Source organism: Psittacula echo (genome assembly GCF_963264785.1).
Source record: "Psittacula echo genome assembly, chromosome: 1".
Taxonomy (NCBI): Eukaryota; Metazoa; Chordata; class Aves; order Psittaciformes; family Psittacidae; genus Psittacula; species Psittacula echo.
In genome coordinates this window covers 86146542-86286973 of record NC_137735.1, presented here as the reverse complement: position 1 = coordinate 86286973, position 140432 = coordinate 86146542, and the positions used below count along the sequence as shown (strand labels likewise).

At 45.8% G+C, this 140432-nt stretch overlaps 8 protein-coding genes across 19 annotated transcripts in view; 4 read left to right on the top strand and 4 right to left on the bottom strand.

Annotated features, from left to right (window-relative positions):
• Positions 1-4508, top strand: part of SEPTIN3 (septin 3) — a gene marked incomplete at both ends in the record, with an annotated part of 6414 nt that extends 1906 nt beyond the window's left edge. Inside the window, 5 exons of the mRNA XM_080620982.1 lie at positions 285-402; positions 835-930; positions 2492-2591; positions 3062-3113; positions 4373-4508. Of these exons, the coding sequence (XP_080477108.1) occupies positions 285-402; positions 835-930; positions 2492-2591; positions 3062-3113; positions 4373-4508 (502 nt within the window). The remainder of the gene's footprint in view (positions 1-284; positions 403-834; positions 931-2491; positions 2592-3061; positions 3114-4372) is intronic.
• A 3716-nt stretch (positions 4509-8224) lies between these two features.
• Positions 8225-18301, top strand: WBP2NL (WBP2 N-terminal like). 3 transcript variants are annotated; one of them, XM_080616334.1, is made up of 8 exons: positions 8225-8313; positions 11446-11554; positions 12695-12830; positions 13759-13851; positions 14796-14993; positions 15319-15441; positions 15812-15888; positions 16785-18301. In XM_080616334.1, exons 1-8 carry the CDS (start codon positions 8255-8257, stop codon positions 16830-16832), a joined length of 843 nt encoding a protein of 280 aa, XP_080472460.1. In that variant the 5' UTR covers positions 8225-8254; the 3' UTR covers positions 16833-18301. The 3 variants fall into 3 exon arrangements, with proteins under 3 accessions (XP_080472460.1, XP_080472459.1, XP_080472461.1); XM_080616335.1 differs by lacking the exon at positions 8225-8313 and adding an exon at positions 12158-12310; XM_080616333.1 differs by lacking the exon at positions 8225-8313 and having other exon boundaries at positions 11363-11554.
• Positions 18302-18926: 625 nt separating this feature from the next.
• NAGA (alpha-N-acetylgalactosaminidase) lies at positions 18927-24024 on the bottom strand. Its single transcript, XM_080627923.1, has 8 exons — positions 23804-24024; positions 23131-23305; positions 22827-23004; positions 22486-22580; positions 21696-21857; positions 21158-21355; positions 20805-20948; positions 18927-20557 (listed from the first exon to the last, which is right to left on the bottom strand). The coding sequence occupies exons 1-8, from the start codon at positions 23971-23973 to the stop codon at positions 20384-20386; spliced, it is 1296 nt and encodes a 431-aa protein (XP_080484049.1). The 5' UTR covers positions 23974-24024; the 3' UTR covers positions 18927-20383.
• Positions 24025-24305: 281 nt separating this feature from the next.
• Positions 24306-30827, top strand: PHETA2 (PH domain containing endocytic trafficking adaptor 2). 6 transcript variants are annotated; one of them, XR_013957025.1, is made up of 4 exons: positions 24306-24430; positions 25225-25326; positions 25868-26791; positions 30273-30827. XR_013957025.1 is itself a non-coding variant. In XM_080619389.1 (4 exons), the coding sequence occupies exons 3-4, from the start codon at positions 25876-25878 to the stop codon at positions 30277-30279; spliced, it is 756 nt and encodes a 251-aa protein (XP_080475515.1). In that variant the 5' UTR covers positions 24306-24430; positions 25225-25326; positions 25868-25875; the 3' UTR covers positions 30280-30827. The 6 variants fall into 6 exon arrangements, 4 of the variants coding, with proteins under 4 accessions (XP_080475515.1, XP_080475512.1, XP_080475513.1 ...); XR_013957026.1 differs by having other exon boundaries at positions 25868-28067; XM_080619389.1 differs by having other exon boundaries at positions 25868-26624.
• A 104-nt stretch (positions 30828-30931) lies between these two features.
• Positions 30932-33310, top strand: SMDT1 (single-pass membrane protein with aspartate rich tail 1). 2 transcript variants are annotated; one of them, XM_080619435.1, is made up of 3 exons: positions 30947-31185; positions 31539-31679; positions 33023-33310. In XM_080619435.1, the coding sequence occupies exons 1-2, from the start codon at positions 31030-31032 to the stop codon at positions 31674-31676; spliced, it is 294 nt and encodes a 97-aa protein (XP_080475561.1). In that variant the 5' UTR covers positions 30947-31029; the 3' UTR covers positions 31677-31679; positions 33023-33310. The 2 variants fall into 2 exon arrangements, with proteins under 2 accessions (XP_080475560.1, XP_080475561.1); XM_080619434.1 differs by lacking the exon at positions 33023-33310 and having other exon boundaries at positions 30932-31289; positions 31539-31676.
• A 1951-nt stretch (positions 33311-35261) lies between these two features.
• NDUFA6 (NADH:ubiquinone oxidoreductase subunit A6) lies at positions 35262-37681 on the bottom strand. The gene is made up of 3 exons (XM_080638955.1): positions 37500-37681; positions 36843-36958; positions 35262-35479 (listed from the first exon to the last, which is right to left on the bottom strand). The coding sequence occupies exons 1-3, from the start codon at positions 37669-37671 to the stop codon at positions 35348-35350; spliced, it is 420 nt and encodes a 139-aa protein (XP_080495081.1). The 5' UTR covers positions 37672-37681; the 3' UTR covers positions 35262-35347.
• Positions 37682-39549: 1868 nt separating this feature from the next.
• On the bottom strand, positions 39550-48631 carry CYP2D6 (cytochrome P450 family 2 subfamily D member 6; the record flags this gene model as incomplete). The annotated part of the gene is made up of 9 exons (XM_080613726.1): positions 39550-39728; positions 39859-40000; positions 40911-41098; positions 41676-41817; positions 43580-43753; positions 43869-44029; positions 45039-45191; positions 45891-46062; positions 48419-48631. 9 exons carry the CDS (start codon positions 48629-48631, stop codon positions 39550-39552), a joined length of 1524 nt encoding a protein of 507 aa, XP_080469852.1.
• Positions 48632-69805: 21174 nt separating this feature from the next.
• TCF20 (transcription factor 20) lies at positions 69806-131784 on the bottom strand. Of its 4 annotated transcripts, none has more exons than XM_080613373.1 (6): positions 131683-131784; positions 108183-113819; positions 84853-84946; positions 78135-78184; positions 75067-75194; positions 69806-71101 (listed from the first exon to the last, which is right to left on the bottom strand). In XM_080613373.1, exons 1-5 carry the CDS (start codon positions 131698-131700, stop codon positions 75111-75113), a joined length of 5883 nt encoding a protein of 1960 aa, XP_080469499.1. In that variant the 5' UTR covers positions 131701-131784; the 3' UTR covers positions 69806-71101; positions 75067-75110. The 4 variants fall into 4 exon arrangements, with proteins under 4 accessions (XP_080469499.1, XP_080469501.1, XP_080469502.1 ...); XM_080613375.1 differs by having other exon boundaries at positions 75067-75161; XM_080613376.1 differs by lacking the exon at positions 75067-75194.
• Between the last annotated feature and the right edge of the window lie 8648 nt (positions 131785-140432).

Genomic DNA, 140432 nt, shown 5'->3' with positions numbered 1-140432 from the left:
CCATCTCAGGCCCAGAGGTCCTGCCTACAGAGCTGGCCACTGTTTAGCATAATATTGGGTGCTGTGGGGCTTGGAAGGGTCTAGGGTAACAAGGGCAGGAGAAATACCACTGTTTTTTGGAAGAGGGCAGGATGGATGGGAAGAAGGAGATGAGCGCATGGTGGTGGCAAGCAGGGTATGTACAAGGGGGGGTTAATTGATGCCCTGATGCTGGGAGAGTCACTAGGATGAAATGGGAGGACGGTAAAGTGACCCTTTCCTTGTTGTTTCTCCTTGGGCTGCAGCCTGCGGCCTTTGGATCTGGAGTTCATGAAACATCTCAGCAAAGTAGTGAACATCATCCCAGTTATTGCCAAGGCTGACACCATGACCTTGGAGGAAAAGACTGAATTCAAACAAAGAGTGAGTATCTCCTCTCCTGCATGAGATCCTTCCCTGCCCTGGCTTAGAGGTTGGAGAAATGCACACTATGCTTCTTCCTGGGATTGCAGCACAGTCCCTGGGGCATGCACACGGCCTAGTACTGGGATGGTGGGTAAGTCCTGAAGATGCAGCTGTTTGTGGCAAGAAAGGCATCTGTTAGAGAGGGAAGAAACGTGTGTATCCCTGTGACATCTAGTGTCATGGGAACGGCAGAGCCAGGCAAGTAACTGGGGTTTGGGAAGAAAGACTTATCATTGCCTCTGTGTGTCCTCACTCTGCTGCAGTCCCCAGGCACAATCCCTCCAGCCCCTGCCTGCTGGAAGGGTGTCCCAGATGTGTTTGCACAGCCACCTCACCTGCCTTTCCCTCAGGTTTGTGTTGCTTTGTTCTCCAAGATGTCTCTCTGCCCAGGTACGCAAAGAGCTAGAAGTAAATGGGATCGAGTTTTACCCCCAGAAAGAATTCGATGAGGACTTGGAGGATAAAACAGAGAACGACAAAATCAGGGTAGGAAACATTTTGTCATGGGAGGGGAAAGGGGGGATGAAGGCTGGTCATATTTAACAAGTGTAAAATGGACATGTGTCACTAGAGGTTTTTAAGTGCTTCTTGGTTCATGAATGAAAGATGCAACGGATGTAGGGATCTTCTGGTCAGCTAAAGGAGACAAGCTCCTTTGGATGAGCCTTCCATTCCTCAGTAGTCCATGCTCCTAGTCACTTTTTCCTATGACTGCTCCAGTTTGATTTGATTTTGTAGCACTGGTGCTGGTACCCAATGCTCCCTCATCTCTCCTGAGATCTGAACTGCTAAGCCCATGGACCACATGTGTATTTTAAACAATTGCATCACACTGGTGGCTCATGGTCATTCTGTGTCCAACTAGCACATGGGGTCCTTCCACTCCCTCAGACACTACTTGTTCATGAGCTCTGAAGTCGTAGCAGAAATTCTTGCTGTTATTCCCTAAATGCTGCTCTTTGTGCCTCAAACTTACATCTTCCCATATAATAACCCAGGCTGCTTTTGTACTGACAACACCTCTTGGCCTTGTGATGCTAGTGCATTTAATTATCCTACCCATCATTTCTGTAGCTAGGCTCTTAATGAAAATAGACTGGCCTCCACGGCAGTTGTCAAGAAACTCTTGTACTGCTTCCTGACACTTGCCCTTTCAACTGCCCCAACTGTCACAGCCCCAGCAGAAATTCCCGCTTTCTCCATCTTATTAATCATTTCCCATTTGGCAATATATTACACATTCTGGAGAAGACTAGATGGGGTTTGCTTCTTCTGCAAACAGTTACTGGTTTTAACGAGAGCACCACATTTTGTTCTGCACTTCAGCATCACACATAAGAAATAAACTGCTTTTTGATCTCCGTTCCTTTGGTAACTGCAGTCCCTTCCCAGGCCCAGCAATATCTAGAAAGCAGAGCAAATCTATGAACATCTTCACACCCTTATGGATAGCAGCATCTCCAGCACCTATGTTCTGGAAATGGATGGTTTCTCCCTGTGCTTAAGAGTCTCAGTCACCATTAGCCTCACCTACTGTCCCACTTCCCAGGAAAGCTGCACCCATACCCCATTTCTGGTCCTCCTCAGTACAACCATTTCAGACATTAAACTTGTTGAATGTTCACGTGTCTTGCTGGGGAGGATTATTTTGAGTTATCTCCTTCTTCTGGTGAAGAACTACAACCTGGGTGAGAAACAGGGCAAATTCTCTATATGAATAATGCTGGGCTGACAGACCCTCATAAGAAGTACCAGCCAAGGTACTTCTTATTTGGTTATCCCCCTCTTCAGAAATGCTGGAGATGGGAACAGAAAAGCTCTTCCCTCCTCCCCCCCGCCCAAGCCTTTGCACCACTGCAAACTACCCACTAAGCTTGGGGAGTGCAAGGGTAAAGATGACTGCCAGTGAAGTGTTATCCTGGAGAATCTCTCTTCTTGGAAAAGGCCTTATGTTTGGTGAGCTGAGAGGAGGAAAGTGGATGAGGAACAGTGACTGTGCTGCTCTCTGGAATGGGTTCAATAGATCTGTGCACATGTCTCTCCCCAGCAGGAAAGCATGCCCTTTGCAGTAGTGGGCAGCGACAAGGAATACCAAGTGAATGGCAAAAGAGTCCTGGGCAGGAAAACACCCTGGGGAATCATTGAAGGTAAAAAAATCCCTTGTTTCTGGGAGCTGAAAGTTTCTCTGCAGGCCCCAGTAATAGACCAGGGTCCCATGGCTGCCTTCTCATCCCTTTTGTGATAAACTTTTTGAAACCAAGCAAGAGGAGAATTCTCAAATAGCACTGTTGGGAGGGAACTGCCATGGTCAATGTGGTACCACTGCTGCCAGCTGGTAGAAGCTGGAACCACTCTGAACAGCACTGTGAGTGAGGCTGAGGTCCTGAGGCTGCCTTGGTTTTCAAATACAATTGCACACATGACTGCTCAGCATCCGTTAGCATGTCTCCTCAATGCCTGACTGTGCCTTTCAGACAGCTGTCTGTCCCTTCTGAAGTATGCAAGTCTGCCCACCCAGAACATGCCCCATAGCAATGACCTTTCCATGCTCTTCCATGTAACCACAAAGCGGTTGTTGGAAAAAGTCAACGCTAACATTTGCTTGCTACCTTTGCAGTGGAAAACCTGACTCACTGTGAATTTGCCCTTCTTCGAGATTTTGTCATCAGGTAAGGCCATCGTCATGCACCAGTTTGCTCTTGATGAGCAGAGAGTCTCCTGAGACCCTCTTAGAGTGAAATAACCCCTATGGAAAGGAAAATAGAGTATATTTCAGGCAGTGAAGACTTACGTGGGGTAGGGTTAGACTGAGTTAAAGGCTGGATGCTCTAGTGCATCTCTTAGTGACATGACTGCTATGTGAAGTAGGTACTAGTTTTCATGTATGAGCTGGACGCCTGCAGAAAAGCAGGGTACTACCACCGCCCTTATATCCCATTAAGGATATTAGGTTGAAACTGCTTCTACTTGTTGCTGACAATGGGTTTGGGGTGGAGTCAGTGAAAAAGAGGTCACTACCACATCCTAGGCCATGTGTCCTACCAGGCTGAGGGATGTGCTGGAACATATGACCTGGAAAAGGAAAGTTCAGTATTTCATTTATTTTTCATTGTCCTGTCTTATTTCTACTCTTTCATGAAGTTGTTTCAGCACAAGTGATACCTGCCCTAAATTCTGTAGAAGAGCTGCAGACCCAGGGTCACCTCAGTTCCCTATAAATACAAGAGGGTTTTAAAACAACACCAAAGCTAAGAAAATAAAGGAAACACACTTAGAAGATAGAGCCCTGTGGCTCACTCCACCTGTTGGTGTGGTGGTATTGAGACAATGCTGGGCCATCGCCCCACTGCCCTCTTTTTGTTCTGTGATGCCTTCTGCAGCAGACATACTTTCCCTAAGTCTTACAGTGAAAACACACTAACCAAGTGATCATCACAAACCACACAAAAATACCAGCCCACAGGCTTTCTATGGAGGTTAAAGATGATGTTCACGGCAGTGTTCTGCAGGTAACATCTGCAGTGGACCTGCTACACCCTCCTGGTGCTTCTTTATCTTGTGCTTCCTTGTCTCACCACTTCTTCAGATGAGATAAGACCATGTCTGCTCTGACACACCAGGATGGCCAGTGACTGTCCCACTGGCACAGATGGGAGGGGCAGGACAGTGGCAAGCACAGCCAGGGATTTCAGCCCATATCCTGCATCCTGCGTATGTATTCTTGAATGCTGATGCTCCAGCTCTCAGCTGTGTATGATGGCACCCATGCCATCCATGCAAAAAGGGGTATGCTCACTAGCCACACTGCCTGAAGAAATCTTCCATTTATCTCAGGGCATAAAATGGTCATCAGAAGATTAAGACTGACTGAGCTGATCTTGCTTATCATATCTTCCTCCTAATCCCACCTTCACTTTGTCCCTTGCAGGACCCACCTTCAGGACCTGAAAGAAGTGACCCACAACATCCACTATGAGACCTACAGGGCCAAGCGGCTGAATGACAACGGAGGGCTGCCCCCCATGACTGTCGAGACAGAGGAAAACCATGAAAGTAACCTGTGAATGACACACACACACACCCCGCTGTCACCCAGTGTCTCTGGATATGACAACCTACCCCTGCTACCCTTGAGTCTACCATGGACCCGTCTCGAAACATGTGGTGCATCTTCCATGTGCGTGAGAGGATGCGAGTGTGAGTGTGTGTATGTGTGCCTACCTATGTGCCAGAGAGTGACCAAAGGTGAGGTCTCCCCTGTCCTCCCCAGAGCGTCCTCATTCTCAGTTTGTTTTTTGCATAGTGGACAGTCCGTCATGTTCCTTTCTCTTGTTTCTGTGTCTCAGCTCTGTGTCTTGTCTGGGGGGAATAGAGATGGGGGGGAGGATTTATAGGAGTAGGAGAGGTTTGGAGGTGGGAGGTGTGGGTCACGCTGTGGTCCTGTTTTTATCACTTGGAGACACTCCAGGAGAGATGGTGGAGCCAGTGCTTGCGGTGCCTTCAAGTGAGGGCAGCAGAGATTTCTCTTGGCTCCTCAGTGGGTGGGAAGGCAGCTGGTTGGGCTCAGGGCATGGTAGCCCAGCATTTTAAGCCCATTTCTTGCTGTGGCTTCCCAAGGAGGAAATGGCAGCTTGGAAGTGGATGAGGGAAGTGACAGACTGACATGTTTTGTGGTTCAGAGGAAGTGACCAGTGGGAGGAGACAGAATTAGTTCTTGGGCTGTAGCATCTATTTGAGAAGCATCAAAGTGCTTGAGGAAAATAGCTGTATTTGAAAAAAAAAAAAAAAAAAAAAAAAAAGCAAAACCCAGAGAAAAAGAACATGTTTCTGCTGCAGAGGGTACGTTTGCCCTGCTCAGTGCTAAGATCCAAAGCCATGCTTGTGTCACAGGCTTCTGATCCTGTACAGATGAGACCAAGCTGTCCTGCGGTCACTCCATCTCATCCCCCACTGCAGCGATCTCTCTCCACCAGTACTGAGCCGGTCCTGGACAAACCTTCCACCCACGACACAGCCCCTGTGCTGTGGGAGCACACTGAAGACAGTGCCGCAGGAAGTCTCTGTTGGGAGCTTCCCAGGGGTAGCCCCGCTCAGCACAGGGCCTTCAGGATCTTGAAGGAGTGCAAAGAGCCATGGATTGAGAAGCACTGGGTCTCTGCTGATGGTGGGAACAAAAGAGATACCGCCTCTTCCCTTGCTGAAATGTCTGTGTTTGCTATTCCAACAGTCTCAGCTTGTGCTGCTCCTCTACCCTCCTACTGCCCTCACAGCTTGCATGGCCCCTTCTCCTGTGCTTTTGTCGTTATTCCCTTTTAGCCCTCCATAGCTTGCTTCCTTACTTTCTTTTCCTATCTCACTTTCTCTGCTCTTGACCCTTTCTGTCTCTCCTTCGTCTCCCTGAGCACTTGAACCTTTCTCTTCTCCAGACTGCTTTCTCCCCCTTCATCTCCCAATCTTTCACACCTCCTCATCAATGTGTCCTGTTGAAAAGCTCTCGTTTTACATTCCCCTGGAGGGAAGGTAAAGACCCAGGAGCAGAAAGAGGCACAACTTTACTGAAGCTATATGCTTGTGTCTAGCTGGCATCAACTCTTTTCTGTGTGTCTCTGAGCCAGGTGGAAAGTGTCAGGGCTGGCTGGGCAGATGGGAAGAGAGAAGAATGTCCCAAGTTTGGCAGTCTCTGCCTGTTACCTGGCACATCACATGGCTGGCCAGGGCTGTCACCTCCAGGAGAATTTCCAGTTGCACTTCAAATGCAAGTGCAGAATGCCATAGCACGGGATGGCACTGCTGCAAGGAAAGGGAGTGCAATCGGTTTGGGATAAGGTTGGGAAGGCTGGCACAGGAGGGAGTGAGGAAGAGGTCCCAGCAAGGGAACAGCAGAGGAGAACTGAAGCCAAGCCTGAGGTTGGTTGATAGAACTGTACAGGGGCCAGGGCTGGGAGAGGGTCCTTCAAGCCTCAGCAAAACCATCTGAGAGCATATGTCCATCCTGTGGCTTTCTCTCATGCTGTCCCTGCAAAGCAAAGGTCTCCTCACTCCTGTGTTCCCACCTATCCACACAAACCAGACATTCACAGCACTGCTGGGATGCGAGGGCCATACCAGCCCTTTGTGGTCCTTTCACCACCCATGTTCACAGCTCCACATAGAGCTTCCACCCACACCAGCCCTGCTCGACCTGCAGAGGACAAAAGCCCCATCACTAGTACCATGGACCCTACAGAAACCGTACACTGCTCCCCATCCTGCCACCTACACTGGCCAGCGTGGGGTCAGAGCCTCCTCTCAGCTTGTCTACACCAGCCATGGAGGAGTTCTGAGCATCACTGGCTACCAGAAGCATCTTCTCAGCCTTGTCTGCTCTGGTTGCTCCTGCCGGCCTCTACATAATGTTTTAAACCCGGAGCAGTAGGAAAGACTCCCTCAGGCCTCCTCCTCTTCACTGCACTGAAGCACGAAGTGATGCTCCATCATCTAGAGGAACTCTGTTGCCACTGGTCTGCATCACCCTGGGCTGTGGTATGGTCATTCCTACGACTCTTGGCCCCAGACAAGGGTTATGGCAAAGATTGCCCTGCTTAATGAAAGCAAAGCAGACCCCACACAACAGAAGGGATTTTTCTTTGCTTGTAACTGGATTGCAAGGACAAGGCCATGTGTTTGCTCTATAGGTTTAGGAATTTTTGTTTGTTTGTAATAAGGTGTTTTTTAAGCTCTGCTCTATAATTTCCTGCTGGGTCATGGACTAATTCTAAAGGATCCATAAAAGCGAGCTGAGAAAAACAGGCTCAGCTATTCCTCACTGCCATCTGCTCATCTGTCTGAAGGTCTACAGAGGGCAAACATAAAGAATTTCACATGTTGTGCAACAGCTGCAAACACCTTTGGGAAAAAGTCTCTGTGGATGGATCAGGTAGGAAAAGCCTGAATGAATCCCAGCTCTTGTGTGCCAACAGCTGCACCCCAGGATGACCATAACATGCCAGATATTCCCCTCGGGTATCACTTGAACGATACCATAGGAGGGTAGAGGCTAAATTTTATGCTGGAGATACCTCCTCAGTGTGTTCAGAGACAACTCTTCACAACCAAAGCCACTCACCAGACAAACTGTGGTAAATCACAAAGGCTGGATAAATTCCACCAGGCTAAGATGGTAACGAACATTATGGCAGGTGTGGCTATGCAGTGAGCAGAGGGCCAGAAGAGCAAGTAGCACTTGTGCAGGCACTAGTATTTGTGGTTAGTCGTAAGGACAAGTTAATTACAGTTCAGTACAGTCGGTGAGCGGGCGTCTGAGGAACGGCTACCCAAGGCACACTGCCAGCTCCTCTCCCACCGCAGCAGCCGGCTTGGAAAGCAGGAAGCGGCGCTGCGAGGGTTATGCGAGCAGAAGACGGCAAAAAAACGCTCTTCAGCCAGACACCGCACCGGGGGCTTGGGAGAAAAGCCCTCCCGGGCCCAACCGGGAGCCGGGCCCAACCGGGAGCCAGGCCGCGGTCCTTTCCAGCGGCTGCCCGCGGACCCTACGCAGACCAGGGCTGGCGCTGGCCTGCGGCCCGTCACGGGGCAGACGCGGTGCCCGGAGCGGTGCGGGCCGGGCCGGGCCGGGCCAGGCCAGGCGGTGCCGCCTAATGTAGCGTCCTCCCTGCCGGTCGCCATTAAACCTCACGTCACCTAGCAACCGCCTCACGTCCGCCTGACGGGACGCATCACTGGGGGCGGGGTGTTGAGGGGAGCGGGGCTCTATGGGGGGAGAGAGGAGGGCGAACGTCACAGGTCGGAGGCGGGGTCAGCAGGGGACAAGATGGCGCTGAACCGGCACCACTCGCAGCAGGGTGGTGTCGTCATCCCCAATGCCGAGAGGTACGGGGGGGAGCTGTGGGGAACGGGGCCGGGGCGGGCTGGTGGGGGGGGCGGGGGCTCCTCATCCCCTGTCCTTGCAGCGGGGCTCAGCCGGGGGCTGTCGGAGCGCGGTGGAGGGAGGCAGCGGGTCCCCGCTGCGGCGACTCCTGTCCCCTCCCGGCTCGACCCGCCGTGGGGGCTGTGTTATTATCATGGAATCACCATACCATGGAGTGGTTTGGGTAGGAAAGGACCTCTAAGTTCATCCAGTTCCAACCCTCTGCCACGGGCAGGGACACCTTCCACTAGACCAGGCTGCTCCAAGCCCCCTCCAGCCTGGCCTTGAACACTGCCAGGGATGGGGCAGCCACAGCTTCTCTGGGCAGCCTGTGCCAGGGCCTCACCACCCTCTCAGGGAAGAATTTCTTCCCGATATCTAATCTAAATCTTCCCCTCTGTCAGTTTAAAGCCATCACTCTCTTGCCCTGTCCCTACAGACCCTTGTAAAAAGCCCCTCTCCAGGTTTCTTGTAGCCCCTTTAGGCACTGGGAGCTGCTCTGTGGTCTCCCCTTAAGGAGCATCTCTTCTACAGGCTGAACAAGCCCAGCTCTCTCAGCCTGTCTTCATAGCAGAGCTGTTCCAGACCTCTGAGCGTCGTCATCACGCTCCTCTGGAGTCAGCCCAACAGCTGCATGTGCCTCTTGTGTTGTGAGCCCCAGAGCTGATGCAGAACTGTAGGTGGGATCTCACTAGAGTAGTGTAGAGGGGGAGAATCCCCTTCCTGGACCTACTGGCCACACTCATTTTGATGCAGCCCAGGACATGGTTGGCTTTCCGGGCTGCAAGTGCACACTGCTGGGTCATGTTGAGCTTCTTAAGTGGGAATGTGCTGGGGCAGGCAGCGGGGAACAGGCCTGCTGGAGTCATCAGAGCAGCTCCATCTCCACTGTTGAAGTTCATCGGTCCTTAGTGCCACTCCAGCAAGCACGCACGTTGAAGAGTGAGCTGCCATCACCTGCAAAACACAACAAATGGTTTGGGTTTTTTTATGTCATGCAACCAGCTAGTGATGTCAGAGAGACAGAGGCCACTGAAGATAGGAGTCTGAATCACGTGAACTCAAAGGAAGGAGAGCTTGTTGTCCAGGTTGAGACCTGAGCAAAGCGGGTCCTCTCCTCATGAAAGCACAGGCAGCTGCTTGATGCCTGCACTCCCCCTGAGTGGGGATTGACAGACCAGCTCGACAGGCTTGGGCTTTGGTTTGGTTGTGTTCGGGTGCTCCTGACATCCTGGCCTTGGCTTGAGAAACCCAGTAAAGGATCATTGAGTGGATTTCCTGTTGTTTACCAAGGATGGTAAACAATAGGAAAAAATAGGCTCCAAAAATATGCTTTAGATAATGTTGAGCTCACAACTGACTGCTGGTACTTCAGTCAGTACTTCTCTGGCATGTAGAGCTCTTGCTGGCTTAAAGGAGATCTTTCTATCCCTTGACCTCAAGCCATTCTTCAAGGTGCTACTTAGTCATAGGTGAGTGCAGCATGGCTCCATGGAGTGCACAGCTCTCCTGTGACAGCCCTGGATGGGTATGCAGGCAGCCCATCCAAACCAGTTCAGCAGCCTCATTATGCCCAATGGTGCTTGCTGCTGTGTGTAATTTGTGTGTGTGAGTAGCTGGGAAGGAGTAAAGTTACAGTGACTATGCAGAAATTATTCCCATTGAGGCAAACTGACGTGAAATGCTGCTACAGGACTTCGTTGAGGAAGTGTTCTGGTAAGATCCAGGCTGTTGAGGAGCTATTTAGCTTAGAAGAAATGTTTACCCTTTGCATTTTGGAAATGGAAAGGGCTCTTTGCAGTCTCTTCAGTCTATCCCTCCCAGCCTGTTTGGGAAGCTGCACCTTGTTCAACTATGAAGTAATTTCCCAGTAGAATTTCTTGGTCAGGCTAGGTTTTTCTCTCATTAAAGCTAGGGTTTTTAATGTCTTCCTCCTTGGCTGGCTGCATTTTTCAGATACATCTATACTGTTATGCTTTTCCCTAAAGAGCACACAACCCCAAACTGCAGGGCTTTGGGTTGTTTTCCCATATGGTAGCCCTGCTGATTCCTCCCTTCCCCCAGTAATTTTGCAGTTTCCTGGCTTGATCTGACTTCTACAGTGTGCTGATCAGAATACATCAGGATTACTTTAGACCCAGCCTCTTCAGGCTTGTGTTGGATTAAGGGCTTGTGTTTTCTTTTTCCAGCTCTTGAATCATCAAACACCTCAGATCCTTCTGTCACTGTAACACACTGTTAGCACTTCAGGTTTGTCACCCTAAGGCCCTTGTGTTTATTCTGCAGATTTTCTTACTAGGTGGTATGTTTAGGATCTGCCCTGCACATTCATGGACACGATCTCCCAAACTGACTCATTTTTCCTTAAAATAGGTTTAATTTTCCAGGCATCTCCATCCCCTTGATGCTGCGGCGATCACAGTTCTCATCTGGCTTTGTGTCATAAGCAAACTTTTCTCACGTTCCTGTAGATATCCAACAACAATAACCTTGTTGCTGACATTACTGGCTCCTCATTTTGTTGCATAGCATGGTGCTGTTTCTTACAAATACTTACTTAAATCATGTGAAGCAGGGTCAGCAGTGTGGGTATTAGTGAAGCAACTTCCTCAGTTTGCACAGTGGGTGCGGTCTTACAGCAGTGCTGTTTTCCAATGTGGTGGACAGTGCTGGATTTGAGCACAGACTTGGAGAGAGAGGCTTGCTCTAAGATGATACCTGGACATCAAGGGGGTGGTTTCAGATACCTCCACCCTTTCTGTGCCCTGATCTTTGGGCTAAGGGTCTTCTCATGCAGAGAGAGGAATTCCTCAGCCTGATGGTTTGGGAGGCAGAAAGAGAAACTGTCTTTTAAATCTTCCCTCTGTGGAGGAGGTGGGAGGATTGTTGTCACAGGTGAGAGGATGAATTCTTCACTTCCGCATAAATTACCCATCTGTGTTCAAAGGACAAATGTCAGGGCCCCCATCAGAACTGACTCTTTTGGGATAATACTCATTGTTTCTGGTGTGCTGTCCCACTCCCTGCATGATGGGTGTGTGGGTCAGAGCTGTTGTTGAGTTTGTCTCTCCAATTTGTTTGATTTCCTCCTCTAGTGTTCTCAAACATTGTAAAGATGTGGAGCTCTCCTTCAGTGACGTGACGGGCAAGCCTGAAGCCTTCAGAGGCACCAAGAAGGGGATGCTTTATCTCACCCCTTACAGAGTAAGTCTGATGCTAGCAGGGCTTCTTCTTTATCAAAGGATCTTGTAGACTTGAGACCAGAAGCCTAGCTGGTGATAGAAGAAGTGACTTTTGCTATGGGAGGAACCACTGAGAGTACTAGGTAGGAGAAGGGAAGGTGGAAATGGAATAGTTCATGCTTGTGTCACAATCCCAATTCCCTACCAAGTCATGTGCAGTCCTGGATATTGTTGTCTAGAGAATGTATTTCATATAATGTGTCAGTCAATATTACTTTCTTTGAAAACTATCATAGCTTATCCTTAAAAAGCAGCTGTTGTGGTTTAGACCCAGGCAGTAACCCAGCACCACGCAGCTGTTTGTTCATCCCCTCCTTCCCCCCATCCCCCGGGCAGGATGGGGAGGAGAATGGAAAGAATGCAAACCCCATGGTTTGATATGAGAACAGTCCAATAACTAAAATAAAGGAAGATATAGTGATAATAGAAAGCATACCAACAATAATAGTAGGAAACAACAAGGGAAGAAATGAAAGCTCAGAAAACACAAGTGCTGCACAGTACAATTGCTCACCCCCTGCTAATCGATACCCAGCCTGACCTGAGCAGTGATCTGCCCTTCTAGGTGACTCCCGCCAGTTTATATACTGGGCATGACGTCCTGTGGTATAGAATACCCTTTGGCTAGTTTGGGTCAGGTGTCCTGTCTCTGCTCCCTCCTGGTTTCTTGTTCCTCTCCTCACTGGCAAAGCATGAGACTGAAAAGTCCTTGGTTGAGGTAAGCACTACTTAGCAACAACTAAACCATCGGTGTGTTATCAGCATTGTTCGCAGACTAAAGCCAAAACACAGCCACTGCACTAGCTACTAGGAAAGAATTAACTGTTGGAGCTGAACCCTGGACAGCAGCACAATAAAATTCTCTAAATGTGCACATGTGTTTTAAGTGGTTTATGATTTTGCAACATAACACACTTCAGGTGAGTGAGCCATGTGCCATCAGATCCGTTTGGGATCCTGCAGTATTAAAGCTGTGAAATAACAATGCCTACTGATAGCAGGAGTTCAGTTATTCTTTTTGGATGCTGCTACAACTAGAACTCCATGACCACCCTTTGTACCTAATTCATATAATTCAGAGGTGTTCTCTCTTGTCTTGCAGATGATCTTTGTGTCGAAGGGGAAGGATCCTATGCTGTCTTTCATGATGCCATTTTATTTGATGAAAGGATGCTCAATTGAGCAGCCTGTTTTCTCTGCCAATTACATCAAAGGACAGATCCAGGCTGAGGCTGGAGGTATGTGCCTGTGCTCTGTAGACTGAACTCTTCCCAAGTGTTGAAAGTCCTTTTCTGTTGAGCATCACATACCCAGCTTATGTGCACAGGAAAGATGGACAGAGTAGCTGTGGCAATACAGCTGAGATGTCCTCACTGAGGTAACTTGTGTCTTCTGGCCTTTAAGGCACTGCTTCTGTGTTACTTCCTTCCCCCAAAGCTGGTAACTGACTTTCACAGGATGACTTTTGTTTAGTCCTGTAACTTGTGTCTTGCTGTGTATGTTGCGTTTACTTGGTTTCCACATGTGCTTGTTTTTTCCTGTCTTTGACCTAGAAGGGGAAGGTAAGTGACCGAGTCAGCAGTCATTGGTGTTGATAGACAGGATTAACAACACTTTTGTTTTCTGGAGGTCAGTAACCACTTACCAACTTGGGGATGTTTGCTGCAGCTAGGATGCTGCTGTATATCAGTGATTTAGCTTTGTTCTCAATTTGGTGACGAAACTGTGTCTGAGCTTCCACATGTCAAATAGATTTTAAGTATTGGATTTGATTTAAATCTTAGCTTGAGTTGCAGATCCTGATCTGTGGTCCACTGAGGTCAGCAGTAAAACTTCATCCGAGGGCTTTTGATTAAAATCCTCAGTGAATTAAGTGTTTTTTCTTTACACTGTGTTCATTATTATGTTCTGTTAAGCCTTTCAGGAAAGAACAAGACAGCCTAGTATCTACAGTAGGCTGCTTCTATATAACTGTAGTGGGGATTGTCTTCTAAAGGGTAAAGAAATAAATTCCTGATCTTCTTGAGATTGAGATGCTATTTTGGGGTCATCTGCTAGCAGTGCCATGTCTTTTTCCAAAATAATTGGAGTTTTAGCTGGTTTGCTGTCTTGCCTGCTACTGAGGAGATTGTTTCAATTCTAATTTTCTAATTCTCTCTCTCTTAGGTGGCTGGGAAGGGCAGGGGACATTTAAACTGACTTTCAACAGTGGAGGAGCCATTGAGTTTGGACAGCTAATGCTCAAAGCTGCCTCTAGTGGTAAGGGATCTTCAGAGTTGCAGTTCCCCCTTGGCTGAGCTGGTTAGAGTAGTGCTCTTCTTGAGCTTCGTGGGGAAAAAGGGTACCCGGTGCACACTTCCACATTTTTTTATGTATTTTTTTAGTCTTTCCAGGGGAATTTTTGTTTTCCCTTTGTAGAATCATATCATAGAGTGATTTGAGTTGGAAGGGACCTTAAAGATCATGTGGTTCCAACCCCTGTGCCATGAGCAGGTATACCTTCCACTAGGCCTGGTTTCTCAAAGCCCCATCCAGCCCCATACTTCCAGGGATGGGGCAGCCACAACTTGCAGTCCTTTTTCTTTATTTCATCTTAGTGCCTTTTGCAGTCAGAATATTCTTGGGTTTGTGCTTCTGAGGCAGACCACCTTCTTCTACAGAACCTTGTTCCTCTTGCAATACAATTGAAATATGTGATGGTGAAAAATTGATTCACTCAGCTCAGTTCGGTAATATTGGAGTAAGATGGGGAGATGAGAAAAAATGCATCTTAAAAAAATAACTTCTACTTAAAACTTTCGAATGGAGGAAGAATGTACTTTATTTTTGATAAGAAAATTTTCTTTTTAAAGAAATGTGCATTTAAAGATATACTTTTTTTTTTTTTTTTCCCCTGATAAGAAAGTTTGAGGAAGAAGCAAAAAGCACCCTACTTGCTTTAGAAAGGTCTTTCCTCCAGCAGTGGGAGCTCTGTGATAGCACCTAGTACCTGATAGCTAGTGTTTTTGTAATGGGCTTCCTTTAGCACCTTGTGAACTTGCAGCGAGGAGACTGATGCTTTTCAAGCACAGCACCACTCCAGGACTGCGTAGTGAATTTAGATGAAGGGAAGCAATGCTGCATGAAGAGGACTGTTTTCCTTTTATTCTATATGCTTAGCTGTAACAAAAGGATGTCTGGCTTACTAAACACGTGCTCCTTAGCTTCCAGTGGTGTTCCTCTCCAGAACCCTGGCTATGGCTATACACCTTTTCCTGGAGGATATGCACCCACCCCACCTGCTCCTGGGGGCTATGCAGCTCCTCCACCACCAAGCGGACCATATCCTTATGCACCACCTCCGATGAATGCGTATGGACCTGCTCCACAGCCCATGGGATATCCATATGCCCAGACTCCAGGTTTGGAAGTTGTGTGATGATGACTGGCAGGGTGTGTTTGGTGTTAGCTGTAAAGAAATCACAGTGGTATGGTGGGGGTTACTGTCTCTCTATTTGCAGGTGGATGGGAGGTGAAAATGTTGTTTGTAAATGGTGCTGCTGCTTGGCAGAGAATAGTTGCCTGCTCGCGTGTCAAATCCCTGCTGTGTGCACCCCTGCCAAGCCACCAGAGCTTCCCTCACCACTGCTCTTGTCTAGAACCAGTATGCTGCTGAGCCTGTGAGCTCTCTTCCACCTGTCCCATTGCCACGGTTCAAAGCATCCAGTCCAGTTTCATCTTTTTCAGGTATTTACCCACCACTTCCCACCATGAGCCCCATGTTTGTGCCACCTCCTCTACCCCCCTACTCTGGGCCATCTCCTGCAGGACCCTCAGCTTCCACAGCCTCCGTGGGGCCAGGGATGCCAGGTAAGTGAGACTTGGGGGCTGCCAGAGTCCGGATGCAGAAGGGTACTTGGGATTCGAGCTGTGGGTGGTGTTGTGGGCACAGCATGGGGTGCAGAAGCTTTTGTTTCTGGGGCTCAGAGTTGTCTTGATCTATTATTTGAGGTAGCAGAGGGAGAGGGGAACCGTTCATCTCTGCACTGCACTGCTTGTGGTCAGCTCTTGCCAGCTTGCAGCTTTCCCAAAGCTCTGAATTCTAGCCCAGCTTGCTGCAGTTGCTGTTGCCTTTTTGGACCTTTGTTGCCTCCTTGAAAGAGCTGCGGCTGTGGGAGAAGGCTCTGGGACTTGGGCCAGTGCCTAAGGCATGTAAGATGGCTTTTTCTTTCCTTTCTAGGGGACAGTAGGGCCATGGAAGCCACTTCCAGTGCGTATTACAACTCTGCCAACCCACACAATGTATACATGCCTGTGGTAAGCACTGTGCCTCTGATCTGCCTGTGCCTCCTTCCTCTTCTTTGCTAGCAGAGACAGTGGTTTGCTTTCCTAGCAAAGTCCACTGTGCCTTCATACTGAATGTGCACAGAAAGTATGCGTTTTCCTGGGAGGAAGGTGTGGCTGTTTGTCCCATGTTAAATCTTCAATCAGGAAAGGAGAAGCACCTTAAGACTTGTTCAGTAATAGCCATTTGATATTTGTGTTGCTCTTAAAGGCATAACAAATTTGCATGGGCACAGAACACACAGAGTACTCTGCTTCTGATGGGCCTGAAAGGGGGAAGAGTTGAAGAGTTAAAGAGCAGCAGGTCACTTAAGGAGGAGAGCATGTGGGTTTCGCTCATTTTCTTCTGGGCTGTGTGGAGACAGGGATGTCTCTCTCTGTTCAGTGAGTGGCAGGTGGTAGGTAGGCTGTAGCTTACACAGTGGTATGTGACAGCTGATCTGCCTGTGCCCTTCACTGCCTCGTGTGGCTCTGGTGGGCTGGAGACCGATGGAGCAGCAAAGCTGGCCCTCAGCCCAGAGGTTTGCTCTCTGCTGGGTCAGAGCTGTCAACATCAGCAAAGCCCTGGGACTGTGGTGATTAAAACAAATTAAATGCAATTTTAAACATGGTCTGTTTGCAATAGGCCATTTGTTGGCTGGGTTTGAGGGGACCTTCACTAGAAACATTGTGGGAGGCAGCATATATCCTGGAGTGTACTGATACTAGAGAGGAATGGTGTGATGAAATGACAGCTTAAAACACAGCTCCTGGCTCGCTCTGTAGCTCACTGGAGAGCAGTTGTTTCTTGTAAGCCAAGCCTGAGAATGCCTGGGAAGAGCTTGTCGTGAAACAAGTAGGGTTGTTGACTCCACTGTATCTCCTTCCAGGATCAGCCACCTCCTTATACACCTCCTGAGGATAAGAAGAACAACTAGCAGAAGGAAATTGCAACCAGCCTCCCACAGTCTGTCCCCGAAGACAACTTGGCTGTCCCTACCCCCTGGGTTAGCGTATCTCTAGGTGTCTTTGTGTATATACAGTATATGTCGTGATGGGCAGCTGAGCACCTGCCCTTAAACACTCAGTCAGTGGCAATACAAGGTGGAACAACAGCACTTTCCTTATTTGCTTTATCTCATGGGGTCAAAGCACTAACCTTTTGCTCTGCCATTGGCTTGAGGAGAGAGATGGACTTCATATTAAACCACCACTATACCACACCACTAATCTAGGACTAAAATATGAAGGTTCTGGGATCTTGGAGTAAAACTATTTGGAATGCCAGACTTTTTACTTCTGAAGCACCATCCAAGAGGAAAGATACAGAGAGCCATGAGGTTCCTTGCATAGACCCTTGGGTGCCCCAGAAAGGTGTTAGGTTTCCTGAAATTCTGGCACAGTTCAGCGTGAGATGGGACTCTGGACATTCTGTATTGTGCTGGAAGCGTGTTTCATGTCCTGGACTAACAGACATGGGGTGACAAACTTGGGAAGTTCATACAGAGAGACACTGAAGCATTTGGCTATGCAAGAGGAAAGGGGGTGGGCCTCACTCAGCCTGGACACTAAACAGAAAAGCAAACAAAGGCGTGCTGCAGGGCAGTGAGCTGACAGACTGGAGGTGTGGATCAGTCTTCCCTCCCCTCTCCTAGAAGCAGGTCCTGTGTCTGTGCAGTGATCCTGTGCTGCATAATGGAGGAGACAAGTGCTGCGCGGGAGGCTGCTTGCCTTGGAGCAAAATCTGTTACATTAGGAAGATGACCTGGGACAGGTCATCACCTTGTCAGGAGATGGGTTCCACAGCTCCCTGTGCTGAGCAAGCTTGTGCTGTCTGCTGGCTCCGAAGGGGGAAGTGGGCCTTGTCTTTTCCTTCAGCCACCGCACCCAAGTGCTGGAGTATTGGAGCTGGGGTGCTTGGGGGGTGCAGAGCCCTCTCTCGGGTGGGAACTGCTGCTTGGTGTGGGTGTTACTGATGCTCAGCTCTCTTGCAGGGACTGGCTGCTCAGCCACAACCTTTCCTTCTTCCTTAGGGCATAGTGACATTAAACCTGCTCTGAAGAGAGTCTCCCTAGTCTGGTGGAGATACTTGTGATCCTTTGTGTAGGGAGTGATCATGCTTCTTCCTACAGCCTTCCTACCTTCACAGTGAAGGGGAAGGAGTGTTTTCCTTCTTACTCCCCTGTGTGCCAGGGCTCTCCTGTAAATCAGGCTTGTATGACTTGCAAGTGGAAATTCCTAAAACAGCCCTGCACAGGGGGAAGGAAATTTCCTTATCTATAAATACCTTTTAGGTCTGAGTTAGAGATATTCTAATAACTCTGTATTTAAAAAGAAGAAAAAAATCAATCATGAATGTTTGTAACTTTTTGCATTGCACTTTAATACAGGAGTGTTGATACCTTTAGCTGCCTGGTTACTGCTGTGTGCGTTGGGTTGACCTTCATTCTTGCCTTCTCTCTCCCTGGTGTGTGGCTAAGCTGGATCTGGAACCAATTAACTGGGGGAGAAGAAGGTGGGGCTCATCCTGTAGCTGCCTGGGGAGGGTGGAAGGCTGGTTCTTGCCTTTGCTCTCACCCGGATCGCCAGAACTGGCCTGCGTTCATGTCCTGGGGGCAGGGACAACACTGCACTTAGCAGGGGCTGGGCCATCACCCTGCTATTCACTGCAGCTGTGTTTGTAGCGCCTCTCCTATGTGCATTCAGTGCCAGAGGGAAGGTCTCTCTTTTAACAGGAACTCCTCACTACCCAGTTTTTTCCAGTGAGGCAAAAATAAATACATGGTAAAGGAAAATGGCAGGTAATTGTGCACTGTGAAATCTCTTTCCCTTTGTACCAAGGAAAGCTGTTGCCCTGCTGAACACGATGTAACTATTGGAACACAAGTTCCTACTCTGCATCTGTCCAGTCTCTGACAGGAAACCAGTTCTGTTTCACAGCATAGGTGTTCCTGTTTTGAGGTAATGAGCCTACATTAACCAAGCAGCTATAGCTAGTAATATAAATAAACATGAAACAAGAGAGCCTGGGACCCACTTCCCCTTTATTTCAATTAATTTGTCTCAATCACTCCCCAAGAACCAAGCCAACTCCTGTACACAGACATGAAGTGTGCTCATCCTTTCTCGTCAGCACTGCAAGCATCACGTTCAGTATCTTGCCGCTGCACTCAGAGAACATTTCTGGAATTGGCCAGCATCAGCCATTTGGTCCTGCAGGAACCAGAGTTCTGGGATGACCAGGAGCCCTCTGGCATCTGAACAGAAAGGGGAAACTTGGTTTTGCTGATCTAAAATGTGGTGTTCCCCCAGTCTGAGGCTTCATGTTATGTCTGTCTCCCTGGGCTGCAGTCCTGAGCAGCAGTCTTCATGAATGCTGCAGTTATGAAATCCGGGGCAGTTGGGGTAGGCCATGCCTCACCTCAAACTCCTCCATAGGATGTGTGCTGTACAAAGGTGAAGCAGTTGAGGGCTTTAGAGTCTGTCCCACTGCTCGCTTGCATTTTATTAGTGTAGGCTCCTTCTCAGAATGGAGCTGTGGATGTAGCTGCCCTTGGGAGGAGCCTTTCCCTGAGAAACCCTGAGTGTCCAGCCTGCTGCAGGAGGCCCTGAGCCCCCTTTTAGCAGGAATCTCCTGCTAGATCAAGAACAGGATGCAACTTTATTTTGGAGACACCATCAGCTGAGTGTCAGCATCCCCCCTACACTGCTTCTGCACAACACCCTGCAGCTCCTGGGGCTATAGCACAGCAAGACTGTTGGGGTTGTGCATGGTCAGTAGAGGTTTTTGCTCTGCTGTACACAGATTCTAGAGGAGCTTTAATACAATGCTAGCATGCATGCTAGGCTGTAGTAGTGCTGGCCTCCAGGCTGCTGGAGCCGGATCAGGCCTGCAAAGACTGTGCACAGGACCATCATGTCTCCAGGAGCTCTTGGTCCTGGGATGGGTACACAGGATGGGTGCAGCCCTATTGACAGCCCCTTATTCTAAGCCAAGCTGCTTATAGCAAAGAAAAGAAGGTGACCAGGTCTGATCCTTGAAGCTATTGCCATCCATCACACATGGAGGGAGGGGAATCACTACCCTAGAAGATACAAAAGCATCCAAAGGCTTTATACAGGTTTAGTTCAAACAGCCCCGCAACAGTCAGTGGTCCCCAGCCTGAAGCAGAGAAACGCTCAGGTGTCAGAGCTGATGAACTAAACCAGTGGCTGGGCTCTGCTTGTATGGAATCTTCCACAGGAGGACCTCAGAAGGCTTTGCCATCACTGAGGAACTATGCTCTGCACACCCTTAGGAGGTGGCAACAAGAATTGCTGCTTCACGCAGACTGAGCGGACATCATCAAGCTGGCACCAGAGGAACAGCCACCCCCAGCACTGCTGGGCACACCACCGAAAGGCACTTGTGCAGGGAAGAGCCACATGCCCCAGGCACGGTCTCACAGCCCACTGCGGCACGGACCCACACCCCCTCCGCTGAGCCCTATCACAGGAGGACCGGGCGGAAACCCTCGCGGGGGGCTTGCTGTCTGACAATGCGCCAGGGCTGTGCCACAGGGGACAGGTACCACATCACCACCCCCGAGGGGTTAACAGTGACAGAGAAGTTGTCCCCCGTCTTCAAGCCTCTGATGATCTCCCCGCTGTACACATCTTGTACCTGGAAGAGAGAGATGGTGGCTACCAGGATTTCCACACACCTTTCATCTGGAGCGCCAGCCGTGGGCACTGACATGGCATGGCAGGACAGGGCACAGCAGTGGGCAACAGGAGGGTGACACAACGTGTGGCTGCCCTTCATGCTGAAGGCAGGGAGTGGGAGCCCTTCCCTCGCAAAAAACACACAGGGTGGCAAAGGAGGGAGCTGGCAAGAGAGGGATCCAGGTGCTGTGGGGTATGGGGCTCACCTCATACACAGCATCCTCAGGGAAGTGGAGCTTGGCCAGGCTGGTGGTGTAGACGTAGGGTATGTCTGCCCTCCGGCTGAAGAAGACAAGGGCACTGGCACCCTGGGACAGTGGGCGCAGGAACACCTCGATGAGGGACTTCTCCTGAGGGTGGGAATGAGCGGGTGAGGCAGAGCTCCTGGGATCAGCACTGGCCCACAGACCTTGTCCTGCAGGATTGCTACACCAGCAGATAGCGAGCTCCCACAGCTCTCCTGCTCATGTTCCTCTGCATCACTTCCCTCTCCCTCCTTATTGTGACACCCTGTGCTGCTCCTGTCAGCTCTCCCAAACACATCCACCTTCCTCCTAACCTTGACAATCCTGCGCCCTTGGATTCCCAGGGGGTCCTGGTTGATCTGGATCATCAGGCGGTTCTGCAGGATCTCCCTGGCGCTCGGGGAGATGGTGCGGAGATCCGTGGACATGAGGAGCGGAGCTGCCATCACTGTCCACAGGGCCATTTGAGAGCGTGACTGCTCGTAGCTAAGGCCAAAGTTTCCAATGACGAGCTGGAGGGGAGAGGCAGAAAAGGGTTAGAAACTTGTCTGCTTGTCACCCTCAGTGATGCTGCAGCCTGCTGGGAGTGAGCACGCATCAGAAACCCTCACACACTCTTGCTTCCCCTCCAGAAGCCTACCACTGCTGGGACAGCTCACCTCTGCTAGGTGCTGAACCTTCAGCACACATTCAAATGCACTCTCTAACACCCTTCGCTTCACCATTACCCCCAAGGGCAACATGAGCTTTCCCTCTCTGCAGCAATAGGGCTCCTGCCCCTGGCACTCCTTTTTTGCCCTGCCCCTACAAGTAGATCACTGGAGGTCCCCCGTCCACAGCACCCAGCCGCACCATGTCTGGGTCATTCCAGTGGCCAGGGCCAGCTGCTGGCTGCAGCACGTCTTGATTTGCGAAGAACCAGTCCAGGATGGAGAGCACACTGTCCCAGGAGTCCTGGATGTCGTCGTAGTTACGCCACAGGTTGCAGACTTCTGCCAGGATGGTGTAGTTCACCTGGAGAGGAGCACAGGGTCAGGCAGGAGGGAGAAAGGACTCAGTCTGCAAGGTGGAGGAGAAGGGGCAGCCACACTTGTTGAGAGCTGCAGCATCCAAGAAAGGTCTGAAAGGCAGAGGGATCTGGAGAAGGGCAACATCACGTAGTGAAGGAGGACAGAGTCATACCCCAATATGACTGGGCACATCCCGCTACAATAAGATGTCTGGCAAAACAACCACAAATGCCATGTGGAAATATGACCAGCTGCAAGAATGAGGGCAGCTCAGGATTCACTCAGAAGATGTAAGAGGAAATAAACACACACACTCAGTTCTCAAGAAACATTACTAGGAAGAGCATCCTCTTTCATGCATTTAAAGAAGACAGGAACCCTTATCAGAAGACTGTCAAGATCAACCAGCCGAGTGGGGTGGAGAGGGCATGCCCCAGGGCCTTTTTTCCCCAAACTCCAATCACTCAGCATGCAGGGAACCCCAAGTGTCCCAAATGCCTGGCAGGGAGGCCATGTCCTCTCCAGGGCCCTGCTGCAATCCTACCAGCAGGGTTTAGAGCCCGGCTCCAACAACAGCTTCCCCGAGGGCACAGGGGACATGGGAAACAGCCACTGGATGGGACACCCCTCACCTTGGGAGGGAGACCCCCTTGATACGCTGGCCAGCTGCAGGAGTAGACGATGGGGTGGCCTGTGGCGTTCAAAGCCCTCGCCATTTCTGGGTAGCCTTAAGGAGAGAAGGTGACAACCGGTGAAGGGGAGAGCTGGCAGCAGTTTGTGTCCCAGCCTGCCTGGCCAGCCTGGCCTCCTGCCTCACACGAGCTCCAGGGCACCCCAACTCCCTCCTCTTTGCCCACGAGCCGCAACAGGAGACTTGAGGGAAGAACCGGCTGTTCCAGCGTTGCTGCGGAGAGCCAGCTGCCCTGACCAGAGCAGCAAGGGGAGGAGTGCCAGCTGGCCGGGGAGCTTTTACCCTCTGCCTGCTCCTCTCCTGACGAGTAGCACCCGTCCAGCTTCAGCATGTCCACACCCCACTCTGCAAAGGTCTGGGCGTCCTGCTTCACGCGGTCCAGTGTGGTGCCTGGGTAGCCCCCGCAGGTGAGTGTGCCCAGGTCGCCGTAAATGCCCAGCTTTAGGCCCCGGGCATGGACCTGCGGGGAGAGGAGAGCTGCAAGGAGGGCACGAGGGGGATCCCCTGTGCCTCCCAGAGTCCTCCATCCACTCCCAGCTCCTGCCATGGCAGCACGGGGATGCAGGGATGCCCACCACACACTCACGTAATCAGCCAGAGCTTTAATCCCCCTGGGAAACCTCTCAGGGTCAGGCACCAGCCGTCCTGCTGCATCCCGCTTCTTAGCAGACCAGCAGTCGTCAATGTTGATGTACTTGTAGCCCAGCTCCCTCCAGCCATCCTCAGCCAGGCGGTCGGCCATCTCGAAGAACAGTGTCTCGCTGCAAGTCAAGGGGATGGGGACACGGCAGGCTGAGACCCCACAACCCACCATTTCGTGCCCCACCACTCGAGGCAGACAGCAGGACTTCAGGTCTGTCAGAGGGCTCTGGAGGGTTGGTAGCTGCAGGGCTGGCCTGGGCCATACGGCAGGGTCTCCAGGCCTCCCGTTTAAACCTCGTCCGTGCCCCGTTCACTGATCTCAGAGAGGGAAAGCACTTCCCCAACACCCCGCAAAGACCAGCACCGGGGACGCCCAGCACCGAGCTCCCCACCTCCCGCACACCGTGCTTCCCTAGGTCCCACCGCGGTCCCGGTCCCGGTCCCGACAGCCGACCCGACCACCCTCTTCTCTCCTTCCCCGGCACCACCCCCTGCACCTCCCCAGGGCAGACCCGAGGCAGACCCGAGCAGGCTCCCTGGGGCAGGGACGCAGAGGACAAGCGCTCCGTGCAGGGAGGGGGTGGCAGAGCCCCGGGCAACCCCGCGGTCCCGCTGACCTGATGCAGTTGCGAGGGTCCGCCCGGCAGTCCACGTTGCAGCGGAACCTCTCCCAGGCCAGCCAGCCCATGGGGGGGGTGAGCGCCAGACCGTTCTCCAGGGCCTCCGACGGCAACGCCAGGGCCAAGGCCAGGGCCAAGGGCAGCCCACTGAGCACCGCCGGCCCCATGGCTGCCGCCGGGACACAGACTGCCTCTGCCCGGCCCCGCTCACATGATGCCGTTCGCGTCACCTGACCGACCGGTGGCACCTCCCTCTCTGCGGGCCCCTCCCCGCTGTGCCCCGCGGGCGCTTACACCCCGGGGGTATCGCTCGCTGCGCTGTGGCACCCTGTCAGCATTGCGCCCAGCCGGTACCGCACCCCGTCGGCTGTTGCCCCCCACTGCCATTGCCCCCCACTGCTGGCACCGTGTCACCGCCGCACCCCGATAGCTACACTGGGAGGAGGGGGGAAGGGGTTAGGCCCCGAGTGGGACCGCAGGGGTGCCCGGAGGTGCGGGAGGTGCCGCTGCTGCCGGCGGGGCGGTGCTGCCGGCGCGGCCCTCCCCCGACCCGCCGCGGCCGGCCCCGGCTGCCGCGCACCACCGCGCACCGCCGGCAGCGCCGCCGAGCATGAGCGGCTCGAGGTGAGCCGGGATGGGGCCCGCGGTCCCGCCGCCGGGCCGAGGCGCCGGGCGAGGGCCGGAGGGCGGCGGTGGGGCGGGAGCGGGCGGCGGGGCCGGGCCGGGGCCGCGGCGCGCCGTAGGTAGGCGGCAAACACAGCGAGGCACACAAAGAGACAGAGCCCAGCACCGCACACACACACGCGGGATCCCCGCCGCCCCCCCGGGTCAGCGCTGCCGTGGGCCAGGGCTGGAGATGGCTCAGGGTGCGGCGCTGAGGGCGAAGCACCCCCGGGGAATGGATTCTGTTCACTTTCCAACGGGGGGCTGTCCCCAGCCCTGCCGTACGAGCCCTCATGGGGGAGAAGGGCTCCGGGAGGGATCCTGGAGAGTGCTCAGCCGTGGGGAGGTTCCCTCACCCGGATCTGGCCGGGGAGTGGCGGCTGTGGTTTGCTTTCAGCATAGTTCTGTGCGGAGTTTTAGCCGTTGGACACCCATTTGCAGCTGTAGAATCACCAAGGCTGCACTCACTGTGTCCTTCGGCAGCACCAGGCCGAGTTGCCTGCTTGGGGCTCTTCACACAGCACAGCCTGTGCTCCTACAAAAACCAGACCAACCCCCCAGGAGCACTGGCGTTGAAGACAGTGCGAGTGCCCCTCGGTTTTGCCCCCCTGGTTTCCAGAGTCCCCCGCCTGCACTGCCCGTCCCTGGCCACTCTTGTGCGCCAAGGGTCCCAGCTTGCAGGGGTGGGAGTGATATAGCTCTTTGCTCTTCTATTCCAAAGCTTTGTGACTCCTTTTCTGCCACCTTTCCTCCAGCCAGGGATGGGGCTCGGCACGGTGAAGCTTTGGAGGCCCTCAGCAAGGGAGCAGCCTGCCCAGGGAAGACAGCAAGGGGTTGTGGTCTGACCCGCGCAGCCGGTACGGCACCGTGCACTTCACTGACGGTGAACCTCCTGGGGCTGGGGGTGCTGCTGGTGGGAGGGCTGGTGGGGACGGATGGCCCTGCATGGAGACGGGGAGCAGGAAGCAGGTGCTCAAACGGAGGTCCCAGACCCCTTGGGTCTGAAAATGCCCTCCTTATCCTGCCCTATTAATGAGAGCAAAATTAATGTCTTGCAGGCACAGAGGCAAATTTATTTGATGTGCCACATAAAAACCCAGCAAAGTAGGTCACTTGTGGAATAGGAAATGAAGCAGCAGTGTGGTCATTCCTGGAGAAGGCAGGTGCCTTAGTGGTGGGGCTCTAGTGATGACTTCCCTCGCTCTGCAGCAGCGAGGAGCCAGCCTGCTGTTTGCAGGGGTACTTGCTGGGGTAGACACTGTCCTGTAGCATGGGCTGCTGGCGTTGTGTCTGCTTTTCCCAGTGACAGGCCCGGGACAGGATCATGCCTTTCCTGGCAGGGTGGCTAAGATGCTCCTCACCCCAAACCAATTTCTTCCCCCTCTCTTCCTCTTCTAGGCAGGGCGATGAAACTGAATGAGCGGAGCGTGGCCCACTACGCTACCTGCGACTCACCCACTGACCATGCTGGCTTCCTCCGCAAGCGTGTGGAGAGGCATCACCACCATGCCCATCACCACCATGCCGCCTCCTACCAGCGCCGCTGGTTCGTCCTCAAGGGCAACCTCCTTTTCTACTTCGAGGAGCGGGAGAGCCGGGAGCCCGTGGGGCTGGTGGTGCTGGAGGGCTGCACCGTGGAGCTGTGCGAGGCTGCCGAGGAGTTCGCCTTTGCCATCCGCTTTGATGATGCCGGTGCCAGGGCTTATGTGCTGGTGGCCGATGGGCAGGCTGCCATGGAGGCCTGGGTGAAGGCTCTATCACGGGCCAGCTTCGACTACATGCGGCTGGTGGTGAGGGAGCTGGAGAAGCAGCTGGAGGAGGCCTGCAAGAGCTTGGCTGCTTGCCGCCATTCCCCGCGGAGGTCCTCCTCCTCCAGCAGGAAGAGGCACCTTTCCAACCCTGCCTTGCTGCCTCTCCAGGAGAAGCCTGCCGTCCTGGAGAATGGTTACTCCACGTGGGGTAGTGGTGGTGCTGTCCCTGGGGGGGCCACCTGCCCCGACCGTGATGGGGGGCAAGTGAAGCCCCCACCCCTGCCTCCACGCCGGCGCTCAGCTGCCAACAGTGCTGCAGGGTCCCCGGCACCCGGCCTCTCACCAGGCATGACCGAGAGCCCAGTGTCACCGGAGACAGCCTGTTTCTCCAAGCTGCACGGCTGGTACGGGCAGGAGATCGCAGTGCTGAGGCGGGAATGGCAGGAGAGGCAGAAGAGGGGACACCCATGACCGGGGACACGGGGTGTGAGCCGCCAGCCAGCCAATGCACAGCAAGCTGTCTCCCATGCGGGAAGAGCAAAACGAGGGACACTGCTTGTCCCCTGCCCTGGTTGGTGGCTGAGTGTGCAGTGTGTGTGTGCTTCATAGGGCATGTGGGAGGAACATGAATCTTCCCCAGACCTCACGTTTCATTTCCCTGAAGCTTTATACAGCTGGAGAGCGTGTAATACCAGCAGAGCTGCCTTTGAACGCTCCTCTGCTGGTGGTATGAGGTGTGGAGGGGGCCCAAATCAGCACATATGCAACGAACTTTACCCAATGGGCTTTGTCCCCTGCTGCCCTCGTGTGGTCGATGCTATGGGTGCTTCCTCGCCTGCCTTTGTTTCACACTATTTTTTGGTTTTGTTTCTCAGCATGGGAGTTTGCACAGGTCAGCATTTATTATTGTCTGTGGTCTTCCGCCAAACTTCTTCTGCCTTTGCTCTTTCATGGCAGATAAGGCTGGGCTCTTACGAAATGCCTCCAAAAGGGCACCGGCCCTCGCAGGTGCTTCCAGCCTTGTGCCCCTCCCCACAGGACACTGTGAGATGCTGCGGCTGTGGCTGGCCCAGCAGCTGCAGCAATGAGGACTGGGCTCTTGTGTCATGCTGGTCTTTTTTTTTACTTTCGTATGCACTAACCCTCCTCCCTGCTAAATCCTTCAGGATGTGGATTTCATGGGCTTGCATCTGTCTCTTTGGGTGCCCGAGATCAGCAGCAAGGCTGAAATGGAGACATCAAGCCTGGTCTGAAGGAACAGCAAGGACCAGAAGCTCCCAGGGCTGATCTGGACTCTGTTGAGCGGTAGCCAAGCCTGTTAATATCTCCATGACAAGCCTGCCTTGTTCTAAAACAGGGACGCTAAAGCCTCTTTGCCTGGGCAGGGATGAATTTCTCTGCTCCTGCTAAGTGCCATGTAGGGCTCAGCCGGCTCACTGGGCAGCATGCCTGAGACGGTGCTCACAGCCACATTCTTGCACTGTTGTGGCTCTGCCCAGCTCCGGGCAGAGCTGTGCAGTTGGAGGAGTGGGGAGGAGGAGAGGGCTGCTCCCACAAGTCGGGGTGTGGGAGTGAGTTACAGGTAGCATTGACTGCATGTCAGCAGTGTCTGGGCTTGCCTCTCCAGCGTCAAAGCTGTATCACTGCCTTCTACCAAAGCCAGCACCCGACCTGCCAGTGCTTCCCTCTGATTTCGTGTCAGCATCACTCGGCTGATATCCGTAGCATGTCCCATCCTCCCAGCATGAGGAGTGCACCGGAGAGGCATGCCTGTCGCCTTGCTGCAGAAACAGACTTGTCCTTCAGTAGTTCAGAATCCTTGGCCATGAAGCAGATGGTACAAGTAGGTGGGTGCTGTGTCCAGGGGCTCTAACACCCTGGAGATGGAGTTTATAAATCCCCTCCCTCGCAAGGGCTGTTTCTCAGAACAGAAAAAATATACAAAGCAATCTTGTGCTTCTTATCTACCAGTGTTAAACCTGGTTTTATTGCCCTGTTTTATTAAGGAGCCTTGCTAGGAAACCAAGAGGCAGTTTCAGGTCATGATGTGTTGGAATCTATTTGCCTTTCTGGAGTTACATGCACTCAGCTTAATACTTTGCAATAGCAAGTAGAGATTGCCAGTGCAGAAATCAAAAAGACTTCCATTAACTCTTGGTGCCTTTGAAAACATACCTCTGATAGTTTTGGATGATGAGCTTCCAGCCTCCTGCCTAATTATAGCTCGATGGTATATTAGAGGAGATCAGATCTTAAATCAGATCTTTCAGATGCAATTCTGGGCAGCGGACGTGTTACCTTCACATGCGAGCAATGCAATCCAGTCCTCTCCAGTTTGTGCCTGTTTTTCTTCACAGTAAGGATCTTTGAGTTCGGGAGGATTCTTTTTATTCTGCTTTTTTAAGTGAAAACAGTTCAGAAAAACGAGGAGCAGATGGCCACGGGCCAGTGCCCAGCCTCTTTCAGCAGCCCAACTGGCTGGACTTAGGGGCCAGCGCTGCCTCCCTACCTGCTGCTTGAATCGTTCAGTGCTGCAGCATTCCTAGCTGGGAACCTGTGCCCTTCCCCATGTCATGGCAGCAGCATCAAGGGATGGTGCTGCTTGGTGCCTCCTCACTCTGAGCGTGGGTATTTTGGGACCAGCATCGGATTTAGCAAGCGTTTTTCAGTGGTTATTTTTTCTCTTCCATGTAATACAGAGGGAAGAATACTCCTGATGCCTCAGACTTACATAAGGCAGTTTGACAGTAAAGATTTAACTTCCAAAATAAATCAAAAGGTGATGGCAGTTCCTACATGAGACCCAAGAATTGTGAGCGCCTTGAAAGGGAAAATAAATTAAGAAAGCCAGTTCTGTCAAAACTGGAACCAAAACTGTATTATTCATTTAAGGGCAGTTTCACTTTTAAGAAGCTTAGTTTGTTTTAATAAGCTAGGATTGTGCTAGTAACACTACTAAAGAGCTTATATTTAATGCTTTAATCTGTCCCATTCAAATGGCACAATTTGCACGCTACCTGCCTTTACGTTATCACATATCCCAGCTAAATCCTCGATCCTGCAAATGAGGCGCTGCTCTCTGCCTTCCGTCTGATTGCATTTGGAGTAATTCTGTGGTTCATTCTGCAGCGCCAAGAAGGAAATGGCTGAATCCCAGTCGGTATTTGTCCTCAGCCAAGCTGTCCATGCCCGGGTCTCTGCTAGGTCACCAAAGTGCTGGGTGACTTTGGATGAGCTTGGTCAGGGCTTCCTCATCATCCTGCTCATGTAGCAGGGATGGCCCTTTTGTGAGTAAAAAGAGCTGTAATTGGAGTCCTGCTCAAATCTGTTTGGGAGTACGGGGTTTTTAATGACCGCTGCCACTTGCTTCATTAGGCAGGAAGCACCTGTGTGCTCCGCCACCTCCTCTGAGATGGAGCTATCAAACCAGCTTTGCTGAGACTCGCTTGTGCTGCCAGTGCCTTTGAAGCAGCCCCTGGGCAGAAGGTCGGGATTTCAGCTTCCTGAGATCACACATGTATCTGGCTAATGGGGTATCCTATCTGTCAGCCTGCAGGCACATATTGTTACGGGAAAAGCAGAGAATTTTCATTGCACATTGTCCCCCACAGCAGAATAAGACTGATTGCCACACACAGTTTTTCTCCGGTCATTCAGGTTTGGACTGTTTCACCTCCTGCCTTTGCTTTCCCTTATTATTTTTTAAAGCTAGAAAACGTCTGGGCAGCATAGGACAGGTTCCCTCGCAAAAGGGGAGCTGAACACTAAAGCGGGATGGCTACTGAAGTCAAATCATTTTCAAACAGTTCTATTTAGCATAATAACACAAAAGAGATGGGACAAAAATGCTTGAAATTAAAAGAAATTGAAGTCTGAAAGGAGGGCAGTTCTGCCATGGCCTTTGTAGGCTGTGCCAAGAAGGGCTCTCAATCCTGCTAAAATAGTTGGCGGAATCCTTGTATTTTTCTGAGGCTGGAATTTCACATTGCGACTACTGTTTTATTTCTGAACATTTATCTTATTATAAACCAACATTTTTCCATTAAATCCAGGTCCTAGCAGGTTACCATAGGAAGAGTAACCTGACGGTTTCACCCATGGACATTCACGACCAAGACCAGATGTTTTCCATTAAAACAGCTACCAAATTAATAGTTTGGAGGTGGTGTACTCCCGATCTTACCCCTCTGAACTGCCTTTGCAGAGAAGCCTCAATACCCTGCCTAAAGCTCACAGGCAACGCGTGGAGCTCCCGTGTCAGGGGCACCTTTGCATCACCAAATGGTTACCGGGCAACACTATGAGCAACCTGCAGAAACACTCTCACCTCTTTGAAGTGCTTATATTTTATGTACCCATGTATCTTTCTAAGAGGCGGTTTTGCATGCGCCTTTGTTTTACATGCGGAAATTGTATTTTGCATTTCAAGACGTTTGTATTTTATGCCGTGAAGCCAAATAAACCGTTTTGATTTGTAGCCTGTGCGCTGCCAATGGAGGTGTGAACCCCCAGCGTCCGCGTCGGCAGGACCTGCCCGTTTACAGGGTCACCCGGCCCGGTTCTCCTCCGCCGAGCCTTTGCGGGCCCTTTACTGGAGCCCATAAAAGGCTGCCCGGCTCCATCCCCACCAGTCGCACCGACACCAACGCCCACCAGCTTCGCTGGGCACCGGGCGACGCAGGGCCCCGCCCCACGCATGCGCGGCGGCGACCCCGCCCCTCCCCTCAAGCCTCGCGAGAACAGGAGGCCCCGCAGCTTCGGGTGACGCCTTGGCTCGGCGGTTGCGGGAGGAGCCTAGCCCGAGGGAGGATGGCCACGGCGGGCGGGCGGCTGTTGTCGGCGGCCGCGGCTCACTCGGGACGGGTATACCGGGCCGTGCCGCGCCTCACACCGGCCGTGCCGCTTGTGCCCTGCCGGAGCGCCACCGTTACCCGCAGCGGCGCCATTTTGCCCAAGCCGGTTAAGGTGAGTGAGGGGCGAGCGGGTGGGGGCGCAGCCAATCGCGGCGTGACGGATGGCAGCGGTGGCCAATCAGAGCGGGAGCACCTGCTGTGGGTGGGGCGCTGCGGGTGAGTGACAGGGAACAGGCTGAGGAGGGCAGCGGCTGGGGCGGGGCGCAGAGGCGGAAGCGGTCGCCAGAGGGAGGGTGATGGGGAGGGCCATGAGGGGCCGGGGTGGTAGTAGTGGGCCCCGGCTCTGGCTGGGGGAGATAGAGACCCGGAGGAGGGGTGGCAGACTGCGCTCCCCGGCAGTACGTGGACTCAGGCACAGCACAACTTACTGGTAAAGCTCGATCTTTTCCAATCGACCTTTCGCAGACGCCCTTCGGTCTCCTCAGAGTGTTCAGCGTCGTGATCCCGTTCCTGTATGTTGGCACTCAGATCAGTAAGAACTTTGCAGCCCTGCTTGAAGAACATGATATCTTTGTCCCAGAGGATGATGACGACGATGATTAACGGGTATATTGTTAACATCACCAGCGATCTGATTATTTATGCTTCCTGTTTGATGCGGGACACAGAGGAGAAACCTCTCACACCAGGAAATGTAGACAGCCATAGCTTGAAAGATGCATTTGCAGTTAAACAGATGGACAGTGCTGCCTCTGGCTACTAACTTTCCTGTTCTTTTTTACCAGAGTAGGCCAGACTAATAATCTGAACGTGGAATCACAACATACATTCATTAGAGACTGAAATAAATTGATTGTGTCTTAGCTCTTGTCATTTGAATCAGAATGAACTGTAGTCAGTGTGTACTGCAGACAGAAAAGAGGGACTTCAGTGTTACTACGTGTCCAGAGAAGAGCAGTGAAGCTGGTGAAAGGCCTTGAACACAAGTCTGATGAGGAATGGCTGAGGGCACTGGGGGGGGTTAGTCTGGAGAAGCTTAGAGAAGATAAGGGGGGAGCTTATCACTTTCTTACAAGTACTTGAAAGGAGGTTATAGGGAGGTCAGGATTGGTCTCTTAACAAGGAATAGACCTAGAGGAAATGGTCTCAAGTTGCACAAAGAGAGGTTTAGATTGGATATTGGGAAATGTTTCTTCCCCAAAGGCTTGTCAAGCATTGGAACAGGTTGCCCAGGGAACCGGTTGAATTGCCATCCCTGGAGGTAGTTAGAAGACATGTAAATGTGGTGCTCAGTGACATGGCTTAGTGGTGGACTTGGCAGTCCTGGGGTAAAGGTTGTACTTGACGATCTTAAGGATCTTTTACAACCTAAACGATTCTGTAATACTATTCTACATGTTTACCTGTTTAAAAGTCTTCTGCTAACTCACAGGGTTACTATTTTAAAGTAAGAGAATCACTTACTGTCTGAAATTCTGATACAGAACTGAACAACTTAAAAGCATTCCAGAATTCATCGGAACAAAGTGTCTGGAGTAGCTGGGACCACTCAGATTCATTGGATACAGGAAGAGCAGAAATGATTCACTTTTCATCTGAAGTCCATTATACTTTCCACCATTTTATGTTATTCCATTTGGCTTGCTCTTGTGTAAAGATTTGAGTTTGGGTGTATTTGATTCCTTATAGAATGAAGAAGCTGTTTCAAAGAAGGTGTTGTAAATAGTGTTGCTTTATAACTGGTTTGGTGCATTCCATTTGATTAAGGGATATTCCAGCATGCACTGCACAGCTAAAACCAAAGAATTAAAGTGTTGTAAAGACTGCAATGACCTGTTTAAAAACTCTTTTTATGTAAACCCCACTTGTGTGGTTCAGGGGGAGGGAGAGGTTCACTGGAGCTCAGTATTGCATATCTGAAGAGTAATCGCTTCTTATTGTATTTCCAGAAGTGTCATGGAAGAACAGAAGGGAAAAAGCCATCAGCAAAGCAATGGTTCCAACATCTGTCGCCTGTGTTTTGTCCTTCCTAAATGGAATGGGGGCTCTATATCCCCTTTGCCAGTGAGTGTCCTGCACATCTGTATGACAGAATCTGTAGATGCGGGTTGAAGGAAGTGCTTGATAGGCCCTGCACCCTCACACACACACATGCTCACCTCAGCAGAGACTGCTTGGGATTCCTTGTATTAGCAGTATGGGAAGCACTTAATTAAAGATCAAGAGATTAAGATGTATGACTTGGTTTTTGTGTTTGGTCTTGAGCATTTGTCTCAACCTTTCTACCTCTACATCTGCTCCACTACAGATGCTCTCTGCATATTTATTTCTTCCTAAGAATACTTTCCATAACTCACCACTCATCTACAGTATGTGGACAGATATTCTAAAGGAAACAGCAGCCCCGTTAAAAGAATGGAGTGCATATTGACACTGGCACTGCAGTTCAAATAATGCTGGTTTACAGCCTAGCACGTCTACCTGATGGAGACTGTATCATTAATTTCACCTCACTGATGATTAACTACAATATTATCACAGAGTTAAAAGTTTTGAGTAGGTTTGGTGAAAAGTTAAGATCACGAGTGGCAAACTAACTCACTGATGTCTTACAGCATTTAATCTCTGAACAGTGAGAATCTCTGAACACTGACTCCAAGTTCCTAGTATTTCCTCGGCAGTTCAATACTTATGTCTGTATGAGCCCTATCATATTTATTTTCTGAATGGGGTATAAACTTCAACTCTTCATATTTACTACTCTAATTAAATCCTTGCATAGTAGACTTTAAAAGGTCTTTTCTACAATTAGGGCATGTGTAGAGTAACTTCAGTCACATCAGACCATGTGCTTTCTCAAATACCTTGAAATACCTTGAGAGGTTAGGAAAAAAATATTTTTATTTTCCCCAAGCCAGCATTACCTCAGTGTCTCTCTCATGGTTTCCTATCACTACATCTGACCTCTTCTCTCCACTTCTCACTTTTCCTTTCAGTATTCATGTAGCGTTAAAAAGTTTCTTCTAATGTTGCACACATTAACATGGCCTATAGTTCAAACAGCCACATTTGCTCCCTTTTTACTTGGCCCTGCTTTCCATGTTTGCTCTGTAACTCTGTAGCTACTGAGAGAAAGAGAGGCTGCAATCTAAGTGAACTGTAACCTAAGAGCTGAAGGCAGCTGGCAGGTTCTTGAGTCGCCGGTGTTCAAGTTGCCCCCTTCATCCCGCAAAAATGCCTAAGAAGGGGTTGCTCCAGTTCATCTGTTCCTGTGAGCTAAACATGGCCCTGCTCCTTTTTTCTATACTGCCAAATTCCTTATCACTATTTTATCCCACCATCTCTCCTGGCCCTTCCTGACTCTCTCAATCCTGTCTTTAAAAACACCACACACAAAGCCCCGACGTACACATCCCTGAGGAGTGCTGCTTTACAGGTCTCAGATGGGGAAGAATGCCCCACTACTTGGGCGTAGATGAAAAGAAGTTTGAGCATACTACAAAGATTCAATGCTGATCACGCATGGGGGAGTTCCAGCACATGAGTTACCTCCTGAAAACCTGTTCTGACTGGTGAGAAAAAAAATTCACCTTACCCTTCTCAAAACAGAGCTAGTGATTCCTGATTCAATTAAGGTGATGATAGGACACCACCTTCTGCAAGGCCTCAGAAGTTCTAATAGAGCCTCCCTATTATAGGCAACAGTGCAAATTCCTATTTTTCCAGGTAATTTCACTTTACAGCAGGGAAATTTACTCTGCTGATCTTTTTATTGCACAAAAGGTGGTATTTGCCTATTGGATTTTATGCTAGTCTCTGTGAGGAAGTAAATGGAGACTAATGTCCAAGTAAAAAACACAAGGTCAACAAAGCAGAGCATGAAATTGCAAAACACTGTATGAATACAGATGGGCCTCAAGCACAAGAATATTTCTGCAACTACTCTGGCCTTTCTGAAGGCCCACTCTTCTATGGGGCTGAGGCTTATGCATGGGGCTGCAGGCTAAACAGAAATCTCTGCAGCCAGGATGCGTTCTGGTGACTCAGCAGACACTCCAGAGCAAGTGATGGGACAAACTCCATCTACTGGAAATGCACACTGGCAAAACTAGGAAATCACAGCTCTTCGTACAGATCATAATTGCATGCACACTAGATTCAGTTAGTCATTAGACTCCTAACATGCTATACAATCTTTCTGTATGGATTTTTTATTTTCTACTGCATAGAACTTCATTTATAATACAAGGCAGGAGGACACAAGAGTCGATCTCTCAGGGATTGTGGCCTGCATAGAATTTGGAAAGAAAGTCTTTAGGTTGTGGGGTTTCCGTCTCGTGGAAATACCTCATGATGTGAGTCCTTTGCTTCCATACATGGATGGTTTCTTGAAGTTCCATTTTTCCCTGCATACAGACAAAATAATTTTAGATTAATTCTCAATTAGAGCCTAAATCTAACTATGAAGCACTATGAAAGGTATTTGAATGCACTTAGAAACACCCTTGAGATAGCTACATCAACAATTCTGTACTCCTAAAGGCTGCCTGCATCACCTATGCTATGACACAAATATATACATTGTTCCTGCCTTGTGACTTTACAGCTTCATGTCTTGTACTAACAAGTTGCTTGTCTCTACAGTGCAGCTTCCCAACCCTGTGCAATAGACAAGGGAACCTTCTTAAAACTTCTCATGTTTCTCTCATGACTGGCACCCCCCCCCCCCCATAAAATTCTACACAACATTCCCAACTTTCATGCACCTCTGATTTTTTTTAGTAGTGGCAAGTTAGCTGTAAAACCAGTAGAACTGCTGCTAAGTGCTTTGCACTGGTATCTCTGCCACAGAGATATCAAACATAACTTCTTCATGACTCTGGTCTAGGAACTATTGTACTGGTTTCAGAGGGTGGCAGGCAGCACGGGGCACAACAAGACTGCCTGGAATTGTCACCTACAATATTATCTAGGGTTTTCTTTCCAGAACTTTTTACTCATGTAAAGACAAACTGTCTGTCTCTTAAGAGCAAGAAATGCAACAGATGAGCACAGCAGTCTCAATTGAAAGCCTTCTAATGCATTAGAACTGCAGAGGTCTGTTTTGATCTCTTGCCCTACTCTTGGCATGCTGATTTTTATGTTGAACCAGACAGGCCTCTTAGGCCTCAGACATGACCAGATGTGTTACAAAGGTGGGGTGTTCTGCCACCCAAAGCCAACCTCCCATCAAGTACTGCAACTTTAATGGATGTTTCAGCATTGGTGAAGAAAACCACATCCCAACATAAGGAAGTACTGTAGAGAGTAGAAAGGTCATATTTAATGCTAAACTAGCTAGCAGCATCTTTCTTCCCTTTCTTTGCCATTGTTTTTAAAATAACCCCAAACCCTAACCCAACAAGAAAATACATGCCAACCAAAAAAACCCACAACAAACTGACAACAAAGTTGGTATTTAAACTATTGTTTTGCTTGCCATACACTTTTAAATATCTGCAATATGGAAGAGCCAGTACACTGTGTGACAGAAATCCACATTCTAGCATCTCTGACTTAGGCGAGCTAAGACCCTACTCCTCTGCACGCTAAAAAGCAGCTTGATCCCTTATCAACAGGTTTGTTGACAGAGATAAACCAATTCGGACTGCAAGAGACAACTTCTCCTTAGCATAAGCTGAAATAAAACTGTCCCTCTCCTCCACCACATTAATTATGGACTCTCACATTCTCTGCTGCTTCAACAAAAAGGGAATAACTTGTTTGTACCTTAATAACCAGCATGTCTACCACCCGTGGGTCTGTAATGTGAGCATTCTTCATGAACATCTCCCGCACCTTGTTACGCCCCTGTTTCACCGTGATGTCCAGCTGGTATAGGTGTACTACAAAAAACACAACACCCACACAGGCTATCTGTCATTACTTTTCATTATTTTTCACTGACAGCATGCAACTCGGCCATATGAAACACTACACAGCCATTTGTTCTTGCAATGTCTGCCAGCTTAATACGATTAAGACACATAAACAACAGCCATAGTACGAGTCCCAGTGCAGTTTTAAGGAAGCAGGCAATCATGCCACACACCCCCGTTCTGGAACGTTACAGCTTAATTTCTCTTTTGCTTAGCTAGGAAAACCGAATGACAAGTAAGGAATGAGACGGGGGTTTCCTGCCCAGACCCTCCGGCAGTGGAGGCAAGCAGGCCGGCGGGGGCCCCACAACCCAGCAGCCGCTGCCAGGCCCCAAACAACCGCGTCCCCTTGTCCCACACGCAGCGGGGAAAGGGCACCGACGGGACTCCTCACCCCCTAGGGTAACCAGCACCCCCGACGGGCCCTTTAAGACCACCGCAGGGTGGCCGTTACGACCTTGAGCTGGCGCTCCCGCCAGCGTATGCGCGGCGGCTGCGCGCCCCTCACCGGTGTTGGGCACCTCGCGGTACCAGGCCCGGTACAGTTCTCTCACTCTCCGCTTCGCCTCGCCCAGGTCCCGGCTGAAGATCGGCTTCACCAAAGCAGCCGCCGCTCCTTTACCCGCGACCGCCATCTTGTTGCAGCCGCCACCTCCGCACCGACCCTCCGAGCGGCGCATCCCGCCCCCTCCCCGCTGCCGATAGGATCGCGCGCAGGACTGGCGACTTTCTATTGGTCGGCTGAGCTGCCACTCCAGCCTTCTTGGCCGACAGTCTCCTATCCCATTGGTCAGCAGAAAAGCCAATCACCACTGGCTGCGCGGAGCAGGATCAGGCTGGGTGGGCGGGTTCGTGGTGTGTCCCGCGTCCCGGGGGCGTTTCGGCCTGTGCCGGCAGGCTAGGCCCGAGATGGGAGGCGGAAGGTGAGGGAAGGGGAGCGGAGCAGGGCGCTGGGGTCGGTACGAGGAGGGGCAGGGGTAGTCTCGCAAGGCTCCTCGCCGCTCGGGTCAGCCTCCCTGGGGGGACTGTGCAGGACTACCGCAGGCCGTGGGGTCACCTGCAGGGTGACAGGAGGCAGCAGAGCGCTCCTCAGCAGGGACCCCGTTCTCACAGCAGCCCCCTTCTCATACTTGCCCTACCTGCTCCCAGCCCAGCACCAGCTGGGTGACTTGTACGGCCGTTTTTGGCTTGGAGAACTTTGGTTCCGCTTCCCCATTATCAGTGCTAGATCTGTGTTGTGCAGCAGTGACCTCTTTGTCCCCTTTTGCCCTCCAAAACGCCACACCAGCTAACGTTTGCACATGAAGGTTGACTTTCAGTGCATTCTTGAGTGCTAGAAAGACAGTCCTTACTCTTGGTATAGCTACACTGTTTATCCAAATACTTGAGTGCTGGAAACCTTTCTGTTTGAAGTGTAGTTAACTGAACCCCCTGTGGCATGGGGTTGGAACTAGATGATCTTTAAGGTCCCTTCCAAGCCAAACCGTTCCAAAACTCTATAAAAATTTCTCTTTAAAAACATTTATGTGTGTGCTGGTAGCCATAAACCCGAACGTGTTCAGTGTGGTGTCATTGAGCCAACCAGAAGAGTAACGCTGAAAGAACCTTGAAAGAAACAGGTCTGTTGCTGACTGTAAGAGGAGAAATGTCAAGCGAGTAGCCAAGGCAGGTGTACAGGAGGGCTGTGAGAGAACCACAAAGAGAAGGGGTGAGAAATAAGACTTTCTATATTACTTTTATTCTTTCAGGCTATCTTGTAGATGAAAAGCATAAATGTGCAGTTCCTGTGAAGTAAAACCTTTTAACAGCAAGATTAATAAGCATTTGTGAAAATCAGGGATTTTCATAGCTTCTAAAATTAGTGTTAGAATACAGATATGAATGTGTGAAACATGCCCTCAGTTTCAGAGATTTTCTTTTACTAGTGATTATGCATAGATGCTCATTTCTGCTATGGTCATTTCAGCCATGTGGATAAAAAGCAGCAACTAATCTAATCATCGCCGTATCTTAACACCTTGCAAAACAATTTGTCATGAATATTGCAGGAGGAAAGGTAGCTCTGAAATCTACAACTGGACTCCCCTGGGCACCAGGCGGAGGCACACGCTGCTGTGGGACAGCACCTCATGGGAGGCAGGGTGGCTGGGTATGCAGTGGGGCTAGCAAGGAGGAGCACAGGCCAGGAGGACCTTAGAGATATTTCCAAGGTGGTTTTTTGTTCCTAGAATTGGCAAGACCCCAGGGTTGTATTTTAGCCTTGTTTTTTTCAATAAACTAATTCAGGACTAATAATTCTTTCGGCAGCTGTGCACTCAGTGAACTGCTTCTGAAACTGGTAAGAGCCCAAAGTACAGCAGAGCTGGCTAATGAGGTACATACGTACTTGCAGATTTGATCATAGTTCATAACTTGCTATGGCTGTCCCATTCAAGATCCAGGTCTGGAATTAAAGAGGTCTTGAGTGGAACCTGGCATGGTCCTGCCCTAGCCCTGCAACCTTCCTGATGCAGTTTGCATTGGTGGAGGCATGTCAGTGAAAGGAGAGCGGTGCACATTTATCTTGGGATAGCTTGTACCAGGAATGGGTGTGGGGAGCTCGTGAGGGCAAAGTGACCATCCTCCCGTGGCCTGGGCTGGTCTTTGGGGAGCACAAAGGTGAATTTCTGCAGGAGGGTGGTAAAGAAGATAAAGAGCTCCATCCTAGCCAGCTGTTCCCCCAGGCAGACACGGCGACCTGCAGGAGAGAGAGTAGAAAAGTGTCCGTGAAAGAGGATATTAAACTGCAGTGGAATCGTGGCAGGAGGAACAGATCACTCCTCCTGCTATGCCTCCGGCTTCCAGCTGGATCCTCCTCTCAGATTTACCTGCTGAGAAAGGCAGGAAGGCCTCTGGCTTCACAAACTGCCTGTTTGCATCCAGGAAGTGCTCAGGGTAGAACTCGTTTGGCTTCTCCCAGAATGCCTCATCCTTCAGCACGGAAGACAAGTTAGTGATGACTGTCGTCCCCTGCACAAGAGGAAATAAGTTACGTGAGAACAGCAGCATTATCTTGACACCATGGATCCGTGCCGGTTCCCCTTTAGTCTGTTTCTCCCATCTAATAGCAACCATCATTTGGTGCTTCAGAATATGGCACCAATCTCCTCTTCAGTATCTTATTTAAACAGAGGTAAAGCAGGGCACTTTTCCAGTGAGGTGTGATGCCTGCCCTATGCTCTGAAGCATTTGAACTTCAGCAGTGGGTATCTTTACAAAGGCCATTGCATGCAAATGTCGATTTTGTGGTTACACAGTGGAAATAGCCTCTGCTTATCAGATCCTCCTGGACTATTTGTGTAGCCAGAGAGAAAAAGCTGACTGCCTGACTTCAAAGCCAAACTTTCGCAGGGGCCATAGGAAATGGCAAAGCTTTCTTGTTGCATGTGTCAATGTTATTGATATTGCAAGGTTAAAAATAAAATCCCAGGCTTGCGTTACTGCCAGGGCAGCTGCCCGGCACAGTGGCAGTAGACTGAATGCCAGTGGAATTTGAATAGCTTCAGGGATTAGAGTTTTAAGTACTACCATCTTAGGAAAGCCAGTAAGCTGGTGCCATGTGCCTGCAGTGAGCCTATTAGGCTCTGTTATGTTCTCCCTCCAACACGGACAGTGAATATCACAGCTCATCAAGAGGAAAGCAAACCTTTGCATTGAGCTGCCACTGCAGTTGAGTTCCCAAATAAACAGCTCAAACCCAGAGCACAAATGTGACCATCTGCCTGGATTTAGCATTTCAAAATGCCCTACTTCAGTGCTCACCAGTGATTCTACTTTGGGTTCAGCAGTGCACTGCTGCAGATTTGTGTGGGGTCACCCATACCCCATGCCTAGTCTGCACAGGGAGAGAATGCTGCATTGCCTATCTGGTCATGGTCACCTTGGGAATGAAGAAGCCTTGCAACTCCGTGTCCCGGTACGTCATGTGAGGTAGTCCAATAGGAACAATGTCCCCCAAGCGTTGTGTTTCATGGATCACAGCATTGGTGTAGGGCATGTTCACTTGGTCCTTCTTAGTAGGTGATTGCTCTCTGCCAATCACTCTATCAATCTCTGCTTGGACCTTACCTGGAATCAAAGCAGCTGTGGAATTAGAATGCCCTTACATAAACAGAAGTACAAGCTGTAGGAGGGCTGGCAGCATGAGATTGTAGACACTGGTTGGAAGCCGGACATGCAATTAGAGAAAGCAAGAGAAGCTAGAGGGGAATGCATTTGTTTTCAGTTTTCTTTATGTACAGTGTCTTTAACAGAGCACTTGATGTGCTACCCTACCCCTTCTCTATGCAGCTGAAAGGGTACCTGGGCATGTGGCAGTAGAAAATTAAACAAGATTAGCATCTGTCCCAAATACTGGAAGAAGAGTACTCTGGACACTGAAAGTCCCCAAGTAGCCTTCAAAATGAAAGCTAGAGCGAGCTTCCCCTTCCAACTCCAGTCTTTTTATGAGGGCTTTCCCCCTGCCACCTGTCCCTGCCAGCACAGCTGCATTTGGGAAGGGTTTCTCCTTGTTTCTGCTAGACAAACTATTGCCAAAGCTGTTCCTCATTCCAAGAGCCCCAAACCATGGACACATGTTCAGTCTCCCACAGAAACATGAGTTTTGAAGGGAAGACGCCACACCTCTGCCTGTCTTCTGACTTACTCTGTATTTCCGGGTGGAGAATCATGTACAGTACTGCCCACCGGAGAGTGGTGGAGGTGGTCTCAGAACCAGCTGAAAATAAGTCTGCGGTCACCAGACGAAGGTTGTGATAGTTGAAACCACTCTTTTCAGCCTCCTTACCCTGTGGAGGGCAAACAAGTGGGTGATAAGAGCTGGGATAGTCGCTGGGTGAGAAGACCATTGTTCCAGAGAAGTACTGAGAAACACTAGATCCATTTTTGCTGACCAAGAAGTTCACTGGGGGGGTAGAGCACAATACAGACCATAGTCTCTGTGTGACTGATGTACTTCACTAACTGTGTTACCTCCTGTATTTGAAGGTCATCAGTCATGTCCTGTATCCTGAGAGATGAAAGCTATGCTTGCCTTCAGGACAGAAGTGAATGCCTTGTGCTCTCAACTCAGACAGGAGCCCCCCCCCCCCACTTGCTATGAGATCCTCCCTCAGAGAAGGTGGAACACAGTTATTGAGATTTGATCAGATCATAAAACTCACACAGTAGAGAGGAGGCTGCATTGATGTTGCAAATGCAAAATGAGCAGTATCTTGAGTGGGTTCTCTATAGCTGTGCATTACAGATTATCTGCTTCTGCCCTGCTATTTTCTTACAATTAAAAAGAAAAAAGATCAGGGTATTATTGCTGCCTATTAAGTCTGCAACACCAATTTCAGCAAAACTGGTCTGTCATCCAAATGCTAATTGAGCTCAAATTTGTTAGCATATGAGATATGACAAGCTCTCTGCATGAGTTCATCTGCTTGTCTTTCCTAATCCTCTTTACACTTTCCTTTCCTAGGGACTGGCTTCTGTTAAGTTATGCTGTATATTTTGATGCTGTTGTAGTATGGAGAGCAATTAATAAGGCATTTAAGACTCAGCTGTTACTCCAATAAAAGATCTTTGGCAAGGAAGCTATGGGGCTGACCCAAGTTAACCCAGTAGGATTTATCAGACTGGCTGATCAGGGGACCTTAGTGACAAGAGGCAACATGGTCAGGCTCATGTCCACCCCCAAATAGTACTGCTCAGTGCAGAGTAACTAACGTAGGTCACGTTGCTCTGCCTGTGCATGGACTGGAGGTGCCCAGTGCCCACAGCACAGCAGGGTTTGTTATGCAGAGCAGCAGTCCAGAATGAGGACTTGGGTGGTGGAAGCAATTTGCAGGCTGCATTTGCTACTATTGCTCATCTGGCACTTGAAATTTAGTGAATGCATGTGTAGAAATATGTTGTGGATGGATGGGCTGATGCAAGTACCTTTGATGTCATACTGACTTCATGCCTGATTGAATCAAAGGAAAGACTCCTTTTAATTTCAGTAAGGTTCAGATTTCCCTTCATCTGATCTGTAGGGAGCTAGGTCTTAGCAAGCAATTCAAAGACACACATCTCAGAGGAGATGCTGTCTTTCCTAGTCCTAACTTGTTTTAAAAGCAGGCTGCGGACTGGGCAAAAAGCCGGTCTGTTGCTGGAGTTTTGTAACCAGTTTTGGGTCAGTCAATTGTCGAAGCACTGACGTACCCAGAACCTTGCATGTTCATCTGTTCCCTGGTGCAAACTTGGAAATATCAGTAAATTCTCAATCATTGCCTTTTAAATGCCTTCCAAGTGCTGTGGGCTGGAAAAAAGGGAGTTGCTAGACTCTGAGGGGAATGTGAAGGCAGAAAATGGGAGCAAGCATCAGCAGATAATATGGCGTCTTAATAAAGCAGGTTACAGCATGAAGAAGTTAACACCTTCTCAAGGTAAAACATGGAATTAAAAGACAGGAAATAGTAAGAGGGTTTATACAGCTTTATGAGGAAAGTCAGCTTCTATCAATGAGCTTAAATAGGCAGAAGAATTGCCCCAGAACCTAAGGGTCTGCTGGCATCACCCTACCTTCTTCATTTCCTTTAAAAACGCATCAGTGAAATCTCGGACGTCAGCAGGGTTCCAGGTCTTAATGTGCTTATCTATGAGCACATCTATGAAGTCCATGAATGCTTTTTGTCCTCGAAAGACTTTCTGTGGCACTCCAGGGATACGCAACAAAATGGGCACCACATTAAGAAGCTGAGATGTCAGAACCAAAGAGAGAGAAGATATTATGTGATACAGGAAGAATAATAATGAAAGCATAAGCAACAAAGGGCAGCTTCTTACAGAACATACTATGGTCTTGGTTTACCTGAGTCAGGAATCCAGTTTCTTCATGCAGGGAGTTTTCAAACAAATGTAACAGCTTCTTGAATGTCTCATCACCATAGTCGAAGCGCTCTCCATAGATGGTGGTGCAGATCACGTTGCAGACAGCATTATTGACAAGAAAACGTAAATCGAAAGGATGACCTAAAAATGGAAATGGATATCGAGCAATGAAGCTAAGCAACACCAGGCTGTTGGACCTCAGCTGTCAGCCACAAGAATACACAAAGGCCTTCTTCAGGCCTTCTAGAGAAAGCCACTCGAAGTACAAATGCATCATACTAGGAAGTGAAAATCTTCTCATCTCCTTCTACTATTTGGTTGATCCTTGTTAAGAGCAGCAAACTCCTCAAAAAGCTGAGTTGCAGGGTAGTTCTGTGACTTGACAGATTACCTTTGCTTTGTGTCTAGGTGACAGACGATGCTATTGCATGTGATAATATCAATGTGTTCCACTGAACTTCATAAAGGTAATAGTTACACAGCTCTAGGAATAATTATGTATTTTACCTCTTTATATCTATTTATTTCCTGTTTCAAATGGACTAGTGTTCATTCACTTCACTGGAATGGGTTGCCCAGGGAAGTTGTGAGTGCTCCATCCTTGGTGGTGTTCAAGGCCAGGTTGGATGAGGCCTTGGGTGGCATGGTTTAGTGTGAGGGGTCCCTGCCCATGGCAGGGGGGTTGGAACTAGATGATCTTAAGGTCCTTTCCAACCCAAACCATTCTGTGATTCTATGAAATGCAAATTAGATCTGGTGACTATCCTCATCACTGTGTTAGAATGCAAGATAGACTTGATCAATGGCAAAATGTATACCTAGTGTTACAGTAGCCCTACTGTGTAAATTAGCAGTGGCTTCCAGGTAAAGCAGGTCCCTAATGCTTATAGACTAGAAACACTGCATGTGCTTAGGAAGAGATCAATCCGGGTTGGATCAAGCCTTAGGTGGCATGGTTTAGTGTGAGGTGTCCCTGCCCATGACAGAGGGGTTGGAACTAGATGATCTTAAGGTCCCTTCCAACCCTAACTATTCTATGATTCTATGAGATCACTGCTTGCAAACAAGAGTAGCTGTAGTATTACTTCTTTCTCTGCATCACTGTGTTGCCTTTTTCTATGATTTCTCCATCCTTCTGGATGTGACAAACCTTTTTCAGTGTTAACTGCAGCACACAGAAATCGAGCTTCCTCCATCACTCGCTCCTCCAAGGATTTCTTTCCCATCCCAAAGTCTCTCAAGGTAGAGAATGTGAATTTCCTTAGCTCCTTCCAGACATGCCCGTATCTTGCTCCAACAATCCCTGGAATTATGGATGAGGAAGAAATGTCAGGAGCTCTGACCTGCACATGAAGCAAAGTTCACTAGAGATTGGCAAATGTGAGTTTGGAGGTACAGGTCTGTGTGGATAAATGAAAGGGTCTGATCTTGTACAGCTTGTTCATACAGCAGTTTTAAATCAGGTTACTGTACCTTCAGGTGCGTTGTGTATGGCTAGTGAAGGTAGAGAGGGCATTCAATGAGAGCAAGTGCCGCTAAGGATAAAGGAATCGTTCCCCAAAACCATTCGGCATTACACCCTTAGCTGGTGTAAGCTTATGCCACTGCACAGCAGCTGAGGATGGATGCTGGATAATGCTCTGTCTTGGGAAAAAGTTACCTTCTTTTCTTGTGACGATGCCGCACACACAGTGTGTGAGCACAAGCACTAACCACTGCGTGTTGGGAGCTACCAGCTCCAATGCTGGCAGGAAAGTTGTAGTACAGATAGTGTCCTAACACTGCTGCAGAGGTGTGTGCTAGCACCTGGAGCTGTACTACAGCCACTAAGGGGAGCCCCTTTTTGTCAAATCTGATTTTGTCACCACCAAAGAGTGGCAGACATACAAAGAGGTTGACCAGAGGGACAAGAGAAGGTGGCACCATACTGAAGAAACCTTCCATCTACCCAGTCCTCCTTGTGCTAGTGCCAGCAGAGAATGTCCCTTTCCAAGGGACTTGCCTTCAGATTTATCTCCATAGCCCAGATGTTCGTACATTGGGAAGTACGGCCGGTCAGCAAAGTCCTCTGATCTGTGGACCAGGGCTTCCTTCACTGTTTTATACCCGTTCAGTACTACTATGTTGGTCCAGCAGTTCTGGAGACGGAAGATGTTTCCAAACTTCTTGTGAAGCTGCCAAGATAAAAAAGTACATCCCTGAAAAAGAGCTGAATGTAACATCAAAATTATCACCATATCCTTCCTTAGAGCCTCTATTTTCTAGTGATTTTTGACATGCTTTCATTAGGAGACCTTCAGCTGATCTTTAACCTCTGTCTTTGTAGTGCAACAGCTGAAAGCAGTGCCAAACAGCAGCTGAAGCAGGGATCAATGTTCTGTGAGCACAAAGTTTTAGAATACACCTGTCCTGGCCAAACTGCAGCTGTGACCATTAAGCAAGTCTTTTGGATTTTGTCTGACAACACAAGCTCAAGGACCTTTATGAGGATTTTCAAAGGCTGCATGCTCCACAAGGAGTTATTTCCTAATACTTGTATTTATTTTGATGTGAAAGACAAGTTTTGAGTTGGTCTGCTTCTGCCAAAAGGAAATATTGATGATAAGCTGATAGGTATTGTATTTTTTTTTAATATGCATTTGTCCTGGGTTCAGCAGTGGCAGTCAGTTTTTTGTTTTTTTTTCCTTCTTAGTAGCTGTTGCAGTACTGTGTTTTTGACTTTTGGCTTGGGAACAAAAAAAAACTGATAACACCGATGTTTAGACTGACCAAGGATTTTGTGAGTCTCATGCTCTGCCAGGGAGGAGGAGGGGCCGGGAGGAAGCGGGGACAGGACACCTGACCCAGACTGGCCAAGGAGGTGACCACAGCACGTCATGCCAGGGGATGGAACTGGGAGCTACCCGGAAGGGCACGTCCCCTGGTCGGGCGGGCTGTCTTTTCCGGCGGGCGGTATCGTATTCTTTTCCTTGTTATTTCCTTTATCATTATTACTATTAGTGGTAGCAGTAGTGATTTGTGTTATACCTTAGTTATTAAACTGTTCTTATCTCAACCCGTGGGAGCTGCATTCTTTTGATTCTCCTCCCCGTCCCTCCAGAAGCGGAGGGAAGAAAGGTGGGGGGGGGGGGGGCAGTAGACTGCGTGGTTCTGATTTACAGCTTGGGCTTAAACCACGACAGCATTTGTTCCTGAAAGATCAACCCAGAACACGGTTCCCAGAAACCTGGTTGGAAGAGGCAATTCCACACTGGAATTCAGGTCAACTTTCTCCCTAAAAGGAGCATGCACATGTAGTAGGACTGGTAACTGGCACACAGCCTGTGCCTATTGTGATCTGTAAGAGGTGTAGTACCGACAGCAGGATGGCTGCACAGGTAACTGTGTCAGCCATACCCTCACTGTGGGAGCTTGCCGTGGAGCTAAGTCCCCTCTAGGCAGACAAGCCCTTTGACTGGTCATAGACTCCTGGGAAGGCAGGTCGAAGCTCCCCTGCTAGTCAGCAACACTGAACAAAGCACTCAGGAGTGTGTTGTTGGAAGACAGTGCAGTAGTAGCAATGCCCCACAGAGTGTGCTCTGTTTTCTTTCTCTTTTTTCCTGTCTTCTTTCTTTTTTTTTAGTTAAAAAGCTAAATGTCTTTATTTCTGCACTGTAGCGATGCAAGGAACTGAAGTACTTAAGACCGTATTTGCAGTGGGGTTGGAAAGGGAATTAGCACTTTACTGGCACTTAGAAAAACATCATTAAAAGTGATTAGTGGTCAAGAGATTGCAGCGAGCATGACCCTGACGTGATGTGATTTGAAAGCAGTAATCTTTTGGACTATGTGCAAGGAAAGAATACAAATGCTATATTTAGTCTCTCCATTTGTCAGATTTTGGACAGACAGTTGAACGATGCCTTCCTAGAAAAAAGGTCTTTAGAGTTTGCAGACTGAAGCACAAAACCCCCATGGTTTATCAGCTGCAAGCTGTGCTGTGCTTTTCCTTTGAGGAAAGATAAGCCCTGACTTTCAATAGGAACACTACCGAGAGTCTGGGCATCGCTGCTGGGGCAAATCCTGAAAGCTGATCCCTTTAACGGAAACTGTTGTATGCCTGTAGGTGTGCTTAAGTAACTCGCAGGGAAGTCTGCCACTCCTGCAGCTACATCCCCAGCCCACAGATACTTGCTTGTCTTCCCTTGTTTGTACATCTCCCTGTTCCCTTGCCCCTCCATCTGCCCACGTTTTAAGTTGGTGGCCAGCTTTACAGCAGAACAAGCATTGTCTGTCACTGGGGGCATGACAGCATCTCCCACTGAGCTCATGCAGAGATCGGGAGATGGACGCTGGCTGGTGTTGGTGTGTGATTATCTATTTATCTGTGTGAACCAGGTCAGTCCTTAGGCAGTGATGTGCTTTGCCTTGGACTTTGGAGAGGGCATTGTCCTTCAGCTTTGTGCAAAGGTAGATCGCGCCAGGGCATCCACCCCCAACCTGGACCCATGGCTGTGTGAGGGGTGCTTCATCATGGGGGTCAGCACTGACCTGTTTGAAGGAGTGGTGGGGGTTGTGGTAGTCAATGCTCAGCATGGTCCCAATGAATGGCAGTGACACTGGACCTGGCGGGTAGCGGCTCCATTTCCTCCTGCGCTTCATGAAGTCAAAAAGTAAGGTAAAGAATGTTAGAAGAACTCCCAGGGTAGAGAAGTTGCTCCAGAAGGACGACAGCTGGGACCCCAGCCACAGGAGCAATGCCATTTCATAGCCTGTCTGCTCCTTGGTCTTCCTCCTTTGACCCAAGACTGTTTCTGTCCTCTCCTCTCCTCTCCTCTGTTCTCCTCTGTTCTCCTCTCTCCCTGCAGTTGCTGGACTTTGAATGTGGGACTTGGCTCAAACCCATAGCTCCTCCTCTGCTCAACTCAGCCTTTGGGGAGGGCCATGCCTCCTCTTCCTTCTCCTCCAAAGCCAGAGCTCAGAGTTTTTTCCCTGCCAGAGGCAGTTCCTGCAGTTTGCCCTGTGTGGGGCAGGGCTGGGTGAGGTCCACGTGCTTGAGTGCCCTCTCCCACAGCCAAGGTGGGATCACAACAAGCGACCCAGACTTGCTGCATTCTCGTGGGTGATTTTGACTTTAAATCTGTGTCGCCCCCTTGTTTGTACAGACGAGTCGTTGGAGAAGCAGTTCCAAAGCACAGATCACCCAGATTTCTGTTTGCAGGGCTGAGGATTTGTTCCATTGAAACCTGAGAAAGCTCAGGTTAGGTCAAGCTTTCTGTTACAGAAAGCACTTGTCACAGAAATTAGCCTAAAATGGTGACCTGAGACTTTAAAGGTCCTTTATGTTTCTGGCAATAACAATCTTTATCCAGCTCCAAATGTCAGTCAGCACAATGACCTTGATTTTTGTAGTATACAGCTCAGCTACAAGGGAGAAAGCACATGTATTGCAAGAAGCCTCGTGTTTCCAGCCTTTGGGGTAGCAGTAATGCAAACGCAGTTATGGAGACAGCCAAAGTATTTCCTAAAGCAGCACAGCTGTGTGCTGCTGGCATCTCTGCCATCTGAGATCAATAAAGCTCACTCTTATAACAGTTAGTTCTAGCTAAAAAGAAGCAGTAAACCCATCACAGTTTGATCTGTGATCTCAGCGTGATCAGACAAAAGCTCCTAATGGAGCAATTGCTGGCAGCAGTGATGGAGAGCTCAGACTGCAAAGTGATGCACCTGCAAAGCCTGTGCAGCCAGCTCTGGTGTGCAGCCAGGGGAGGCACCTGAATGCTCATGATCTCTGCAGGGCTCCCCTCAGGTCCCCTCACTGGAGTCTCTACAGCATGATCCTGCATGTCCCTTGTGAAGGCATCATGACTAAGGATTCATCTCAACTATCTGTAAACAAATGTATGCAGCATGGGAAACAACCAGGGGAATTACCAGCCTCCCCCTTCCACCCCCTAAACAGCAGGATAGTGATTTCATTTGGATTAGAGAGACATGGTGGGATAGTTCACATGAGTGAAGAGCTGCCATAGATGGACATGGTCTCTTCAGGAAAGACAGGCTAGAAACGGTGAGGAGCAGTTGTGCTTTATGCAGAGGAGTGCCCAGAGCTTTGCTGGGGACAAGTGATGAGCCAGCTGAGTGCAAGCAGAAGGAGGCAAAGCAACGCAGGCAATGTTGTGTGAGTCACTACAGGCTACTTGATCAAGGAGAGGAAGTCAATAGAGTCATCTCATACAGTCACAGGCCTTAGGACTGACTCAGGGGTGTACTCTAACTGGAACAGCTGTATGGTCAGGCACAATCCAAGTGGTTTCTGGAGTGTGCTGAAGACAATTTCTTGACACAGGCAATCAAAACAACGAAGGGAGGTGCTCTGCTGGGTTTGCAGTTCACAAAAAAGGAAGGATTGGTCTGGGACATGGTGGTCGAGGGTAAGTTTGCCAGCACCAACCATGAAACCTGAAATATTAAATCCTGCAAGACGTTAGCAGGACAAAGAGCATTACTGCTCTTGCCTTCAGGAGAGGAGAGTTCACCTTGTTCAGGGTTCTCCTTGGCAGGATCCCAAAGAGAGGTGCCCTGGAGGGCAAAGGAGCCCAGGACAGCTGGCTGTTCTTCAAGGGCAGCCTTCGCAAAACATGAAAGCCATGCATGTGATTTATTAACTTGACTTTGGCAAAACCTTTAGCACCATCTCCCACAGCATCCTGATAGCTAAATCAGTGGGATACAGACTGGCAAAGTCCACCATAAAGTGGGTGGATGATTGTTCAGACTGTGGGGCTCAAAGAAGTGGGATCAGGGGTACAGAGTCCCGCTGGTGGCTGGTCGCTAGTGACATCTCTTACGTATCTACACTGGGGCTGCTGAAGTTTAACATACTTATTAATGGCCTGGATGATGGGACAGAGTGCGCTCTTAGGAAGCACAGCCTGGGAAAGCTAACAAGAGCCAAAGTATGCCAGCAGCTCAGTCTGGGATTTTTTTGGCTTTTGAGTACCCACCACGTTTTGAACACCTCTGCTGTGAGCTCTTAGAAGGCAGAGCTGCAGCCGTCCTGTACTCAGGGGACTGTCTGTCTGGAGTTGGAGATGCCTGAATGCTAAAAGGTGATCAAGGGGTTCCTCTCACACTGTTTTTCATAACCCATGCACTCAGATGACAAGTGAAAAGGTGGGAAATGTAGTTCCAAGAGCATCAGTGGACATTTCCTGGACACCCCACTGGTAAAAGGACGTTACCCTGCCCATTTCAATTTATTTTGAGCTCCAACTTTATGAACTTCAGCTAAAAAACATCCAGCTGTATTCTTCCCATTTTGCTTATCTTGGCCAGAGCCAAAGGCTGTCTGACTTCAATCACCTCCAGGCTATAAGAGGATGGTTGATTGGAATTCGGGAAGTGGATTTGCTTTTAATGAGCATCACCCTACAAGACCACCAGAAGAGTAACTCTTCAGCTGCTTTTCATCCTGTGGCTCAGCCTTGACATAAGGTAATGAAGTTGCAACCTGAGAAATGCACACGCAATTTAAACCTTTCCAAAGGTCTCTGGGTAAATGATCTTTTCCTCTACCCCCTTCAGGCTGCAGACTAGACAGCTCCTCCACTTTTGGCTAGTAGCATGGACTGCCAATGGACTGCCAATGGACTGCCATTCCCGCAGAGGACTGGAGAAAGCGCTGCAGCTTAAGTAATTTCAAAAGAACAGTTTTCAAAGCAAGCAAAGAAACAACAGACATCAAATTGTCTGAGAGAGTGAAAGAGAAAATTGTAATTCTCCTTCTGAAGACTGAAAGATGTTCATTTGCATTTCTTTTCAATAAAGCAATATTTTGAGTGATTTTCAAGGCAGGGAAAAGCCCCTCCAAATCCATCCATACTGATTTTAGCTGCCTGCAGCCCCTCTGTGCACCTCTTTGACTGTGCACAGTCAGTTAAGAGATGAGCTAAGTGAGGTTACAGCAGTTGTATGCAGACATCGCCATTCTTTGACTGGAGAACCTGCAATACAAAGAGAAGGGTAGCTTTAAGAAAAAAGACCTTTAGTAATACTGCAAAATGAGGCATCCAGAAGTCAGGTAATGCACAAGCTGCCTGCACAATTTTAATTGAGCCTTTTGTCTGTATGTTCCGTAAGGTCACTTTTAATTATGATCTCATGGTATTTTTCTCTTTCTGAAGGACCCTACCTTTATTCAGTGTATAGGATTGATGATAATCATTTACTAATCCTGTTTTAATTATAGTATTTGGTTTCAAAGCCTATTTTGCCACCCACTATTCACACTCTCCCCGTGAGGGTGTTTTCGTTGGGCTTTTCCACAGGGATCATCCATGGCTGCATGGGTTCAGAGCAGGTAGTCTTTTGCACTCACAGCATCCCTCTGAGGTGTCTCCAATGGAGAAAACGGAAACATAAGAGCAAATCACCTCCTAAGTGGTGGTATCTAATAGGAAAAGCCTAGAAGCTGCACACAGAGCTGTCCAGGACCTGTGCACAGCTCCTGGTTGGCTGGGGTTGTAGACACGCATCTGGAATATTGTGTCCAGTTCTGGGCCCCTCAGTTCAAGAAGGACAGGGACCTGCTGGAGAGAGTCCAGCGCAGGGCGACAAAGATGATTAAGGGAGTGGAGCATCTCCCTTATGAGGAAAGGCTGAGGGAGCTGGGTCTCTATAGTTTGGAGAAGAGGAGACTGAGGGGGGACCTTATTAGTGTATATAAATATATAAAGGGGGAGTGTCATGAGGATGGAGCCAGACTCTTCTCAATGGCAAACAATGATAGGACAAGGGGTAATGGGTACAAACTGGAACACAAGAGGTTCCACTTAAACTTGAGAAGAAACTTCTTCTCAGTGAGGGTGACAGAACACTGGAACAGGCTGCCCAGGGGGGTTGTGGAGTCTCCTTCTCTGGAGACATTCAAAACCCGCCTGGACACATTCCTATGTAACCTTATCTAGGTGTTCCTGCTCTGGCAGGGGGATTGGACTCGATGATCTTTTGAGGTCCCTTCCAATCTCTAACATACTGTGATACTGTGATACTGTGATACACCCTAAGCACAAAGATCACAGATTAGTGCCTGTTATGAAAACTGCTGTTCCAGTAGCTACCCAGCATCACATACTTGTTCCTTTGCAGAAATGTGGTGGAAATCCTTCAATGGCCTAAGAAACACTCTTCCTTCTCTCCGTCTTTGCTTCAATACTGGAGCCAGCCAGGGGGCACTGGTCACATAACATGAATATTTCCTTGAGCTTTCAGAAACCTTTCATCCAGATCCCAGCTGGGTGACTGCTTTCCTCTTAGCACCATTAGATGGATCCAAACCTCAGCAATGTTTCATTCTGGAGCAGCAAAACCTCTTGGAACAACAAAAATGGTCAGCGTGCAGCCCACTGCTCTTGTGCCCCTGTCTCCCACTCAGTCTCAGGCATTTTTGCTCCTTACTTCACCTCCTTACTTCATCCCACCCATTACCTTTTGCCTGTTTTGCCTTCACTTGGATGCCCCCCTCCATCCCAACCACTTCAATGCTGGAAAGGGGCAAGGGGAGCGCGTTGGAGCCCAGCTTCACACTTGTCATTCACCTTGCCAGCCTCCAGCACCCAGCAGTAACCACCACCTGCTCCCTTCAGACGTCTCTGGGGAATTGGAGCTGAAAAACTGAGAACTCCATCAAGCGCACGCAAACTGGGTTCTCAAGTGCTTGTAACGCGGCCAAGTTTGAGCACAGTTTGAGAGCTGGTGCAATGTGTCTTCCTAACAGAAAGCTGCCTCCTGCCAAATTCCGGGTGCAATGCTTCAAAGCATGAAACTGAGAAAGGAAAATATCGCCAGAAATTGTTCTAATGGGTTAGGAGGAGGTTGGATAAACAATGGGTTTCTAAGAATGATGTTAGCCATTAGAAAGGGGTTAAAACAGTTTTGGCTGAGTATTCCCAAACAGATTTAGCCTGAGACACGACCCCAACTCAGGAAATTTTTGTCTCAGCCATTTCATTGTGACTTTCTTGGCCTTCAGATGGGGTTTTATATGTTGGAAGTACTTCTACAGCCTTAAGATGGACTGTGTTAACAGCTTGTTTGTAATAAAGCAGTCGGCAGAACTGAAATAGCCAAGTCTTTCATAGTTACTGTTACTATGACTTACTGCCAGGCTTCCCACATTGCAAAGAAATCTGTTCTGCAGTCTTTTCTTCTTTAAATTCCCCATGGCTTCCTACCCTTTTTCCTATACCAATAATAGCAGCTCACCTATCACCAAAGTTAGTGTTGGTTGGACTTTGCTTCTTTCATCCGTCCCATCCCATCCCACTCCTTCTCATCCACATACATGTCCCTTTCTCTTAAAGCACAATGACTCTGAACGTGGTACCAAAAGCGAGGCAGGGCCCCATCTGGCCATCCAGGGCCATCTCTGTAGACATTCAAGGCCAGGCTGGACGTGGTTCTGGGCGACCTGGTCTAGTTGAAGATGTCCCTGCTCATTGCAGGGGGGTTGGACCAGATGAGCTTTGAAGGTCCCTTCCAAGCCAAACTATTGCATGATTCTATGATCGTTCACCCCAGAAAGACAACTTTGTGCTTGTGCCATAACATGTCAAGAAGCCAGGCCCTAGCGACCTCTCTGAACAGCTTGGCAGTGCGAGCTGGGCTGTTGCTGCAGGCATCATCATCTGGATGAATCAGGCAGCCACTGAGATGAAGTTACCCCCAGACAAGCCTCAGATACTAAAGGCAAACTGAAAAACTGAAATGATAGGAGCAGAGTGGCTTTATCTTGACTTCACATTTCACGACGCTGAGCTGAGCTCACACAGTAAAAAGGGTTTCACCGGTTCAGCAAGTGACTAGATGATGGTAGTTATGGGTCTGAACCCTGGTATCCTTGTCATGTTAACTGTGGCCAAAGCAGAAATCAGAACAAGGCGGCTTGGTTTTAGTTGCTGGATTCAAGTTCAGATTCTCCTACAGGCCTTAATTCCTCAGGCTAAAATGCTCCCACCATTACTTTAACCTGAGTTAGCCAAACAGCTCGGCACACACAAATCCTAACCCCAGCACAGAGAGGCAACAAATCAGAGCGCTGTTTTGCACAGGTCGCGGTACCAGAACTGGTCTGAAATGCCTCCTGAAGACACCGCTCAACCTCTGTGATGTGGCCAAGCCCCGGAGAGCCGCCTGCTCTCCCAGAGGATGACTGGCAGCAGTTGCCTTGACTCACACTCTCCTGTGAAACTGTCAGAAAAGTATGGCTTACACCCCCGATACCGCAGGCTGCTGATTTGTCTCAGCTGCTGGGTTTGGTTTCTTGTTCCTTCAGCTCCTCAAGAGCTGTGAATGTATTGCTTTTCTGTTTGATTTTGGGTAAGGACTGATACCACGGGGCTTTTCTTTGCTGAAATGAGAGCATCCCGGGGAATTCTGGACAAATCCTGTTAGCGTTGTGGGGTTTTTTTCCATAAGAGATGCATTTAAATCCATATGGGGAAACTCATCCTGCTTTCCTGAAAGGTGAGATCACTGGGACACCCTTGAAAACAATGAGGTGATTAAATCCGTTTGGAATTGGTTTGGAAGCCAAACAGACAAAAAGCATCTTGGTTCATTTTCTGCTGTTGATTTGCCCTGTGAGTTAGAGGCGCGACTCCGCTACCTGCTGCCTCAGTTTCCTTGCTTGTAAGCTGTGTTTAAGGGCACTGTTTACCCAGTTGTGATAAAGCATCTACAAATCAACGTGCAAAGTACATTAGTGAGCATTGATGTTGCAATTATTAGAAAGCGAAGAGCCAGGTGCAGAGGGCACAGAATAAAAGTTAAAAAAGATAGAACGTTAATCTGGACACTGGCCCTTTCTGTCATCTATCTAGGAAACATCTGTGCTAGGAAACATTTAACTATGATCTTTGTCTTCTGGCAGAGAGAATGTTTCACAGGGAGCATTTTACTGCTGTTTGTGTGTTGGAAGGATAGCTGGGAATGCTGTTGTTTTCGTAATTAGGTCCTCAATTCAGTTCTTTATGAATCAAAATCCAAAGGGAAGCTAATCTGTCTAAAAAGAGAACAGCATTTTTCTCCCATGCTTGTGGCACTCAGGAGCAGACAGAATAACCTTGGGTGATGCTGTTTCCTAGTAGGCAAGTCAGATTTCAGGTTACAGTGATGATTCTCTCTCTTTTCACTCCAAGCTCATTAGCCTGTTTCTGATGGCTCCTGAACATCGCTGGCTTCCCAGGAAAGCATTCAAAGCTGTGTGTGCTCAGCGCATCTCAGAAAGATGAAGAGAGGCAATACACCTAAAACACACTTGCTGTCACGATTTCCTTCGAGTCAATAAAGGCAGAAGTGACTATCTCTGTTCACATCGTCTTCCTCCCGGCTTGCTGGCTGTGATTGCTCCAACCATGAAAGTAAAACTGTTCCTGTTCTGGTAAAGTGGTACGTTATCTACTTTGTCCATTTAAGCGTGTGCTCTGGGTGATGCCGCAGCGGCTATTTTGGTGCACGCTGTTAGCTCCTGCCCCACTTCAGTTACAAGCCATTTTCAACATGGTGAGCACGGGCTGTCGGTCAGCTCAGGATCCCTTTCCTCCCCTTGTGCCACCAGATTTGCACAGCTCTTTTGTATAGAGAACCTTGTGTTTAGCTGACCTGTCGCTGTATGATGAGGTGTGCGGACACCAGCCTCTCAAGCACTGTCTTTTTGTGTGTTTGCCTTGGGCTGGGTCTGGTTGACAAAGTGGATCCTACAGAAACAGTAGAGCAGTACCTAGTCCGGGGCCTTGCTGAGCTGGTCCCTACTGATGGACAGCACAGCATTTCTGCAGGGGAACTCAAACAGGGAGTGTCAAACACAAGCAAACAGCTGAGTGAACCGAACTCAGTCACTTTCGCCACTCTGGGTGCAGACCTCACTCCATGGCACTCGCAAGGAAGCTTCAGGCAGAACCACACTGCGATTTTTCTCAGGTTTAAAGGACAGTGACTGCGGGCTCAGGACATTTCACAGAGTCACGGAATCAGCCAGGTTTGAAAAGACCTTTAAGATCATCGAGTCTGTCCACCCGCTACCCCAGGACTGCCAAGACCACCACTAAACCACGTCACTGAGGGCCTCATCTACACGGTTTGTGAACACTTCCAGGGATGGTGATTCCACCACTTCCCTGGGCAGCCTGTGCCAATGCCTCACCACCCTCTCTGTGGAGAATTTTTCCCTAATCTCCAGTCTAAACCTCCCCTGGTGCAGCTTGAGGCCATTTCCTCTTGCCCTGTCACTTGTTACCTGGGAGAAGAGACCAGCCACCTCTGAGCTCCATCCACCTTTACATGAACATGGAAGTTTGCTATAGCTATTGATTAACCTCACACAGCACCGAGTACAGGCATTCGCCGTGCCTGGGTGCGCGCATTGCAGGCGGTAGGAAGTACCTGAAGGTTGGGAACATCATGGGCACATATGAGTGGCACGGAAGGGACAGCACAGGGGACGTGGGTTCCATTGCCACAGTAAAAGCGACATGAACCTGAATGGAGAGTTTTCCGTGCCTGCAATGGGGCAATAGCCAACAGATGCTCCTCCAACCACTAAACACCACGTGGCTACTCCTGGCAATCTGAAAAGAAACAACCGAGACACCTCTGGCTTCGGTCACAACAAACTGGCACAAATCCCAGCAATCTCAATGCTCCCATCTTTGTCCCAGACACCCGAGGGGCTTCAAGGGGCATAACGGGATAAAGAAAAAACAGTGACTGATGGAGAAATCCAAGGGGAGAAGGGAAGCAGTGGAAAGACAGCACGGTCTGGAGAGCAGGCTGTTGCTGGCGAAGGCACATGTACTGATAGGCCAGGCTTCACTGCAGCAGAAAGTGTGACTGCTGCTCACTGGGTACAAACTGATGATTGTTCTGTCAAGTGATCCCTGCTCTCCTGAATTCTGCCCTTTGTTCAGCAGTCCATTAGGGCAGCAGCAGATGATGAGTGGAACAACTTAGAGTGGTTCCATTGAGAAACTATAAATAACTTTAACAGCAAAAGTAAAACGTGCCTTTGTCCAGCTTTTTTTTCCCCAAATGATTGCTAACCCACTTAAAATTAAAAAATACTCAAACACACAATTCTGGTGATCCAAAACCTCTGATAAGGATTGCCAAGAGCACAGGGTATTGCTGTTAGAGCACAGGGTTCATTATTTGCTGTTTCCATGAATAGCACAGCGTCAAGCTCTCGTTAAAATCTGTCACGGGTTTATGTGCACTTACTCTGTCAGTATAAACAATGGCTTGAATACAAGTCAGCGTGGAGAAGTTTTTATCAGTGTGCTGGAAAGAGAAGATCATCATGTGTTAATGTGACAGTGAAGCAGGTTGCTAATGTTTGGTTTCTCTGTGAAGCTCCTAATGATAGTTTATGTCTCACGGATCCGAATGTGCATTGGAAATAGGAATGAATGTTTTATTTCTTTACGAGCAGGAAACCTACAAATAACTCTTTTGGTTTGAAACATTGGCTCAGCCGTGCTCACAGTTTGATTAATAACAGCAGCAGCATATGGAGTGAAATAGAAATTAGAAATGATGGGAATGCAGGCAAGATCTTTCTACGCAGTGCTCAGCTCATTGGTTACCATTGGAACTCCATCCCTAATGACCTGTAGGTTGTTGTTGCCAATAGCAGTTGCTGCAGTCTGACAGCCATTCCAGGTAACAAGCCGATTTCTCTATGTTCGTTTTTGTAGTTTCTACAGCTGCGAAATTGTGGTTTTGTGCTCAGAAATATTGCACCAACAGGAATACCCATAGCCTTGCACCCAGGAAGCATCCATAAGCAGTGGGAGGAGCAAGAAGCAGAGCTGCGGGCTGCAATCAGAACTGAAAAGCAAAGTATTTTCTCTGTGTTGTTTAAGCTGGCCAAAATACTGAATGGGTGCCTAAAGACATGAGGCTGCCAGGCTGGGGTTGTGAGAGGGACAGCGATGACACAGGAGGTGTCCGGCCCCGCTCCCCTCCTCCCGATGGCGAAGCACTGAGCTCCTTGACATAAACAACTTCTCCACCTGCAGAGAAACAGCAGCTTCCCAAATGCTGACCAGAGGGCTCGTGCTTGCAGCCCAGAGCTGAGCACCAGCCAGGAGATAGGAACGGGTTTGTGGTAACAGCACATTGAAAAATGTTATGTTGCTTAAAAGCATGAAAACCTGGAAGTTGTGAAAGCCCTGTCACACACAGAGATGACAAACCTTAGTGCTCCCATGTACTGGATTCAGGCGTGTGAGGTATGTGAGTTAAAGCCTTTCTGCAGCTCCCTTCTGATTTGTGTTACTCCAAGATAAGATACATTGGTTCCTATCCAGAAAGAGGGAAAGGCCTAACACAAATTCTTAATTACTTTGCAATATTTATTGCCTATTCCAAAGTCCAAAGCTTTTTGATTTGTCTTCACTGTGTTTTGAACTAAGGCCTAATATCTGGGATAGTCTTTGTACTTGGGATTAGAAATCCAACAACGGTTTCTGGGGTTTTCCAGTGCAGGTATTACAAGTTGGATAGCAAAGAGTGACAGCTTTGTATCAGATGGATCCTACCCCCTGAGTGTACCTGTGAAACCAGAGTCCGTGTGGGTCTGACAAGCACACCTTGCTGCTTGAGGTGCCTGGAGGGAAAAGGGGTACGGAGGAAAGCTGCCAACCCCAGCCAAGCTGCCTCCTGCAGTCCTGCGTGAGGGTGAGAGCCGCTGCTGCCTATGCTCTGCTCTCCCGGCTGGTTGCTCCAGGCAAGCAGCTTCAGACCCTCAGGCCGCTGGTGCCCACTCTCAGGGCCACCCAGCGCAGGAGTGTTCAGCCAGGAGCACAGTGGGACGGAAAGGCTGCAGATCACACAAGAGGTCAATGAACAATGAAGCTTGCCACAGAAAAGCGTCCAGAATGCAAATGCAACATGCAAACTCGTTCATACCTCTTGGTTCCTCTGAACCAAGGAAAAGGAGCATCTAGCCCTGAGCTCTGGCGCACAGCGCAGGCTGCCTCTGTGCCTGCCCATACCTGAAATGGGTGCTGTAAAAACCTCCTGTCAGAGAGAAACCTTCATCTTCTGCCTCATCTGCTCCAGCTCAAGGGTAGATTTAGGTTCAGCTGATGCTACCTGGGGGGAGATTGAGATGAGACCTTAGGCACAAATTCTTCCCTGTGAGGGTGGTGAGGCCCTGGCACAGGCTGCCCAGAGAAGCTGTGGCTGCCCCATCCCTGGCAGTGTTCAAGGCCAGGTTGGACGGGGATTGGAGCAACCTGGTCTAGTGGAAGGTGTCCCTGCCTGTGGCAGGGGGGTGGAGCTGGATGAGCTTTAAGGTCCCTTCCAACCCAAACCAGTCTGAGACTCTATGATTCTGCCCTGCAGATAACAAAGGGTGGTTTCTCACAAGCCTGCAAACTCAAGAGGTGTCTGAAACTGCGGAGCAATGGTTAGCCGAACGTGGACACGTGGAATACCAGAGACTGAACAATATAGGCCTTGTGTCTCATGAAGGGCTGCACAACCCAGGACGGGAGATGGCTGACTAACCATGGAACTATTCCTGATGCAACGTAGAGTGAAGGACTTTGCAACATGAAGCAAGGAACTTTGCAACAAAAAGCGTGAAGTAGAAGAAATTGCTTGCCGCAAGGAATGTGCCCTGCTGATGCACAGATGTGCCTGAAGATACTAGCTTAGCCAATGGCAGTGTATAGATAGGCGCGTGAACAGATCAATGTAACCAATGAAGAAACAGCTAGGTGCGCGTGGACTGTAATTATCAGTATAAATATAGGTGCTTTGAGCAATAAAATAAGCAAGATATGTAACTCATATTGAGTGTTTTCTTGACTTCGGCTGATCTTCTTCAACATGAAACCCCTCCACATTTTTCCATGCGAGCAGTGGAGCAGCCGCAGGGCTCATCAAAAGCAGAGTAACGGCTTTATGCCGTGCTCAAACTGCTGTGAACGGCCTGTGGCCAGTCCCCATCTCCTCACCATCTGTCCCCCAGCTTAACCCGTGCGCGGGTTCTGCTGCAATGTGAACCCAAGAAGCCTTAAGGTGGCAGCACCAGACAGCCCTCACGGCTGGTCCCCTGCGGCGCTGCCCTGGCCGCGGCCACGTAGGGGCAGAAGGACCAAGGGCAGGGGGGCAGCAGTGACCCAAGCCTGCAGTGGAGCAGGCAGGGGAGGCTGCACAGAGAGCTCGGGGCTGTAAGAAGGAAAGGGAAACTCCTTCACACCTCGCGGGTCAAGGGAAAGGTGGTTCAGCAGCCTGAGGAGTGCCCGTGCTAGCAGGGATGGAGAGCTGCTGCCACCTGACGTGCTCCACGGTGAGCACGGGCTGGGGTCTTGGTCCTGCTCCCCTCAAGCAGACTGGGCTCGACTGAAATCAGGGCGAAGAGCTCTGGTCTCCAAAGCATCAGCCCCAGTTCCAGGTTTGCCAGAGAACAGGAGAAAAGCAAACGGGAGTTTCAGTTAGAAAGAAGTTTCAATTAGAAGAAGTAAGGCTTTGAAGATGAAGGCTTTGAAGATGAAGGCTTTTCCAAAGGCTTCCTGCAGGCAGTGCACTGCACTCCCCTTTCCTCCTGGCTGAGGAGGGAGGGATCATAGCACAGTTCCCTGCAGGAATGGGGTCCAGCTGCACCAATGCCCTGCAGGTGTGCTGGATTTCAGGGTTGAACATTGAGCATTAGAAGGGATCCATGCAGGTTGGCTGCCCTGACTTGCGACACCAAGATGAACTGCTGCATTTGTAAGCAGGAGGGAGCCATATTCTTCTCCAAACCGCACAGGGACAGGCAGGAGGCTACTAACAAGCTGCAGCAATGGGAACTGTGACTGGATACAGGAGGAATTGCTGCTCCAGGGGAACGGCTCAGCACAGCGATGAGGGCGCAGAGAGGGAGTGGAGGCTCTACCCTGAAGGTTTATCAAAGCCTCGCTGTCCAAAGCCTTGGGCAACCCAATACAGGTCTGAGACTGGCCTTCACGGAGCCATGAGAGAGACCTGGAGAGATCCCGTGCAGTCTGTTCTGCAGGATTTCCAGATGGCTTTCAAACGTGAATGTGAGCGGCGGGCAGAAAGTTCACGTCTGTCCTTTCTGTAACAGTCGTGGCTGCTGGGCTGGGATTGCTGCTCACAGACACAGTTCGAATTCCTACGTAACTCTTGATCTGGAGCACGTATACCTCTGTGATCAGTGGAGATTTCTGCAGTTCTGGAAAAATAAAAAGCAAAGCTGAAGAAATACGGAATAAATCTACTGATTCTATTGAAAAAAGAGAGAAAAAACCCCTCAATTCTGGGATTTCTGACGTGCCCCAGTGATGCAGACCCCTGACAGGCCAAAAACCCTATTGGAGAAGTTGCTGAAATGTAACAGCATTGAAATAGCCACCAGTTACCAGGGGAGTAACCCCTGGGTGAGCCTGGAGGTGCTGGGGCTCTCTGTGCTGTCTGAGGAACAGAGACCAGCCACAGATGCCCTTGGTTGCACCTCAGGGTCAGAAAGAGGGCTGGGAGACGTGAGTTCCTGCATCCCAAATCCTTAGGGCTATAATTGCAGGACACAATCCTTGAGCGGCTCCAAGCTGAGTTAAAAAAGCCAGGATGAGTTACCTGCAAGCCACACAGACCAGCACACAGAGAATACACAAAAAAGATGGAGGAATATAATGACAGAGTCTTGAGAAGACTGCCATACTCAACAGAAACGAGGATGAAGATGTCTCAGTCTGTTCCCACCTGTTATGAACTCTCGGGTGCTTTTTCAATCACAGTGCCACAAGGCTCTTCAGAGTGACTAGGAATACTTGCCGCTCTGGCAATTACGACAGCCTGAGGTGCACAAGCGGCTGCGTAAATCAAACTCAACTGCTTGCCATCAGTTGAGGCAGAAGGGAAAATACAGGAGTTTGTGGTTTCTTTGCCTCCAACGTGAGTTGTGTGCCTGTTAGAAGCTTATTTTGAGGATGGGCAGTTAGGGAGTTGTGGTCTGAAGGTACGAAGCCTGCTTGTTCAGCCTGGAGAATAGAAGGCTCAGGGGTGACCTTAGAGCAGCTTCTGGGGCTTAAAGGGGCTACAAGAAACCTGGAGAGGAGCTTTTTACATGGGCATAGTGACAGGACAAGGGGGAAAATGGCTTTAACCTGACAGAAGGCAGATTTAGACTAGACATTAGGAAGAAGTTGTGAGTATCTCACCACTGTGAGGGTGGTGAGGCCCTGGCACAGGCTGCCCAGAGAAGCTGTGGCTGCCCCATCCCTGGCAGTGTTCAAGGCCAGGCTGGAGGGGGCTTGGAGCAACCTGGTCTAGTGGAAGGTGTCCCTGTCTGTGGCAGGGGGCTGGAACTGGATGAGCTTTAAGGTCCCTTCTGACCCAAACCATTCTGGGATTCTATGATTCTTACAGCAAGGAAGGATCTTATTCTTTCATGAACACTGCCTGTTTCCTTGTGCACAGGCACAGTGTCTCAAGGGAGACTTGGAATCGTGGCATTTAAGTGCCCCCTAACCTCATGACAGACGCCGGCTGTGTTTTTTTACCATTCCCACAGAAAGTCATGCAGTCTGTTTAATGAATATAAATGTTCAATGTTCAATGAATATAATACAGTTTTTTTCTCAGCTACTGAACCCTGTATTCATATATTTCCAGACACAGGCATACACTTACAAATCAAAAATGTAAGAACATATATTCTTAAACCCCACAAAACCGTATATCCTTGATGCACCTCGTGAAGAAAAAAATGGGTCAGGAGGGAGCTGCTGCAAACAGGCAGACAGGAAGGCTGTTCGGACAAGCCCCAGAGTGGTCCTTCCTCTTGTGCTGTAAAGGACAGGAAAGGAAAGCTCCGCCAGACCCTTCACTGAACACCTGAGGGTTGTTTAGGTTTTTGATCAGCTACTCTCAAAGTCCAAGTAACTCCAATAAAGGCTAAAAATAAGGGGCAAATCTCTCCCTCTGCAGAAACAAAGGTTGCACAGACCACAGTGCAACTCTTTAAATCAGCTCAAATGAAACCCTAGAAAATGAGCATCAACCTCCGTGTTCCATGGTTTCTGTGGGTTGCTGTTGACGGCAGGTAGAAAACCAAGATGATGTATGTGTGCTTTGAAGAGGAACCAACCAACCCAGATGACCTGGCCAACATTTCCCTTTTAAGTACAACGGAGACTAACCTCTATGTGGGACAACCACCTGGATGCAAAAAGGTTGTTCCGTGTTAAAGAGCTGATTTCAGGGCTTGTTGCTTTGTAGTCTAATAAATGGCAAAGGATGAGCTTGGTATGGTACCTACCCAGACTGTTCTTCCAAAACTCACACACACACAGCTCCATAGAGAACAGATAAGCAGGGGCAGCCACCTCCAGTGGTGAGAATACCAGGCCTTCGGGTACCTTTCTGCTGGTGTCAGGTCCCCTCCTCTCATGTTTTAGCAAGAACAAACTCCAAGAACAAACCTTCTTCTACTGACCTGTCATTTCTTTGTGGCTCCTTCACACAAGCAGGCCGCTCTTTTCTCACCTTTCCTTATTTTTAAGAGAAACTTTGGACCACAAAGCTGTAGTCTGACCCTCATCTCAGGGGTGAATCCATCAAATGCAAGCAATGGGCAGCACTTCAGGCCAATGGGGCACTCTCCAAAGCAGAATTTGTCTCAGTTACTGGCAGTTTGCAGTCACTGTTGCCAATTATTAGGGATTGGGATCAGTTTTAGTGATTTACACTCTGATTTGTTTGTTTTCTGATTTGTTCATTTTCTAGACTGCAACAATTCCACACAGTCCAAAAGGATGCACCTTCTTTCCCTCTTCTTCTAAAGCAACAAACTCAATGTTTGCTAAGTCCATCTTTTACATTTGTCATAAGGAATGCTTAAATTTCTGCTGTAACAGCACCTTTTCCAAGTCTTCTGTGTTTCTGTGGCAATGTGCTGCTGTTGTTTTTAGTAAAAATGAGTTGTGTGGCTGAAGTAGGCCATGATGACTGCAGCCATTAATACCTTCTTTAAAGCTGCGAATGCCCGCTTCCATCTCACGGCTCTGGAAGCTGTTCCTTCTCCCAGCACAACTTCCTGCCCTGTGAAGCTGAGAACGTTTCATACTTGGAGCAGAATCGAACACGAAAAATCTGGAAATCTGCTTAGAGTTTGCAAAATTGGTCCACTCTATACGGCCTCTGCTTCTGGTTGCTGGAAACATCTCCACCAACCGTGTTTCACAAGCTTTGCTCGTTTTCTTGCAGAGTGCAGCTCTTTGGTTTCATTCCCAAATGGTCACTTATAGCTTTGCCATCTATCACCTGTACAGGTAGCAGCAATTCCTCCCCAGGTGTTTTAGCTGCACCAGGAACAGACAGGACACCAGCTGAAGAGACAGACTGCAACATCCATTTATATACGGTAACCTCCTCATCTTTGTTTCCAAAACAGTAGATACGATACAAGCCTCAGAAGCATTACGTTAAATCACAGTCTTTATTCTGCTTAGACACACAGTCCTGTCTTGCCTCTTTGAGATCCATTTCCACCTGCCAATTCCTAAGCTCGTTTTCATCATCCAACACTGAACAGTAATTTATATTTCTTTTGTCTGTATTTCCTACAGCTACAAACGGGAATAACTACAAGAGGGATTTGTTTTACTCGTAAGGTACTTCAACACCAGCTGATGAAAAAGTGCACGAGAAGTAGATATTGTTATGCCCCATAATCTAGGTCAAGTACCTATTCAACATCCAAGTATCATTCCAACATCCCCAAAATAACATCCTCCAAATAATCTACAACATGTAAGAATTCCATGATCCACCTGTCTTCTGAGAGGGAAACACAGCTCAGGTGCAGGAACCCAGGTGGAATTTAAGTTTTCCTAATACAAATGCTATAAAATGTCCAGATTTTCCCTTTATAATACAATCCTTAGATGCGGTGACACTCCTCTGACAGAGTGGCTTCAGCTCACAGGACTCTCACTGAAAGATGTGGTACTGAATAGAAGTGATTTCAGTAAAACCCAGAAAAACAATGTCATGATATAGCTCAAAGCCAGGGTCCCCGACCTCCAAACCTCCTGCACAGGAGGTTTGCTATGAGCTAGAGGAGTATATTTCTTTTCCAAATTATTCAGATGGGAGATAACTCTCTCTGTGGCTGCTAAGAATTACCAGCATTTCTCTAAAGCTAGCCAGGTAAGGTTGAGAACCTGAAACCACACCATTAAAACTGAGTGAAGCAATAGGTTGTAATTGTAGACGACAAGGAGAGAAGCGAAGCTCTCAATATAGCCCCATGAAAGAAGTCAGCAAACAAGCAGTGCTTTCCCACTAATTCAGGCTCCCTCCTGTAGAGGTACTAACTAGGACACTTAAGAAATTAAACCCCACAAAAACACTCTGTAAGCAGCACCCTGTTCACTTTTCAGCTGGATGACGGAGTGAACTTTCTGCATCTGACCAAAAGTATAGGCAGAGTAAAAACTTAAACACTCACGTATAGGTAACAACAGCAACTGTTTCACTGACCTTTACATTGTAAAGAAAACCTCACTCTTTCCTTTACAGCTTTAAATAATAATTTCCAGCTGAATAGTACAGGCCACTTTGGGAGCTAGGTAGGGTGCAGGGTATCCGCATGGATGTGATTTTTTAGTCATGCGCGTTAGCCAAACTCTCTTTGGCATGCAGCAGTGCCATAAAGTACCGGAGTGACTGGTCTCCCACAATGTTCTACTCATTACTTGTGCCTCTACTTTTATTGAGTGAATTGTCTGACTCACAATATACTGCAGTAGCTCTACCTAAACCCCCCCCCCCCCAAAACACTAAAACCAACAAGCCCACCCCAACCTGTTTGTTAGAAATATTCCACAGCCAAATGAGAGTCTTACCCCGTTTCACAAGAGGATTCCCAACCCAAACCTCTGATTGTAACTACACCTCCAAATTCTCACATGGAAGTCAGCAGAGCCACGAAATGTTTGCCGTATCTTCGTATATTCCACATCTGTAACTGTCCCTGGATGACCTGTACTCTTTCTGCTTTTCCACACAACTTTTAACCACTAAAAGGAAATTCAGACCAATGATGATTTATTCATCCTCAACCATCCTGTCCCAAAGGTCTGATACTTGAACTTAATTTTCTACATTTCCAGACAGAGGTCTGCTTCTTCCAGTCATTCCGATAAGCCAGGGACTAGGTCAGACAAAGCAATTTTGTGTCCCTCTATCAAGTACCAAGTATTTCTACCATGTACAGGACAACCACTGCATTAAAGATGGCAGAGGTAATTCCTGATGTAGTAACACTGTTATTAGGCATGATGATTCAGAAAGTTTATATCTGAGCCCCAAAATGTTCTCCCTGTAAATGTCACAGTTCGAAGGTATTATCTTTCCTCACGTATGTTCTTATGTACGTTACAGTTTATACTGCACATGGAACAGCCAGAATCCAAAGCTGTCATTTAGTTGCCCATATCTTGACAAACTGTTTTAAAAAACGCATGTCCCACCAAAAATGTTTTTTTTAGCTTGGCACTGCCTGGACTGCACGAACTAGATGCACAACATTCCTTGGCAGATGCTTTGCCGTGAACCCCTTAACATTCTTTTATTTCAATACCATTATGGACCATCAGTTTGCTTTGGTCTAAGACTGATTCGAAAGGTTTAAGAACATCCCAACCCCAGGTAAAACCCCACTCATACCTAGGTGATGCACAAGTTAGGGACGATGGCCACCACTTTCTGCAGTGACAGCTGAGGCTGCTTTCCCCTGTGCTGCACAATCTTACTCACTGTAAACTCCACAGTAGTCTATGCCTTGGCTTTCCAAGGGTAGATTTCACATGCAGTTAAAATCCATGATCAGTGTTATCAATCAGCAGCTCCTGGAATCAAGATATGCTTGCTGTACACATCCCAAGGCCTCCGTCGGTTCCTGTGGGAGGAGTTCCCTCATCCTTGTCTCCAGTCGAACACTGATGAGCTCATAAGACATCCTTTGCAAGTTGAATCCATTGCATATCCATTATGGAAAAACATGGGTTTTTTTCTTTGACCTTGTTCAGCAGTGTTGGCTCACTCAGGTTGGTTGTACAGCTTCCTTTTAAAACGGCAACCATGCACTTCGGAAACACCATTAAACCATCACACACATTCCCCAGCAAACCAGTGCAACTCTTCTTACTCTCAGAGATCCTGATGGGAGACAGACACTGTGGAGAAACACTTGAAAAATAAGCTCCTTTATCCGAAGTCTCATTAGTCCATTCCTCATCCAAACAGGTAATTCCCAAGTGGCTGGCAGGCCACACGTTTTCTTCTTTACACAATACCAATGTTTTAATGTTCTGCCGCAGGTAATTTCCGCTCCACAAACTAAATTAGCCAAGATTTCCAAACCTTTCAAGTTTGAGGTATCCATAGTATCAAGCTGTTAATTGCTTTTGCAGGATGGAGCTGGCAAACATTTTGTACAAGGGCTTTCAGAATCCACTCAGGCACTTTGCATCTTCTGAGCCAAAAGAAATTTTCCTTTCCAACTGGATTTTATGACTGTTCTGGATCGTTTCCAGGTTCTCCTAAGAAGCCATTACACATTGTCTAGATTCCTCCTCCCTTGGTTTCAGAGAACCATGGTTTCTGTGAAGACTCAACCAACAAAGATGACCAACGCACAACACCCCTCTTCTACTGCGGCACACCCCTTACCTCTGACAACAGCGCTGATGAGGGGCTAAGCAGCAGCTGATTTGAACCTTTAAGCACGCCCCACTGAGAAATACTTCTCATGGAGCCAAGTGTGGTGTTTCACAGACCACCACAACAGAACAATTGCCATGAACACCCACAAGGCTCTTCCAAGACTCCCTCCCAGGTACCCAAAACCCTTCCTCAACCGCGTGACACCACCCTGAAGAGCCAAAAGGAACAAACTGAGCAGTGTCACCACACGTCCTCTGCTGTGGTAGCACCACAATGCGGATTCTTCACCAACATAAATCAGTGTGATTACAGTGAACTCTTTCTTGTTTTTTTTCCAGAACAGGTAGAATAGAACAGACACTAGCAAAAAAAAAAAAAAGAACCAGTTTTTATTCAGTTGAAAAGAAGTCATTTACTCAATCACATGAACTATGCTAAAAATGAGTTTTTTCTGACTACACCAGCAGTTAAATATTTTCAGCACCAATTCAGGACACATTAGTGACATTTATCACAACAGGTCTATTTCTTAATGTAGAAGGACATACTAACTGAAGTAGCTGCTACTGGGAAAGCGGTATGCAGAAGACTGCCCTTTCTTTCCAAATACGTATCAGTGAGAGTAGCAACTTCCAGAAATAAATAAATGCCAAATTATCTCCCAAATCTTTAACTTGATCTTTAAAAATAGAGTTAAAATAGATATCTTAATATGAGCTATCATAGATTTTATTTTTTATGTGCTGAATACTCCATAATGCGAGCAGTTGAGCAAGCATCCAGTACATAACTTTTTAAAATAGTTCTTCCCTCCCCACAATATTGACCCCATTCTTTTATCCAAGTCATGCTGGTTAGATCCCTATCTCTAGTGACTTCCCAGTAAACACCACGCTGTTTGATATCGCTAGGATACTGCTACCATCCTACGAGCGAAAGAAGTCAGTAACTTGGTGCAATACCACCAACTTCACACGAACAAAATTCATCCAGTCATTGGCTCTTTATCTCTGAACATCAAACAATTCCTAAGCTTTAGTTTTTAAAAGCTTTTGTGGTCTTCCTCTTGCTAGGCCAGTTCAGAAGGTTGTCACTGAAGGCAGAACCGATGAAGGCAAAGAAACCAAAAAGCAGCAGATAGTACTGTCTCTCTGTCCTTTGAAACAAATCAAGTTCGCACAAAATAAAAGGAGACAAGGTTAAAATGAAGTTTATTCATTTTTTTGGTTTTTTTAAGCTTTTTTTATATAAAACTGTTTGTGAAACAGCTATTTTATTCCCATGGCAGAGTGACCCCTGAAAGATGCACTAACCCCTTTCTTAAGGCCTTAACAAGAACCAAAAAATCAAGATTTTGTTGTAGTTCCTTACAAATCCAAATGTTTTAAAATTACATAATTTACAAAAAAAAAACCCAACCAACACCAAACCAAAACCACCCCAAATACCCACACCATGGAGGCTGTTGCACTGACATTCCCTCTTCCTTCCCCAGGAAAAGCAAAATGTAAACTAATAAAAGGGCCAAGTGGATTTTCTGATTGGTTTGAAGATACATTGACTCCAAGAATATTCAGACTTCCTTTCCAGCTCCCCATCTGGCAGGTAAACTGTATCTTCCTTTCACCTGCCTTCAAGACTGAAGGCAGCGCCTTGCAATGATTTGGGAGTGCATGTTGCTGCCACAAAGGGCAGATACCCCTTCCAACCGTGTGGTACAGGTGCTCCCACACAAACAAGGTGTCCGGGATCTAGCCAGCAGCAGCTATCTCTTACTTCATGAGTCTCACGACCCAAGAGTGTTCAGATGTTTTAATGGTGTTTCTCAAAAACGATAACCTCCCTACCCTGCATATACAAGTACTGACACCCCATTACCTGCAACCATCCAAGCCTTCTTCCCAAACCCTACAATTTATCGTGCTCTTATCTGCCTTTTAAAATTGAACTTCCTTGGATGTTGTGAGAAAGCAAGCAAGAGGAAGGGAGACAAGTCCTACCTGCAGTATTCCCAGTTCTGCTCTTCTTTCCCACAAAACGTTAGGCTCCATAAGCCTTCCTTTGATTTTGGATTTAATATTTACTTTAGCTACAGTTTTCTTTTTTAATTTATATGGGGTTTTGGTAATTTTAATCAAAAGCATCAAAAGGGATATAGCGCACCTTTCATTTAAAACAAAGTCTTTCAAGACTAAAAAATAGATCTTTATATATATATATATATATTTATCCCTCCCTCTTTAATTCCCCCCACCTGTTTCCTTTTTCCCCCTCCCCTTCCCACTGTCACTATGGAGATTGTGTCCATGGAAACAGCTGGTTCAGACTCCTTGGTCAGATTCTGTGATGTCCTCAGTCTTGAGTGTGATGTAAGAATTTATGAAGGAAGTGCTGGCATTGGCAGGCACGTCGAGAGGGGGCATGGCTGCACAGTGGGAGAGATTCCATTCAGTCACGAATGTCCACCGCTTTTTATCTCAACAGCCTAACCTGAAAAACAAAGTGAAACAGTAATACTGGAATGGGTCCTTCCCTCTGGTTGCCAACACCCCCCTCCCCGGCTTTGGATAAACTCACTCAGCAGCCTACCACTGCAGTAACACCGAGAGCTCTTTAATTTTGTGGGCTGAAAACGGGTGTAAGCACCACCGTGTGCAGTTCGCAAAAGCAAATCCACGTGACAAAAAACAAAAGATAACAATTAGTTTAGCAACCAGCAGAAAACTAAGGAAGCCCAGTTTTGGAGGAGACCCAGGACAATCTGTGCCATTACAATGGCATAGCACTCTTATGGAACAGCTACCTTCGGCAGTCAGAAAGGAGCTCGGTCACCTCATTCATGTTTCCTCCTCATCTTGACTATGAAAACTGGAAGCAGAGGAGCCACACATGTCCAAATGCAATGACAGCTTCTGGGACGCCACTCCTTAGGGACTGGACCCAACTGTTTTAATGCAGATCTCCAAGCTACCATCTGACACTAGTTTTCAGTGAACATGCAGCAGATACTGAAATCAGTATCAAAATTATGTTAAGTCCAGCTGCAGACACTGAATCTGGGAAATGCCTGGATTTCACAAGCTAAAGGCAAAGCTGCAGTTAAACTAATTGGAGGGCTGGTAACATTGTTGGGTTTTTGTTATTTTAATGTTGGGGGGTTTGCTCTAATTGCCAGATTACAGTGGTGTGGGCAGCTCAGGGAACGACTAAGCTTGTGATGTCTTTTTCAAGACAAATGTGGGAGCATCCAAGTGTTTAGCATGCTCATTCTCCTGGCCAGAAATTCTGAGAGGTGAGAAAATGAACTTCAGGAGGTTGCTAATTTGGTGGAGGCTCAGTTCAAAAGAGAAACTGCAGACCAAGCTAAAATTTCATTTCTGTAAGATACGGTTCTTCCTCGTAAATCTGCACAGCCGAGAGAGCAAAGCCTGAAACAATACATTCCTTTCTTCCCTTCTCCCACAGCACAAGTCAGCCCAGAAGCAATTTGTTTATTTTGTAAGGTTACTTACTTTGATATAACTTAGATAAATCCCTCCTCACCAGCTACTGAGCTTGGGAAAAGGAAAAAAGCTCTCAACATAAGTGACGCATATGGAAAGCAGTTAACAGCATTAGAGGTGTGCCTGGGAACAAAGTAACACCCATGTTCATTCATAGCTGGCTCCCGGAACCCTAACTAAGTGTGATACAGAAGTCAATGCCGTTCTGATAATCAGCACACCGATTAGATTATATCCCAGCAAGCCTACCTCTTGGCTGCAAGTATCTCCTCATACAGGGGTGCCAGGCTAAGAGCGAAGAGTCAGGCAAGTAAGTATGAGAGGAGTAAGCCATAGAGCTACAGCTAAAGAGGAAAGGAGGGAGGCTCCTAGAGAGTTCAGGCAGCTGACCTTTGTGGTATTCATTACTGTGCAACTGTGAGCCCTCACTGAAGGAGTGTCAAGGCCGTGTTGCTGTCTCTGGCTCCGGTACAACTGCAGCTTGCCCATGCCTGGAATCGGTCCAGAGCATTAGGCACTGGCTCAGGGAGGAAACAGGCTCAACACACAGAGAGAGTCCTTCCCCGTTCCTGGACAAGATCCAGAGCACCAGACTCACTCACACAGTCACTCCTCAGATCTGGATCTGATCCAAATGTTCTAGAGGCAACTGGCTCAGGGAGAGAGAAGCAACAGAGACAGAATACACTGACTTGCCTGGATGTTATCCAACATGCAGGATTTTTCTTAACTTTCTGGGCCTAGGCATGAACCAGGAATAAACCAACCCAATAACTTAACAGCTGAGTGCCCATTCTGTCTTACACTAAGGCCAGCAGAAAGGCAGCTCCTGCACTACCAGGACTGCTATAGGATTCCCCTAAACTTCTTACCGCAGCAATGCAACAATTTATTTAGTTCTTTAACAAGTGGATCTTTTAGATTTACATGGTTTTTATTTTGGGATGCAAGGCCAGGTCGGAGAAATTATATTTTAAGGCACATTCAGCATCAAAAAGGGGAGCCTAAATAAGATCCTCAGATAAAAACCAATTGAAGCAAAAATGAATTCGGAAAGAAGTGATGCCTCAGGGAGAATTCTAGAGCACACAGTGAATATGGTGCAGAGATTCCACAGTCTGCAAGGTCTCAAGCCAGTACGTTCCTATGATACATTAAAAAAGAGTTAGCACTGGAAAATAATGCAGGAAACAAAGCCGTGTAAAGGTCTCTGGGACACAGTAATGTTCACCAGTGCCTCAAAGAAATGGCCCCAAAAATCATCACTGAGAAAACTTCTCTAGCGTTAAACAGCTGTAACAGACACCTTGTCTGTGAGACTATCATCCTGTTGTACCATTAGGAATTACATTGCCTTTTACACTTCAAGGAAAAGGCAAAAGCTTAAAAGAATCCCAATGACCTTTACCATGGAAGGAAAAAGTTACTCAAATAATGAACACGAAGCACTGTGTGCATGGTAACTGTTCTAACAACACTCTAAAGCCAAGGAAGGCTGCTGCTAAAAATGAAAAATCACAGAACACAGCAGAGCTAAACCAAGTCAGCTGTCAGTCTACAAAGTGTTCATATGACATACTGTCTTCTGCTACTGCACTAAAAAACCCCAGAATTCTCTGATTAATCTCTCATCCTTCACAGAAAACACCATTAAAAGCACTACACTATTACTTAACTTGGGAAACAGGTAAGGTCTTAAGGTAAGGGAGGTGCCTGGGAAGCAAGGGAATGGCAGTGAGGGTAAGGAACTGCTATAATCAGCTCAGAGAACAGACATGAAAGAGCACCTTCACCTGCATGACTGCAAGGAAGAGAGAGAAGCAACTAGCTTGAGTAAGAAATGCAACTGAGCAGTGAAATGAAGGCAAGAGACCTTCTTGGGCTGCAGTTTATGGGAAAGGGTGCCAGCAAGAGTTAATCTGAAACCAGACACTTACCTCATCTAGACCTCCCCATTGCCATCAAACGGCAATGCATTTGGTGGAAATTAAATAAGAAATTCCAACCTCATCCCATTCCCTGGGTGCTAACTCCCACCTCTGTGCTGCTCCCTCCTTGTGCCAGGATATTTGCTCAGCCACACAGTGAACCAGATTAGGAAAATAACCCAGCTCAGTTGCTGACATGACTAAATGCAGTTTGAGACAAACTGAATTCCCCACCATACGGTTCGTACATGGCTGTATGAACGCTGTGACAAAGGAGAAGGCAGGAAAGAAGGGCAGCGGGGGAGCTGCGGTGTGAGAGCAAAACCGCCGCCTTCCACAGCGGTGCTGACCTAGGGCACACACGGCCCACACTGGATCCGCAACAAAGGAGGGTGAAGGACCAGAGTAAACGTTACAAACTTAGGAAACTGGGGCCAATTGTGGATATAGTTCCACCCATGTCTGTTTGCAAAACAGAGGAAAATGATAGTCCAAAAGGAATGTAATGTGCTCCTGACAAGATTAATGTACTTATCCCCATATTTACATTTCCAGAAGACAGGGGATTGGAGATTACAATAATATTGAACTCATCAGTATTCTTACATGCAAAATTTAAGATACTTTGGTGAATTTATTTATATGAAAGCTTAATCTTACTATTAACTACTCTGAGACTTACGGTAAAAACCCCTTCAGATCCTTATGGACATGATCATGGCAATATGAAAAGAGATTTCTGCCACTGGTTTAGCTGAGAGAGTAATCAGGCAGTTGTAACAGCTAACAAGATTTGCCTTTCACTTCTAAACAGAAGGAATTACTGTGCAAACACACAAAAGTGCACTCACTAGCCTGAACAGAATGGTAACAGGAAAAAACCCAACCAAACAAAAAAACAGTTATTGCAAGTTTTCTGAACGTACACAAAACCACCTTGATTTCTTACAGATATGGGGAAGGTATTGGAGGTAAGGAGCCACAGAAGAAGGCAGGTGGAAACTGGAAACTCTCCCCAACTCACCTGTGCTTGCTTTTATTTCCATTCCCAGGAGTACACTTCCCCCCTCACCCCCGCTCCGACTGCTCTGTGCTGAGGCTGCCTTTCACCATCTTGTTCTGCAAGGAGGGAAGAGAGCAAGGAAGGAGGGGCTGACGAACCAGCAAGCCAAAAGGAGGAGGAAAAAGAAAATGAGGGAGAAAAGGAAGGCAGGGGGAGGGAAAGTGAACATATAGAGAGTGAGAGAGAGAAAGAGAAGTCAGTATTGGAGCCAGACAGATTTTTCAGACAGAATTTTCCCTGTGACAAAAGCAGACAATTCTGAAAAAGTAAAGAGTTTGGGATAAGAAAGCTTGGTTAATTTTAAGAAACACAGAATTTAACACAAAAAGGTAGAACAAGCTGAGAAACATCACTTAAAATTGCCCCACAGATGGTTTAAAACAATCTAAGACTGCAGTGCCCCCAAAAGGTGAGGTACCCCATCCCCTTTATATCCTACTCAGTGCCTTGGCTTCCTTATCAGTTGTGTTGCACCAGCACTTGATGCAGTGCAGACACACAGCTAGTTGGATTTGTGAGAGGAAGCTAACCCTTCAAAAGATGATTGGTTTTCAGACAGCGTTTTCCCTGTGATAAAAGCTGCTATTTTGCAAAAGTAGCACATGCAGGACATGGATGGTTGAAGCATCAATGCTGACAGAAGGAAATGGGAAAGCTCACTGGGGAGTACAGGGAAAGGCAGGACCAGTCCCTCTGGACTTAGCTTGCTTATGCCTGAAGCGTCAAGCGCAGTTAATGAGGCAAGAAGCACCTTTGCTCTCCAGGAGCCACTTATTATGATGAGGTGTATTTACTGATGTGAGGCATGGACTGAAAAAGGGTAAGAGGCACTATACCGGGGGACTTACTTATCATATTGTATTTATGAAGTTAGTTCTTCCACCCATTAACTACAGAAGAATGAGGTATCAGACAGCTGCTGATTAGCTACTAATGTTTAACTGGCATTACCTAAAAGCATGGGTTTAAATGGTCTAGTCTTTCTTCCTCTCAATTGCTTATATCATGCAAAAAACCAATGCAATTTCTTCTCCAGTCATTCTAGAGCAATAGCTTTCAACCCTCCTGTTACTGCCTTGCAACTGGCTGGAACTCCTCTTTCCAGCCACTACGATGGCAGGAGCAGGGTGACCCTACAATCTGCCCTGCAGAAGGAACTGGAACAAACCAGCAATGATCAGTGAACTGCAGGACAAGGGCAGAGTCACAGCCAAGGCAAAGAAAACTCTGCTTGACTTCAAATAAAGGAGTCATGTCTTTACTGAGCAAAAGCCAACAAACTTCAGTGTCAAAGAAAGGCTGCTGGTGTTGAATTCCATTGCGACGCAACACAGAAAATGATCTGCAGTGGGACAGTTTTGAATGAAGTTCAAAATTTTATTGCCTCATGAAGTACTTTTATCAATTTAATTGGCAGTTTTCCCCCTCCCGCTCCCAAGATTACTTTGGAAATCGATGTGCCTGCTCAGTATCTTCTTCGGGAGGCTGGAGTCTGTCGTTTCCTTCCAAGGTTCAAGCACCATAGCTGTAAGGACATATACAGCAGCACTGACCCAAGCTAGCTATGAAAAGCTTAACACTACGTTTCCCTGCAATACTTCAGGCAATAGGCAGCAAAAATAAAACAGCCTTCAAAGACATAACCTTCCTATTTTCTTTAGTCAAGTATCCAAATTTGCACCCTTAGGTAGTTGCATTCCACAGTAAGTAAGGGGAGCTCACGCTTCCCACTTTTCCTTGGCAAGATCTGCAGGTTCATGTAGCATTAATGCATCAATTTAAACCTGCTGCACATTTTTAACATTATTCCTCAATTGTAAAAGGAAATAAATTATGCTGTACATGATGAAAAGTAGGCCAGCTCTGGATAACAGCCTGAATGCCCCCAGAATCTTCCAGCACATTTAAATAAGTGGGTATAAATACATCATATTGTGGTAGAACATTCAGAAAGGAACATGAGACTAATTCTTATATGTTCACAAAAGACAGATTAAAGATAATCTGTGAAGACAAAAGACCACCAGATGTCAGTCTAATTCTAGGCAGAGAAGAGATCTGCAGAAAAGACCTAACTGGAGACTAATCCCTGCTAGAAAGAAACACCATTCTTCCCTATTATCACTTACTTTCCAGCATAAGCCCTCCACACTCTTGCACAACTCCTGTTGTAAGCAACTGGTCACAAAACCAGCCATTTTCTCCATACTCTGAGCATTTAAAACTGATGGAGAGTTTTAAGCTATCCACAGCCTCCCAGAGATATATCCTCCCTTATGGGCTGGGAGGCATATTCCCAGCACTGTATCACATTGCTTATATATGCAAGAGAGTATGTACTGTCTGCCTTGTCTCCTCTTTCCATATGGACAGAGTAACAGCAGTCCAGCTCTTAGCACCATTGTGTTGGCAGGCTCCAGGAACACTCAGTAAAGCATGGCTAAGCCCTAAGCAGAAGCAGCATGTTGAAAACGAGGATGGGTCTTCTGAAGAGTCAAAGATCTACAGAACAACTGAACAGATATATTGAAGGCTGAGTGGTAAGTCTAGCTACTACCAACAGACTAGAATGAGGTGCTTCAGGTTCATCACTATACTGGTTCATGATGCAGTCTACGTGTTTCTAGAAGCCGGTTAGAACTTTTCCATGAACCATTTTAATTCCTCCTTCCATCCGTAAATCCAAGGAGAAAAACCACCAGTTTCAATGTAGCACTCAAAGAGAAACAGTGAGCAATGTACTGATTCTGTCACAGAAGACAGGAAATGAAGCCAGGTTTTCTAAAGAGTCATTAATGATCTAAAGAACAACTGAACAGGTAAGGCAAAAACTTATCTTCTTAAACTCTCTGTATTCTTCTCAAGTTGATATTTGCCCCCAGAATATACTACCAGCACACATCACAGAAGAACTGATCTAACAGCATCTGTGACTACAGATGTATCCAGGTATAAAATTACTAATCCAAGTTTAGACACCAGAAGAGGGCAGTAAAAAAAACAGACCTAATACAGGAGAGGATTCTTACCTTGTGCTTGGGGCACCTCACTGAGAAATTCTCTTCGTTTAGTAAACAATCTAAAGGAGGAGAAGAAAGCAATTTATTAGTTTTTTAATAAAACGCAACTTGAATAATACATCACATGTTAATCTTGCCTCACAGGTATGTATTTTTCATTCCAAGATCTCTTGAAGGAATACTGTCTTATTAGCAGGTTCAACCCTTCCACCCCCGAAGTTTTAGCAAATAAAATTAACTAAACACCCCAAGTGACAATGTTGCATGGATTACCAAGACAAGTTCAAGCACCTCCAGTCTCCCTGATACTCTGTATGGAGTAAGAATCACAACAGCAAGTCTACAAATCCCGTATCCCAACCTTTTTCAGCTATTCCAGCTTTCCTTGCTACAGCACAAAATGGATGCATTTATCCAATCCGAACAGATAATCCCTGCTCTATACTCCACAGGCAAACTGTTGCCTTTCATGCTTATCCCACAGCCCTGCCAACATCAAGGGGAGAAGGGGTGTATGTTTCTAAGTATGGGCGTTTACGGCAGTTTATTTGCAATCCCAAATCCTGGTAATCAGTTTCCACTTTGATACTATGTCTAGTAGTCAGGTCACTCATGCTGCTCTTGGATCTGCTCCCATGACTTGTATATATGAAGTTTCTATGATCTAAGTAGTAGTTTAATTAATGATTTAAACCTATTAGGGACAGCAGGGTGCCTACATAGAATTGCGTATTTAGGAACAAATTAAGCAATACTATCACTTGAAGAGCGTTTCTTTAGTGGCACTGCCATTGTAAAGTGCTGCTTCTTCCTCACAGACTATGCTTCTAACGGATGTCAAGTAGGTGGCTCCTGAAATCTCAGTGCTGTGCCCACACCAGGAGCACCACAGGCCAGTTCTCTGCCTTCCATTTGCGTCTTCAGACACCCTGTATTCAGCCTCACAGCCAAGCGAAAAACCAGCACTCTCCTGAGAGAACCTGGCTCCCTCCCCTGGACACCCTGAATGCCTCTCAACCAACTCGAAGTTCTGACACTGTTCTTTCCAACTGCCCCATGTACCAAAAGCAAGCTGGCCAAACACTATCAGTGCATCAGTAGGACGGAGCACTATCACCACCTCAGTGCAACCAACACCACTGAGAATTCAGCAAGGCGGCTGTGACCTCCCACCTCCTCCAACCTACCCAAATAGTTAGCAAGTGAAGAAGCACAATGGTAAATAAAGTGTGCTAATTTAAAAAGCTCTTAAGTATGCAGCATAACCAGTGCTACCTGCTGTTTCAATCTGCCGGAAGAGTTTAACAGACAGCAGGAGACTACAACTAAAGCTTGAGGGAAAAGCTTTCTAGACACCCAAGCTTGGCAGAGCATCTCTCTGCTATGAAACGCTTATGTTTCAACATGAATGCCTCTGGCCTGAATCAAAGGGAAACAGCATGCACTGGGCTAAGATACTTGAGAGACTTTAGCAAAGGGGAGTAAAACCCTTAATCCCGTCACAGATAACAATTTCAAATGTAGTATTAGCAAATAACAGGGAACAAATAAAATGTTGCCTCATTATAAGGGCAGGAATTGTACATTTAGACTGCAGCATGAATTATCACTGCATAATACAGCAATCATCGAAAATATACAGAGCAATCATCAAAAACACACAGTATGTTAGAACAGGATGGAGTTTTCTTCTTTCTTGGAAACCCATCATTGGTAATGAATGCACTTCTCTAGCTAGTACATCAGAAAGGAAGATTGCACCATGATCAGGAAGAACTGTCAGAAACCTCATACCTCATGCTTGATCTGCATATGGAGCTCTATTTCTTACTGAGGTTGTCATTTTTGTTGCAGATACAAATACTAGATCCAATTAATAGCGATCTTTTTGTTTCTGTTAAGGGACAACTATGAAAAATCTCGTCAGCTCACTGTAGAAAATCAGCTGAATACCAATAAGGCAAAAATTGTTCATCATTACAAAGCTGGCCTGCATTTCAGTTAGCGGTTCCAAGTACTTTATATCACAGATTACAATTCATCATGAAGTCACAAGACACACAGCTATGATCAGCTCATTGTGGCAGAAAGGGAGAAAGAACCGAGACTTGTCCTTGTTTGTACAGATTTTTCTCCATAAAGTAGTCAGGGAAGAGCTAAAACATTTCTAATGAAGCAATTATTCTTCTGTAAGCTTTACACTTTGTCTCACCCTCTGTGTTCTGCCTGTTACTCATCTTTAACAATACTTGGGAAAACGCAGGATTTCTGTTCTCTGAAAATTCATTCTATTTTTCTGCTAGTCTTTTCCTAATTTACAGTCAAAAATCTTTTGTATGTGAAACTGCCTACGATCCACGTTGTGGAGACAAGTGTGCTGCAGCAATCAGGATCTGGCTCCAGGTGGGGAGGAACAAGCAGAGGGAGAGGATATCAAATTTCAGAAAACAAAGATCCTGTTTCCATGGAGACATCCCTAGGACTAAGTTATCTTGAGACATCAGAGGCTCTTCATAAATTTGGACAGAGGAAGCCAAACACAGACAATGTTAACCACAGTCATTTCCATATAAAGATTACTTAAGTGGCACTACTGATCTTGATTTTTATGCAAATGGGTAAGAGGAGTTCAGCTCCCTTGCACCCTATATTGCCAAAGACTACTTTCTATGAAAGGAGATTAAAAGGAAGGCTGAATTAGGCTATATAAAAACATCCATATGTACAAACTGGCAGCTTATGAAGCCACGTGCCTTGCATAGCAGGCAATTAGCAACAGCGGTGCAAAACCTGGCTCCCCACCAGGGTGCGACTGGAAACCAAGCATCGGCACAGAAGCCGGAGCTCAGGGCACATCGCAGGGCCAGCCTTCAGCACTGCAAGTAACTGAAGCCCTTTCCAGGTATTTCACCCTCCAGACCTTTATGGAAAATGTAGTGCCTTTCCAACAAGGCACAGTAACTGACAGGGTTTAACTCACACCAATGCAGAGGTAAAAAGACGCAACTACCTAGCAGCACAATATACATACTTCATCCCAGCTGAGGCACGGTCACTTCCAGAGATGTTACAGTCAAACACCAAGTGTTTATGACTTGATGTACCCTAAAAAACACTCCAGCAAGTGTTTTCTGATTTTTTTTTTAAAGATACAAGACCAGACATACATATTCCAAAAGCCCAAAAGCCCTTGTAAATGTCAACACAGGCTTGAGGACTCAGAAGGGATCTGTTTCAGGACCTCAATAAAGCATGGTGGCAACACTCGTCAAAGCAGGATCGCCAACTTCAAATGAAACTACCACAGAACCCAGAGAACTTGAGAAATACTTGTATCTGATCCACTATAGAAAGACAGCCGCACTGCATAACCAGTAACAGGGGTTTATAGGTAGACAGCAGGCTAAGGAAAAGGAAAAGAATGCTGATGTGCTTTTCAAGAAAGCCTACATCTTTTGCTTGGCCACAGCCAAAACCCAAGTCCTATTCCATATAGCTTATTTCTTTCATACAGATTTATTGGAAGAATGGCTATAGATTAAAACAGCTTGAGTACACCCGCAGATACACCCAACTGCAAACAAGGTCTTTTACTGTTGCACCCTCAGGCTGAAACTTTGAATGCTGAGAATCTACTTCAAGCTGGGTTCTTTCATTTGTTTTGGTTGAAAACTTCAGCTGAAGCAGCCTAACAATTTTCCTGAGACTCTTTCTTGGGAAAAAAGTTATTCTGCCCCTATTAAACACCTCTAGAAAGTTCTAGCATGTCCTGCTTTTCAGTAGGACCTCAATTCTCAGGCATGTCCTTGCCAGCTTACCACAAAATCAGTAAATCTAACTCTTTGAAAGGAGCAATTGGGACTTTAATCTACACACCTTCAGGTGAGGCTTCTTGAGCTTTTAGTAGTTAGAACCTTCAAAATTCCTTCAAATATACTTTTGTTTGGGGGTGAGCAGGTCTTTCCTGTAAAGGAACCTCTGGCCTCAGACTTAGGCACCTGACTCAAAAGCACTGCAGCTGTTGGGGGACATTGCTAAGGCTAAGATAGGCAGAAGAAGTGAGTAAGGCAGTCTGGAACTGGAAAAAGAGTAGAGGCTAGCAGGACCAGTGTTAGTAGAAGTTAGGAGCAGGGAATTAAGTATGAGTGTGCCAGGAGGATTCAGCCAGAAGACTGGAGCCTAGTGGGATAAGGCACAGAATGGTGAAACAGAGATCAACGGCAATATATGAAAACAAACAGGGTGTATCAGGGTTAAGTGTGACAAACGGCTAAGTTAGGAGAACCAAACAGGAATAAGAAGCCCAGAGAGGAAAAAACCTCGAGAGCTAGAAGCAAGAAAGGAGAGGAGTAGGTGATGCAAGAGCAGAGAGGAGGACACCAGAATGACAGCTGGGCAAAGGAAAAGTTATAATGGGGTAGGGAGAATTGTGTCTTACAAAAGAGACTGCAATAAGGAATTTGAGAAGAGGAACCTGAGACCAAGTAGATAAAGAGCTTGTGGCTGCTATAAAGAGCCAGAGCGGAGAAAGTATCAGACACATCCAGACTGAAGAAGAAGAAACAAAAAAGAAGATGTAAAAAGAAACGAAGTTTTTGTTCTCACTAAAACTTACTCTTCCTGGAGCGAAACCAGAGATTTACCAGTTTTACCAACTCTTCTCCTATTATTTAAGTATGTTTGCGAATCTCATAGTCCAAATATCCCATCTCCATGCAGCTCTTGCAATTTATTACTGCCGTATTACTCAAAGGAGGAAAACTAGCTTGGAATGGTGCACTCTGACAGATGGCCACATGACAACATGATGTCTCATAACAAAATTACAAGAAAATGAAGTAAGCACAGCCTTGGAACTTGAACACAAAAAGCTACTCTAAAAAAAACAACCAAACCTCGAAGGCTGCAAAGTCAAGACAAATGGAAGGAAAAGCCAAATTAACGTAGCCCTCTTCTATATATTATAGGTAGACGTATTATATTACATTTAATACGATGCAATTAGTATGATTATGTACTATTTCTCGCAGAGGACACCGCCTCTTCAGCGCATGACAGAACTGCTCTTGGGAATCAGTCATGATTGTTCAGTATATTTGTCATCTGGAGGATCCTACTGCATTTGCTGAAGTGGAGTACAGTTAATGAGGAAGGTATATCTGAAGAAAAAGTACAATATCTTAATTTTGATACCTGTATTTATAACACAGAAAATGCAACATACTGTATCTAGTAACAAGAATTCATATTAAGCACTGCAAACTATCGGGAACATTCCCTACCATTTTTTTCACGGTATTATAAAGGACAGGTCACAAACCAGAAATAAATTACTAAACACAGTATGAATGCAAATCTGACAATTCTGTCTCTCAAATGTATGAACAAAAAGGTTGTTGATGTTCATAAAACTCTTAGACATGACAGAGATGAGCGTCACAGAAAATTTCACAGTTCTACTTTCAGAACTGAGATGGACTCATACACAGCAAGTAAAATACAGAATCAGTGAGGACAACGTATGTTCATGAATGAGTACTCTTCCATCCTACAGGCTGAGGTAGGGCCTTACGGAAAAAGAGGTCAGTCTTTGGTTAGGTAATTACTGTTTTATAAGGTACATTCGTAAGAGACCAAAATCACACTTAACGGACACCCTTATTTGTGGCATTTTTTGAGTGTGTGATTTTTGCAACCCAAATAATATATAACACCTTATTGCATGTAAAATCAAGCATTCTCTATCTATGTGGTACTAGTAGCATTCCACTGCAATACTAATTTAATTAAAAACATTTCTATTAGAATAAAATAAAGTGCTCCAATAGGGTGGGATTTCACAGTGAGAGGCGCGATGCAGTCATTCAGAAATGAGCATACCTACTTCACATACTGTAAACACTTGGAAAACAGCATAAAACAGCTGGTGAAACAAGTGGGCTGCTGTGGAACTGGGATAACAAACAGGACGCTTACAACTATTTGCCAGTCTAGAGTTATAATCTTCAATCTTTACTGCTTGCTATCATACTACGTACTATATGATGGAAGTGAGTTACAGAGGACTGGAACAGTGGGACATTATTCATTCTAAGCTGGCTTTTTTTTTTTAACCCAAGAATAAAGTTTATCTCCATTGAACCACTTTCACTACTGTACACAAAACGACAGCTCACAACTCCAGGCTAGGGAGAACACCATCCAAACCATTAGCTTGTTCAATGATGAAAACTGGACCTACTCAAGAGACTGGCTGAAATGCTTCTAAGGAGGGAGAAGGGAGAAGGGAGATTGCGCTGCAAGTGGTACTGATGATTCTACAAACCCTTTGCACTTGAAATCATAACTATGACTATCCACAGGACTGTAAACCTGAAAGAGCAGACACCTTTTCTGGTCACTTGCACCCTTTTAACAAAGGGTTTCTAACTTTTGCAAGAAAAGAGTGGTTAAGTTCTCATATTCTAGCCAAATATGAGTCACTGTAGCTACATTCCCCCAAACCAGGCTTCTTCCTGCACTTTCAGGTAGACTCTTTTTCATTACAAGTTCCATCTTGTCCCAATGCGTTATTTATCTGATGCCATTTCTCACCACTTATATTACTGTATCTTCATGGTAGGTGAAAAACTGAGAGGGAATAAAATTTTGAAGTACCTGAGAATTATTTTGTGTCGTGTGGTTTTGAAAAAACATGAAATACAGTTGGCATGCCATTTTTTCTTACCTGTATCGATGGCACATGGGTAATGGTATCGGAAGGAGCAGCCTTTGATGTAGCAGCCTAAGGTGGCTCCCGATTCCTGGCAATGGGAACATTTCTGAAAGGGAAACCAAGAAATGACAATGAAGACTGCAACCAACTTTCCAAGTATCTTTCCAGGTATTTTCTTGGGAATTTTAGTTAACCCCATCCCAGCAAAAATTTCTCAAGTATCCCAACATTAGAACTGTATCTTTCAACACCACATGATGAAAGGCCTTTTGAATAGGCAATAATATAAGCTCTTTCAAACAATAAACTTTTCAGGTGTACTAACCAGGCAAGAGATACCAAACCTTCAAACCAACCATTAAGAACTTGAAACACTTGTCAAATCTATTCCTCTGGCCCATGTTTCAGTACCTAACAATGACATCAGTGTTAAAATTGGAAAAGAGCTTTTTTGGAATCTACATCAGCTTTAAAATGAGAATTAGCATGACAAAGAATGATTTAGGAGACACCATTAGTGTAAAAGTAATTTGGTTACATCATTTTCATCATCACTAAGCAGCCCAAAGAGATCAAGGCTAAGTTGAACATTTTTTCAGAGGTGATTAAAAAAGGTTTATCTGGAACAGGAGAAGATGCCATCAAGGAGAAAATAGCTCCCCATCACAGAAATGGCACATCTCCAAAAGAAACGCCTGCAATAATACAAGGATGCTCATACATTTATTGTCAAAGGAGTTAAGACTCATCTGATGTCCATGTTCAATTTTCATTACTTAAATCCCATTCTCTCAACTGGTCAATGATGTATTTAACCATATTAACAGGGAAATGTGAATGCAGCAGAATGAAAGCCACTCACCCATTTACTTCATCCTGAATGACTTAAGGAATGACCTATGGAAGTTGGCCTATAGTGCATCTCATTTAGACAGCAATTTTATTTCTTGAAGGTATACAGTAAGTGATTTTCACTAACTAATCTAAGATTCTGATGAAAACTGATTTCTGACTGGTTGACATTTTTCTCTTCTAAAAAGCAAACAAGCCACATCTGGTAGAATGCACCAAAGGCTAAGAGATTGCAATTACTTAAAAATTAAAATGCAAACAGACTATTATGAGAGAAAAAAAAAAAAAGATGACCTACAGTAACTTTAGAGTCACACACAGAAATTTTGGTTGTGCTGATAAACACAACTAAAACCACAAATAAGGCCTTGTATAGCTGACACAATTCACCTTGAATTCAGGCTAAGAGACACTGCCTTTGATCACTGACTGCACACAGACAGATGATGACATGATCTAAACCCTCTTTTTCCTATTGGGAAAGCTAGTATCAAACTCTGTGTGCAGTATTAACACTATCAGCATGTGACACCTGTACAGAACAGATGTGCTCAAACCAGCAGCACGAACTTGGCACTGGACAAATCATGGTCTTTTACCATACAGGGAGATGGCCACATCATGCTAGACCACGCTCCTTCACATCCCCGGTGAACATACACACTACAGTGGAGGTCTGCAGAATAGATGTGGCCAAAGATAACAGCCACAGTGAAGATCCTCCCTCTGCATAGTAATCAGGGTTTTGATTACACTATTTCAAAAACCACTGAGAATATCTGACAGTTACTGCTTTCCCTACTCTTCTATGCTATGCAGAGGTGACTACAGTTTGTATTTAAATGACTGAATGAGGATGAAAGAAAAACTAGCTCCAGCCATAAACCAGGTGGCCTCCTTCAAATCAAAGCAGATGCAGCTAACAGAAAAGCTTGTGAGACGTCAGTTCTCATGACACCTACAACTGCAGCCTTGGATACTGCCTTCTCTTTTTGGTTATGCCAAAGCATTGAGAGCCTGATCTCCAGTGCTCCCTACTTAAACTGTGTCCATCTTCTAAGCAGAGAATGTGTATCATGACAAACTACTCCAGTATTCATGATGTAAAGAAAGTGTCCCTGAGGCCTAGAAAGGGACACTCAAGCAGCTTACTCTTGCCTGTCAGAACATGAATGCTAGTTTCCAAAGATAAAAACCCCATCTAAACCAGTATTTTAATGTACACTAAAATGTATGGACCCCTAGCCAAACTGCAATGTAATTCTCATGGGACTAAAACCAAGTTTCATGTGTAGAAAAGTATCTCTTCCTGGCTATGAAGTCAACCCTGGAAGAATATTACGTACTGGCAAGAGCCTTAGATTCACCTATGCCAAATATTCACAAAGTGCAGCTTGAGGAGTTCTGAACCAAAGCTCTTCACACTTTATTCTTTTAGATGTGGCTGACTGAGATTAACTATTCCAACAAGACAGAACCCAAATTGTCTATTCTTTTTGAAAACAGATACGAATGTCTAGGTTTATTTCTCAGAGGCATTCTGTCCTCACCATTTTATCTGGTCTTTGAAGTACCACCACACTGTTGCAACAGAAGAGGCCACTCTTCCCAGGAACACAGCGTCCTGTACAGAGCAGTCAGTAAGAGTGTAAGAACTACAGCCGCAGAGATTAAACTGCAGCTGTGTGAAATAGTTCTTAACACTAAAAAGGCATGTCTTAGAAGAGTGTCTTGTGTGATACAGCTGAAAACAAGACGACAAAATTTTTGATACTTTTCCAAATGTTAATTTAGTCTTTGAACTTATTCTTTGCTCAGTCTAGTATGGTTCATCTTGCTATTCTGAAACTTGAAGCAGAAACACGACAGGCATTTTGAGAAATTTCAAATATGCCTACGGTGCTCAGCTGAGAATGGGTACCGAATCGGCTCTAGTTAGGGCTGATTAGACAGTAAAAACGGGTAGTTAAAACGCCAGAGATTAAGCATCAAGCCTTCATTTCCCTTTTTTTAGCCTGCCAGACCAACCAGATTATTACCAAGGTTACCTGCAGCTACGCCCACAACAGCAATTCCCCAGCGACTACTACACCATTGACTGCTCAAGGCAGAGATCATCTGCTGCTGCTGGCTCCCCTGCTGCTGAACAAGTCTCCATTCTGGCAGATGCTTCTGCTTTTCACAAGTCACTGACAGTCTAATGGCCCCATTTCTTCTACCTCCTGGGACCCCCGACCATCTGCTTCTTTCAGGGGAAGCTGGGGGAACCACATACACAATAACTACTCTCTTCTTCCGAGTTCTTCCTTCTTGACACAGTACAGTGACTGAACAAAGCAGACACCCTACAAAGCTGTATGGTTCTAACCAACTCACGAGTCTATCATTAAGTCTTTCAAAGAGACTATCATCAAGTAATGCCACATGGTTCCCAAATATACCCAGGTGTTTCTAGAAAGACAGAATAAAGTGATTAAAAAATGTCTTGATGGTCTCAGTCTGTTTTTGCAAGACATCACTGTTGTGCTTTAAAATACAAAACTACGCACAGATCCTGCTGGCACTTTCTATGGCTTTGGTCAGAACCCTTATCTTACACATTTACGTTTCAAAACAAAACAAAAATTACACCACAATTAGAAAACACTCTAAAGACAAAATGAAATCCTGGAACTTCGTACAGGAAATGTGTGAATTTGGCTTAATGACCACTAATTGTTCTCTTCCGTCCATGAGCAAATTTTCACGCAAACTCCACCGTCCTGCAGCCACTCACCAGCAGATGGTAGCAGCCTGCTTGTCACTTGTAAAGGAATTATAGCATTCTTAGCCAGGGAAACAGCACTCAGCCTCTCATGGGAAGAGAAATTCCTTTTGCTCAGTAAGCAGCCTGCTTAACCTCCTCTGCTTTAAAGAGCTGAAGGCTGGTACCTGGAGTGTGCTCCCAATGGGATGTGCCAATGGACAGTAATCATTGCCAGGCATCTGATCAACTCCTGGCTTAAACTAAAAAAGAGAAAAAAAAAAAAAAAAAAGTAGGGGTGGGGGGTGGGGGGAAAGACCATACAGCAGAGATTGATTCAGAGGTCTTATCTCCACAATTCATCTCAGGCCACAAGGCACATATATCTCACTTAGAATAGGCTGGAGAGACTGAAAAGTGCCATTTAGAAGAGACACTCCATCCCTTGAACTAAATTATCAATAGCATTAAAGCCAGATACATTGTCTCTACCTCTCCAAGCTATTAGCAGCCCATTTCTTCCTTGCAACAGCTCATCATTCTCTGTCTACCAAAATGAAGTAACACCCAACCTGGAGGCGTGAACAGTTGGGGGAGAGCTACCACAGCGACAGCAGAGCTGCTCTGATTCATTCCAAATGCTAAACCATCCACCAGTTCTATTTCTTTTGCTTCAAGGTTGTGGGTTTTTTTTCCCCCCTGCCATTTGTATTCCTTTATTTCTACAGGAGTAAACTCTGCGGAAAGCACACTGCTTTAAATGTAATAAATAGAGGTGTGGATTTGGGCTTTGGGGTTTTTTTTTTGCCTACCTCAGATTTGTATCCAGCTCCACCTAGGTGTTGTAACACAAACGTGTCCTGAGCTACCCACCTTCCTTCTCCCAATCAACCACAAGCTCTCATACTGATGAAAAGAAGTGCCCCATGTTGCTCATGTAAAATACACCTTAACTTTCCTCTTTGGCTGTACACTGACAAGAGATGATGCCTGCGTAGGTGTACTGGAATCCCACAGTGGACAGGGTTTTGCTGGTGGGAGGATGAGAGTTGCCAAACTAGCCCTTCTGACATATTCCGGGTAGCAGCAGGATCAGTTGATGAGAAACACAAATTAACTGCTTCTGCCTAACAGCAATATAAGATGTTTTCAGATGATTCCTCCACTATCTTTTTGGTGGAACAACTACAAAAGCAGTTTAAGTGAGGACATTCATGACAGATGCAACTGTATCATATTTTCTACATGTCTACAATCTGAAGAGTCTTTTAATGCTGATCAGTTGCTTCTTCCAGTTTGTTCACCTACACCCCACACTCAGGCCTCATTCTAACTTCCAATCTTCCAAGCACCAGTTTTTCTTTTGTTTTATGTTTTCTTCCCTTTTTCCTTTCTTCACTTTCTAGGCACCTCCTTGGTCTTCCCCTTCTTGCATAACCAGTGTCAAGAATGCACAAACAGAATAAAATGGAAAGCAACTACTAAAGGTCACTAAAAAAAGAAAGGCAAGCAAAAAATGAAATACATGTGGCAGTAATTACACAGGTACAAGTCTTCACTTCACATGTTACATGCATTTTTCATACGCTCTCCTTCATCTGTTTAAATTACAAGCTTTTAGGAAAATAATTGCTTCTGCATAATTGCACTGCACAAATGCAGATGTAAGATAATGAGGATTTCAGAGTCAGCTGCAATATTAGGAAGGAGGGCCTTCTGACTATTTCTGGTTAAGCAGTTGGCAGGCTAGGCAGAGGCTCAGCTTTAATATCCAGGCGAAAGGGCAACAGAAGCAGCAGGCAGCCGCATTCTCTTTCCTGGAAAGCGGGATGCAGAGATAGCTACAAGGAAAGCTAAACCCAAGAACATTTGGACTGTGTGCTACAGGAGAAAAGAATAAGTGATTCTTTTGGAAGACTGCTGCAGAAAGGGATTGAGATGAACAAGAGCAGGGTGAGCACACATTTTTAAGAAGCAGGAGAGGAAAACAGCACTGCTGCTCTGATATGCGGATACCGGTTAATGAAAAAATTTGCTTATGTGACTGGGGCTAGAGGTAACAACCAGTCCTGAAGGATACAGAATTATTAGTTTCCATTTCCTGTCAAACAATTGAAGTTCTCCAAAAACCAGGCACAGAATACCAGAGAAAAAAAACACAAACCCCACAATTAAAAAGATAAAAATCCTTTAAACTTGATTATAAGGGATCTCTTGCTAACGATGATATACTCCTGCAGCAAGCAAATAAAGTAATAATAAACAGAAAATAGCCACTGAAGTAAAATTGGGCAGCTATCTTCAAGCTAAGAAACTAAGGATGAATTTATACTCCAAGATTTCAACAAACAGACAAATCAATGATCTGGAAGATGCTACACTAATAAAGCTGCATTAGGAATCACAGTAAAAAGTCAGAACTGCAGTGCTGCACAGGCTGCTGAAGCACAAAGGGAAGCTGCAGCTCAAAATGGATGGCATGGAAAAAAAATAAAAACCCACAAGAACTGAAAAATGTCTTAAAAAAGGGAATGCTGTTCAATACACACAAAACTGATTAAAGTACAACAGAAGCACTCGAAATGAAAAACAGAGCATTCTATTTCCCTCGACTTGGAAGAAAAAGAGAAAATAACAGGAATAGGAATAAATCGTTCGTTTTGACAAGGAATGGTTTGCCAGTAGAAGTTTCTAAGGTCTTATGCAGACACGTAAGCTATTCAGCTGTACTTATAGAGACCCTCAAAGAGGGGGGTGAGCAGTAAGGTGTGAAAACTTGTGAAGTTTGTGAAATTATCCAAGGTAAGTCAGATCTCAAACTGGTGGCAAACAGCTGCAAAAACATCTCACAACCCTGGATAACTGCATTATAAAATGGGGATGAAAATTAATGTTAAGTGCAAGGCAATACACATGGGGGAAAGATTTTTACCCATGCACACACGATGACAGACTCTAAATTAGCTTTTATTAATCATGGGAAGGTATCAGTAGTCATCCTGGACAAAACCATCATGCAGTCCCTGCAACCGCAGAAACAAGACACCCAGAACCTAAGAAGTTATTAGGAAAACAAATCAATAATGAAACCCAAATCTTCATTATGTCTATCTGTTACTGTTGTAGCAGCACCCTGACATCTTAATACAGTGTGTGTTCTGGTCACCCTATTAATAAAGGATCAGAGATCAGAAAAAAACCCAAACACACTGTGGAAATAACATAAAGAGCTTCCATATGGGAAAAAAATAAGTATTTTGGAAATGAGGTAACTGAGGGGGGAATTGAGATCTACAAAATCAAATATAGTGGGCATAAGAAAATGATTCTTGGCTATTTCCAAGAAAAAAGTGTAAATAACAAGTTTAAATCTAAGATAAATCAGCTTCCTTTTTTTTCTTTTTCCCTCCACACAACAAATAATTAAACTACAAAAGTCATTGCCAAAGAACACTGCACTGGCAAAAGGACAAGCGAGTTCAAAACCAGATTAGACAAATTCATCAAAGATAGGTATGCCACTGCCAGTTAAACACAGTGATGCAAAAGAAACTACTCTAAAGCTGTGATTGCTGAAAAGAGGGAGAAAATATGAAAGCAGCACTCAGTACATGCCTGGTTTACTATACATCTCCAAAGGTAAGTGCTCCTGGCCACTGCTGGAGGCAGGACACCACAACAAAACATACTTTCGCACCTGCCTGGAATAGCAGTTGTTCTGTAGACCAAGATATTTGATTGTGAAATTCCACTGTGAACAACAAAAACCGCCCCATGATTACTAAAAACAATGTACACACCTAGAAATTACAGTGTCAGGTTACAAGTTTTTAAGCCTCTTCAGTCTTACCTCCAGAACAGGAAGGCTGAGCTGAACTGTAACACCATATCAAAGAGCTGAAATCTGATCTAAGCAATAAATTCATGTTCACTACTCCATACAAGCCTAAGTGTTTCACTCACTTGGTGGAGTGATCAAAGGCTTATATGTGTATGAACAGACTCTAGGAGATGAGACTGGTGAAGAGCTGAAAAGTCACGGAGGATGATGAACCATCCATCCCTGCCTCTCGCACAAGGGAAGGAGAAAAAAACCTAAATGAAATAAAGCCCAAGCATATCTGAAACAGATGATAGGTTTGATACTTCAGGAGTAAACTGATGTTAACTAAAACCTATTTAGCAAAATTAACTAAACCCAGAAACTATAAACGGTCATGAAAAAGCATTTAAACATTTCAAATTAAGCAGGCTAATGAGTACACACCTTTGTAGCCATTTCATATTTTCAAGAGGGTGTTAAAGTAATACATAGACTACCAAGCCCAAGAAGACAAGAAATGTATAAATCTTGTTTCCTTTGATGACAAAGAGCCACCCTGAATGAGACAAACATTTCAGACAACCACTTAGATGTATATGGATTTGAATTTGCTGAAGTATGCAAGTCTAGCAGAAAAAAATTACACAGTTTATGTTATCTTGGCTATTCATTTGGGGGATTAAATGTGCAACAATAAGTGCAATTTAGTTACCAAAAGGTCTGAAAGATAGAAGAAGAGAAGAAAAAAGAAATTCAAATTTTCCAGCAGTGATTATGTGATAAGGACATACAGAGTTGTGGGAACAGCAGAGTCAACAAGAGAGAGCATTCACTCCAGCTGGGTTTTGGGCCAGTACTAGGTTTCTTTCCTGACCATCTCAGGTACTGATTATACAGAAAATATCCAAACATATAGTGAATTTCCATTTAGCACAAAGTCTACCAAGCACAGTATAAAACAATAGCATGTGGTTGCCTTAAACCAAATTGCCACTATAAGGGAAGAGGGTTTGGATAAATTAGATAATTACCAAAAGCTCCCCCCTGTAAAGCAAAACCTTTGAATATCAATGATTACACAGACAAAAAAGGATAAAACTGACATAAACAAGTAAATGCAAACAATTCCAGGAATTTGCTTTCAAGAAGTGAACTGCATGATGGAACCAGTTTTAATCTGGTCAAATAAAAAGAAGATGATGCTTCATATCTCCTCACAGAAAATAAAGGTCTAGTTCATTAAGGACACAATCACTATGTTGTTAGTGGCAGTGGGTTCAACAGAAGCAAAACCTTTGTAAAGGCTTAAAAAAAAAAAAGGAAATGCTTTTGAGCAAAGTGAACAGTAAATGTAAGAGATTCTTACAAGATACTAAATACCCATGCAACCTGGCAGGAAAAAGGGTGCAGCACAAATCCACTCAGCCAACAATTCAAAGACTTTTAACACTGAACAGAAATAAACCATTTGTCATTATTTGTACTAGTCTGTGCAAGCCCTTGTCATAAACCGAGCCCCACTGTGTAAGACACTTCGGTAATACAGAACAAAGCATTGGTGGATGCAAAGGGATGAAACAGGAATAGTGGGACTGAGCCAGCAGCATAAAGCAGAGTCCATCACAGCAGCAGGCTAAGCATATCCAATTGTTCAGCAGAAATCCCAGACAAGAAAGGCTTTGAAGAAATGCGTGAAGGAAAACAAAGGTAAACATGCAGGGTGTTGAAAGGGAGGCACTTCATTTAGGAAATTATAAAATTAGCCAGGATGCACTGAGGGGAAGCATATCGTAAGTTCTTGAAACTGGAAGAAGAAAAAGCAGCAGGATGAAGGCACATAAAATAATGATGAGTAACTTATGTCTGAGCATAAGAAAAGAGGAAGTCAGCAGATGAATGTGAAAGAAGTAGGCATTTGAATATGATAGTTCAGAAAAAAAAAAAGGTTTGTAACAGCATTCCAAATGGACGGTTACTCATTAATACAAACATCAATTCTGAAATGAAAGTCTAAAGAGCTGCTCCTATTGCACAATCAAACTATAGCCCACTGCAAGCTAGGATAGGTGAAAAAGGTACAATACTAATCTTACTAGAAAATTATCAACTAGAGAAAAGGTAGCAAACAAACATACTACTGAATACTGTTAAAAAGAGAAGGATGAGAAGACAACAGATCCTCCAGAAGGCTGCTGAAGCAATAGCTGGCAGTAGAGCTGTAATAAGGAGTAGCAAATTGCACACAAGTATTTCTGAGGTCACTGGTGGTGGTTGCTACAACCCAGGAAAAGAAGTCAAAGATGAGTAACAACAGTAGATGAAATTAATCCAAGAGGTAAAGGTGCAATGCTTGCGGAAGGAGAAATGCCTGAGAGTCAGTACAACTCTCTTTAGTGATAAGCTGTCAAGTAACACAACCGTGTTAAAAAGAAAAATAGAAAGAAGATAGAAGCTCATGAACTACAGCAATAAATAATCACAGTTGAGCAAAACTAAACAAATCAGTAACATGCATTGATGAAATTATCTCATATACAGAGGAGGTGAGGTATGTAAAATAACGTTTGCTGGCCAAAAATCTGAATGGGTTTAAAGAGGAGTATGTTCTTGTACGATTCAATAACTATCAGGGAAAAACCCTATAAACCATAATGACATATGTGCTGCCTAAACTGCCCATTACAGTAATAGTCACTTCTCTTGAATTCTAAACTGAATTTATTCAAAAATATCTAGGGTCAGGAGGCTTGCCAGAGACACATGACCCAGGAAAACTTCGTATAAGCTAGCAGCAGTTTAGAAGCAGCAGCAAATATAAATAGCAGCAGAAGTCCAAGGCCGGATGGCATTCCAGCTGGATATTACAAAGCCGCTGAGGCAGTGTCAGTAGTTTCCTTAAAGGACAGACTTAATGTTCTCCTGGGGGAAGAACTTCCTCTGACACAGGATTAAGGAGCTGTCTGGTTCTCTGAAGGGAAAATACTTCACAAAGATCTCTTGGGCTCAGAACACTGCTGAATCATGGTAAAAGCAATAATACCTAACTATCTGCAAGCCAGATCTTCAGTTTTTATAAATCGAGATCAATCTATACTAATATGAAAAGGACTGCTATAAGCCATAGACACCTAGAAATAAGTCACTGTGCAAGATCAAAGAGAAGTTTCAATCTCCTTTCCACCTGAGGCAGAAACTGAAGGATACAGGCATTTTTGTTTTGTTTTTCATTTATTTTACACAAACACACCCTCTTCTCACTTCTTATTCCTCCACCTTCTGGAGGCTGGAGCCTAAAGAGCGTAAATCAGCAGTAAAGTCTTTGCTAGACAGCTTCAGAGACTCAGAACAGAAAATTCTTTTTCTGGCATTGCCAATGAAGTTAATTTGTCCAGAAAACCGAATTTATTGGTAACTATCCAGTTACCCCGGGAACCGCCTCTGAAGATTTCTGCTTAGAGGAATAGTACTATGTTGTACCACTAAAGCATCCTTATTCTCCCCAATGATAATGTGTGACACTTCAAAGGAGGAATAATTAAATTAAAGTACAGGAGTTAAGACTGCACTAAAACCTTGTAGAACAATTTTATGTACCTATAACGTGCATATTGGATTTTTTCTGATCTAACCTGAACAATTTTCCGATACTTAGGGAAAAAAAAAACCAACCCGCTTGTTTTGCTGGAAAGCATCGGTTATGCACTGTGTCACTTCTGAAATTTTAGTGATAAAATTTAACTTTCTCCCACAAAACACCTAGCAAACTTAATAATGAATGTACATATGGTACCAGTACATTCAAGTTAGGATCTGCAGCATTTTAGCTTTCTAACAGAAAGGAGAAAGCCAACATCAGATGAACACCTTTTGCGGACCTGACTCTAAATGATATATGAACAAACTTTAACTTCACTTCCTCCCGTTATAGCTACGCAATTAAAACAGGCAACCTTGTATCAGCTCCTTCATCTTCTCATTGAAGAAGATCTGATAATTTAAAAGCATACTGTACTTTCAATTTTCAAAGCACCCTACAAATTTGTCTTAATGGTCACAAAATAAGTGGTTTTAACACCTACTTTACAGATTAACTGTCTTGTCAAAGGCCACAGAGGAAATTTCTGATAGCACAGACACCGAAGTCTGAAAAGTTCACAGCTCTCAAACCTGAGCTCAAGTACATGAAGTTGCCTTTCCCTCCCATTCCCACCCCTTCCTTTTCCCCGCTTCCCCCCTGCTTTTAAGTTTCCCACTGAGCAGCAGCGTCCTTCAGAGAAAGTCCCCATTTCAAGAGATTCATGTCAGGACACCCTCCTCCTTCTTTCCATTCCTTAGTAGTAAGTCTTTTATGAAGATGGACAGTCTCCTTTAATCATCAATAACTTTCTGAAACTTAGCAAGCATGAGCTCTCAGTAAGAATAAAGGAGTCAGAGGTGCAAGAAAAGCTGCAATTAACAGCAGTATAGTGCAAAGTACCAACAAACCCACATTTTGTGAAATCATAACCCATGAGAAAAAGACAAACACACAGCTGAGAACTAAAGGACCCAAGCATAAATCAAAAGAATATCAAATGGAAGGAGCTAGAAACATAAAAAAAAAGAAGTCATTAGCAAGCAAAGACTGCACAACCAGTTTTTAACATCAAACTTTCGCATCTCCTCAAACAGAAGGAAAGCTTAAGACAGAAAATCAGCTGGTTGAGGTAAGACATAAGTGTGTTTATGCTACAATCGGTTGTGCAACCAGACTTCCTCAAGACATACACAACTCTATTTTTACCACCAGCAGCTCAGGTATTGACAAAGGGCACAGCTGCAGCACACAGCGCCCTGGGTGGGCTTTGCCACTCAGTAGTCTCTGTGTCTTGAACAGGGTTGGTATTTTACACCAAGTTCTACCCTGTTATGTCTACTCTTACCAACATTTCACAGTTGAAGACAGCTTAAGTATATCTTCATGGTTAAAGTAACTCCCTGAGCACTACCAGAATTTCTCAGAAGAAACTGCAGGTATTTTAGTCCTTTTAACTGAAGAGAAGTGCCTGCTTTACTCCAGCTAGCAAAGTAGCCCAGAGGAGGGGAGGGAGCATTCAGTCCCGAGTGCTTCTAGATCGTGGATAACAATCACGAAAATCCCCCACCTTTTCAAATGTCTGGACACCTAGATGGTTGTGCTTAACGTAAGTAACAAATGCTGCAAAGCTGTATACATTTGAGAACCACCTTAGACAAATTTAAAAATGTACCTTTTATTGTATCTACTAGTTTGTGTAACTAGTAATATTGTTCTGGAAAAGCTTTCTATCTGAAGTCATCACCCTGGCTGGCCAAAAAAATTAGCTTGATAAAAATGAGGGTGGGCATGTGTATGTAGAATTTGCTGGCCAGATCATCTGCCTGACATGGTTCAGCCACAGTGCAGCTGTGCTGGCAGGTCACTGCAGTGCAGGCAAAAGGGAAGGTGTGAGGGAGAAGAATGGCCTCTAACAACTCTAACATAGCCTAGATAAAATTACTGCCATATTTCATCTTCACAACAGACTTCTCAATGGAACAGAAGTTCTTTACAAGGGACACTCTTCACTTTTTTTGTACCTTTAACAGCAAAGGAGCCTTGAACTTTTGCTACATTCCTACCTCCTTCTACCCTCATCTTACTCCACTTCCCCAAGCCTAATGTCTAATCTAAATCCCTCCTCTGTCAGTTTAAAGCCATTCTCCCCCCATGTCCTGTCACTAGATGCCCTTGTAAAAAGCCCCCTCCAGATTTCTTGTAGGCCTCCTTTAGGCACTGGAATACCAAAGTCTCCCCTGAGCCTTCCCCTCACCAGGCTGATCGAGCCCAACTCTCTCAGCCTGTCCTCATAGCAGAGGTGCTCCGGCTCTCATAGCATCTGGGCTAACAACCTTGTGCCCACATCTTCAGCTACATACCTTCTCAACATGGCTCAAGCCACTTTTGCTCACCCATAGCTCCAGCAATACAAGACTGCTGTTAAACGCTAATTGCTGACTAATGAAAACTAATCATCATGCAATTAAACTGTACTTGCTAAGCAGCTGGCTAAGATCCAATCCCTAACAAGGACGGCTCATTAGTAACTTTTTTCCAAAGTACTCTACCCATGAAGACTATACCAGAGTCCACCTAAGTGTATGGAATTGTTTGGAAAATATTTCCTCTGCATAGAAAGAAAAACTACCCAGAGTATAACAGTGCAAGAGTACCATAGTTTAGATTAGCTGAAAAGGATGGTTTCAAGATTCACCCAAACTCCATCCCTGGCTTCTTCCATAACCTCAGGCAAAATGTGCAGCACAGACAGAACCTCTTTTCTCCAATTCTTTTTTCCTGCAGAGTAACCGAGTTTTAATTTTGCTGTAAAATTATTACATGAATACTCATCATACTTCAGGTTTTTTTACCTTTCTAAATCTAGGGAAATTAATCACTTTCAGAACACATTTCTCTAATTAAAAAAAATGTATTTGGGTTGTATAACTAGGTTTATAATGGCAGATAGATGAAAATTCACTTTTGAAAAGAAAAAAAGTTTAAAACCTACTTTCTACATGGTCTTAAATCTCACACCTCATCAGTAAATGTCTCAGTTTTGTCTGTAACATTCCTACCCAAGGCTACCACACAAAGCATTATGCTTCTGTAGCTTTTGCTGAACTTGGTTTGCACTGAAATGTTTGGAGAGCCTTTCTTTATCATGAATGACAGAACATTAGTATAGTTGAAGCCTTATTTTTCGCTTATTCAGCGATCAAAGGATTCAGGATAATTACAGAATCATAGAACAGTTTGGGTTGGAAAGGACCTTAAGATCATCAAGTTCCAACTCCCCTGACATGGGCAGGGACACCTCACACTAAACCATGTCACCCAAGGCTCTGTCCAACCTGGCCTTGAACACCGCCAGGGATGGAGCATACACAACCTCCCTGGGCAACCCATTCCAGTGCCTCACCACCCTTACAGTAAAGAACTATACCCAAACTAAACTTCCCGTTTAAGTTTTAACCCATTACCCCTTGTCCTAACACTATAGTCCCTAATGAATGTTTATTTTAACAATAAAATAAACAGTAATTCTTTATTTTAGAAGTCTCACAAAAGATAGAATGTGACTTTAATAATCCATACAATATTATACAACAGAAAGTAATGAGTTCTTACCTCTAGAAATAAACCTCTTATCAAACGGAACAAGCAAAGAAGGATTAAATATATATATAGCTTTTTTTCCCCCCCAAAATCAAGGAAAAATATTTTTCGAAGTTTACGTGTTTGCCTGGCTGTAATCAAATAGAGACCATTTTAAACACAGAGGCATGGAGCAAAATAAGCTTCTGAAGTTCTTTAATGTCCTTCAACACTTATTTGTTAGAAGCATTCTTCTAATGGAGTTAAGAGGATACAGCTCTTGACTACCATCTGGAATTCGTCTAAGTTAAAAAAAGCGCCTTAGTTCACTTTAAGTTAACAAAACAAAACACAAACAGCACAACAACCCTTCTCCACAGTTTTAGGGAATCTTAATCTATTTACGAGCCCAGCTTAAAAAGTTTCAAGCTAAAATGACGCATAAATGGATTGTATTCAATCACTATTGAGAATTTAGCAAGAGTCTGGCATCTCTACAAGTAACAGGCAACTTAAATCTTACAAAAAGAATTGTGTGAGCTTGTGGATAGCCAGACAAAAAGCTCTAAAGCTTTGTTTAGAAATCTCCTGCACAGACAAGGCCCCATTCATATTTGGAAGAGCTTCTTAGAAATTAAAGATACTTAAATGTATTTTTAAACAAAAATTGTACAGATTTTGAGGATCCCTGATGCTTTACAGAAAGGCCACAAATGTGGAATGAAAAAGCTGCTTTTTACATACAAGTTTCCAGTGCTTCTGGCTACAACTAATGTAAGTGATTAAACATCCTATTCTTTCCCAACAGTCTATTGTCAGTAAATCTATTTTCCGCTTTCCTCACTCCACATGCTAGACAAACAGTAAAATGCAAAACCACATGCAAGCACAGTCATAATACCCATACTTCGGGATAAAATCATGGCAAAGGAGTCTGCTAGTGAAGATGTACATGAATTACTTCCCTGCCTACCCTCCATCTTCTCTCTGCCCCCTACAAAAGGGGAGAATTCTCACTACCAGAGAAGGCTTTCCTCTTTTCCCAGTATCATCTTGATGTTCAAAACCTCAACTAAGCTGTACCTCCTGCCATCTACAATTCATCATCACCAATACACTGCCCCAGTTTCACATGATTTCTACTCACAATTAAGCAAATGAAAGCCAGCTTCAGATCATAAATGTAATTAATGGCTTCCAGTCACTCAAGATATTGAAATACATGCATCACAAATGTAGATGTGGATTCTCTCTGCTCACCTCTTCAGCATTTGAGGCTTGTGATACCAAGACACAGAGCTGCTGTGAGCTCTGAAGTGCTGTAGCACCAGTCATTCACACTTCTAGGTCTCTACCAGAGGAAGACAACAACTGAGATACAACAGGGGCTCCTACCAGGTTCTCATCTCTGTGGTAGCACTCTCTTACAGACCAGGAGTCATGACAGCACAGAGAGTTTCAGTAGTGCAGCAGATGGCAATGCCTTTCTGAGAAAACAGAATCTGAAGTTCATTATTCAGCCTGTCTTTCAGAATTTCTTCTCCACCCGAGATTTCATGCTTCCTTATTTTTGTAACACCGAGGAAGAATACGAAAGATGCTGCCATTTCCCAAGGAATGGAAATGAATGTTAAACTAATTGTATTAAGGGCTGTCATTGAGAAAGAGTGAGCACATTGCCAGCTCAGGCAACAAGGTGTTTGGACACAGCCTGTCAATGAAAACCAAGAACTCAACCACTTCAAGGGTAATTGCAGAAGGTGCCTCAAGATTCTGTGGCACTCCTCACTTGAGGCGTTAAAGCATACTAAAAGCTGTTGCCAAAGATAAAAATAAGCAGACAATGTTCTCAATACACCCCTTTTTCAAACACTGCTAACAGTTCTTGAATTCATTACTGGTTTCCATTTCCCTACAGTGAAAAATTAACAAGCTCCAGTGTCACTTCTTCCTACTCTGGAAATTTCTCCCTACTTGTGCAGTTTTGGGTGTAAGAAATACAGGTTTCCTTTCCAGTGTTTGTCAGGCACGTGGCCTTTGAAGCAGCAGATTATTATTTCAGCTGAACCCTGACCTGATGCTGAACTTCACTTGAGGGGCTTTCTGGAAGGGAGGGTTAAAAAAAAAAAAGTCAGGTTCTGCACATTTTTCCTCTCTAAAAGGAAGGATAATGAATTTTAAAAAGTCAGTGTTCATCTCCCAACACTTAGAAACAGTAGCACTGTGAGTCTAAAACACTTCCAAGTGCTGGTGTCACCTGGGCACAATTTTGTGTTGCAGCTAACTTGATCTAATGGTTCTAATTACCAGAGGAAAGGGCCTTCCCTGTCAGAGGCAGCAAATGTGGTTCAGAGAGTAAGTGGATTCAGATGGCTGATCTGGCACAAAGATCCCCACCCCAAGCTAGTCTTCTGATGGATTAGCTAGCTAAAAGTCAACCCACTGTGCAAACGCAGCTCTAGCAAAAGGGAAGCAAGCAGCTTGCAGAGGATGAAGCAGGATCACCCCTCTTGACAGCAAATCACTCCTAGCCTGGCTTAGGATAACAAAGCACATCCGTGCCAAATGAGACATTCAGAATAAACTGACACCTTCAGACTCATGGTGACACACTACTTAGGTTTCTGGGGCTAGAAGCTGTTTTGCCAGAGGCAGCTAACCTTCCACAATTTTTTCAGTTCATACTGATTCCCTAGCTTAGGCATTTGATTAGCCACACAGTTAGGAACCTTTTAAGTGCAATTACTTACAGAGTATGGGAGCACTTTCGTCAGGCTTTGATTTCCCAAATCTGAGAATATAAATAGCGTAACTCCTATTGATCCCTGTAGGCACCTTTCTTTACCCAATTTACAGCTAGGGTCCAGAATGGTAGAGGTAAACAAAAGAAAATGGTTCTATATAAAAGCAACAGAGTAAACAAAGTATTATAAATAAGTAATCCTCATTTCCTCTGTGGTACAGATTTCCATGTATAAGGTACCATGGGAGACCAGGAGTCTTAAATGGCTCAGTACAGTGTGTGAAACTAGAAGTTGTTCTACATAAAATCTGGATAACATCTGTAGGACCGGAGGTAGGTTTACAAACTAAAGACATACTCAATGTGAGCCAGAAGGCTGCCACTGCCCAACTGTACTGGAAGAAAAAAATCCATTATTTTAAGTATCCATTTGCAAAGAGAGAGACATGCATTTAGGTTCTCAACTTCTGTGAGCCCATATGTGGTTTTTAAGAACTTTCTCCAAAGTCAGTCTGACCTTCTGAACAGGCCTGTTAATGGCTCTAAAGCAGACAGATTTCTCATCTTCAGGTAAGCAGCAGGCTTTGAAAGATAATCCACAGGCAGCTGAACAGACCCAATTCCAGACTGGTGAGAGAAAGCTCAGAATCTCCTTCCATTACACCATGACCATAGGCAGATTTTACCCTTCACCACCTGTTACTCCAGAGTTCTCCTGACTGAAACCCAAGATGATCCTTCCAGTAAGAAGCAACATAGGAAACAGTTTCCAAGGACTTCTTTCCATGTATAAGGATTAAAAGATGTCTCAAGGTGGGAGCAAAGCAGAGATTGATGAGGAAAGCATTAAATTCTTTAGACCTTCTAAAAGAGATCTTTAAAACGGGGATAAACAAGTTTTCCTTTCACAGAGCACTGTCAGCAGAAACAAAAGCTACATTTACCTTCAGCACGGTCAGTTCTGACAAGAGGAGGTGGGAAGAAACAAAACCCAAAAAACAACACATGAAAAAAGCCAGAAGTAATACCTGTGCCAGGCCAGAGCCTCTGCCCTGGAAAAATAAGTGTTTTATAGAGAAATTTCACCTCCTAGTCAACAGCTTTTCAGAAAAGAACTATCTTCAACCTACCAATGTGCTCTGCATTGTTCTTCACTCACAGCTTCTTCAATTTAATAATATGAAGACCATCAGTTCTTCCGAATATTAAATCTGCTGACAACTACTGAAGCGACTCCACAATTTTGCTAGTTTCAAAGGTAACCAAAGATTTCATCTTGCATGAAAATAAGTTTCTGATGAATAGGAAAACAATGAGAAGATAAACAAGATGGGAAACTGTTTCCTTCAAGGTATTTACAGAAAACTGCATACAACTCTTAGTTTTCCAAATCTATAAATGCAAAAAAATGGCTGATGTGACTCTAAGAGGAGAGACCAAAAATCTTCCAGAGGAAGAATATGGACATATTTTCAAGCCTGCTGCAGAAATACCTGCTGTAAGTTTCTTAGTATCACAAAGGAAAGATTTTATCCCAAAACACTTACAATCTTCTTTAACTAGCCCAAAACATGGTGTCTGGCTATCTTCAATATTTGAAAGAAAGCATTTTATAGGCAACAGGATCACCCTGAAGTAAGGAGATGGCATTTCTTCAGTTCAAGATTTCATTACTCTTGGAAACAAAAATGTCTAAGAAGGCCAGTTAGCACCCTTACTATGGTTTTAACAACAGTTTAGGAGAGAAAGAAAGACTACTTGGCAGGTAGGTCCATCTGCTGGGGTATCTAATTTGAACCTTAAAATAAGGAGAAGCCATTAAGCCATTCTGCATCTGAAGCAGCCCAATAAATCTGCTCAGCTATTGACATTCTCAGAGCCTTCCAGAGTGGCCAGAGTAAGAGAACACCTTTTCTACCTTTGAGAAAACAAGATTCTAACACTAGGTTGCTGCTTAGAAGACAATGCATTCACATTTTCAGTCTAGGGTGAAATCACACTTTAAGGAAAGCTCAAAGCTCAGGAGAGTGACTTCACAGTTTGATAAACCTTTTTAAGATAATACCTTCTCCTCTCAGATTTTTCTAGAGCATCTGGTGCAAGGTGGTCTTTCAGCAACCTCATTGGCATCCTAAGCCTTCCTTGAGACTGACTATGGGGCTATTCTCAAGAAAAACCCTGCAGTAAGAATTGGACATTTACTCATACAAGGAACAGAAAACTTAACATAGCAAGAAAAATGTTTCAAATTCCTTCCTGATTCTAGAAAGCAAATGAGAAACAGAGGTGTTGGGAGGAAGGAGAATAAATCTGTAATGACCTTCCATGTGAGAAAAAAGAGGTGAGTTTGTGTGAGAACAAGAAGGAGAGGGGGGTTTTACTTATGCCCCTACCTCTACATTATGGTTTGATGGTTTACTGCCTTTGACTAGAAGTTTAAGACTCTTATTTCTACACTGGGATGCTGCAAAAGCAACAACAATAGAGTCAGATCTCTAAAAAAAATATTTCAACTCAATGATACGGATTCCATTTAAATTTGGTGCACATTTGCCCTTTCTGGGTATTACAAGCAATTTACATAGATTCTGAATTATGGCAGTATTTCACTTGCACAGAGCGTGTTACATACAAGAACTATTTACTTCCAGGCTCATGACCCTTCACATGCCATACACTAATGTCTTTCCTTATCCCAGTCAAAACCTAACACCTAGATTCCTGTATGCTTCTGCACCCATCTGTCTACTCTCTCCTGCTAGAAGCAGCTACATGGTTTGCACATCTGCTTTTCCAGACACTAACACTGATGAACTGCATGTCACAGGGAACGAAAAGAAAATGCACTTGCAAAGCAAGGGAAAGGAAAAGAAACAGCATAACAACAAGCATAGGAAATCAGCTGTCTGAGCCAGAAGGCTATCCTCAGGCAGTGGGGCAAAAGAGTCTAGTTCAGCACAGTCTTTCCACTGCCTGGGGATGGCTTCTGGCAGGTACACCTCTGAATACCCTGACAGCCACCTTCATGTTGCACATAACCCTCTCCTATCTGAAGGAGGAGGATATACGGCTTCCAGTGGAGAATACAGCATTACAATTTGCTATAATAGGATAAAAAGGTTGAGGAGAGAAAAAAAAAAAAAAAACCAATGCTGGAAGAAAACCTATTCCATTATTTGTGACAGAGGCGAAAGATGGATTGGTCTTATGGAGGTAAGGCAGAAGAGCCCAGTATTCAGGTAGGATACCTCTTAATGTGCTTGTGTACGACAATAACAAAGCACACACAAGAAAATGGTCCCTGCCTCAGTTCAGAGTCTTGTAACAGAAGAGACCACTAAAAGGCTACATATTACTTCTCATACACAGAAAAGCAAGCAGCATTTCTTACAGACTTAAATAGGAAGCATTAGGAAGAAATAATTTTAGAATCAAATGAGACTGTAAGTCTGAGTGACGAGAAAAATCAGAACAAGATGGCAGTTGATGGGATTAAGGATGGTGTAAAATAAGTCTCATTTTGAAGTGAGAGTCCGAGAACTCACCATGAGCTCCAGAACAATTTAAGTTTATGGCTGAAAAACATGAATCTGGAGTAAAAAGGAAGCTCTGCAAGACACTGGGAAAAAAAACTACTGGGTTACCAAAAGCTCTCCAAAGGCATGGTGTTCCAGGATAAAGGGAAGAAAAGCACAAGCAGAACTTCAGTGAATGCCACATGAAAAGCTAGGAGTAATGAACAACAGCCTCTGCAAAAGCAGCAGAAAGAAAGGACATAATCAAAGGAGGACACAGACAGGCAACAAAGGTGGAACAACACTTCAACAGCAGCATAGCTGATGGCGACAAATGTAGCTGACAGGTAAAGGAAAATTAAGTACTGGATCTGAACCTTAGCTAGAAAGAGTTCACCATTAACACTGATTACAATTGGAGTAAAGCACAATCAAAACCACAGTGGAGGACAAGAGCCCCAGACAATGCACTCAGGAATTCTGACATAAAAAAAGGGAAAGGAAATTAAGAGGCAGTTGCAAAGGCAAGAGAGGCCACAGGCATTTTGTACCCATCCTCTTTAAAAAAATGGCAAACACTCGTGTCTACAGGTACTATGAAGGAAAAGAAAAGCTAGGAGTTAATCAAATGATTAAAGGAATGAGGTAAAGAGAAAGGACACAAGGTTCAAGGGATAAGGAGATATTCTTGTATGGTGCCATAAGAGTAGATGAAAGAGTTAAGAAAAGGAGAAAAAAAATGTTCTACTTGTGACAAAGAGATGATCACAACAGTTGGAAGAATGTGATAAAGGGTAGGCCAAAGTGTATTCAGTCAGAAAGTCATGAAGATCCCACGCAGAGAAAGAGCTACATGCCAAACAACACGCAAACCTTATAAAAAATGTTATGGATAACTGGCTGCTATTTGACAAGTTTGATTACAGCCTATCAACATAGCATGTTTCTGCTGGGTTTACACCCCTTGAAGGTGCAGGAACACAAAATAGATTGCTGGAGGACAGCTCAAGAACTTGGCATTTGCTGTTAGAGAAAAACAAGAATCATAAAAGATATGCCTTAAAAAAAAGAGGAAAAAGGAAGTATCAGGCTGGAGAGATCCAAATTCAAAATACTGGTGACCTACAAGACATATGAAAGCACAGCCACATAGCAAGTAGAATCCAAATGGTGGTGGAAATCCTGAAAGAAACCTTGCAATTATTAAAGATATGAAATTCAACAGTTGCATCAGAACAAGCACACAGGCATGGCTCGATGAAAACCAAATGAAATTAACTGACTTTGTTTAATGAGAGGCTAGAAACAAGAATGCAGGCCAAATCAAGTTAGGGCAAAGAAGCATGTAATTACTGTCAAAGAACAGTAAGTGAAAATTCAGAACAAGCCAGGAATCAAACCTGAAGGGAAAAAGCTCACAGGGAGGAAACAAGCACACTGTATGTAACAATACAGAGGGAAGAGAAGATAGAAAATGGATCCCAACACTGTTTAGAGAATGGAAGAATCTGAAGGCAACAGGAAAAAGTAGTCTAGTACCTCCTCTTCCATGGTCTGACTGACGACAGCATGAAGCAAAAGGTAACTGTAAATAAAGGGATGCAACATACTGATGACGGCAAAGCAAGCCACCTAACTGTGGTTTTTAAAGCAGCAAGCTTCTGTCTTAGAAAATCGAGAATAGCGAGCACAAACAGGTCCCTGCTTTTATTTTACCTATTTCTTCTCACTCTTTTGTACATGTGCTTTGAGGAAGTCAGTTATCAGTATAATTTATGGTATAATCCATACTAATCAATACTAAACCTACCCACATTTCACTTGAAGCTTGCAGACCTCTGTGCAATTCTACTCTATCCACCTTGTAAGGGCTGTAAATTCTTCTACAGTTGAGCAATATGCATTGCAATCACAGAACAACTTAAGCTGGAAGGGACCCCTGCTGAAAGCAGAGTAAATTCTGAAGCTAGATCCAACCTGAGAGGTAAAGTGGGTTGGTTATGGCCTTGCCCAGTCACACTCACGCAACTCCAAAATTCCACACCTTCTGTCGTTCCCTGTCCCTTCAATCCAATGTCTGACCACCTTCACTGTGAAGGTTTTTGCCTAATATCAAATAGGAATTTTCTTTGTTGCAATTTGTGTCCGCTGCTACTTGTCTTTTCATTGTATGACTCCAGAAAGAGCCCTCAAGAATGTTAAATATGTAACAGGATAGAATAAAGAAAGGCAGAGGGAAGGAGGGGGAGAAAGGAGATCACTGTAATCATCAGAAAGCCTTTAGACATCCAGAACATTTAGTAAGTAAGGAGAATCCAGCTTTTTGATGCCTGAAAAATCTACCTGATCAGGTGTGGCAGAGATCTAAACAAGGTCATCAAAAGGACATCACTAGAGATATACTTAAGATGAAAGATGATTGTTTAAGACGAGAGAAAAACAAGAAAAAAAATGGTATACCTATTGCAAATGGAAAAAAATCATTACATATAGCAAGGTTAGGTACTCACCATCTCTTTTGCCATTTCCACAGCTTCCTGCAGCCCATAGAGCCTGCCACAGACCAGGTAGATTCCATTGGCCCAGAGAATACAACCCTCATGGACCCAAAATTCATTGCTGTCAAGAGGTAGTACAGGAATATGTAACTCCAGCTCAGTGCCACCTTCTGAAGTGGGCATAGACGGTTTTGAGTCCAAAGGAGTCTTTTCACCACCACTGCCACCATCAGTGGTTGCCTTTTTACAAGCAGATCCCCTTGAAAGTGACCGAGAGGCTCCGCTACAGTCCTCAGAGCGGTGCCGCCTCTTAAAGCGGGGATGAGCAGCTAGGCTTCTTTGTTCTTTCTGTTGTTGCTGTTCCTCTTCCTCTTCCGTATCCGTCTTGGAGCCATTAGCAGCACTTTTGTGCCGTACCTTGACCTTGCTCTGCATTTCTGTGGCCCTCTTTGGAGGTGGGTTCTTGGGCAAGGTGGCCGCATAATCCTGGGGGTAGAAAGGGCCAAAGAGGTCACCCATGTTACGATAGTTGGCCCATTTGCCACACAGGCAGCAAACCAGAGGCCCTAAGACAGAAGACTCTGTTACCACAGGGCCTTGCAGCACAAAAGTTGAGGTGGGCAGCACCTTGCTCTCCACATTGCTAGGAGGTGGTGTTGAAGACCGCTGTCCTTTCCGACCTCTCACCAGTTTGTTCTGCTCTTCTTCCTCTGCATTAATGATTGTGCACACAGCGCCTAAGTCACACTTGTTTACCACGTGAATATAAGGGAAAAAGAACTTATTCTTGGAGTCAGCTTTATCTACAGGCTGGGTAGCATATTTAAGCTTGATCTCTGGTTCTTGAGGCTCCACAATCGGAGCAGCCCGTCTAGGCTTCCGCTTCCGTGGCTGTGCTGCAGGTTTTCTCCTCTCCCTCCTTTGCCTCTTCGGCTTTGGCTCACCAACAACTTCCCCTTCTGAAGACTGCGAAGGTACCGGTGGGGGTGGCGGCGGTGGGGGCAGTTGCTGCTGTTGCTGCTGTTGTTGTTGCTGTTGCTTCTTCTGCTTGTTTACGCTCCCAATTGGCCTCCCCTTTTTCTTTCCAGAGGGAAAATACCCCTTTGGAGGGAAACCATCTGGCTTGGGCGAAATGTTTGTCACATCTCCATCTTTTTCCTCAGACTTTGGATTTGGTTCAGAAGTAAACACACTGGAAGGGGAGATCGGTTTTGAGTCAGGAAAGGTCAGAGTTCCAGCTCCGCTTACAGATCCCTCCGACCTTCCCTGACCAAACGACTTCTGAGAAGATGGTGCTGCTGCATTGGGTCCTGCTCCTTCTTTACCAACACTGGCAGTTTCAGGGACCTTTTTCTTGTTTTTATCATCCTCACTGCTTTGCCACTCTTCTGAGGATCTTGGAAGAGTTATTTCACCAGTTGTGTCCTGGCTGGCTGGCCCCACTTGATCTGACACGTCTCCTTTTCTCTTTTCAGCCTCTGGTCCATGTCCAGTCATATTTCCTCCTTCAGGTCCACTCTTAAGGGACAGGATGTCATCAAGAGTGACAGTATCTGCACCAGTTTCAGCACTGTTGGTAGAAACGCTTCTCCTAATATTAGGAGATGTAATTTTTTGAACAATAGCTTCCAGTTTTAATCCTCGCCCCTTTCTCGGAGGCAATATTTTGGTCTTAGCCGGGCTTGTGAGGGAAACAGCAGGGCAATTCCTGCTATCAGGACTCGGCAGATTCTTGAAGGAATCTCCCTTTGCAACCGACTTGCCAACATCTTGGCTTTGAGATGAATGGGCGTAGGAGTTGTATGTTTTATCAGCTCCTTCTTTTGCTGAAGTCATCAGACGCCCTTTATCTTCACTGCCACCGTGCTTCATGTCATGTGGCTGTCTTTTGGTAGGGATAGGCGAGATGAAAGAACGGACTCTCCTCCTCATAATTAATGGATTTTGAGGAGACTGGTCTTCCTGGCCAGGAAGCCTAAGCATGGCATTGCCTGGCTTGGGCAAATCTGTAGATTCGTCTCGTCGATGCCCATCGCTTTCTTGAGGGCAGTATCTTTTTTGATTGGGTCCAAGAGGGCCACTGCTTTTGGCAGGAGAAGTTTGCCGAGAGAGGTCCCAACCAGATTCATGATGCTGCAACTTCTGGCTGCCATGTTTCAGTTCGGTACATTTGCTCTGAGTACTGTCACTCCCCATAACACAACGGCCAGCTTCCTGGCTTCCAGTGTCATGGTAAGAGCTACCCTGAAAGTACATCATTCCGTCCTTGTCATTTTTTACAGGACTCCTCACTCTTTCCAGAAACTGCTGCTGTCTTGGGCTTTTCCTTGCTCCTTCCTGCCTGTGCTGAGCTGCAGCAATCACACCCTGAGCAGTGCTGCTTGCCCAATCTTTGTACTCTTCTTGCTGTTGCTGGTACATCTGTCTCTTGTAATGGTACTGGGAATTTAAACTCTGGTTAGGGTCACTGAAAGCATGAGGCCTAGCATTTGTGTGATATGCTGAAGCCAAAGATGGGGCTTCTGAATTCTGAGGGTAAGCAGAATGCAAGGAAGCCCTGTTGACTCTTTCAGACAGCGTCATATGTGGGTTCATGTGATGCAGATCTGTCCCTGGACCTCTGCTTCTGCCTGGTGACATTTTCAGCTTATCAGCAAGATCCTGAAACTGAGAAGGTGATTTGCCCCTGCTGCTTCCAGTTCTGCCAGGTCCTCGTCTCATCTGCATTGATCTGCTGTCCTGCTGGGGAATGTAGTCTGGAGCAGCATCGGAAACTGCAGCTCCAGGGCTAGCGTTGCCTCGGAAAGATTCATGCTTGATGCCAGCAGGATGACAATGGTCTCCCGTTTTTTTACTATTGAGACTAGCAGAGCTCTTTGACTGTTCAAAATCTTCTTCCTTTATTTGCCCACTGTGAGCCTTCATCTTGGTTTCCATGGATACTAAACCACCAGGGAGTATTACTGACTGGCTCAAGCCAGGGGCAAGACGTTCGCTCCTTCCACTTCTGCCCTCAGGACCCATGTGCCCCATTGGGTGAGGGCCAGGATCTCTGACAAGCTGCCTTAATGGAGATATGTCACAGATCACTGACCTCCTCTCCGAGAGTGTCCCCCCTTCATGGGCAGACGACTGAGACTCCACATCAAACTTTCTACCAATAGGGTAATCGGCTAGATTTATCTGTTTCATATCAGAAGCTGCACTGCCAGACTTCCTATCCCAGGGACCCCAGTGAGGGCTTTCCAGGAGAGACCCCGTGCTTTTGTTTAAGAGGCCTCTATTGGTCAATTCATTGGTTTGACTGATTAAGATATTAGGCCTCATGGCTCCCTCCAAACTCCCAGCCATCCCAGAATGCTCTTGTGCGTTCCTGGAATACCTTCTGTCTGGATGGTGGTGGTGGTACCCCTGTAAGACCTCCTGCAGGAGGCTGGGAAACTTCTCATTCCGGCCTTTGCGCTCACTGTGCCCTGGAAAATCCAGTTTTTCTTGACTAGAAGGATACTGTGGAAAGCCACCGATATTTCTCTGTATACCTGATCCTACGTTATCCTTGTAACTGTACCTTAAACTGCCAGGAGATTTGGAAGGTTCTGTTCTTGCAGGAAAATTTGGCCCAACAACTGCATGACCAGGCTGGCTGTTCCCCTCTCCATTATGGTTAGTGTTATCTCCACTTTTGCTCCCTTTGCTTCCTCCTTGAGTTTCTGGCTGCGTCCCTGCCTGCCCAGCTTCTTTTGCTCCACTAGCACTAGCTGGTGCCTGAGTGGCTGTGGAAGCATCATCCTGTGCAGGTTTATCTAGTCCACCTGACTTTTCTACTCTTCCTGTCATGGCTTCCCGGGAGACAATCACCCCAACTGCCTTTTCATTCACTTTAGGGGCATTTTCTACAGCCACCACAGCTTCCTTCGTGCCAGGGGAGGCCACATCTTCCCTAGCTGCAGGGCTGCTGCTGAGTTTTGACGGCTCATTCTGAGAGCCCTGTGCTGGTGAGGAGTTGGATCTCTCTAAGTTACCCCCTTTGTAAGTGGTGTCTGAGCTGGTGCTCTGGCCACTCAGCTGTCTCACCCTTTCCCCATGATCCTCTGAACTACTGGAACAGCCACCATCAAGGGACTCTGCTAGGGGAGACTTGAGCTGCTCCTCTGCCTGGGAGGAGCCTTCTGAGTTGGTGCAGCTGTCAGCCTTCTTTGAAGAGGATGACCTTTTGGAACTTTTCTTCTGAGGTGCCAAGGCATCTGAAAGCAACATGTGCTGGACAGTGTTGGGCAGATTGGCCACTTGAGAACTTAGAGCACTCAGGCTGCTCAGTCCTGGATCTGTGAGCCTTTTTTCCTGCAGTCCTTCCATCCCAAACCCCTTGAATCCTCCTCCATGAGCATTGGGGCTTGGCATCATGGATGGTGTAGGACTCAGCTGAGGCATCATCTGCAGGATTCGGTTTCTAGAACCTATGGACATGTTGCCTTGCCCACACTGGAGATTATCTCCACCTGGCATGAGTGGAGAAGGGGTAGAGCTGCAGCTTGGAGATTGAACCACAGATGCAGCAGGAGATGGATTAGAGATTGGACTGAAGTTTTGGTGGAATTGCATTGGTGACCTTACAGGAACTTCGGTCTGGCTGTACTGTCCCACCTGACTTTGAAGAGAGAGCTTGGTGGCAGTATTTGAATACTGCATTACATGCTGAGGTGGATGCTGTTGCTGCTGCCCCTGCTGCCCACTTTGGGGCAGCTTTGACTGCTCAAAGCTTTTCATTGGTTGAGTCTGAAAGCTGTAGTTTGACTGGGTCCCATATGCCTGTGCATTGGAACCCACAGCATGGCCTTCATACTGCGAGCCAGAATTCACGCTGTAGCTTCCGTCATAATTCTGTCCTGACTGGCCAAAACGCTGCGGGGATGGGAATGAGGAGGAGGACGACGACGAAGGTGGCTGATAGTGTTGGCTGAACTGACCCACTCGTAACTGGTATCCAGAAGCAGAGGAAGGCAGGGTGGACGGACGCTGCATGGGCTGCAGGTGTGAGGTGCTAGAAGCAGACTGGCTGGAAGCCTGGGGTAAAGGCTGATGAGACTGATAGATCTGCTGTCTCAGCTGCTGCACTTGCTGCTGGCTAGAAGCCTGCTGCTGATACTGGGAGCTCCCTGGAGAAAAAGGACCAGTATAATCCTGTTGATAGTGGGATACACCCCCAAGGGTTGAGTGCTGTGTCTGAAACTGGCCCACATGTCCCTCACTTCCATATTGACTCCCAAAGCTACTCCCTTGAGGGGGGCCATAGCTCTGTACTGGTCCAGAAGGCCTGCGCTGAGGTGGCTGCTGCCCTCCTGACACTCCTGGATCTTTATTGGCAGACATATAGTAAAACTCTCCTGTTTCTTTTCTGAAACCTTGATAACTCTGATGGCCAGAGCTTTCACCAGGCATTGCTGTAGAGGCTCCTGTTGCTCCACGACGTCCACTGCCGGCACCTCCTCCAAAGCTCTGGAACATCTGGGCCTGCTGCCGGGGGCTGAACTGCTGCAGTCGGGATGAACTGTGCACTTCCTGCGGGTAGCTCTGCTGGTTTCCGTGATAACTATTTTGCTCCCGAAAGGACTGCATGCTGTTCAGCAGCCAACAAACAACTGCAAAGACCTACATGGGGAGAAAAAGAGAAAAAAAAAGGTATAGCATCCACATCTCCCAGTCACACCGACACCACTGCTCAATTTCATTGTCTTAATGGCTATTAAAATCAAGCATTTGTTTCCTACATCAATGTGTATCACCTCTCCTTGCAGCTTTCCACCCTTCTAGGTAGTGCAAGTAAGAGGCTTTCAAGAACAGAAGTCACTAGCCTACTACCAGTTGGAACACATTTTCAGCATTACTAATTCCCTGCAGGCGTTTACTAACTGTGCCTGTTTATGTGCCCCTGAAGAAACAAACTTCCAACAATATTTTTACAAAGCAATGAAGAACAATCCTCACCCTACAGCTATTTTTCATGGCTAATACTGGTAACAGCAATCAAGCATTTGCTACCACATTTAAAGATGCAACAAGAACCCTGCCACACTTGAATCTACTGCAGGAATTATAATCCAAGGCCCATAGTTCATTTTGGGAAAGATCTCTTTTAGAAAACAAGATACAACTGATCAAAGCTCAAACCAAGATACTAAAATTAAAGGATTTATGGGAGCCTATGAAAGAACTGGCACTAGCATGCCCAAAGACACCTGTTCCATGCTCTGTTCCTGACTGCCCGCGGAACTCTTTGGTGAAAAGGAACATGGCAAGACAACACATGGTACCTGCCCCCATGGAAAGTCAGAACAAGTCCACTCTTCTTCGAGCAGAAGGGTCTACAACTTCCATCTCTTGGGACTTTTATATTAGCCTGAATGACACGTAACTGAAAACATTTGTCAGACAAAATACATACTCTGGAATACCATGTATAACCATCTACATTTACATAATCAACTCTTAAGCAAATGCACTTCAGGAAGGCTCTTTATGTACTTCAATTTATTTTTCAGTATGTGGAATCATAACTCTTCCTTCAAGGACTAGCCTTATAGCTGCAAAATTGTTTGGGGATCCTGGCTAGCCCCTTTGTAAAAGCCTGACACATCACTATACACATTAAGTATGCTAATGAACAAGTAGATGCATATACCCTGTCATTATTATTATTTAAATAAATAAAAACCAATAAACAGATGAGAAAAACATTAAATTTCTGAAACACCTTATGGTTTTCTCTTCCTGAAAACAAACTGGATAAAGCCACCTGGAGAGAGTCCTTCCTTTAAACAGAGGTTAAGACAATGCTCATACTTTTCCAGGAAACAGAACACTGACTCCTCAGATTGGAGACTTCCTGGAAGACTTGAATTACGTTTTCTTATTTAGCCATGTTTTTGCTTACCACATTCAACTGAACTCACTTAGAATTAAAGCCTAGTTTTGCACCTAAAAAGTTTTGTTCAGGTAGATCAAAGAGCCCCAAGAAAACAGGCACACAAATGACAAGATGCAGGTGATGTCTGGCATCATGCTCCTTTCCCATCTGGCTCTCAACATATATTTTAATGAATACGTAAGTTAGATACAGAAAGCTCTAACTCTGCCTTTAGAGTCATTCAGAAAGGCACCCTGGTTATAGCTGGGTTTCTACAATCATGTGCTACAGAACACACACGCAAAAAAACCCCATGTCTCCACAATCCCTCTCTGCTAACTCAATGGCATCTTTGTGTTGCAGCCTTGGTTCATGCAGCTTGATGTCCACAAGAATATTACTGAAACATCTACTAGAATCAGAAGATAACTTTCAAATTGTTAGTAATTCCAATTCTGTCTTTTCCCTTCCTGAAAGCCAACTTTACTGCTGTTATTATTTTATACTCTTTTAAGTACCATACTGTAAGAGAGGTCTGCTGTTCTGCTGAAATTCCACTGTTACAGCATTTTAAAGACTACATATACCACATAAGTAACACTTCTATGAATGCCAATCCAGTTTGGGCTTCTTATGGAGAAACCCCTCCTTTCTGCCAATTGTTCCCTTTGATGTTTCATCAGTCTGAAGCTTCTGCCCTCAAAACTGGGATACCTAATGCAAGGTTTTTTCTCCCTTTTTGTATGACTTAATGTTAAGATGAAAAATAGGACCAAATAATAAAAGCAGGGAAGAAAACATACACTGAAATAAAAGGGAGTAACCAAAATAAGAGTAGGAGAACACTTACTGTAACTGGCAGATGTTAGAAAGCAGCTTCTCTAGATAAGCAGTTTGGGAGTTTGCAGTCAGCAACATTCACGTGCTACGGAGACAATGTGCACACCCTGGCAGTCAGTGCTCTGCATCCTCTTCTCATGAAAGCAACATTTCCACCCTCATCAAAGCCTCAGTCTCTCCCAGAATCTCAGCCTCATATTTAAATGACTTTACTAAAGCTTGCTTTGCATAGTCTGAACGAGGCCTCAGGAAGTCTCTCCTGCACTACATCATACAAAAACTTTTGTCACTGATGATATTCATTCTTCTATAATACTAACAAAGGGTTGAAAACTGCTAACATACTTTAACAACAGTAGAAAACATCCTTAAGACTTCCTCACTATTTTAATCTCATAATGGAACAGAAACAGCAGCAGGTGTTGGAAAATACCTTTAGAAACACAGATCCAGTAAATCATAGAATCATAGAATAGTTAGGGTCGGAAAGGACCTTAAGATCATCTAGTTCTGACACCCCTGCCATGGGCAGGGACACCTCACACTAAACCATGCCACCCAAGGCCTCATCCAACCTGGCCTTGAACACTGCCAAGGATGAAGCACTCATAACCTCCCTGGGCAACCCATTCCAGCGCCTCACCATAGTAAAGAACTTCTTTCTTATATCCAAGCTAAACTTCCCCTGTTTAAGTTTTAACCCGTTACCCCTTGTCCTGTCACTACAGTCCCTGATGAAGAGTCCATCCCCAGCATCTTTGTAGGCCCCCTTCAGATACTGGAAGGCTGCTATGAGGTCTCCACGCAGCCTTCTCTTCTCCAGGCTGAACAGCCCCAACTTTCTCAGCCTGTCTTCATACAGGAGGTGCTCCAGTCCCCTGATCATCCTCATGGCCCTCCTCTGGACTTGCTCCAACAGTTCCATGTCCTCTTTATGTTGAGGACACCAGAACTGCACACAATACTCCAAGTGAGGTCTCACAAGAGCAGAGGGGCAGGATCACCTCCTTCGACCTGCTGGTCACGCTCCTTTTGATGCAGCCCAGGATACGGTTGGCTTTCTGGGCTGCGAGTGCACACTGCAGCCGGCTCATGTTCATTTTCTCATTGACCAACACCCCCAAGTCCTTCTCTGCAGGGCTGCTCTGAATCTCTTCTCTGCCCAACCTGTAGCTGTGCCTGGGATTGCTCCGACCCAGGTGTAGGACCTTGCACTTGGCATGGTTAAACTTCATAAGGTTGGCATCAGCACACCTCACAAGTGTGTCATGGTCCCTCTGGATGGCATCCCTTCCCTCCGGTGTATCAGCCAAACCACACAGCTTGGTGTCATCGGCAAACTTGCTGAGGGCGCACTCAATCCCACTGTCCATGTCACCGACAAAGATGTTGAACAAGACCGGTCCCAACACCGATCCCTGAGGGACACCACTCGTTACCGGTCTCCAGCCAGACATCGAGCCATTGACCACAACTCTTTGAGTGCCACCATCCAGCCAGTTCTTTATCCACCGAGTGGTCCACCCATCAAATCGATGTCTCTCCAATTCAGAGACAAGGATGTCCTGTGGGACAGTGTCGAACGCTTTGCACAAGTCCAGGTAGATGATGTCAGCTGCTCTGCCCCTGTCCATCAGTTTCGTAGCCCCATCATAGAAGGCCACCAAATTGGTCAGGCAGGATTTCCCCTTAGTGAAGCCATGCTGGCTGTCACCAAGCACCTTGTTGTTTTTCATGTGCCTTAGCATACCTTCCAGGAGAATCTGCTCCAAGAGTTTGCCAGGCACAGAGGTGAGACTGACTGGTCTGTAATTCCCTGGGTCATCCATTTTCCCCTTCTTGAAAATGGGGGTTATATTTCCCTTTTTTCAGTCATTGGGAACTTCACCTGACTGCCATGATTTTTCAAATATGAAGGCCAGTGGCTTAGCAGCTTCATTCGCCAGCTCCTTCAGGACCCGCAGATGGATTTCGTCAGGTCCCGTGGACTTGTGTACGTTTAGGTTTTTAAGATGGTCTTGAACCAGATCCTCTCCTACAGTGGGCCTAGGGTCTTTAGTCTTACAGTCCCTGCATTGGTCTTCCAAGACTTGGGTGGTGCAGTCAGAGCCTTTACCAGTGAAGACCGAGGCAAGGAAGTCATTAAGAACCTCAATCTTTCTCCAAATCCAGGGTAACCTGAGGCACGAATTTCTATCCTCCATAATCTCATGCAATCGCAAAATATTTACTGAGTCCAGAAGACACATACACTAACTCAAAACATGTTTTTATCCTTCAGTTTATTGGGGGTTTGTTTCTTCGGGGTTTTTTTAATCTTGGATTTTATCTTGACAAATAGATGAAAAATTTTCATCCACAGAACTTAAATCACTGGTGCCCTAAGCAAATGTGTTCTGTGTTCATGTCTCCTACAGAACAACACTTGCTCTGAATATCTCACAAGGACCTTGAGTAACACAACAGTAGAATAGCAACCAATAAAATAAACGAACAAAAGAAAAAAAAAAAAAAGGGCATTTCATTAATAACAGGAGTAAGAAAAGACAGGAGGTGTTTCACTCCATTACATCATTGATAACTTAAGACATAGAGCACATTCCTGTCATTAATGTACTATAAATATAGGACTATTACAATTACTATAGTAATGATCTTTGTTAATAATAACAGCCCTGTAAACTGCTTAGATCTAAGTGCTATGTTCTCAGAAAACCACTGAGACTAATTCCACAGGCAAGCCCTGTTAATAAAATATATTCAGATAGATGAGACCTTCGAAGTCTCTCTCGATTCACAGGAAATAATATATCTATTTGATTAAATTCTTCCTGGAAGTCTTTAAAGAAAACATTTTCAGCTTGTACATTCTCCTCCACATGCAGGAACTCTAGAGAACGATATACCAGCTGGTGACTAGAGACTACAACACAATCATGTAGAACTCCATAATGGTGGCATATATCTATAATCCTACCCCCAGCAGAAGAGGACAAGTCCCACTTCCAAGTGCTCCATCAACATCCACAAATTACACACATCTACAGTACCTTCCAACTCACACAACAAAAACCAACCAAAGCCTTCCTCATTTATTCAAAGGGAAGGTAAGATTCTGACACCGCTTTCACTACTCCAGTGTCACACCTACACTGTCACTACATGTGCATGTAGCTCTCATTAAGGCTTTGTGATTCTCCTCAAGTATTTATAGTCTGCAGCTCTAGAGCCATCTAAGCATATCCACCTAGAGATTACAGAGTACATTCACTACCCTCAGCAGCTTCACTCTGCTCCTACACATTTGTTTCCTCCCCAGTAGCTCAGTACTCAAAATTTGCCTTCAACCCGGTAGGAACAAAGGGAGCATGTTACAAGCTTGTGTGGCTGATAAAGAAACATCCTCGCTTATGAAATCACTGCACAGAAGTCACGACTAGAGAGAACCATTAGGTCTTCTTATCCCTATCTCACTTGGACTTATTTGTGAAACATCTAAAGTTATTTCAGATGGTCTTTAAACCTGCCTTCTCCATGTGAACTTATTTTTAAGCACATTTACAATGCAGATTTTTTTCTTAATTGTCCAAAACAGCCTTGTAGAACTTACGTTAACATAGGAGTTCCTCAAAATATGGAGCTACTGCATTGTGATCCTACTGTGAGCAAGATTATCAAATGGTAGTCAACAGCATGTAAGCATCTTTCAACGGTTCCTGCATGTATATGAGACTGCCCCCAACCATTGCTGCTTAACAGCGTTCATCAGTACTCCCACACCAAGACTACTGTGTGAAATGATCTTCTGCAACATACTGTGCTAGGTTTTTTTAATCCACATAAATCTTGAAAGCTTTTTTGGTCCCAATTACCAAGGATTGGACAAATACAGGACAGCTGCCCAGATCTTCCCACGTAACACTGATGCCTGCATAGTAGTGCATCATTACAGACAGACAGCTCAAAACAAGCGAGCTAAAACCCAAAAATACTGTGGGGATATGCTTAATTCTTAATGATAAGCCTGCAAAGGAGCAAATGAAACCAGCATCACTTAATTCTCTAGGACATAAGTGAGGTCTTTCTGCTTCGCTAAATTTTCTTTAGATTTGGGTTGACTACTGTGACCCATCTGTGCAGAGAATTCTCAGGCAGCAGTCAAATGTAATATATTTTCGGTGATCTGTCAAAGACCTCTCACTTACTAGCATGCTTATCAGGAAAGAAAATGTAGTTACAGGCAGGTGACAAACAGTAAGATAGCATTTGCCACAGCATAAAAAAAAAAAGTACATGAACAAGTGGAGTTTCTCTAGAGCGCCTAAGCTTCTGATTAAAATACTTCTTTGCTAAATGCTGTGCAAATAACAAAGATACACATACATCTCCATAGCCATTTCTAGTCATAACCCATACAAGATGCAAAATTTATCATTTTTGTCCTTCCTCACTGTATCTTCTTAAAGTAGCAGAGCACACCCACAACCAAACCCCATCAAGCCAGAACTTGAGTATGAGCAACTCAGTGGCATAATTTGTGAGTAAACAATCTCCAGTGTCTGAATTAAGCCTGAAATATAGGAAAAGACATTTCCATCTACTGAGTGTCATTTCCATCACCAAGGCCAAGTTTCTAACCCTCATTTTTGCAGGTATAGAGTTATTTGGATGCCAGAGAGGGACTCTTCCTCAGGGACTGTAGTGGTAGGACAAGGGGTAGTGGGTTTAAACTTAGGCAGGGGAAGTTTAGATTAGATATAAGGAAGAAGTTCTTTACTGTGGGGGTGGTGAAGCACTGGAATGGGCTGCCTAAGCAAGCTGTGAATGCTCCATCCACAGCAGTGTTTCCAGGCCAGCTGCACAGGCCCTGGGCAACATCGTCTAGTGTGAAGTGTCCCAGCCCATGGCAGGGTGTTGGAACTAGACGAACTTAAAGCACCTATATATGTAGTTATTACACATGCTTAAGTGTCTAATAATAATATATATTATCAACATGTCACTGCTAATGCTGATCTTGACAAAACCCCTAAATTTTGTCCTGCCCAATGAAAATCTTCATCAAAAAATTCCTCAAATGAGTTAAAAGTTTGGCCAAGTGGTTGTAACCCATTTCCATCATCTCACAGAGACACTATGCCTTTTCCATTAAAACATCTGTACAGCCTTTTAGAAAGTCAGTCTGTATGAGCTTAAATCCAAACAATTAAGGAACTGGTTCTCACAGAATGGGCAAAGGATAGATAAGGATGGCAGAAAGAACACAGTGCGCTTTGTCACTTGAGAGAGAGGAATGTTCTGAGGATTATTGTGCTAGATAACATCTACATTCACTTCTTATTTCATATATTTCCCTAAGTGGCCACAGAAAATTTTACTAAGCCTGAGTCATTCCATCTTCCTATCTCACAGGGGAGACGTGAGCAGATATACTCGTAGTATTATATACTGCTACAATAAAAGGCATCATATAAACAAGCGACAACAAAAAATAATCAGCATTTTGCCTGTGGCTATTATTTGACTGCCCATTTCTTCCTCCACTCCCAGAATTGACAAATAAATAAATAAATAAATGTGGACGATACCAAATTAAAAATACCCAAGCAGATTTTCTGCATCTGCGTTCCTTACTCACTATAGAACTCAAATACTAACTCCAGTTTAGCTCTGCACTTTGAGTGAAGTGTACTGTTAAATTACTATTCTTAAACATGAAGAAATAAGTGACAGGAACAAAATTTTCTTATAAGCTGGTATTAAAACATGCAGCTCTAGACATGTAACTCATGATCAAAGTTCAGCAGAATTTTATGTGATTTTATAGATCTCATTTTCACAGAATCATGGAATGGTTCAGGTTATTACTATGTCATTGGTCTCTGTCTCAATAAACATTACAGATGCACTTAAATAGCTTTCCGAAATCCACCAACTGATTGCTGAAAGTTCTCTATCTACATTTCTAATACCACTCTTTTAATAAGAACCTATGCAAATCAGATTCCATTTCAGGTTAAAGATTAAACCAATAATTTTGGTTTCACATATAGGGTCAGTCCTCTATGCACTAGCTGAAGAGGTCCAGCCTCCTGCATGGTGCTAACACAGGCAATCATGCAGCAATCCAGCTCAGGGAACCAATATGGTTGAGAAGTAATTCTGCAAGGGAGAAAAGCCATTTCTGAACTGACAGATCCATTCACTGTATCGTTACACAAACATCTGTACCAGCAAAACGGACACAGCAGGAACTGCTTAAGTGGCATGGCTACCGGAGTGCACTTGAAAGCAGAAGTTCGTATTTAAAAGGCTCTTTATCTTTATACAACAGTCAAACAACCCTTCCCACCATCAAAATGAAAATAATGCTGTACCTCAGCTCTCGGTTTCTTTTCTCCAAGCTGCAGATCAGCTCACTGTACATCCTAATCCAATTCACTAGTTTTCTGAAAAGTCTGGCAACTCACTATATGCCTCTTACTAAGAATTGACCTGTGTCCCTATCTCCACTGTCCCCAAACAGTCAAACATCGTGTCTGCTTTGGCAGTACAGCAATATCGGACCAACCATTTCAAGGACAATTGCTGGTCTGCTCATCACCTCCTCAGACATACGGGATAGGAGGTTCAGCAAAGGCATCACAATTCTCACCATCTTTCAGTTACAAAACTGATGACAGTGAGAAGTCAATTATTAATTGCAAGAGGAAAGCAGAAAAGAGTGAGCAGGGCTGCCAGGTTCTATCCAAGAATCCGTGTTCTAGCCAAGGACCAAGGGTTATGTCCAAGCTCCCATTTACATAGCAGACATTAATGCAGTACCAAAAATAGTCAGAGGCATCCAGCAGTAAACAAAAATAGTGTGTTAGAGGTTGGTTTTTTTAATTAACTTCTATGATTTGTTCATACTAAGAAGTAGCCCCTGCCTTTAAAATCTTAAAAATCTTTTCAAATTATGGAAACTTGCTAAGATGAATACTTAGGTCATATTAAATATTACCTATAATACATGTCTTTCTTTTCTATTCAATGCAGTCTATACAATTAAGTCTTTGTATTCTATTGTACAATGCCTGGTGCAATGAGCCTGTAACTAAGTCTCCTGGGAACTCCTCAAGGCAAAAACTCTATCAGTTACATGCAAGTATTATTACGATATAGGTTAGGCACTGTATATAAGAATTAAATTCATTGATCAGGATAAAATCATTGTTGAGGATAATACCACCTAGTTACATGATATGCTATAAAATTAAAGTCAGGTAGAAATATAACCTTGATCTACTTAAACAAACTGAAGAACTGCCATCTAATTGCAGAAAAGCCGCATCAAATTTATGTCCTCCAAACTTCTTTCAGAGCTTTTATGCCTTGAAGACCCAGGGAAATCCTGCCTGACCAATTTGGTGGCCTTCTATGATGGGGCTACGAAACTGATGGACGGGGGCAGAGCAGCTGACGTCATCTACCTGGACTTGTGCAAAGCGTTCGACACTGTCCCACAGGACATCCTTGTCTCTAAATTGGAGAGACATCAATTGGATGGGTGGACCACTCGGTGGATAAAGAACTGGCTGGATGGCCACACACAAAGAGTTGTGGTCAATGGCTCGATGTCTGGCTGGAGACCGGTAACGAGTGGTGTCCCTCAGGGATCGGTGTTGGGACCGGTCTTGTTCAACATCTTTGTCGGTGACATGGACAGTGGGATTGAGTGCGCCCTCAGCAAGTTTGCTGATGACACCAAGCTGTGTGGTTCGGTTGATACACCGGAGGGAAGGGATGCCATCCAGAGGGACCATGACACGCTTGTGAGGTGGGCTGATGCCAACCTTATGAAGTTGAACCATGCCAAGTGCAAGGTCCTACACCTGGGTCGGAGCAATCCCAGGCACAGCTACAGGTTGGGCAGAGAAGAGATTCAGAGCAGCCCTGCAGAGAAGGACTTGGGGGTGTTGGTCAATGAGAAAATGAACATGAGCCGGCTGCAGTGTGTGCTTGCAGCCCAGAAAGCCAACCGTATCCTGGGCTGCATCAAGAGGAGCGTGACCAGCAGGTCAAAGGAGGTGATCCTGCCCCTCTGCTCTTGTGAGACCTCACTTGGAGTATTGTGTGCAGTTCTGGTGTCCTCAACATAAAAAGGACATGGAACTGTTGGAACAAGTCCAGAGGAGGGCCATGAGGATGATCAGGGGACTGGAGCACCTCCTGTATGAAGATAGGCTGAGAAAGTTGGGGCTGTTCAGCCTGGAGAAGAGAAGGCTGTGTGGAGACCTCATAGCAGCCTTCCAGTATCTGAAGGGGGCCTACAAGGATGCTGGGGATGGACTCTTCATTAGGGACTGTAGTGACAGGACAAGGGGTAACGGGTTCAAACTTAAACAGGGGAAGTTTAGCTTGGATATAAGGGAGACGTTCTTTACTATGAGGGTGGTGAGGCACTGGAATGGGTTGCCCAAGGAAACTGTGAATGCTCCATCCCTAGCAGTTAAAGGCTGGACTGGACAGAGCCTTGGGTGACACGGTTTAGTGTGAGGTGTCCCTGCCCATGGCAGGGGGGTTGGATCTTAAGGTCCTTTCTGACCCTAACTATTCTATGATTCTAAAATAACACAAGAAATCTAGCTATACCACTTCCAAGTTTCACCAGCCAAGGTTATCATTCTTCCTATCAACTTAGCACTTCATTTCCCTAAAGTGACACACATTTACGAGCAATTTGGGTATGGAAGGTCTGCAAATACTCTTGCTGTGGAAGACTTGAGAAAAAAATACAGTCAAGGCCATATCTTGTTTACCAACAGAATAATAGGGGAAAATAAGGTTTTTCTCTAACATAAAAAAGAAGTGGTTAAACTTCCTTAAAATTCCTTCACCCTCTGGATTCCACAGCACCTGCCTCATGCTAAAGCCAAAAGCTGGAACAGACCCACTCCTACAACTGAAGTGTTCTCTCCTAAAACAGATTAGCAGGGAGAGGCTACAGCCACAGATCCAGGGAGACAGAAGAACAGTTCAGATTAATACAAAATAACTCCATTATATAAAACCTCACGTAAGTGATTCAACAAAAAGACTACTTCTCCAGCAGCACTATTTTAAGGAGTTCCTCCCCCCTCCTACCTCCCCATCCCTAAGACTCTCATTCCCACCCCAGCACTACAGGTTTTCTTTGGGTTTTTCGGATTGGATTGGTTCCTTCAACCATCTCATTATGCATCTCCACTGTTGTAGTGGCATAACCAACAGACAGATGACAGAGAGGAGGCAGCATACTGCAGTGTTGGAGCAAACAGTTAAAAACTTAAGTTCGGTTTTGGGTTGGTTTTTTTTTCTAAATTCCTGTATTACTAAGCCTTGGACTAAAACACTTGAATTGTTTGACTCTCACCAGCTCCCCCCATGGAGTCAATCAAGCCTTCCAGAAGGTCTCTTTCCATGTCAAATTTATGCATATAAGGTGATGAAACTTCTAATACACCTCAGTTAAACATCTGAAACTATATGGTATAAACTCAGGCCACTGTAACCACCAAACAAGATACTGTATCCTGTTACTTTAACTCCACTCTCCTAAGTTCTGCTGCCAAAGGCTACTACAACAGTAGTCAGACCACACCAGAGCCACAAAATTAACTTGAAAGAGCTTAAGGAGTTCACAAAAATGAACAAGCTACAACTGCAGATGTTCTCACAACTGGGGTCTAAAGCTTTCTCCACCCTCAAAAGATTTCAGCATCACCACAGTGATAGTGTCAGGCAGCATTTGAGGCTGTTGATGGAGACACACTTGGAAAACTGATGGACAGAGTTTCTGCTGCATATATTCCACCTTGTCTCTAGAGCATATATCCTGAAGAAAGCCAGCAGTTGAAAACAAAGAGGAGGGATGAATTCAGCATCAAAGGACAAACACATCAATAAATACAGATTATTGGAGGATAACAAAGGTGCTGCACTCTGAGCATACCACTGGGGAGAAAATAAAAACCAAAAACAGATCCAGAAGACTCTACTGTTTCTTTCTCCATCCTGCCTCCCCTCAAGAAGAAGCTACACAAAGAAGGACAATTAACATAAACCATACATGATGGATTATAATCATTCCATAATGCTAATGTGTTTCTAGAGTTCTATTACAAGAAGACGAGATACTGTTTCCTCTCTTGTTCTAAAACATCCAAACATTCTATGAAACACTGAAAGGTTTGCTACCTTCTTTCAGCTAGGAAGGTGACAACAAAGACAAGTCATTGACTTTTCCCTTGAGATTTGCTTCTGATTTAAATTTTACTCTTGCCAACCAACTGGGCAAAAGGATCTTGCTTCTTAGCTTATTTCTGAAGAACAATGTTCATATGGAGCTAATTAGGACAGTTTTCATGAGCAAACACCCTAACAACAGCTTTATAAACACTACAGCTCTGTGCAGAAGCAAGAATCTTTACTTCCTAATTCCTCCTCCTGTCCCTGTTTGGGAGCTTCTTGACCCTGTTCTCATTAAGACAAGAGATGCACTTTCTCCCAGTGAGCCTGACTGAGATTCACTCAAATCATCTTTTTTCCACCAACTCTGAGAGGCTTTTTAGTAGGCTGTAGAGTGTACATACAGTTACCCACCTCTCCCCCCCTTGTCACTTTCAGCAGCTCTGTTACATATCCACACTCCTTTGGTTTTCCAAAATTCCACCTTTCAAACATACAGCAAACTATGTCCCTGGAAGGCAAAACTACAAGGAAACAAATACACGACAAGTCAAATTTCTATATCCAAATTGCAGGATGCTGCCATTACTCAAAAAAAACACGTACTCAACTGAGTAGTTTTCAAGAAAGAAAAACCGTTTTGTCTCTGATAACAGGAATATGAGAAGATACCAAATGCAGAAAAGGCATAAGATACCAAATGTAGAAAAATACCCCAGAGCAAAAAGGAGTTAAGACCAGAAGGCAAGAATCACAACACTGCTCCTCAACTGCAGTAAACGTGATGCCGCTCAAGTCAGAAGTGCACAGATGCAAAACACCACACTGCAGAGGAAGCCCCTGGGTCATCACCAAAGCCAATCCACAACCACAGCTCTCAGTGAAGTTCTCTTTATGCACCCTCACAGGAAATGTAAGACTAAGAAAGGCAAAGAAAGAATGTTTCTCCATTACAATGCAGTGATTTGGAGAGAAGGGGAACATGGATAGCACAGTTCAGGGTTTTTTTCATGCAAAATAAATAGCTGTCACTTTGGAGCGGTTCTCAATTATGCCTCTGCTACTTCCACTCTCCTGCATTACAGAAGAGAATCTGCCACTCACTCAGCAATGCCCAGCTATACAAAGACAATCTGCTACCTCCTTCTGTAGCAATTCTGCCCAACTCATTTCACTCACTGCCTGCTAAGTGTCTATGCTACTTTTCCAGACCTATCCAAAAGACCATGTAGCAATACCCACAAGATATGGTCAGGATCAAGATGACCAGAAAATCTGATGACCACATTTCATGCAAACATACTGGAGAAGGGGGAGAAGGGAAACCTCTCCACTTCCACATGCATGAAGAGAGAGAGGGGAAACTTTAGCGGCAAACCAAAATGTACACCAAATGACAGAACACTGCTGACTTTGCTTACCCCACCCCCCCAAGGCAAGATGAGAAATGAAAGACATGGTAACACAGAATTACTGAATCATTTAGACTGGAAAAGACCTATAAGATCAAGTCCAAACGCTACCTTAAGCACCACATCTACATGTCAACCCTTCCAATGAGAAAATGTTTCCTAATATCCAATCTAAACCTCCCCAGCACAACTTGAGGCAATTTCCTCTCATCCTATCATTTGTTACTTGGGAGAAGAGACCAACATTCACCTCACTATAACCTCCTTTCAGGTAGCTGTAGAGAGCGATAAGGTCCTCCCTGAGCTTTCCCTTCTCCAGACTAAACACCCCCAGTGCCCTCAGCAGTTCCTCATCAGACTTGTGCTCCAGACCCTTCACCAGCTTCACTAGATCTGCTCCAGCACCTCAATGTCTCTCTTGTAGTAAGGGGCCCAGAACTGAGCACAGTGTTTGAGGTGTGGTCTCACCAGTGCCCAGTACAGGCGGATGATCACTGCCCTGGCCTTGCTGGTCACACTAGGGCGGATACAGGCCAGGATGCTGTTGTCCTTCTTGGCTGCCTAGGCACAAGCTCCTCATGTTCAGCTCCGTCAATCCGTGCCCCCACGTCCTTTTCCATAAGCAGCTTTCCAACTTGGAGCATTGCATGGGGTTGTTGTGACTCAAGTGCAGGACCCAGCACTTGACCTTGCCGAATCTCACACAACTGGCCTTGGCCCATTGATCACTTTGTCATAGAAGGAGATCAGGTTGGTCAAGCAGGACCTGACTTTCATAAACCCATGCTGACTGGACCTGACAGCCTGGTTGTGCCATATGTGCCACGTGATGGCACTCAAGATGATCCGCTCCATAGGCTTGTGTGTATCTAAGTGGTGTAGCAGGTCACTGACCATTTCCCCTTGGATTATGGGGACTTCTTTCTGCTCCCCATCCCCATCTTCCAGCTCAGGGGTCTGGGTACCCAGGGGACAACTGGTCTTACTATTAAAAACTGAGGCAAAGGAGGCATTAAGTGCCTCATTCTTTGTCACTATGTTTTCTCCCACACCGAATAAAGGATGGAGATGCTCTTTAGCCACCCTCTTGCTGCTAATGCATTCATAGAAACATTTTTGATTGTCTTTTACAGCATTAGCCAGAGGAAGTTCTAGTGGGGCTTTGGTCCTTCTAATTTTCTCTCTGCATAACCTCACAACACCCTTGCAGTCCTCCTGAGTTGCCTGCCCCTTCTTCCAAAGGTCATAAACTCCGTCCTCACCCTCCCCGAGTTCCAGCCAGAGTTCTGTTCAGTCAGACTGTTTTCTTCCCCACCAGCCCAGCTGTCGGCACATGGAGATGCCCTGCTCCTGCACCTTAAAGATTTCCTTCTTGAAGAAGGTCCAGCCTTCCTGGACTCCTTTTCCCTTCAGGATTGCTTCCCAAGGGACTCTGTCATCCAGGTTCCTATACAGGCCAAAGTCTGCCCTCCAGAAGCCCAAGGTGGCAGTTCTGCTGACCCCCCTCCTTACTTCTCTGTCATTTTGTGATTGCTGTGCTCAAGACAGGCTCCAACCACCACATCACCTACAAGTCCTTCTCTGTTGAGGAACAACAGGTCCAGCGGGCACCTTGCCTAGTTGTGTCACTCACCAGCTGTGCCAGGAAGTTACCTGCCACACACTCCAGTAACCTCCTAGGCTGTTTCCTCTCTGCTATATTGTTATTTCCAGCAGACACTATAATGCTGATTGTACAGCATTCACTACATTTATGAGATAACCATTTACATAAATTAAAAAACCAAAACACAATCAACCAAACATACATACAGTGATGCCACTATTCCAGGACTACTTATAGGTAACACTGTTGCACAAATGCAATCTCATGGAAATTCAGGTGTACCCAGGTACTTGACGAAAGGTAACAGCAGACGGCAGGTATTGAATTGGAAGCTGACTGACAACATTTCACTATGGTATACAATGGTTTATTCGTTTAAGTTCTGGCCGATGTGACAGCACATATTTTTCTTTCGGCTCATAAGTTTTAGGTATGTTTTCCTAGTCATTAGCAATGTTGCATACGGACACAAGCCATCTATAGTCTGCTATGCTAATACCAAGTATCTAGTTCAGTTCAAAGCTATTACAAAGGCAGAGTTTACAGCACATGACTTCTACAGGAAAAGGGATATGAACAATACTCCCAATAAACTGTGTTAAAGCTTCTAGCCTAGCAGCTCCCCATACAATTTCTAGCTAAGTACTAAGGCTCTTATCAGAACTCATCAGAGAGTTCTGTTTATGACTTGCAATTTACTAGGAATTACATGACCGAGTTCCTACTAGTAAAATACTCCAAAATAAATCATCATATCCCAGCACAGAATACACCACAATTCCATACGTAGTTATTGGTATGAACACAGACATGCTGTACGCTCATGGAGGTGATTTTCCCAGCTTTTCTTTATTTGTTGCATTGCAACACAGCCAAGAAATAGCAGGCTTCTCAAATGGAGAACAGATCAAATCCAAAAGGGACTCAAGGCAGGGCTCTTAGACAAAGAAACTGGGAACACTTTCTTCACTCTTCCAATATTATCACCAGTTACAACCACGAGTAAAAAGAAACACAAAAAGCACTGGGAGAAATACAGGCATGTTCACTGTCACCAGATCGAGTCAAGAGGATGCTTGTGCTTTCTTCTACAATTTCTTAACTCTGTTCTTGAGGAATCACTAGACAAAAGGCAGGAAAAAACAGGAGGTTTACTGCAACATGAATGTTTTGTTGTATCCAGGTCAAAACAGAAGTTTGACTGTTTGTGGTGTTGTTCACAAATGCAGCACAAGTTCAAGAGTGAGTAAAATTTAATTTTCATATTTTTTGTCTTTAAAGGCAAATGGGCAGCGTATCACAGACTCTAGAACACCCTGGACTGATCTGATCCTCCACAGGGCTTAAGAGGATGCACATTTGATTACGCATCAGCCTCAACTTTTGAGTCTTCTGGTGTGGCTTCCTTTCCCCGCTCCCCTCCCGCAATTAAATGAAACCTGCATACATACATAGTGAAGGAAATAATTTGCTTTTCCAAGTGTCCCAAACCAATACGTAACTTAGATGTACGCAGCAGCGGGAAGGCTCAGCTGAAGAAATCAAAGAGTAGTGACACAGATGCACCAGCAGTACATGGCCAGAAGACAGAACCTTCATCTCCTCCAGTCAGTCAAGACTTAAGTCTAGTCAAGGACTCTAAGGAAGGGGACCGTTAAATAAGCTTGATAGAAACAGAATCTCACATTAGGATCCCATTACCAGAAAACAGCAGCCTCTTCTGCATGATTTTAGAGAAGTACAAACCTCTGCTGACATTGTGTGTGTCCTCTATCAGGAGTACTAAACAGCTTTCTACAAAGAAAAATCATAATCTACATAGCATATCATTATTATTAGAGTTAGTTAAAAATACTTAAGACTATTTTTTATTTTACAAGTGCAAAAGCAAGATCAGATTTTTTTTTTGAGAGACAGATCTTGCCCAAGATAATCAAGAAAAAACAAAAAAACCCTCTTGTTATTGGACAGCAGTTTAGTTACTTGAAAGGGAAGAGTTGGTTGGTCTCAGTCCAGTCTCTACCAACAAATCAGCATGCTAGTTGGCTCTTCAGAAGCTTCTACATAATCTTTTCTGTCTCAGAGGCCAACTGCAGGATTAGGTAACATGAATTCTCACCCAGGCAGTTACGGTACATACTGAAGCCTGAGAAGGCAGTGCTGCCAAAACCACCTCGAGATCTTTGAAAGTTGTCAGAACGCAGGTTCCAAAAACATTAGTCTAATACCATTCCTAAGTATAAAAAATAATTGAACAGGGTATGAAAAAAATAAATACATATTTTAATTAAAAAGCCACCCCACCCAAACTGCGATCTGGCATACCCTACATCAAAAGGCAAGATATGCATAAGCTATAAACTCTTAAATATATCCTTATCTCAAATTATAGGGAAGCCAAGCAAGCAGCATGAAATTATTCAAGTTTATTACATATTATGCCCTCATTCCAGATAGCAACCTGCCAAGCTAGTAGAATAGCAACAGGAACTGTGCAGTACAATTCCTATGAAGAGACCTTTCCAAGAGCAGCAGTATTACCATTTTGCTGTGCTTCATGGGTGGTTTAGTTAAACATGACCTAAAAAGGAAGGGAGAAAAGGGGTATACAATGATTTTCTTTTTAACATTGTACCAAGAGCCCAAAAGGATGACTTTTCACACATTTCCACAACAGGAAGGGGGGGGAAGGGGGGAGGAAAGAGGAAATCCCAAACCTACATATTGCACTCTTTTTCCTACAGACTTCATACACATATCAATCATAGAGAGAACCACATTAAGAACTTTCTTACTTACACTGCTTTAAGTCTTTATATTTAATGTGAATGTCCTTTAAAATATAGTAAAGAGGTTAATAACTTCACAGTTCTTCAGCTGAAGGTTAAGGAAACAACTTCGGACAAGAAATAGAGGCTTGTGTATCAGTTGCAAAGAGACAAGTTTTCTGTTTCATTTGAATAACCTTCAGATCTTTTTTATGCATTATAGAAACAGATTTTCTCAGTTATTAAACAAGTCCTCTCAAGCCTTCTTTATAAAGCATTAGTAACTAAGAAAAGGAAACCCCAGCTCCCTGTTGAAGACACTCACGACCAAGCTGCTCCTAGTGCTGTCAGACTGGGAACCATGCTTAACCTGCCCCAGGCTGCAAAGGCATATTAAAGTATACATTTTAGAAAAACGCAGGTTTCATCAATCCCAAAGCCTCTGATATCTGATTTAGAGATCAAAGCCCAATTTGTGTCCGAGGTCATTCCCAAAACCAGAAGCAGTAAAAACGTACAGCAGCAAGTTGCACTTTTGACATAAAAGGTGCTGTCGTACTCGCACTCAGAAGACATAGTAGCTTCCTTGCTAATTTAACCAGAAAATACAAAAATATGCATTTCATGTACCAGCAATTTACAAAAACAAGGGAATACTATTCTCCTCTCCTCATAACACTAACAAAGTTGAAGACAAGATGACTAAACTAATAAACCACAGAATCACAGACTGGTTTGGGCTGACCTTAGGATCATCTAGTTCCAATCCCCTGCCATGGACAGGGATGCCTCACACTAGACCATGTTGCCCAAGGCCCTGTCCAACCTGGCCTTGACCACTGCCAGGGATGAAGCATTTACCACCTCTTTGGGCAACCTGATCCAGCACCTCACCACCCTCACAGTAAAGAACTTCTTCCTTATACCTAACCTGAACTTCCCCTGTGTAACGCCTTCCTCGCAGGCCCCCTTGAGATACTGGAAGGCTGCTCTGAGGTCTCCATGCAGCTTCGCTTCTCCAGGCTGAACAGCCCCCATTTTTTCAGCCTGTTTCACCCAGAAATTATTTCTGCAGTGTGCAAATGCAGCTCCGTTTTTATACGCCAACTAAGCCCAATGCAAAGACAACAGACAAAATGCAGCTTCAAATAACTCAAAGTGAACTAATACAGAACCTTATTTAAAGGAGCAGATCTCACAAAACAAGCAAACAAAAACTCCCAAGTAACAACACTAAGTTTTTATCACATACACTCAGCCAAATGGACTTAGCTCTGCTGTGCAATACCCATGTATAAATCTCAGAAACCAAAGTCATCAAACCAAAAAGCAGTCTAGAAAATCGGTGGAAAAAAAAATTCAGCTCTTTTCTAATTGAGTTCAGCTAATATGCTACAGACCTAACCAAGGAGCTGCTGCATCTCCACCATCCTGCCACTGTATAGCTCTACAATGAGTGGGTAAAGGTGAGCCAAGTGCTACATGCACATTCATTGCTCAGGAAGCATGCTAAAAATTAAACACTCCTAAGAATTACCCATGGATGAATCAACAGATGGCAACAAGTCACACAGACATGAACAGCTTTCAAAATGCTAACCTAAACACAGAAAGCTCTGCCACTGAGCCTCAATCCCCCCACAGGTACCTGGTATGGTACAATGTTGCAGTTTAAGCAAACTGCCCGCCCTTTTAGTGAAGGGGGAATGTCACGGCTGAGAAAATACACACAAGAAATAAAGGATTCTGATGGTGCCAAATTTACGCAGGGAGACAATCACTTGTTGATTCACATGCAAATGTGCTCCTGTTTTCAACTTAATAACAGAGTGACAGTATGATTAGACAGCTCTGATGCACAGGCTAAAATGCTTTGGTTACATAACTTTCTCTTATTCCTTCCTTGAAGGTAATAATTTCCAACTGCAGTCCTAAACACAACTTCCAGCCAAGCAAACAGCATTAACGAAAGACACCCTGACCCTCACAGCAGACCAAGCACTACATTCTGATCCTCTCTGCAAGTGAACAGTGCTAGGTTAGCCATCCAGAGTGAAAAGAGCACTACAAACCCCAAGCCTGTGCCCCTACTGCAGTTTGTGTACAGGGTGCTTCCATCTCCTCCGACATTTTTGATCATTTATCCCTTGAACGGTAGCACCATCTCCACATCCTCACCAGAACTTCGCATTTCTTGCAAAAGACCATTTTGGGGATAGAAAAACAGGTGGGCACCTCATCAGGGAGTGCAAGGGCCTCTTTAAACACATAAACACGGGTTTTTTCTTCAAGGAAAAAACGGGATTAACCGTGTGGGTTAACCGTGCTGAGCACAGAACTTCCCGAGACCCTTTCACAAGTCCTCCTCCTACCCAGCACTCTCCCTCCACCTCACGGATGAGACCCCAATTTCCTCCCGCATCACCGAGACTGCCTCGGCCTCCCCGGCGTGGGACTGCCGGGGCCCACCACCCCCCCACCCACCCGCAGGCCTCTCCACACCGCGACACTCCCGGGCCCCCCCTTACCTGAAACCCTCCCTCCCCACCCTACCCCCGCCGCCGTCGCCGCCTCCCCCGGCGCCCCCCCCCCCCCCCCCCGCGGCGGCGGGAGGCGCGGGCGGGGCGGGGGCGGCTCAGCAGCGCGGGCGGCGGGGCGCGGCGGCGGACCGGGACCGGTTCCCGGGGCGGGGGCGCGGCGGGGGCCCGGGGGCGCCTCGCTCCATTCTCCCCTCGCGCACACACACACAGGAAATAACACGGGGTCAGCTGACCCCCGACAGCCAATGGCGGCGGGCGACGGGGAGCAGCGCGCGCCAGCGGGAACGGCGCGAGGCGGCGGGTCCCGGCCGGGAGAGGGAGTGGGGAGGGGAGGGGGAACCGGCGTGTGCGCGCCCTCGCGTGCACGCGTCCTCGCGTGCACGCGTGTGCCTGCGTGCGAGCGCGCGACCGCCGCCTCCCCTCCCACCACGCGCCCACTTAAAGGGGCCGCGAGCCGCCGCCGCCCCGACGCGCCCCGGTGTGCCGGGAGCGGGCGGGGCGCGGGCTCCGCGCGGGCCGCCCGTTGGGACTTCCCCCCTCCACAGACACAGCAGCCCGGCGGCCCAGGCGTGGCGGGGGCAGAGCAGCTGACAGGCCGGCCTCGGCCCTGTCGGGAAGGGCCGTGAGCCGTTTCCAATCCAATCGCCTCATAAATCAATACCCGCCGTTCCAGGCCCCCCCCAAGTTATTTTGAGATCCGGACTTATTCCGTTCGGCCGCCCAGGTGGGAGTGAGGCAGCTGCGGCCTGGCAGTCCCCTCACCGACCAAGAGTCCTGGAGCACACCCCGAGCCCGCGGCTAGGCCGCACGCCGAGGCCGGGCAGGCCTCGAACCGGAGGCACCTCAGCGGAGAGCTCGGGAAACAACATGGAGGCGGAGAGCGGCGCGGGGCTCTCCTCCCCGCCGCCCGGCTGTGCCCCGCGAGACCGGCCCCGCAGCGCTCCGCGCGTCCAGCCCCGCTGGGGCAAACAGCGCTCCCGAACCCCCCATCAGCAGCGAATGTGGGGGTTAAATACGACTAATAGCACTTCTGTGTTGGAGAAACGGCTCGGCTCTTGGAAGAGTATTCACTAGGTGTTGGTTATGAGAGTGAGGGGGCAAGGAGGCTGGTGGAAGGCAGCAAGGATGCTCCTCTGCCAGCTGACTCTGCGTGCTGGCAAAGGAAGCTCTGGATGACACTAGTTTCCTCCATCTGCCACTCAGCATTTCACATAAAAATGCAGGAGGCTGCAGCCTGAGAAGCTGCAAGTGCTGCTGGTCAGGGAAAGCTCCAGCATCATTTAGAACTTGCTCTGCCAGGAACTTTACTGAGCAGGTATCACAGTTTCAATAACCACCCTGTTGCCCAAGCTTTGTTCCCCAGATCTTCAGCAAGCCTTATCCTGAGAGAAGGGCCCTGCTCATATCTTATCCCAAAAAGCAGTGGACTGCTTAGAAGGACTGTGTTGTACGCACAGCCAGGTGACAACTTCACTGATGGCTCCTCCACAGCTGACTTGCTCTTTATGAAACATAAATACAAACCACCACATCTTGTACCACGCATTGTCTGTCAGAAACAATTCACTGACTGCCATTTCATCTAGGTAAGACTGCAATGATTGCAAGAGTCTGGGGAGAACAACTGGAGCAGACAACAATTACATGTGCTCCTACCATGTGTCTTCCAAGTTAACAATGTGCGGGTGCTGGGGACTCCCCAGCTGCCGGTCAGGCACTGGTGCAGCAGGAGTATGCAGGAAGGAATCACCAGCTCCTCTGCTCCTCTTTGGACTCTAGGGGCAATGGCTCCTTTTGGAGGCAAGCCTTCTGCTGTCATCTATGCCTCATCTTCAGATGAGATTACAGTGATGTGCTGTACATCAGCTACCTGGGAATTACAGCTACAGCAGGCAGGCACTGCCTTACAGCACGTGTTTAAGGCACAGTGCTTCCCTTACAAGAGGTGGAGGTCACTGCTTCCTTCGCCTGAAGAAGAGGCTTCCGCAGCACATTCACCGTCACAAAGTGTGAGGTTGCTCTAGTGGCAGTCAGTCTTAATCTTGTTGACTGCCACGGCATGCTAAGAGCTTGGTTAGAGCAACATTCCCTCTGGGGATCCAGGACTTTGATAAAAGCTGTAATGGGGTGGGGGAACTCGATAAGGTTTTCATAATTTGGTTTTCCATTATCCGTTGTCTGATTTTGAAGTGAAATGTGAATTGAGGACAATCTTTCACGTAGATTTATATGGTAAGAGTGCTTAGAGCACTCTACCTTAAGTTAAATTTAAGATTACCTTAAGGTAGAACCCTTTTGTATATACAAATACATGAGAACATAGCTTATAGAGATAAGCTTGGTATATCCAGGTATTTTTTACCTAATGTCCAAAACAAAGTTGCGGCGTAAGTAGACAAAGTTTTGTAATATGCTCAAAAAGGTCCTGTAAAACTACAAGCACAGCTAACACTCACAAGTCAAGCATTTCCCAAAGGACCAAAAAAGTGAATCTGCATACTTAAATACCTGCACCTCCAGTCTGCCGCACAGCACCATTTCCCAATTTTACGTGTTAAGGAAAGTATAAAAGGAGCTGCTTTTTAAAAGCTCAAAACTACACAGCTGATTTTAAAGGACAAAATTCAGTTTAAGAAGAACCTGTGCCATATATTTAGGCAAATGCCGAGCTACTGGCAGCTCTTGCACTCCAGTAGACATCACTGGTAATAGACAGGGTCATTAAAAGCACAGAATGAAAACAAAGTTACCACAACAATATTAGTTAAATAGCACACGAGCAGAGATGCTACAGCCTTTGCAGCTTTTGAAGTGATGTATCAGGCTTTCATGTACAACCCCACTGAGCTTAATGGAGAATTTAATTCTCTCAGAAACTAATTTTTAGCTGTCTGCAGACACCGGATGAAAAACCACTGTCATTAGTACACCTTGTTCACATCACCGAGGTTTTTATTTGCCACTGAACATTTCATTCTCTTTCCAGAAGAAAGAAATTCACCCTTCTGACTTGGCCATTCAATGACAACCCTTGGCCACCATCAGTTACACAAAAAATATGGTTATATATAAAATATATATTTAATAAAATGTATCATGCTACTAAGGCTGTGATCCTGCAAACACACAAGCAGGGCAGGAATCCAACATCCATGGCAAGCAGCTCTAGTTCAGGGTAAAGTCATCATTAATATCTATACACTCTTATCTTAGAAGCAATATCTAAGCAATTCTGAAAAGAAAAAAATACTGGGATTTAAGGCCAAAAATAGTTCCTCACCAAAATGAAGTCTTAAAGGATCAATTTTAAAATCAATGCAACGAACTAAAAAGGTTTGCATGTAAATTTCATGCATCAAATACATTCCATCTTCGAAGAGTGCTATAAATTGAGCAGATGTGCTATACACCACAGTCATAAGAAAGACTGAAGTCTCTGCATTTAGTGCAAGAAAATTGGCTCAGCCATAACTGTACTGAGCCCCTACAGCACCACCACAACAGGAACCTTCCAAATCAAATCCTCTCAGTTCTGCCCAGACACCTTCTCCCCACCTCCTAATCGAAGTGCTTCTGAGTATAGAGGCACAAAGCACAGATAAGCAGGCAGGAAAATGGCCTCAAGACTTGGCACCCTCCTCTAGTCTGGATGGCAGATTCTGGGCAAAATAAAGATCCCCGAGTAGCCCTTAGAGTTAGTGCCATTGCTCCTACCACTGCTGCTGCCCTAGCACACATGTAAGCAACGCTGACATGAACTCCTGCAACAGCAAAGGCAAACATTTGTTTGCCCTCATGCCTGAAAGTAAGGTTTATGTTGCATGTCCCATTCCCCCCTCTCACAGACCACGGAGAAAAAAGGGTCCTTTTGACCCCAAAGGACTGAAAAATGGAGATGGAGAGTAGCCTTCTGTCTTTGAGGTCATCACTTCTGATCTAGCTGTAATTCAGTAATTACTCAGTTCATGTGGCTCTCCAGAAGCATACATTAGTAGCTTCGGGGGGGAAAGGACAGAAGGATGACACCATTCCTGACCCCAACCACCTCTCATCTCCACATACCCTGAGCTCCCTCTGCCTGGAAGCAGGGAGGACAGAAAGTGATGCAGCCGGCGGGGGGGAGGGGGGGGGGCAGAATCGATAACAGATTTGCAGGTAACATATGCTGGAAAGACTCTGAGCGCCCCAGTGTTTGTTAGAGGAAAGATGATTTTTGAATGCAGCTGGTGGGGTCCTCTGAGAGATTTCTTCTCCTTTACAAAAGGTTTCCTTGCTGGTGAAAAGCACTGAACTAGTAGCACCAGGACGCTGAAGTCTCCGCAGAGTCCGGCACAGGCATGGCACACATCCCCTCACAGTATTACCCTTATCCTAATGCTTTCCCCTGGTACGTAATTTCATGTCATTCTCACCACTCCACTTTTACAGCTTTCATCTAGAGGCACTTAGATGCTATGGGAATGGGCATTAGAGACTGGCTTGAAGATGGATAATACAAAAGATGACAGCAAGATCAGGCACCTACAGGTCACACAATCAGGGACAGGAACTTAAATTCACGGTGGGACAGCTACATCTTTGAGCAAGTGTAAAGCAAGGGCAGCTGGTCTGTGTCTCTTTCTCCGAGAAAGACATCAGCATGGCTGCATTCTTTAACATTTCCTACCTCTCTCCCTACCTAGCCCCAGGATTCCCCATACCTTCCTCCTATTTCTTGTAAGCCTACTTCGGATAAAAAGTGTTACATGTGACCCTCCAAAGGGAGAAGCAGTATCAGATGTCTCCCAAGGAACTGCAGCAAAGACCGGGAAGGCTCTCCTTGCATTAATGCACCGACACTGAACTTTTCCCCTGAAGACAGCCAAAGGATCTGTGTGCTTGCTGGGAAGTGTTTCGGACAAGCACAGATTCTGAACATACTGACTGCCATATCTTCGGTGCATCACTCAGAAGCGGCTCTCCTCCAGACACAAGAAGCATCGCCATAAGCCATAGCATTAGTTCCTACAGCCCAATTCCTGAAACAGAGCAACAACTGGATTGAAAGACTGGAGCATCTCAAAGAAAGGAAAACGACAAAGCAGCTGAAGGTAGGTAGTGTAAATCTTTCTGCTCCATTTTTCAATACTGCAACACTTCTGTCCTCTCATCTTCCTGTTACAAGGACCTGACTCATAAAAATAAGATCTATGTACCTTAAGACCTACTCAGCTTCTTCTGCTTTTTCCTTTTACCTCCTGCCAAAAAACCACTTCTGGCAGGAAGTTGCTGTGATAGTGATTGTGATTCTGCAGACGAAAGAATCTGAGTCCAGTAAAAAGAGCAAGAAACAAGCTCGACTTTTGAGGAAAAGCTGATCACATTTCCATGCAGATGTCCAAAGTAATAAAAGTGGAAATTAAAATAGAAAGCCACACAAATATGATTCTTAGCAAGACTGTCTCCAACAAGGCAGAAATGGCCATCAATAGATCTTCATTATCTGAATTGCTAAACGTATCTAAATAAAAGGAGAAACTCAGATATTAGAAGAACTCACCTTTTAAAGTGGTCTTAAATAAAACTAACTCTGCTTTGCCTGATCATGTTTTACAGAAAGGGATTTTTTTTTTCTTTTACTTCTGCTGGCCTTTTACAGAGGTTTCATTTGCTGGGGTTTTTTTTCCTGCCTACGGGGAAGTGGGAATTTCCAGGCTTAACAAGCTTAAATCCCCATGACATATAGTCCCAAATTCTAGAGGCAACTAAGATTTTGATTCCGACTTTGCTCCCTGTTGGTTTCCTCCCTGATGCATGCAGTAGCAGTTTTGAATCTCAGCTGTTCCAACAGGAGGGAAAAAAAAGTCCCTGAAGAAAAAGCATTAGTTCTTCCAGTCACCTTTCTGCTACCACACTCCAGAATTCATGCACATGAAACAGCACATGAGAAGGGCTTGCAGAAGCAAGAGAGCATCAGACTGGACCAAAACCAAGAGGTCTTCTA

What these genes read in the sequence shown, in the direction of transcription:
- WBP2NL (XM_080616333.1), top strand. Translation starts at nt 11,378, where the DNA reads ATGATGGGTGTGTGGGTCAGAGCTGTTGTTGAGTTTGTCTCTCCAATT. An exon ending in TTTATCTCACCCCTTACAGA is followed by an intron (nt 11,555 to 12,694) that starts GTAAGTCTGATG and finishes CTTGTCTTGCAG; the next exon opens with ATGATCTTTGTGTCGAAGGG. An exon ending in GCTCAAAGCTGCCTCTAGTG is followed by an intron (nt 13,852 to 14,795) that starts GTAAGGGATCTT and finishes CGTGCTCCTTAG; the next exon opens with CTTCCAGTGGTGTTCCTCTC.
- NAGA (XM_080627923.1), bottom strand. Translation starts at nt 23,973, where the DNA reads ATGGGGCCGGCGGTGCTCAGTGGGCTGCCCTTGGCCCTGGCCTTGGCC. An exon ending in AGGAGAGGAGCAGGCAGAGG is followed by an intron (nt 22,581 to 22,826) that starts GTAAAAGCTCCC and finishes TCTCTCCTTAAG; the next exon opens with GCTACCCAGAAATGGCGAGG. An exon ending in CTGAGGATGCTGTGTATGAG is followed by an intron (nt 20,558 to 20,804) that starts GTGAGCCCCATA and finishes TCTCTCTTCCAG; the next exon opens with GTACAAGATGTGTACAGCGG.
- PHETA2 (XM_080619386.1), top strand. Translation starts at nt 25,876, where the DNA reads ATGAAACTGAATGAGCGGAGCGTGGCCCACTACGCTACCTGCGACTCA.
- SMDT1 (XM_080619434.1), top strand. Translation starts at nt 31,030, where the DNA reads ATGGCCACGGCGGGCGGGCGGCTGTTGTCGGCGGCCGCGGCTCACTCG. An exon ending in CTGTGGGTGGGGCGCTGCGG is followed by an intron (nt 31,290 to 31,538) that starts GTGAGTGACAGG and finishes GACCTTTCGCAG; the next exon opens with ACGCCCTTCGGTCTCCTCAG.
- NDUFA6 (XM_080638955.1), bottom strand. Translation starts at nt 37,671, where the DNA reads ATGCGCCGCTCGGAGGGTCGGTGCGGAGGTGGCGGCTGCAACAAGATG. An exon ending in CCGCGAGGTGCCCAACACCG is followed by an intron (nt 36,959 to 37,499) that starts GTGAGGGGCGCG and finishes TGTTTTTTGTAG; the next exon opens with TACACCTATACCAGCTGGAC. An exon ending in TAGACATGCTGGTTATTAAG is followed by an intron (nt 35,480 to 36,842) that starts GTACAAACAAGT and finishes GTCTGTATGCAG; the next exon opens with GGAAAAATGGAACTTCAAGA.
- TCF20 (XM_080613373.1), bottom strand. An exon ending in CCCATGTGCCATCGATACAG is followed by an intron (nt 78,185 to 84,852) that starts GTAAGAAAAAAT and finishes CTCCTCCTTTAG; the next exon opens with ATTGTTTACTAAACGAAGAG. An exon ending in TGAGGTGCCCCAAGCACAAG is followed by an intron (nt 75,195 to 78,134) that starts GTAAGAATCCTC and finishes CTGGTTCGTCAG; the next exon opens with CCCCTCCTTCCTTGCTCTCT.